This window comes from Hemitrygon akajei, chromosome 31 (genome assembly GCF_048418815.1).
Source record: "Hemitrygon akajei chromosome 31, sHemAka1.3, whole genome shotgun sequence".
In the NCBI taxonomy this organism is placed as follows: Eukaryota; Metazoa; Chordata; class Chondrichthyes; order Myliobatiformes; family Dasyatidae; genus Hemitrygon; species Hemitrygon akajei.
In genome coordinates this window covers 23,645,904-23,790,082 of record NC_133154.1, presented here as the reverse complement: position 1 = coordinate 23,790,082, position 144,179 = coordinate 23,645,904, and the positions used below count along the sequence as shown (strand labels likewise).

The window sequence follows — 144,179 nt, the reverse complement described above, 5'->3', positions numbered from 1 at the left end:
AAAGCATAAGAGAATCTGCAGTTGCTGGGAATGCAAAGTAACATCCGCAAAATGCTGGAAGAGCTCAGCGGGCCAGGCAGCATCTACGGAGAGGAATACGGAGAGACCCTTCATCAGGTGGGGGAAGAAACCGGAACAAGAAGGTGTGGGGGGGGGGGGGGGGAGGTGGACCAGCTGGAAGGTGCTAGGTGAAGCCAGATGAGGGGGAAGGTGGGTGGGTGGGGGAGGGGGAATGAAGTGTGAGGCTGAAGAAGGAATCTGGCCTACTAACCTATATGTCTTTGGAATGTGGGAAGTCACAGGGAGAATACACAAACCTTTTACTGACAGTAGTGGGAATTGAAACCATGTTGCTACCCTAACCACCACCCTCCCAAACCAGGATATATCCCACCTGGGCTTCACTGCAGTTACCCTAATTGTTCACATCATCCTTTCCCACCACCTCTGACCTCACCAGGACCAGAAGCTTAAGTGGCAAGGAGCTGGTCAGGAGAACACTAGTACAGGCTGACCCTCCACGACCCACATCCCCGGGCGACAACCGATAGCCACCAGCATCACCGCGGCAACTGAGAAGGCAGAATCGACCTTCCATCTCCCCCCTTGCCATTTCTCTTCCTTTTGCGAGCAGCCACAATGACACACTGCTTGCATTAAAGTTATTAGCATTTATCAAAATGTGTCTGCCAGGCAATTCCTCTCCACCAATGAGAGAGGAGAGGGATAGATCATATTTGTCATTATGTCATTGCGATAAATGACTCGATAACGCTCTGCCGTTCGATTTATGCTGCACAGATGCCAAGTGAAAATGCACAGGGATGCCGTGCACAGTTTGGCTGAAGGGACTATTCCTTCCACCTGAGGTCCCGGCACCCTTCCCAAGGCTCACTGCAGCACTCCGAACCCTAAGATTGGTAAACAGGTTTGTTCTTGTCACATGTACCAGGGGAGGGTGAAAAACTAGGCTTTACATGCCATCTACACCCTTTGGCCACTTTATTAGGTGCACCTGTACCCCCTCCTCGTTCATGTAAATATCTAATCAGCCAATCACGTGACAGCGACTCAGCGCATAAAGGCAAGCAGATGCGGTCAAGAGGTCAATTGTCATTCAGAACAAATATCGGAATGGGGAAGAAATGTGATCTAAGATGCTTTGACTGTGGAGTGATTGTCGGTGCCAGATGGGGTGGTCTGAGTATCTCAGAAACTGCTGATCTCCTGGGATTTTCACACGCAACAGTCTTTGGAGTTTGCAGAGGATGGTGCAAGAAAAAAACAGGGAGAAAAAACATCCAGTGAGTGCCAGTTCTGCAGGCACAAAAAGCCTTGTTAATGAGAGAGGTCAGAGGAGAACGGCCAGACTGGTTGAAGCTGACAGGAAGGCGACAGTAACTCAAATAACCACACGTTACAACAGTGGTGTGGAGAAGAGCGTCTCTGAATTCACAACACATCAAACCTGAAGTGGCTGGGCTACAACAGCAGAAGACCATGAACATACGTCAAGTGGCCACTTTATTAGGTACAGGAGGTACCTACCTAATAAAGTGGCCACTGAGTGTATAAGATCGTTACATGACAGCAGCACCATTGAGGTAGTACAAGAGAATAAAAAGAGAAAAGCAGAACGCAGAATAAAGTGTTACAGTTACAGAGAAAGTGCAGTGCAGGCAGGCAATAAGGTTCAAGGGCCATAACAAGGTGGATTGAGATGTCTAGAAGCTACCTTATTCTACCAGGGAACCATTCAATAGTCTCAGTGGGTTTTTGTACGTTCTGCCCAGTGGCAGAGGGAGGATTAGAGAATGTCTGGGGTGGATTGGGCCTTTGATTGTGCTGTCTGCTTTTACTGAGGCAGTAAGGAGTATAGTCCGAGTCTGTGAAGGGGAAACACGAGGAAATCTGCAGATGCTGGAAATTCAAACGACAACACACGCAAAATGCTGGTGGAACACAGCAGGCCAGGCAGCATCTATAGGGAGAAGCGCTGTCGACGTTTCGGGCCAAGACCCTTCGTCAGGACCGAAACGTCGACTGCGCTTCTCCCTATAGATGCTGCCTGGCCTGCTGTGCTCCACCAGCATTTTGCGTGTGTTGTTGTTCTGTGAAGGGGAGGCTGGTTTCAGCGATATGCTGGGCTTGGTTCACAATTCTGTGAAGCTTCTTGTGGTCTCAGATAGAGCAGTTGCCATACCAAACTGGGGAGTAACCGGAGAGAGCCCAGTCTGAGGTGACCTGTCCCAAGTTACTCCTCATCCCCCCCCTCCCTCACTGATATGAATGGAGGAATAACATTGTACTGGAGTCACCAAGATAATAGTGGTGAAAGCCCATTCTGTTTCTACCATCAGCAGTTTCTTCAGACATTTGAGGATCAGCCTCGTTGCACTGAGTTCAAAATGGACCAGGTTTCCAGTCATGTAACCTGGTCTCCTTTCATTCAAACCCAACAAATCATGTCTTCCTAATTTAAAAAAAAACAAGAGATTCTACAGATGCTGGAAATCCAGAACAGCACACACAAAATGCTGGAGGAACTCAGTAGGTCAGAATGCATCTAAGGAGAGGAACAAACAGTCGACGTTTTGGGCCAAGACTTTCATCAGAACTGTGTATGTTCCTTGTCTTCCTAATAGTGTCATAGTCATAGTAAATTGCCCACTAAACCCACATGTTAACTTTTTCTCATAAAGCAGTAACCCACCACCCCACCACCGCCAGATTGCAGCGGTACGGTGCAAAACATTAAAAAAACCATAAATTGCAATAAAAATATATACAGGCAGTCCCCGAGTTACAAACGTCCAACTTACGAACAACTCATACTTACGAACGGCGGGAGGAGAACGCTATCCGCCATTTTAAGTCAGATCACGATGCCGTCCACCATTTTAAGTCATTGCCGTTAATACTGTGTTGAGTGTGTAACTTTGTATTTGGCTTAAATATTTCTTAGCAAGATTCACCCCGTCCCAGTCAGCACCGCCCCCACTTGTCCCATTTAACCTGTCTCAGTGCGGGTGGACTTTAGGACCTGGGGGAGCAGAGGACCCGCCACCCACGGCTGCTGCTGAATCCGCAGTGTTTCTGTTCCATTGACGGAAAATAATCGCGATTGAAGTTAAAGTGGAAACAATAAAGCGATCAGAAAGAGGTGAAACGCCATCAATCACTGGAAAAGCGTTAGGCTACAGTCGGTCAACAATCGCAACAATTTTAAAGGATACAGGTAAAGGATAAAGTGAGAATAATAGAGCATGTGAAAGGCCCTGCCTGATGAAAGCTACAATTATTACTAAGCAATGCAGTGGTTTTATTATTGAAATACATACGTTTCTTAAGTGTTTTATATGCATAGAAAGGTAAAATATATACTATATACTAAGACAAACATTTGACTAACTGACGCTAAATAATACCAGATGTACCCGTTCCGACTGACGTACAAATCCGACTTAAAGACAGACTCAGGAATGGAACTCGTTTGTAACCCGGGGACCGCCTGTATGTATCAAATATATAAGTAAGGTAAAAAGAGAGCAAAAATAGTGAGGTAGTATTCTTGAGTTCATTGACCATTCAGAAATCTGATGGTAGACTAGAAGAAAATGTTGAGGGTGGGTCATCAGACCTGCACCTCCTCAGTTCCTGGGTGGTGACAATCCCTAATGATGGGTGCCACTTCCTTGAAGAAAAAAAGAGTCTCGGCTCGAAAAGCCGACTGTAACTTTTTCCATAGCTGCTGCCTGGCCTGCTGAGTTCCTCCAGCATTTTGTGTGTGCTTCTTGAAGTCAAGTCAAGTCAACTTTTATTGTCATTTCGACCATAACTGCTGGTACAGTACACAGTAAAAATGAGACAACGTTTTTCAGGACCATGGTGTTACATACACAGTACAAAAAACTAGACTGAACTACGTAATTAAAAAAAACAGAGAAAGCTACACTAGACTACAGACAAAGTGAACTGCAAAAAGTGCACAAAAACAGTGCAGGCATTACAATAAATCATAAACAGGACAGTAGGGCAAGGTGTCAGTCCAGGCTCTGGGTATTGAGGAGTCTGATAGTTTGGGGGAAGAAACTGTTACATAGTCTGGTCGTAAGAGCCTGAATGCTTCGGAGCCTTTTCCCAGATGGCAGGAGGGAGAAGAAATTGTATGAGGGGTGCGAGGGGTCCTTCATAATGCTGTTTGCTTTGCGGATGCAGCGTGTAGTCTAAATGTCCGTGATGGCGGGAAGAGAGACCCCGATGATCTTCTCAGCTGACCTCACTATCCGCTGCAGGGTCTTGCGATCCGAGATGGTGCAATTTCCAAACCAGGCAGTGATGCAGCGCTCAGGATACTCTCAATACAACCCTTGTAGAATGTGATGAGGATGGGGGGTGGGAGATGGACTTTCCTCAGCCTTCGCAAAAAGTAGAGATGCTGCTGGACTTTCTTTGCTGTGGAGCTGGTGTTGAGGGACCAGGTGAGATTCTCCGTCAGGTGAACACCAAGAAATTTGGTGCTCTTTACGCCTCACCTTTTGAGGGTGTCTTCAATGGTGAGGAGACTAGTGCCCATGATAGGGTTGGCAGAGTTTACAACTCTCTGCAGCTCTTTCCCAATTCTGTGTATGGGCCTCTCCATACCAGACAGTGATGCAACTGATCAGAACGCTCTCCACTGTAAAATCTGTCGAGACTTGCTAAAGTCTTTGGTGACATGCCAAATCTCCTGTCTGTAAAAGGTTTGTACATTCTCCCTGTGACCGTGTAGGTTTCCTCAAATATTCCAAACACGTACAGGTTAGTAGGCTGGATTCTTTCTTCTTCAGGCCTTCACCTCTTCCACTTGTCCCCTCCCAGCTTCACACTTCATTCCCCCTCCCCCACTCACCCCAGCTTCACACTTCATTCCCCCTCCCCTTCCCCCTCATCTGGCTTCACCTATCACCTTCCAGCTGGTACACCTCCCCCTCTCCCCACTTTTGGCCCACTATGTTGTGCCAGCCTTTTAAACTACTCCAAGATCAATCTAATGCTTCCCTCCCACATAGTCCTCCATCTTTCTATCGTCCATGTGCCTCTTTAGGAGTTTAGTAAATGTCCCTTATGTATCTGCCTCTACCACCACCCTTGACAGGGCACTCTAAGCTTCCACTCTCTGTGTACAAAACCTACCTCCGACATCTCCCCTGTACATTCCTCCAATCATTTAAAATTATGCCCCCTTGTGTTAGCCATTTCCACCCTGGAGAAAAAGTGTTGACTGAGACTCTTAACATCTAGTACACCTTTATCAAGCCACCTCACATCCTTCTTCATTCCAAAAAGAGAAGCCATAGCTTGCTTAAACTTCTCATATAGGACATGCTCTCTAATCCAGGCAGCATCCTGTCTAAAGTCTCCACATCCTTCCTGCAATGAGGTGACCAGAACGGAAGACAATATTCCAAGTGTGGTCCAACCAGAAATTTATAGAGCTTGTTGGATCCTGATGTTTTTTGTGATCCAAAAGCTCTTTGGAAGTCAAGAGTGAGGCTTAAAACTTGCTTGCGATCGTGTTATATTAATTGTTGCAAGAGGAAAGAAGAGGAAGGAAGGGGAGGCATGGCAAGAAAGAACAGGGGAAAGAAAAGCTAGTGTGGTCTTCTCACCCCAGACTAGAGATGACAGAAATTCCATTGCTCACAATTAACCAATAAAATAGTCAGGTTTGAGTAATATGTCACTTGCCATTGAAGCCACAAGGTTTCCAGAAAAATTATAACTACTGGAAAACACACTGAAAAGTTACATGCAATACTGTGTAAAAGTCCTGGGCACATATATATAGCTAGAGTGCCTAAGACTTTTGCAAAGTACTGTAGATGGCATGCAAAACACAGCTTTTTGCTGTACCTCGGTGTAGGTGACAATAGTAGAGCGATTAACCTTTTCTCAGTGACGTTTTCGGCTCTTTTCTGGATGTAGGCATTGCTGACACAGCCTGGCTTCCTACAGTGAAGTTGTGCTGATTGGTCACCTCCCTCAATGGCTGCGGTGGGTTTCAGAGTCTGCAGTCAGGAATCACGAGTAGGTCAGATAGGGTGGAAGGGAACCGAGTGCAAGCATACCCCGACAGGTGAGAGTGTTTCGCCGCAAAGTAGAAGGTTTTAGAAGAAGAGGCACCAGAGATCCTGCACCTGCTAATAATCCAGAGCAGCACACACAAAATGCTGGAACTCAGCAGATCAGGCAGCATCTGTGAAAGGAAATAAACAGCTGATATTTCGGGCTGAGATCCTACGTCAGGAGTCCTGATGGCTAATTCCCATGATGGAGCTGACCGAGTCTATAATGCCCTGCATGGTGGCTACTGTTCAATATTTCTACCTTGGGAGAACAATTCTGACTATCTATCCTATCTGGACCTCTCAAAACTTTCTCTCACCCTTCACCCTCTGACACTCTAGACTAGGTTGATCTTGACAAATATTCTCCCCTAAACAACATCCTTGTAACAGATTATTGGCTGTTTGTGAGATCATGCTGTGAAAATAACAATTGGCCCAATTTCATAAATAACAATTCATTACTTTTGATAAAGACATTTATGAGAGATTATAAATGCGATATTAATTTGTACTGCGATGAGAAAACATTTCTCCCATTTCCATGGTGGTGTGGAGCCCAGTGCTGCCATCTGGTGTCAAGATCCTCTCTGCATCTTGCAGTTTATTTCTCTAAAATGTTCAAACTTCAGAGTAAATTAATTATGAAAGTATATATATATGTTACCATATACTACCCTGAGATTCATTTTCTTGCAGGCATTCACAGTAGCACCAATAAAGAAGTTTGCTTGTGGGCCCCCAAATCCTAAGAACTTTCTATAGGGGCACAATTGAGAGCATCCTGAATGGCTGTATCACTGCCTGGTACGGGAACTGTACTTCCCTCAATCGCAGGACTCTGCAGAGAGTGGTGCGGACAGCCCAGTGTATCTATAGATATGAACTTCCCCCTATTCAGGAAATTTACAAAGACAGGTGTGTAAAAAGGGCCCGAAGGATCATTGGGATCCCGAGTCACCCCAACCACAAACCGTTCCAGCTGCTAAGATCCGGGAAATGGTACCGCAGCATAAAAGCCAGGACCAACAGGCTCTGGGGCAGCTTCTTCCACCAGGCCATCAGACTGATTAACTCATGCTAACACAACTGTATTTCTATGTTATATTTATTATAAATTACTATAAATTGCACAATGCACAATTAGACAGAGATGTAACGTAAAGATTTTGACTCCTCATGTCTATGAAGGATGTGAGTAATGAAGTCAGTTCAAGTACAATAGAATCAATGAAAAGCAACATGAAGACTGACAAACAACCGATGTGCGAGTACTAAAGGAAATAAAGAAAGAATACCTAGATCACGAGTTGTGGAGTTCTTGGAAGTGAGTCTATAGGCTGGGTTCAATAATTAGCTCAGTGTTGAGGTGAGTGAAGTTATCCATACTGGTTCAGAAGTTTGATGATTGCAGGGCAGTAACTGTTCCTGAACCCGGTGGTGTGGGGGACCTAAGGCTCCTGCATCTCCTTCCCAATGGCAGCAGTGAGAAGAGATGGGCTGGATGATGGGATTCCTTGATAACGGATACTGCTTTCTTGTAGATCTGGTCAGTGGTGGGGGGGGGGGGGGGCCTTGTCCGTGATCAACTGTAATTGACCATTGCTATTATGTCCCATGTAGCAAGAAAGAGTGAAATAATTCATTCGGATGCTATCCAGACAAATCATTCCACTCTAGGGGTGATACAGCAAGGAAAGGGGTGGATGTAACGGACAGCTGAAAACAAACCCCGGTGAGCATGGGAACTTGCGTGCCAGGAACCTTAAAGAGGCACAGAGAAAGGGCCTGGTTAGGAGCATGGGGAGACACACCTCAGCAATTTTACACAGAAGTGGGTGTGGGAGCAGGACTCCCCGGTGTTCAAACAGATGGTGGGACCCTTCTGAACCAGTTGTCAAACTATTGGGATTTCCAAGCAATGTCAGAGTTCAACTATTTCATAAAACTTGCAATTATGAGTGATTTGGCATGACATCTAAACCCTTGATAAACTTCCATAGATGTGTGGTGGAGAGTATATTTTCCGACTACATCACAGTCTGGTATAGAAACACCAATGCCTTTGAACAGAAAATCTTACTAGCGTAATGGATATGACCCATTTAATCATGGGAAAAGCCCTCCCCACCATTGAACACATCTACACAAAGTATTGTCATTGGAAAGCAGTATTCACCATCAGATCCAGGCCATGCTCTCTTCTCACTGCTGCCATCAGGAAGGAGGTACAGGAGCCTCAGGACTCACACCATCAGGTTCAGGTACAGTTACTACCCCTCAACCATCAGGCTCTTGAACCAAAGGGGATAACTTCATTCAACTTTAGTCACTGAACTGTTCCCACAACCAATTGTCTCACTTTCAGGGACTCACTCTCATGTTCTCGGTATTTGTTGCCTATTTATTTATTATTATTTCTTCTTTGTGTATTTGCACAGTTTACTGACGTTTGCTCACTGGTTGAACACCCAAGTTGGTGCGGTCTTTCATTGATTCTATTAATGTTATTATTTTATTATAGATTTACTGAGTATGCCCGCATGAAAATGAGTCTCCGGGCTGTATATGGTGACATGTGCTTTGATAATAAATTTCCTTTGAGTCTTAATTAATTTACTTTGAGCACATAAAACAGGACAGCCCATCTCGTCTGAGACTAATTACACTAAATCACCATCATTGAGCACATTTACAAGGAGCGCACATCCATCATCTTGGACCCTCACCAGCCATGCTCTCTTCTCGCTACCAGCATCGGGAAAGAGGTACAGGAGCCTTATGTCCTCCACCATCGGGTTCAGGGACAGCTATTACCCAACAACCGCAGGGCTCCTGAACCCGTATAGACAACATCACTCACCTCAGCACTGAACTGATCACGCAACACAAGGGATATAGATAGGATAGATTATCCATGCAAGCAGGCTTTTTCCACTGGTGTGGGACGAGGCTAGAACTAGGCTAAGGGTGAAAGGTGAAATATATAAGGAACTTCTTCACTCAGGCGGTAGAGAGAATGTGGAAGGAGCTGCCAGCGAATGTGGTGGATACAGCTTTGATTTCAGCAGTTAATAGAAATTTGGATAAGTACATGGATGGGAGGTGTATGGTCCAAGTATGGATCAACGGCTCGAGGCAGAATAACAGTTCTGCATGGACCTTAAGTGCCTGTTTCTGTGCTGTAATGTTCTATGACTCTAAGTAGTGTTACGAACCCCATAACTGGGTCACTTACCAGCAAAGATAGAGAGGTCCGTTGAAGTCTGATGATACTATTTTTAACAGTATTTATTAGTAAAAACACACAAAAATAATATCAATGCAAATATACAGATAATATACGTCGTCAATACTAAATCTAAAAGTGCGGGTATAATAATAATCAATAAGAAATAAGCTCTATCGTTGTCAAGGGGATAATGTATTGTCCAATGGAAATATAAAAGTCACTCAGTTCATGCAGGCTGCAGCCTTTGGGGACCGCTGGGTTTGCAATGGTTGGAGAGAGAGAGAGTTTTGGGAGAAAAACTTGCCAGCTTTCCTTTTATGATTTCGATCCATCGGGAGTCCCGTTGGTGTGGCCGTTCACTCGTGGCCTCTCCTTTAGCTAAAGCCTTTCTTCCGTGGTGAGCCCGCCAATCCCAGGCAAGGGAAAGACGCACACGAGCCCCCCACCGGCTGTCGCTATTAAACGCTGTCACGGGATTTCTAGCGTTTCTCCTGGTGCGTCTAAAGGGGTTGTTCCCCAGACCCTCTTTTATCCTTACTCACGGGGTCTCAGATGTCAATCAGGTTGGGATGATGCAATCCCTCAACCAGCCCACTCTGGTCGTCCCCTGAGGGGCTTCAATGAATAGTACAGTACTCAATACACAATTCCGTCTCCAAGAGACAATGGCCGTTATCAGTGGTTTTGTTTCCGCTGAGGCCAGGACACATTCCAAACCTTGTGGATTCTGCGTGTCTCTCTCTCACTTCCTGGGTCCCAGACCCGAATTAATAGTGATCTTGCGATTCTCAAAAAGGAGGGGGGAGACTTTGTACCCTTCGGCCCCTCAGAGTTGTGGCACATTTGTAACAGTAGGTTTAAGAGATTATTACACAGAGCATTACCTATGTCTAATGGGGGGGAAGAATCTAATGCCGCAGTCCTTCCTCACAGAACCTCTGCAGTGACTGTGTCATTTACCTTGCACGCCTGCACCCCAGACTGGAACATTTGGTCGCGATCAGTCCCTTGCCCTAGAAGATAAAACAAAGTATGTCCTCCATAGAGCTGATGACCCTCCTGGGCAAGGGCTGGTGTTTGTCCCAAGGAGCACAGTCCTGTGATAAAGATTGAAGATGAAAGAGATAAGCTTTATTTGTACTTCGAACATCACAACATACAGTGAATTGCCTCATTTGTATCAATGACCAGGACAGTCCAAGGATGTGCTGGGGGCAGCCCACAAGTATCGCCATACTTCTGATCCCAACATACGGTGACATATATGTACTTCGATAATAAATTTAGTTTGAATTTTGAACTTTGCCAACAACTTACTAACTGATTATATCATTATAGAGCATGCCATTACTTTTGGTTACGATATTTATTTATGTCAATATTACATGAATTTTTCATTCCAATTACTTTATCAGAAGTAAGTTTGAGAGGTTATTACACAGAGTCCTGCCCTGGTCTGGTGGTGGGAAGAATCTATTATTAAAGTCTGCAGATGCTGGAAATCCAAAGCAACACACACAAAATGCTGGAGGAACTCAATGGGTCAGGCCGCATCTATGGAAATGAAGAAACAGTCGACGTTTTGGTCCTAGACCCTTTGTCAGGACTGAGAAGGAAGGGGGAAGATGCCAGAATAAAAAGGTGGGGGAGATGGGGAAGGAGAATTATCTAGAAGGTGATGGTACTGTGAAACTATTGTTGTAGATTTAGTAAACTTATATATCTTTGGTACGTGGGAGAAAATAGGGGCACCCGGAGCAAACACATGGGGTCTGGAGGAGAATGTTCAAACTCCATATGGACAGTGGTGGCAATTGAGTCCCAACTGGTAATCGCTTGTGTTAGAACAGTATTTCACCAGCACTGGTTTACTGTACCACTCACAACTGTTCTGATATGCAAATGTTCTGGAGCCTCAACGAAGGCTATTGTATTCCCTCCACCCTTTCCAGGAAATTGATACAGTCTCGTAGGTAGCAAAAGAAAAACTGAATGCAGAATATAGATTGCAGCTAGAGAGAGAGAGAGATGAGCTTTATTTGTTACGTGTACATCGAAATATACAGTGAAGTGTGCCATTAGCGTCACCGAGCAACGGACTCCGAGGATGTGCTGGGGGCAGCCCGCAAGTGTCACCAAGCTTCTGTCACCAACATCGCGTGCCTACAACTCGCTAACCTGTACGTCTTTGGAATGCGGGAGGAAACCGGAGCAGCAGGGGGAAGCCACAACATCATGGGGAGAACATGCAGACAGGGGCGGGAACTGAACCCGATCGCTGGCGCAGTACAGCGTTATGCTAACCACTTCACTACTGCGCCTCCCACAATTGTTCCCATAGGCCACAGTTCGCGAACCACTGCATCCCTTCTACCCTTTCCTGGAAACACACAATAGAAATTGATAAACATAAAGCCATGAGCCTACAAGACCATTAGACACAGGAGAGAATTAGGCCATTCAGCCCTTTGAGTCTACTCCATCATTCCATCATGGCTGATTTATTATCCCTCTCAACTCCATTTTCCTGCCTTGTCCCTGTAACCTTTAACACTCTTACTAATCAAGAACCTATCAACCTCCGCTTTTTTTAATATATATATATATATATATATACACACAAACGTGTATATACACACAAACACAATGACTTGGCTTCCACAGCCATCTGGGGCAATGAATTCCACAGATTCACCACCCTCTGGCTGAAGAAATTCCTCCTCATCTCTGTTCTAAAGGGACAACCTTCTATTCTGAGGCTGTGCCCTTTGGTTCTAGACTTCTCCATGATAGGCTTCAATGAGATTCCCCCTTCATTCTTCTAAACCCTAGTGAGTACAGGCCCGGGGCCATCAACTGCTCCTCATACATTAACCGTTTCATTTCCAGGATCGTTCTCGTGAACCTGGTCTGAACCTTCTTCCATTCCAGCCTATTTTTAGATATGGAGCCCAAAGCTGCTCTCAATACACCAAGTCGGGTCTGACTAGGGCCTTATCAAACCCCAGCAGTATGGTTTCATCCGCAGCACCTTATGGGCAGTTGCAATTTGACTGAGACCTGGGCTGCGCATGAAAGGAATGAAAAGGGTCAGCCCTTCTCACCAACAGCAAAGCAAAATTTTGCTTCCCACTGAAAGCTCATGAGAGAAATCTTTTCTGTCGTATGGCCTTGACAGTCTGCTCAGGAAACTGTCCAACAAAATGCACAGGGCTTCAAGCAAGAGCAGATCATTACTGACTGGCTTCTGATCGACAATGCCCAACCATACAACCATCAGGCTCCTGAACTGACGTGGATAGCTTGACACACCTCAACACTGAACTGACACCACAACCTACAGACTCAATTTCAAGGATTCTATAACTCACAAACTCAGTGTTATTTATTTACTTTTTACTATTTCCATGATTTGCCTTCTTTTGCACATTGGTTTGTCAGTCTTTGTTATTTATAAATATTGATTTTTCAGTTTCCAATTTAAGATTTATTTATTGTCGTGGCTATCCCTCGAGGCCGAGGATGATGGTCTTCGTTCCGTTGATCTATCACAGAGCGAAGACGCCTGTGCATGTATTTGTTTAACGTGTACTTGATGTTGCACTCCAAGAAGCACACGATACTTCACAAATCAACCAACTGATTCCAATGGCATGGAAACCACGACGATTGGAGCCGATGGGTTTGTTGCAGCCTTCATCCGCCTTCACAGCCGTTGAGTTCGAAGTAACTTCGTTGTTCTTTGTCAGGGACCTCACCCTCGACCTTACCTTCATAGGTGACCCTACTAGGGGCATAGCTCCAGACGGCATCGCTCTCAGGATCTCAGGACTACACAAGCTTCTCCACCACGACAAGGTGACAATCCATGGAGAAGATTTATTTAACACACCCACGGATGTGTCGGTGTTTCCCGCAACTGTCGCCACGCATTCTGGCACCAACAAAGCGTGCCCACACAAAATGTTCAACGCAGTAACAACAACACAATGCCAGTAAAACAAACCATTTTCCTACCCTCCCAGCCCCTCACACACAGGCCGCCAATCGCAAGACAGGCCACCTCCAGGTCTCCAATCTTTGGCACCAGGATCTCAAACTCACAGAGACTGGGCCTCCAATCTCCACATTTTTCCTGGTGTTTTCACTAAAGTTTGTCAGGAACTATTTCAATGTCTTTATTTTCCTGCAAGTGTCCACAAGAAAATGAATCTCAAGGTAATATATGGTGACACATACACTCAGTGGCCACTTTATTAGATTGACCTGCTCCTTAAAGCAAATATCGCATCAGCCAACAATGTGATGACAACTCAATGTATTAGACTCTACGACAATAAGACATAGGAGCAGAATTAAGCCATTTGGTCCATTGAGTCAGTTCTGCTATTCAATCATGGCTAATCCATTTCTCCCCCTCCTCAACCCCACTCCCCGGCCTTCTTCCCATAACCCTTGATGCCATGGCCAATCAAGAACCTATCAATCTCTGCCTTAAATACACCCAACGACCTGGCCTCCACAGCTGCCTGTGGTAACAAATTCCACAAATTCACCACCATCTGGCTAAAGAAATTACTCCGCGTCTCTGTTTTAAATGGACGCCCCACTATCCAGAGGCGGTGCCCTCTTGTCCTAGACTCCCCCACAATGAGAAACATCCTTTTCCCATCTAAGCATGCAGACATGGTCAAGAGGCTCAGTTCTTGTTCAGATTAAACATCAGAATGGAGAACAGTATGATCTAAGTAACTTTGTTCATAGAATGATTGTTGGTGCCAGATGGGGTGGTTTGAGTATCTCAGAAACTTCTGATCTCCTGGGATTTTCACGCACAACAGTCTCTCGAGTTTACAGAGAATGGTGTGAAAAACAAAAAGAAACATCCAGTGAGCATCAGTTCTGCTAACGAAAGTGTTCAGATAAGAGTGACCAAACTAGTTCAAGCTGATACAGAGGCAACGCCTGGTGGCCCTGGTGTGGATGCTACATAGTCTCCTCCTTGATGGAAGTGGGACAAAAATCTGAATCTGAAGCAGAAATGTGTGGCCATGCTTTTACTATGACCCTCTGGAAACCCTACAGTCAGTTCAAACTGATCTCAGAGCCTTAGAGGAATGAGATAGATCCGTCGGTTGAGTGGTATTTCAACAACAACCTTGCACTCAGCGTCAGTAAGGAACTGACTGCAGACTTCAAGAAGGGGAAGTCAGGCAATACACACCAGTCCTCATTGAGGGGTCAGCAGTGGAAAGGGTGAGCAACTTCAAGTTCCTGGTGTCAACACCTCAGTTGACATCCTGGGCCAAGCGTAGTGATTCAATCACAAAGAATGCACAAGATCAATAAAGGCTACAACGGGTTGTGGACTCAGCTAGTTCCATCATGAGCACTAGCCTTCCCTCCAAGGTTCTCTCCAAACGCAGTGCCTCAGAAAGCATCATTAATTACTAAGGACTCTCACCATCAGGACATGCCCTCTTCCATCAGGGAGGAGGTACAGGAGCCTGAAGACACACACTCGACATTTTAGGAGCAGCTTCTTCCCCTCCACTATCAGATTCCTGAATGGTCCATGAACCCTCCAACGCTACCTCACTAACAGGAGAAAATCTGCAGATGTTGAAAATCTGAGCAATGCACACAAAATGCCGGAGGAACTCAGCAGGGCAGGCAGTAGCTCTGGAAAAAAGTACAGTTGAAGTTGTGGGCCAAAACCCTTCGGCAGGTTTCGGTCCAAAACGTTGACTGCACACTTTTCCCTAAATGCTGCCTGGCTTGCTGAGTTCCTCCAGCGTTTTGTGTGTGTTGCTAACACTACCTCACTATTTTCTTTTAGATTTTTAACAATATTTCATATTTCAGCTTAGAGCAATTTTTAAATATATTTCACTGTACTGCTGCTGCAAAACAACAAATTTTATTTGTCAGTGATAATAAACCTGACTCTCTGATCTCCGACATATAAATAGTGGGTCAGAGCAGAGGGGCTGATTATCACGTACAGGAAGAATTTGACCTGCAGGGCAGTGACTTCTCTTATCTCTACGTCTTTTATGGTGGATTTCAGCCAAACACTTCATACTTTTGTTGGATGGGGAGGGGGGGAATAAGACACCCAGATGGTTCCTCGGAAGTCAAGAAGGAGGCTCAATCCTGAAAGTTCCACCTGTGTTATTGGATGTTCATCATCATGCAGGTCAGATTGCATGCGCCATGGTAGCGTAACAGTTAGCACCTTGCTATTACCACTCAGATGTTCCGGAGTTCAGAGTTCAATTCCAGCGCTGTCCGAGACAAGTTTGTGCGTTCTCCCCGTGAACTGCGTGGGTTTCCTCCGGGTGCTCCAGTTTCGTCCCACAGTCCAACAATGTAGGCTAACTGGTCATTGCAAGTTGTCCTTTGTTAAGTAGGTGGGTTGCTGGGCAGTGTGGCTCATTGGGCCAGGAGAGCCTGTTCCTCACTGAATTTCAGAATAAGAATAAATTAAAAAAAATACGGAGCAAAATTAATAAAGAGAAACGAAAGGAACAAAGAACTAAAGACTAGACACCTCATGGTCACTCTTTGTACAGCAAGCATACTCCGAAAAGAATAGTCTGTGAGACAACAAGGACAGTCTTGATTTACACAGCCATGATATCTCAGACTCACTGACAAAGACACCACAGAAGTAACCGATAATTGAAAATCTGAACATTTACAGGCAAACTGGTGATTATGTAACATATAAGCGAGCTTAGGAAAACTTTTTATTCTTAAATGAAAGAAAAATAAAGGGCTATGTTGGAGGGAAGGTTGAGAATAATCTTGGAGTAGGTTGCAGTTGTTATAGGAGCACACTGAAGAATGTCCTGACCAGCTGTATTGCCATCTGGTAGACGAATCACGAGGCATCCAATGGCAAGACCCTACAAAGGATTATGAGGACTGATGAGAGGATCATCAGTCTCTTCCCCCCTTCAGAGATATTTATTAGAATCACGGTGTATGCAAGGCCCTTACTATAGTCAATGATCCCTCTCATCCATCTCACAATCTCTTTTGACCCCTATCATCAGGCAGAAGGTATCATAGCATTAGGACAAGGACTGTTAGGATAGGTAACGGCTTCTTCCCCCAGGCCGTGAGACTACTGAACTCCCTGTTGCCACCAGGTCTCACCACATATGAAGTGCCAGTAGCGTTATTGTTCTGGCCACTAAAGGTGCAGTTCATTTTGTTTGAATATCACTTCCTGTATGCAAGGCTCTTTTTATGTTAATTTCCTGCAGAGCTTAATTTGGATTCAACTTGAAGCTCACTGCAGAACGACATCCATCTACATTTGCTCTTTATTGTCCTTTGGAACCGCAAAATCTGTGTATCTTAAGTTTTATTAATGTCGGCAAACGTTTAGTAGATATATTTTGAAGGAAGTACGTTTATTGTTTATCATTATTGAAATATCATTGCACCATGAGTTTACTCTTGTTTACTTGGCAAAGGTATGGAGTGTGTTACCTTGGTGAATACCATTGTGAGAGTAATCAGCGGTATTAATATATTCAGGTGTGCGATGATTCTGTATTGAATTTAATAAGCATTTTACATAATTTTCTGAGTTTTGCAAGTAAGATTTAATTAAGAGTTCCATCTCGGGTGATTTTTGAGAAGGTGTTTAACTCACTGCATAGCTTTGTACATACGCACTGCGAGGGCAATAGAATGAAAAGATCACTTGTTTTCAAGCACAACTTGAAATGCAAGTGGAGAAAGATCGCAAAAACATGAAGAAACCTTGTATAGACATGGAGAAAGCACGTGTAGACATAGACTTGGACAAAGTGTATGTAAACATTGAAAAACACGTATAGGCATGGATAAAACATATGTAGAACCACATTAAGTACACTCAAGGAAGAGCGTGAAGCTGAAGTTAGTTCAGCAGAGGCAAAGCTGTATGAATCAGCACCTGACCTAGACAGTGATGAGTCTGTAACCAGAATCAGTCGTGCTTTGCCATCACAACAGCTAATGCAGCCTGCTAAAGAACATGTCCAAATGAAGACAGTGCTCCAGCTCTACGAGGAGAAGCTGTCCACACCACACAGCCAACTTGCCTTTCACATAGTCCAGGCATTGACAGTCAAGGTCTACAGCAGCAAAGATATGCAACACCCCCTTCTGTCGTTTCATCACAGGAAAGACTTCAGTCAATATTGCCAATCCCATCCGAACAAACATGATCAGACTGAACTTCCGTTCATCCCAGGACACACATTTGGCAAACTAGTCTCCACAGTTCTCTCATTCAGGAGCTGCAGGTGCATTAGATTTGGTTTGGTATCTGGTTCATCGAGACCTAGTCACAGCCAGACTAAAAGTGTTTGACAGCCAGTCTGCCGGTTATCTGTTCTGAAAGTCAAGCTTTCGCATTACCGTGGTGTGAATGAGCTTCAAACCTAATGAAGAGATGGACCTTCTCTGTAAGCGGCTTGATGCGGTGTCACTGCAACATGCAAGAAGGATTAAGGCAGTTCAGATTAATAACTCAGCTAAGTGTTTACAAATGTTGTGGCAAAGGCTGGACAAATGCTATGGCTCTCCAGGGGAATGAATCTCTCTTCTGTAGATCTGATGATTTTCCAAAGCTCTCACATAAACAATCTTGGAAGCTGCTGGACCTTGCAGATCTCTTGTCAGAACTGCAAACCACAAAAACCAAGGATTCCCTACTAGGACTGAGTCACTTGGATGCAATCCCTATCGGGGAGAAACTAACAAACAATATGCAAGTACAGTGGATAACGGACAGATCCAGGAATAAAACGAAGTATCATTTCCCCATCTGCCATTTTCATTCTTTGTGGAATTCAATTGGATCCACGCAGAAATGCAAAATGATCCTAGTTTTATGCTCACAACTTCCAGCAACACCTCATTCCAAGAAATGTCTCTAACAAACGCATGGAAAACCAAAACCCCTGTCACGATCAACGAAATTGAAGTAGAAAGCTCTGTCACGAACGCTGATAGACAATGCCCTGTCCATCAGAAACCTCACCCCTTAAGGAAATGCAGAAATTTCAGAGAAAAGATGCTCATAGATTGGAAACAATTTCTAAAAGAGCACTCAATATGTTTCAAATGCTGTGCTTCAACAGCACGCTGAGCAGAAGACCCTAAAGCTATCAGGTACTGCAACAGTGACCAGCATTTATCAGCAATTTCATTCAGGGCTGGCACCTTGGGCTGTTACTGATCCCGGCACACCCACAACAGAGCACAGCTGAGCATGCATCAGATGTAGCTACTTTCTCATGCACAGAGGTATACAGGAAAGAATTCCAAGGCAAATCCAGCTCTAAAATAGACCGAGCCAACACCTATCCAAAAGTCTGCTGCAGATCCTCATGTGCTTCAGAAATGAATTGAATTAAATTGACTTTATTACTTCCATCCTTGGATGAAGATGATGACTTGGATAGGTTAGGTGAGTGGGCAAATTCATGGCAGATGCAATTTAATGTGGATAAATAGATAAATGTGAGGTTATCCACTTTGGTTGCAAGAACAGGGAAACAGATTATTATCTGAAAGGTGGCCGATTAGGAAAAGGGGAGATGCAACTAGACCTGGGTGTCATTGTACACCGGTCATTGAAGATGGGCATGCAGGTACAGCAGGCGGTAAAAAAGGCAAATGGTATGTTGGCATTCATAGCAAAAGGATTTGAGTACAGGAACAGGGAGGTTCTACTGCAGTTGTACAAGGCCTTGGTGAGACCGCACCTAGAGTATTGTGTGCAGTTTTGGTCCCCTAATCTGAGGAAAGACATTCTTGCCATAGAGGGAGTACAGAGAAGGTTCACCAGATTGATTCCTGGGATGGCAGGACTTTCATATGAAGAAAGACTGGATCGACTAGGCTTATACTCACTGGAATTTCGAAGATTGAGGGGGGATCTTATTGAAACGTATAAAATTCTAAAGGGATTGGACAGGCTAGATGCAGGAAAATTGTTTCCGATGTTGGGAAAGTTCAGAACGAGGGGTCACAGTTTAAGGATAAAGAGGAAGCCTTTTAGGACTGAGATGAGGAAAAACTTCTTCACACAGAGAGTGGTGAATCTGTGGAATTCTCTGCCACAGGAAACAGTTGAGGCCAGTTCATTGGCTATATTTAAGAGGAAGTTAGATATGGCCCTTGTGGCTAAAGGGATCGGGGGTATTAAGAGAAAGCAGGTACAGGGTTCTGAGTTGGATGATCAGCCATGATCATACTGAATGGTGGTTCAGGCTTGAAGGGCCGAATGGCCTACTCCTGCACCTATTTTCTATGTTTCTATGTTTCCATCCTTCCCATACATGAGGAGTAAAAATCTTTATGTTACGTCTCCATCTAAATGTGCAATATGCAATTTAGAATAGATAGTATGTACAACAGAACTGTCAATATAACATAGAAATACAGTTGTGTCAGCATGAATTAATCAGTCTGGTGACCTGGTGGAAGAAGCTGTCCTGGAGCCTTTTGGTCCTGGTTTTTATGCTGCGGTACCATTTCCTGGAGGGTAGCAGCTGGAACAGTTTGTGGTTGGGTGACTCGGGTCTCCAATGATCCCTCGGGCCCTTTTCACACACCCGTCTTTGTAAATGTCCTGAATAGTGGGAAGTTCACATCCACAGATGCGCTGGGCTGTTGGCAACACTCTCTGCAGAGTCCTGCGACTGAAGTACAGACCGAGGGAAATGAGTCAGCCAAAATGATGTAAGGCATCAAGCAAATATTCCATAGCTTTCTAGGTGAGAGAAGACCAGCAATATCACCTCGAAATCTTGTGGTTTTGCGACCACCAACTAGCCAACGAGATTCTGGAGTAGTGCATGAGAGTGCATGCATTTGGGTACTGTCCCTCTCCAGCTGTGCCAATCTGTGGCCTTAAGAATACAGAGAAGGTATTCGGGACTGAAGCACGGAGGTCCAGTCCATAGGTAAACCTTTTTTAAATCATTTTCTGGTGCAGAAGAAGCAGCTAGCATGCTAAAAGCAGCTGAATTGTAGGTCGAATCTAAAGTGGTGATGAATCAGCATATAAGAGGGAGACTGAAAATCAGAATCAGGTTTAATGCCACTAGTAAATGTCGTGAAATTTGTTAACTTAGCAGCAGCAGTACAATGCAATACACGATAATATAGAAAAAAGTAAATCAATTTCAGTAAGTATATATGTATATTAAGTAGTTAAATTAAAAATAGTGCAAGAACGGAAATAATAAAAGTGAAGTAGTATTCATGGGTCCAATGTCTGGTTAGAATTGGATGGCAGAGGGGAAGAAGCTGTTTCTGAATCTCTGAATGTGTGCCTTCAGGCTTCTGTACCACCTGCCCGAAGAGGGTATGTCCTCAGTAATGGAGGTCCTTAATAATGGACCTTATAACCATATAACAATTACAGCTTGGAAACAGGCCATCTTGGCCCTTCTAGTCTGTGCCGAACGCTTACTCTCATCTAGTCCCACTGACCCACACTCAGCCCATAACCCTCCATAATATCCAAGGACCTTCTTTCTGGTCCTTGAAGGCGCCTTGGATATTATGGAGATATGGAGATGACTAATTTTACAACTTTCTGTAGCTTCTTTCAATCCTGTGCATTACCCCCCCCAACCCCATTTTCCAGACAGCGATGCAGCCTGTCAGAATGCTCTCCACAGAACATCTTTAGAAGTTTTCGAGTGTTTTAGGTGACAAGCCAAATCTCCTCAAACTCCTAATGAAATACAGCTGCTGTCTTGCTTTCTTTATAGTTGCATCAGTATGTTGGGACCAGGTTAGATCCTTAGAGATCTTGACACCCAAGAACTTGACATTGCTCACTCTCTCCACTTCTGATTGCTCTAATGAAGACTGGTTCATGTTTCCTTGTCCTACCCTTTCTGAAGTCCACAATCATCTCTTTGATCTTACTGATGTTGAGTGCAAGGTCGTTGCTGTGACACCACTTAACTAACTGATATATCTCACTCCTGTACATTCACTCATCTCCATCTAAGATTCTGCCAACAATGGTTGTATCAAAAGCAAATTTATAGCCTAGCCATACATTCATGATTATAGAGAGTAGAACAGTGGGCTAAGCACACATCCCTGAAGTGCACATGTTGATCATCAGCGAGGAGGAGATATTACTACCAATCCGCATAGATTGTGGTCTTCCAGTTAGGAAGCTGAGGATCCAATTGCTGAGGGAGGTACAGAGGTCCAGGTTCCGTAGCTTATCAATCAGGACTGCAGGAATGATGGTGTTAAACGCTGAGGTATAATCAATAAACAGCTTTGTGACATAGGTATTTGTATTGTCGAGGTGATCTGAGGCAATATGAAAAGCCATTGAGATTGTGTCTGCCATTGACTTACTATGGAAATAGGCAAATTGCAGTGGGTCCAGGTTCTTGCTGAGGCAGGAGTTGTTGCTGGCCATGACCAACTTCTCAAAGCATTTGATCACTGCAAATGTGAGTGCTACTGGATGATAAGGCAGCTCACACTACTCTTCTTGGGCACTGGTATAGTGGATGGGAATTCCAGCCTTTGGAGAGGTTGAAAATCTGGCTGAGTGGTACCACAACAATGACCTCTCACTCAATGTCAGCAAGACAAAGGAGCTGATTATTGGCTTCAAGAGGAGGAAATCAGAGGTCCATGAGTCAGTCCTCATTGGGGGATCAGAGGTGGAGAGGGTCAGCAGCTTTGAATTCCTCGGTGTTCTCATTTCAGAGGATCTGTCTGGTGCCCAGCACCAAAGTGCAATTACAAAGAAAGCATGGCAGTGCCTCTACTTGCTTAAAAGTTTGCAAACACTTCAAACTTTGACAAACTTCTATAGCTGTGTGGTGGAGAGTTGTGTCACAGCCTGGTATGTCCTTGAGTGGGAAATCCTACAAAAAGCGGTGGATACGGCCCAATCCATCATGGGTAAAGCCCTCCCACCATAGAGCAGGAAAGCTGCATCCATCAACAAGGACACCCACCACTCAGACCATGCTTTCTTCTCGTGACTGCCATCAGGAAGAAGGTACAGGAGCCTTGGGACCCACACCACCAAGTTCAGGAACTCAAGCATCAGGCCCTTGAACGAGAGAAGATAATTTTATTTAACTTCATTCGCCCCATCACTGAATGGGAACATTCATATAACAGAGTGGGAACCAATGTTGGCTGGCCATATTTTAGATTTGGATTTGCCTTGGAACCCTTTCCCATATACCTCTGTAGAAATGGATCTGATGGATACTCAACAGGCCCCCCGCTGTGGGTGTGCTGGAACCAGTGGTAGACTGGTTATAACTCTATCACAGTGTTATACTGTTCACTTTTTAACTTGTGTTGTAAATGCACCTCATTATTTGATCCTTATTTGTGGTAATATTACTTTATGTCTTGTTTATGTGTGTGCGCGCGTGAGAAGTATTTGTACTGTGTTGTGCATCGTGGTCTGCAGGAACGTTGCTTTGCTTGAAGGTACATGTGTTCAGTTCTTATCCTTCTTATCTATCACCCCTACTGGGGCAACATCAGCTTACCAGGGTCCTCTGTCCTGGGCCAGTAGAAGGTTGATCGGCCCTATGGCTTTCACTTTCACCACACGGCTTCATACTTCTTCTACGAAATGATCCTTCCTCTCCCAGGGATGAGGTCTTTGGAGCTTCTACTGGCATTTCTGTAGCTCTGGGTTTTTATTGGATGGGGTTGCTAGCCCCATGCCCAAACCTCCTCCCTTCACAGCCAGGCTTGGGACCGTCCATGGCGGAGTTGCCTGCACAGTTGAATGAGAATAAACTTAAACTTGAAAGGTCGGCACAATACCATGGGCCATAGGGCCTGTAGTGTGCTGTACTGTTCTTTGGCCTATATGCAGAAAAGTTAACAACTTAGCCCCTAATGCAACTCTTGTTTCAGTGGCAACCATACAGGAGCAATACAATCCTGTGCAGTACTGGGCAGAAAATTTGATTTCAGCTCCTACATTTGGACAACATAACCAGAGGCAAAGGAATTTTCTTTTTTCTGTACATTGAGCCTCTGCCACAGCTCCTGTCTGTGCACAGTACACACCAAACATGAAAGTAAAGGCCTCATTCCCAGCTGATCAACCTCATCGTGGCCCTTACCCTTCGGCCGTGTACCTGGGCAGCACAGTAGCGGAGCGGTAAGCGCAACGCTTTACAGCACCAGTCCGTTAGGAGGTTGAATATTCCCCCTGTGGGCTTCCTCATGCATTCCAAAAGATGTACAGGTTACGGATAGTAAGCTGTGGGCATGCACATTGGTTGTATGTCAGTCTTTGTGTGTGGTTTTTCACTGATTCTACTGTATTTCTTTGTTCTGCTGTGAAAGCCTGCAAGAAAATGAATCTCATATGGTGACATATACATACTTTGATACAAATTTCCTTTGAACTTTGCTATGTTGGTGTTGGAAGCATGGCATCACTTCCAACTGCCTCTAGCACACCTGCAGACTGTTGGTCATTGATGCAAAGTAATGCACTTTACTGTATATTTCAATATTTCGATGTACATGGGACAAATAAAGCTAATCTTTCATCTTTAAACTACCAGCTTCTCCAGTGAAATGGGGGGATGGGTATCAACTGCTGGAATTACACCCTGCTTCAGTGAACAAACAATTAATTTCTCCTAAAATGTTGGCCGTTTCTTCTCCTGATGAAGAGAAAACAGGCATCAGTTCTTACATGGCTGGCTGCATCACTGCTTGACTTGTCAATCCCAAGCATCTCGTCTCAAACTCCAGTAATTGCTAGTAAATTATCTGACTCTTTTCACTATTTTCAAAACAATGGGAGTAACAGTTATTTGCAAATCTGCCTTCTGGGTGAAATCTCTCAACAACACGGATCTGGCAGGCAATTTGTTCCCTTTGCTTTTTGCTTTGCAGGGAGAAAAAAAAAGAACATTTCAACATTCAGACTTGTCAGATCTTCTACAGGGAACCTCATGCATGAGATCACAAACTCCCCCCTTGTGATTCTAACCTGCCACTATATAAAGTGAACCAATAGCCTCATTATCCGCTCATTTTAACAGCCCGCGTACTCCTTGATCTGTAAAAATTTCGAGAGTAGAACACTACAGCACAGACAGGCCAGTGACCCACAATACTCTGCCAAGCTTCCAGTCTACTCAAAATTCAATCTAACCCTGAAGATGAGAAAATCTGCAGACACTGGAAATCTGAAGCAACATACACAAAATGCTGGAAGAACTCAGCAGGCCAGGCAGTGTCTATGGAAAAGAGTAAGTAGTCAATGTTTTGACTGTTTCATCAGGACGAGGACCCTTCCCTCTTACAAAGCCCTCCACTTTTCTATCACCTAAGTGCCTGTCTAAGAGTCTCTTAAATGCCTCTCTAAGAGCCTCTATCACCAGAATCCGAATCAGGTTTAAGTTAAATAGTGCAAGACGAGAAAAAAATAATGCAGTGAGATAGTATCCATGGGTTCAATGTCCATTCAAAAATCAGATGGCAGAGTGGAAGAAGCTGTTCCTGAATTGTTGAGTGTGTGCCTTCAGGCTCCTGTACCTCCTCCCTGACGGTAGCAATGAGAAGAGGGCATGTCCTGGGTGATGGGGGTTTTTAATGACAGATGATGCCTTTTGATCACGCCTGGATGCTGAGGCTGGCCAAGTTTACAACTTTCTACAGCTTTTTCCAATCTTATGCAGTGGCTTCTCCATACCAGAGGGTGATACAGCCAGTCAGAATGCTCTCCACAGTACATCTGGAGAAATTTGCGAGCGCCTTTGGTGACATACCAAACCTCCGAAATAATAACACTTGGGAATTTAAAGTTGCTAAGCCTCTCCATCTCTGATCCCCTGTTGAGGACTGGCTCAAGGACTTCTGGCTTCCTTCTCGTGAAGTCAATAATCAGTTCCTTGGTCTTGCTGGCATCACTGTAAGTAAGAGGTTGTTGTTCTGGCACCACTTAGTCAGATTTTCAATATGCTGATTTATCACCTCTTTAATTCAGCCTACGACTGTGAGGTCATCAGCAAATTTGAATATGGCATTGGAGTTGTGCTTAGCCACAAATTCATAAATGTAAAGCAGGTGGAGCAGGGGACTAAGCACACAGCCTTATGGTGCACCTATGCAGATGGAGGTCGTAGAGAAGAAGCTGTTGCCAATCTGAACTGACTGTTGTCTGCAAATGCAAGGATCCAATTGCGCAGAGGTATTGAGGCCAAGGGCTTGGAGCGTATTGATCAGTTTTGAGTGGAAAATGACATTAAATGCCGAGCTGTAGTCGATAAAGAACATCCTGATGAATGCATCTTTGCTGTCCAGATGGTGCAGGGTTGAGTGAAGAGCAGTTGCTGTGGACCTGTCGCTCCAGTAGGCAAGCTGGAGTGGATCTAAATCACTTCTCAAGGAGGCGTTGATATGTTTCATCACCAACTTCTCAGGATGCTTCATCACTGTGGCTGTACGTGCTACTGGGCAGGTCACCGTGCTCTTCACCACATGTTCATGGACTGTTAAGAGATCTGATGGCAGAGGGGAAGAGGCTGCTTCTAATATGTTGAGTGTGTGACTTCAGACTCCTGTATCTCCTCCTTGATGGTAGCAATGAGAAGAGGGCACGTTCTGAGCGATGAGGGTCTTTAATGAAGGATGCCGACTTTTTTTTTGAGGGAGGCTAGTGTCCACGATGGAGTTGGCTGAGCTTACAACCCTCTGCCACCTCTTTCCATTCTGTAATGTTGGCACCTCCACACCAGACAGTCAGGTAACCTGTCTGAATGCTCTCCATGGTATATTAATTTATTTATTGAGATACAGAGCAGAATAGGCCCTTCCAGCCACACTGTCCAACAATCCCCCCAATTTGATCTGAGCCTAATCACGGGACAATTTACAACAACCAATTAACCTACCAACCATAATGTCTTTTGTCTTTGACTGTGGGAGGAAACCAGAACAGCTGAAGAAATCCACATGATCACGGTAGAATTGTCATGCTCCTTACAGGCAGTGGTGGGTTGTCTGTACCGTAAAGCACTGTGATAACCACTAAGCTACCGTGTCGCCCATTTGTAAATATTTGGTAAAGGAGATTTAATAGAGTAAGTATTAAATATTCAGAAGAATGGGCAGCATCTGTGAAGATAGAAAAATGGTGTTGACGATATAGGTTAAAAATTGGCATCGAAACCAGCCAGTTATCACTGCAAATTAAAACACATTTGATTTCTTTTCCTACCGCCACTGAAAGATCATCATTATGCAACACTGATCCTGTTTCTCTCTCCACATAGACAATGAAGAACTATCAGTACTGTCCGGCTCTATTCCAATTTCTCCAGCTCTCCACGCAATTCAGATTCAGATTTATGTTCAGAAATGTGTCCTTAGCATCAGCAACCTAAGCTGGAGGCAGCCCGCCGGGTGTTGCCACACATTCCATTGTCAACATAACATGCCCATAATGTTTAGCAGAACACACGAGGAATGGCAGCAATAGAACAGGACAAGACAGAACAAGAAACAAAATGACCACAGCTAAGCAAGCCCCTTTCTTCTTGCCCATCCCACACACAGACAGTCCTCCAACCCCCGACAAAGCCTCTGGGCCTCAGGCCTCCCGCCTCCAGCAGACTCAAAGACAACAATTTCCTGTTGGACTCTCAGACTCGTAGACCCGGGGCTTCGACTTCCAATCGACCTTCCGACTCTGACCTTCAGTGTCGATCCCAGGAGTAGTTGATAATGGCGTCCCAAACTTCAGACCTCGGACTGTGGACTCACTAGCTTACCAACCCAGTGGGGCCCTCGTGTCTCCTAATGCTCGCATGGTCATTTGATTCAAGTTGACATCCTGATGTCAATGGATATTCTTCACCACACATCCACATTGCTGATCTTTGAATGCAGAGTGAAGGCCTATACTCGAAACTGACCTCTAACTCCTCTACATCCCTGTCCCTAAACCACAATTTGACCTCTAGCTGTTCCCACATACCTGTCTCCAAACTCTACCCTGACACCTAACTCCCCTCACTGTCCTCAAAACCATCCCTACAATCTTAAGAAGCCACACGGTCTATCCACATCCTCATTGGAGGCCGCATCTCGGCGACACCTTGACCTAAGGACGGTTAGAATCTCTCGACCCAGAATCCATTTCCATGCTGTGGTACCCTACACCTCTACCTTGCTGAGATGAGAACTACATACAGGCTAGACAGGGCTAAGATGGCAAATTGAGGTAGTATTTAGCTAACACTTGGATAGGAACATGGAGGGTCATAGCTTAGAAGGATCTTGGTTGAATGCAGGAAATTCAGACTACGGTAGTTGGGTCGGTGCCAAGGTTGGATGAACACATTGGAAAGAAGGAATCACCATCAGAATCAGAAGAAAACAGAGACACAACAGAACGCAGATGCTGGAATCTGGAGCATCAAACAATCCGGAGGAACTCAGAGGGCTTAGGAGTATCTGTGATCACTCCTAGAAGTTTATGCTCATACCTCTAGCACTGGATGTAATCCTTGAACCAACACACAAGATGCCAGGCGGCATTGATGGAGTGAGATGGACAGTCAACATTTTGGTTCGAAACCATATCCCTAGGTGAGATGCATCCAACTGTGAGTCCACATGACATGATTCAACCCAAAATGTCAGCGTTCATTCCCCTCCACAGATGCTGCAAAAACTACTGAGGTCCTCCAGCATCTTATGTCTTACTTCCAGATTCCAATACATGTATTATGCCTGGAAAAAACACAAACACAAATAAATCTGACTAAAACTGACAGGTAGAGAGGGTCACAAAGAGAGCTTTGGTACATCGGCCTTCATAAATCAGAGTACTGAGTACAGAAGTTGGGATGTCAAAGTTGTGTAAGACATTGGTGAGGCCAAATTTGGAATATTGTGTGCCTACCTGCAGGAAAAATAGCAATAAGATTGAAAGAGTACAGAGGACATTTACAATGATGTTGCTGTGACTTGACAGGCAGTCCATCGAAGAGAGGGAAAACTCTGATTTCAAACTTCCGCTGGCTTGCGGCCATACTTACTCATGGGAAAGGCTTCGGGAGTAAACCCTGAGGACAAATCCGGAGCTGGAGTTCCTAAGGCAGTCCGACGTTGCCTTCAACCTCGTTCTGACAGCTGCTGTGACGACACTGGTGCCAAGCTGTATCGGCCTTTGCCCTACCTTGGACAACATTGGTGTCGTGGAGAGGGGAGACTTGCAGCATGGGCAACTGCCGGTCTTCCATACAACCTTGCCCAGGCCTGCGCCCTGGAGAGGACACTCCAGTACTTTCCAGGCGCAGATCCATGGTCTTGCGAGACTGAAGGATGCCACCGGGGGAATGAGTGGAGATTTGATAGAGGTATAGATAGGTAAATGCAAAACAGGTTTTCTTCCCACTGAGCAACACAAAGTGCTGGAGGAACTCAGCAGGCCAGGCAACATCTATGGATATGGACAAACAGTCAAAGTTTTGGGCCGAGACCTTTTTTTTTAAAAAAAAGAGGTTCAACAAGACTGGAACTAGTGGTTATAGGTTAAGGATGAAATGTTAAATAATTACGGGGGATCTTCCACAGAGGGTGATGCAGGTGTGAAAGGAACTGCCAGCCGAAGTGGTGGGTCATGGTTTCAATGGAAACATTTCTAAGGGTATGGAAGGCTATAGTCCAGGTGTGGGTCGATAGAACCAAGCAGAAGAAAGCCTGAGATGGAATAGAAGGGCTAAAGGGGTACAAGTCCTCTATGACTAAAATAATGTACAAAGTTCACTGATAGCAACTGAGCAAGTAGTGAGGGTGGTGAAGAAGGCTTTTGGCATGCTGGCCTTCATCAGTCAGGGCATCGATTTGGGACATTACGGTATAGTTTATAATCCATTAATAAGCACACACTGAGAAAACTACGTACAGAAATCCATATGCCCTTGACTCTCATCATTCGCCATTTCACAATTTCTACAATGGCTAAAGGACATCACATAGCGACCGCGATATTTGATTGGTTGAGCTAAGGCGGGAAGACTGACGACATGACAGACGATAGGTACAAACAACAACCAATCAAAAATGTTGACGTCAAGACATCGAAGCTACCATTGGTTGATTTGAAACTGGTCGATCTCTGATTGGCTCTAGCCGCCGTCCATCAAAAGGGGGCAGCGTTGGCCGCCATTTTGTGGCGAGATTCGGAGAGGGAGTTTAGGAGGCAAGAGATCTGAACGCGAGAAATCGTGGACGGCAGGTGAGGCCTATCGTGAAGAGATGTACGGCTCCGGGAGTGGTGGTAGCCCGCAGCACACCGGTGGGAGGGAAGAGCAGCGACCTGGTCCCGTTGTAATCCAAGCGGAGGAGCGTGGGCCCAGCGTTGCTGCTTGAGGCCTATTTACGCCCCCGTGTTCACCACTCCTCTTCTCCTTACACCCCGGTATACCCATTTGTTTCCCACCTTTATACCCCCAGCCCTTCCCTCTCTCCTTGCGCCCGCTTGTAGTCTTTTCCTTCCCCCTTGTAGTCCTCCCTCCTGGCCCTCCCCTCCCCCCACGTGCTCCCTCTTGGCCCTCCCCGCCCCCCTTGACCCTCTTTCTCCCCCCCCCCCCCCCGGTGCCCCTTTTTGGCCCTCAGCTTCCCCCCTCCATGCTCCTCTTTTATTCCTGTTAAATGCCCGGCTTGTTTCCCCTTCCCCCTTCCCCCTGTTATCCTGCTGCCATCATCTTTGCTTTGCACAGTCTTCCCCCTGTGTTGCACCCACATTTATTATGCTGCCTCTATCTAAGTTGCAACTTTCCTCGGGGCCTGTGTACACAACATAGTAATATAACTCGCACACAAAACATAAATTTATATTACCACAGATATTTAGCTATACTGTGCATTTACGATGCAAGTTTAAAAAGTAAACTCTCATACATGATGAAATTTGGAATGGCGGCAGGGAGTTCAGTATTGTGAAAGAAGCTGTTTCCTATCCTCATTGAAAGGTGTTTTTCAGGTTTTGAGGTACAGTATATGTTTAACATTTTGGTATGGATCTTGTCCTCTGCACTAGTTAGTCACTCTCCTAAATATAATGTCTGCTTTCTCTCATAATTCTCAATTGTTCTCCTTTATTATGTTGAACTATGACAGGATTCTCATCGCTCATGATTTCAATATTCATATTAATGACCTCTCAAATGCTCACTCTGCCAGATGTATTCCGGAGCCTAGATCTTACCCAACATGTCACTGAGCCCACCCCATTGATTTGGAAATGCACTTAGTAATGACAAAGGGTTAAATATTATTAATGCTTCTCTCTGATACCACTGTGTCTGGTTGTTTCTGTGTAATTTTTTATGCTCGCATGTCTGGAATCAAGATCATGAAAGAAATTATAGCTAAAAAAATGTTCCTGATGCTGCAACTCCACTTAAGTTCTCTGAGCAGGCTAGTTTATCTGACCCCTGTGACACTAAACTGCTCAGTAAATTGAAATGATTGATCCTTCCAACAATAACTTGACAAATATAATAAACACGGTGGCCCCATTTAAGGTTAAAAAGAAATCACATTTGTGATATCAGAATGTTCACAAGATCACAAGACAAAGGAGCAGAAGTAGGCCATTCGGCCCATCGCGTCTGCTCTGCTACTCCCACCATGAGCTAAACTATGAACTTATCATTCAGAGTAGCTGAGTGAAAATGGAGGAAAACTGGACTAGAATATGTAATTGTAATCAACAAAATTACTTCCATTAGGGAGAATATAGATTGGTAACTTCTATAAAAAGAGGGTAACCATGTCAAAATTTATAAGTATTTTCAGTTCAGAACTGCATAAGATTATAACAAAGAGTAAATAGTTTACTTGCTGTCTCAACTCTGCCCCAACTGCACCTTTTAAGGATTCTTAATAATGTTTTCAATTCTTTTAAGAAAATTATTAGCACATCCCCTTTTCCCAGATACCTTCAAAGCAGCAGCTGTCAAACTGCTACTTAAAAAGTCAAGCCTCGATAATGAGGTACTACCTAACTACAGGGCTATATCTAAACTTTCCTTCATAGGTAAGATATTTGAAAAAGTCATTTTCAACTAATTTGACAACTTTCTGAATGGGAACTATATTCTAGAAAAGTTTCAGGCAAGTTTTAGAACAAGCCACAGCATGGAGGTGGCCCTTACCAAAACTGTCAGCAACCTTGGACTCAGCACCAATGCCAGCATTCTAAATTCTAATTCTTAAATCTGAGTACTTCCTTCAACACAATTGACCACAGCATTCTCCTAGATTGCCTTGGGAACTGGGTTGTCTTAGAAACCAATTTTCTAAGAGGTATGATGTACCTTTTGGTGGTGTTCAGGAAAGATGTCTTGGCCCTACTCTTCTCTGTAGAAACGCTCCCTTTAGGAGACATCATTAGAAAGTTTCAACTTGATTTCCCCTGTATGCTGATGAAACACAATTGTATGTCTTGGTTGAATCTGATCATAACGCCCTGACTTTTGGAATGGCTAGAATAAATGGATGAGCAACAATTTCCTAAAACTATATGAAGATAAAACTGGTCCCAAGGTCAAAAAGAGATAAACTTGGGAGCTTTGCTCCCCTTGTAAAATCAGAAGTAACAAGCCTGGGTGTGTCCTTGAATCAGATTTGAATTTTAAATCCCACATAAAGTGACTAGAGCAGCATTTCTACACTTGAGAAATATTGTAAAGCTACGTTTATTTCTGTCATGTAATCATGCTGAAAAACTTATTCAGGCCTTAGTATCTCGAATAGACTTAGATTACTCCAATGCACTTCTGACTGGCCTTACAAAACAATCTATTGACAGACATCCAACTCATTCAGAACTCTGCTGCTAGACTTTTAACCAAAACCAGGATGAGGGAAATATCACTCCATACTAGCTACCTGGCTAATTGGCTTCCTGTACCTTTTAGAATTGATTATAAAGTTCTCTTGCTTAGTTCTAATGCTCTTAATGGTCTGGGACTGGAGTGAGTATAACCCAATTGTTTTTTTTAATCCTGCTCCAGCTCTCCGGTCTTCTTCCATCTGCCTCTTAAATGTAAACAATCTCCCTCTAAAGATAATCAGGTTTTTTGAACTACACTGCTAAACAGGAATATTTATAAGTATAAGGGATACAGACTCAGTGGACACTTTCAAACAGCAGTTCAAATCCCACCTATTTTTGCTTTTATCTAGCATCTTTTTGTTTTATTATTTTCATGATTATTTTTAAATTTTCTTGTTTGTACTTTTATTCAATTTTTATTCACTTTGAAGTACATCTGTGTGAAAAGTGCTCTAATTATCCAAACAGTTGTCCTAATGCTACAGTACCTCTGGCCTGATGGTAAGGGATTCAGAGAGATCAGATGGGAGGGTGCCTTGACTATGTTAAGGGCCCTGCATATTCAGTGCTGATAAATTTTGTGGATATGAAGAAGAGAATGATTCTTTGAACAGTCCTCACAATTTACATTTAATTTGTTTTTTGTGAATGCTGCATATGGGGCCTATACACCTATAGGTGACAATAAACTCAACTTGTCTTGGCTTCATTCAATTTCCAAAAGTATTTTAATCTCTTCTGAATGTGATCAGCAACTGATCTTGACACACTCTAATTAAAGAATTCCTAAGGTTGACTGAGTTTTGGATGAAGTTTCTTTTATACTGTTCAGAATATATGTCTAGTTTGCTTTAATATCCTCAAGTCATGCCAGGAGTTGGTCTATTGAACATTTGCTAACATCAACCTTTTACCCTTCATTTGTTAAGTTGGGACATCAACATGCTATTCCAGTGCTGGATATAATTACATCATCTCTAGTCTGATATCCTCTTGCAAACAGTAAAACATTCTTTACTTGCGAGTTAATTTTTAGTGATTTATGTAGAACATCACTGAGCATTTTCTGAACATCAGCACTTTTCAGTTGTCTCATTTACAAACATGAAATCACTAGTTTTCTAAGACGATGACTTCCCATGCTTCCACTTTATATTTTATCTGCCACATCACTGCACATTGACTTGACCTTTGTATATTGCTCGAAGCCTTTCTGCATCTCCACTGCTGCCCGCTTTTGTGTTAACCAGCAAATTTGGTTTTGTCGCATTTGATCTTTTCATCCGAGTTATGCACGCACAAAATGCTGGAGGAACACACAGATCAGGCAGCATCTATGGAGTGGAATAAAGAGTGTAGGTTTCAAGCCAAGACCCTTCACTAAGACTGGAATGGAAGGGGTGAGGAACCCAGCAGAATCTTTACTGCCACAATGAAGCCACTCTCAGGTTGGAGCTGGGTAGCCTTCAACCTGATAGCATGAACATCAGTTTTTTTCACTTGCTGTAGTTTCTCTTCTTCCCCCACCACCCTTTCCATTCCCTATTCTGGCTCTCCCCATTTCCTTCTCGCCTGTCTCTGGTGCCTCTTCTTTTGTTTTCTCCCATGGTGCACTCTTCTCTCCCATCAGTTTCCTCCTTCACTCCTGTACCTCCTCTTGGGCTAGAGAGCACAGCCTCAGACTAGAGGGATGTCCATTTATAACAGATGAGGAGGTGTGGTGAGTCTAGAATTCATAGCCACAGAAGGCTGTGGAGGCCAAGTCATTGGGTATATTTCAAGCGGAGGTTGATAGGTTCTTGATTAATCAGGGTGTCAAGGTTATGGGGACAAGGCAGGAGAATGGGGTTGTGAGGGATAATAAATTAGCCTTGATGGAATGGCAGAGCAGACTTGATGGACTGAATGGTCTAATTTTGCTGCTATATTCTTAAGGTCTTACACCTATCTCCTCCCATCTTCTTACATCATTCCTGTTCTCAACTGCCTACTTTCCCCCCAATTAGTTTCACCCATCACCTGCCTGGTTGTACTCCTCCCCCCTCCCCTACCTTCTTATTCTGGTTTCTTCCCCATTCCTTCCCAGTCTTGATGAAGAGTCTCTGCCTCAACATTGATTCTTTATTCTTCTCCATGGGCACAGCCTGACCTGCTAAGTTCCTCCGGAACTTTGTTGCTGTGGATTTCCGGCATCCACAGACTTTCTTGTGTATATAATGGTGCACAGCTGGATTTCACTGACACATTCTTGCAGCATCTCACAAGCATCTGTTTCCAAACACAAACCTGATTTTTTTCCGGAGACACGAAACTGTGGATGCTGGAATCTGGAGCACCTCCCCTGCCTGGCACCAGGCACTATCTGCCCGTCATCTAGCCCACCGATTGCCTCAGAATCCATTCTCATCACTTTTCTTTGTGCTAACCGTTTCATTATCATTTCATTATGATGTAGCATAAAGACTCAAAGCTTCAACAGCTTCTTCACTCCATGATGCTGCATGACCCACTGAGTTTCCTCAGTACATTGTTGCTCTTTTCTGTGCTTTGTTCTTTTTAGTTCTCAAGACTCAACATTGTTTAACATAATTTCCAGTACACAAATGTACAGGAGAATGAAAAGATTGTTGCTTTATATCTGATGCAGCATAATTAATAAGTCAATGAACACAATAATTTAAAAAAGCATGATAAATATAAATACCTAAAATAGCTTATAAGAAGTGTCTCAGCCTGCAAGTTCAACTGTATGCACTTTTCCTGACTGGCTAAGTTCCTTTAGTGTTTTGTGTGTGTGTGTGTATATATATACATCTACAGCTCATTACAGGCCCTTCGGCCCACAATGTTGCGCTGCCCATGTAACCTACTCCAGAAATTGCCTAGAATTATCCTACTGCATAGCCCTCTATTTTTCTAAGCTTCACGTACTTTCACGTCTCTTAAAAGACTCTTGTATCTGCCTCCACCACCGTCGCCAGTAATGCATTCCACACATCCACCACTCTCTGGAAAAACTTATTACTAACATCTCCCTTGTACCTTACTTCCAAGCACCTTAAAACTATGCCCCCTCGTGTTAGCTATTTCAGCCTAGGGAAAAAGCCTCTGGCTAACCACACGATCAATGCCTCTCATCATCTTATACAAATGTGTAATTGATTTATAGATTAATTGTATGTTCATAAAGTGACACCAGGCATAGGAGTGTCTACATAATGTGACTGACAGGAAATTATAAAGTAGTGGTGGGGGGCTGTTGACTAGCCTTGCTGCTTGGGGAAAGTAACTTTCTGAGTGGTTGTTCAGGCATGGATGTTACATAACCTCCTTTCTGATGAAAGTGGAACAAACAGTCCATGAGCAGGGTAGGTGGGATCCTTCACAATGTTACTGGCACCTTTCTGCATATGTGCCCTTGGTGGGTAGGCTGGCATGGGTGATACATTGGGCAGTTTTGGCCACCTGTTGGAGAGCCTTCCTATTCACTGCAGTGCAGCATGTTAGGATGCTCTGTACTGTTCATTTGTAGAATGACATGAGTATAGATGCGCTGCATAATCCAGCTCTTTTTAGCCTTCTCAGAAAGTAGAGACTTTGGTGAGCTTTCCTGATTGTGCAGAATGTGTTCTAGGATAATGAGAAGTTGTTTGAGATGTGTACTCCCAGGAATTTGAAACTGCTTACTGTTGATGTAAAAAGGGATGTAAGTGGTGCGAGTTTTTCTGAAGTTTCTTCTTTGCCTTGTTGAAATTGAGGAAAAGATTACTTGCCTGGCACCATGTTTCAAGCTCTTCCCACCTCTAACAATCCATGCTAATATATCACCCAATCTTCCGCAAAGGTTGTTTAACAATGTTTTGAATGATACCTTATCAAAAACTTTCCAGAAGTCCAAATATACCAACTAATTTGCATTTGTTGATTATGAGAGTGATACAAAAAAGCAGAAGAACAACTCAACAAGCTTGTGAAGGGCAATTTCACTTTGATCAATCTATATTGACATTGATCAATCCTAATAATTATTTTTTTAACTTTTCCAGAATGGTAGATTCTGGTGTTTTCCCTATTAATGTCGTTTAGTAATCCGGTTTTCTCCTCCTTCATTTCAATGTTGGAGTTATTTTGATTACAGCATTCATCCAGAATCCATGGATTTATGCCCATTACTCACCATTTTCAAAACCGTAGGATATAGGACTATAGGATTAACTATCGTTTGATCCAATTAATTACAGCGCTAATTTTTGAGTTTCTTGTTTAGTCTATTCCTGTACTATCTTTCTGTGTTGTGCACGTCGACACTAGTTAAAAATAATTTCACTTCCTTATTCCTCAGTGTAATTTATCCTGTCTCTAATGTGAACTAATTGATCATTTTTTGTTTCTGTGGGAGTTATTAGCCTTTCTTTGATTTTTTTTTCCACCAATAGCTCTCATTCTACATTATTTTTCCTTAAAAGTACCTTGGTCTTTCTTTCACGAATTCTGATTTTCCCCCTTCATATCCCCAGGCTATTGTTTCTTTTTGGCCATAGGTCTATTTCCTTGAAATATTACTACCTCCTGGTAGCCATGGCTGCGCTTCTCTTGCAGTTGAGTTTGATTTGCCTAAAGGATTATATTGTTTGTAAACAGATATGTTTACTTAGATGTTAGCTACACTGTCAAATCTCTTAATGTAGTTTTCCAGTGTGCCATGGGCAGCAGCTCCTTGTACTTTTGTTCGTTCCCATGCTCGCTCTTTTCTTTTTTTATTATTTATTATGTGAAGGTGTGTTTTATTATAGTATCATGCTTGTATTCTGTTTTCTCACACAGCTGACTGTATAAATAGTAAATTCAACCTTGATCATCTGCACAGACCATCTCTTCTGGAAGACATTACACATGGCAATCAAAAACAATAAGACATAGGCAAATTAGCCCACTTGACCTATTGATTCTGCCCCGTCATTCCATCCTGGCTGATTTATTATCCCCCTCAGCACCATTTCCTGCCTTCTCCCTGTAACCTTTGATGCCTTTACTAATCAACAACCTATATGTCTCTTTAAGTATACCCAATAACTTTGTCTCCATACCTGTGGCATCAAATTCCACAGATTCTTCACCCCTTGGCTAAAGAAATTCCTCTTTTACTAAAGAATGTGTCTCTATTCTGATGCCTAGACACCCCAAGAAGGGAAACATCTGCATGTCCACTCTATCTAGGTGTTTAAATATTTGATAGGTTACATTTAGATCACCCCTCATTGTGCTAAGTTCTAGGGAATACAGGTCCAGAACTATCAAATGCTTGTCATACTGTCATTCTCGTGAACCTCATCTGGACCCTCTCCAATGTCAGTGCATCTTTTCTTAGAGGCCCAAAACTGTTCATAATACTCACAACTGTGTCCACATCAGTAATGTGTAGAGATAGCAATTGGCAGTTGAAGCAACAGAACAGCTTGCATTCATTTAGCACCTTGGATGCATTAGTATGCTCTGAAGTGCTTTGCAGAAGATATTGTTCCAAATTTGACAGTGACCCTTAGAGGTGTCGAGAGAAATGACATTTTGATAGAAATGACTTGTAGAAGGGAGAAGGGTATACTGGTAATTTACTTTAGAAGCTAGGCCAAGGGAATTGGGAGAAGGAATTGAAGGACAAAAGTTTTTGTAGGAATAGGTGGGCTCCATGTGGAAGGATGCCTCCCCCCCCCCCCACATGGCTGAGTTTAAATCTTGAGATGTTACTGAATCAGAAACTAGCTTATGCAAGCAAGCTGATGGGTAAACAGGAATTGGGATGTAGGGAAAATAGAAACATAGAAAATAGGTGCAGGAGTAGGCCATTCGGCCCTTTGAGCCTGCACCACCATTCAGTATGATCATGGCTGATCATCCAACTCAAAACCCTGTACCTGCTTTCTCTCCATACCCCCGATCCCTTTAGCCACAAGGGCCATATCTAACTTCCTCTTAAATATAGTCAATGAACTGGCCTCAACTGTTTCCTGTGGTAGAGAATTCCACATATTCACCGCTCTCTGTGTGACAAGTTTTTCCTCATCTCAGTCCTAAATGGTTTCCCCTTTATCCTTAAACTGTGACCCCTTGTTCTGGACTTCCCCAACATCGGAAACAATCTTCCTGCATCTAGCCTGTCCAATCACTTTAGAATTTTATACGTTTCAATAAGATTCCCCCTTAATCTTCTAAATTCCAGTGAGTATAAGCCTAGTCAATCCATTCTTTCTTCATATGAAAGTCCTGCCATCCCAGGAATCAATCTGGTGAACCTTCTTTGTACTCCCTCTATGGCAAGAATGTCTTTCCTCAGATTAGGGGACCAAAACTGCACACAATATTCTAGGTGCGGTCTCACCAAGGTCTTGTACAACTGTAGTAGAACCTCCCTACTCCTGTACTCAAATCCTTTTGCTATGAATGCCAAAGTTAGTATTAGTGTAATTTTTAAAGTGGATGCTAGTTGTGCAGTTTAATTTGAGGAGCAACTTACCCATTTTACATAAATTACTTTATCTATGTGTCAGGTTTGCACTAACTTTGCTACCATATGAGTCAATTATAATGACACTGCTTAGAACATAGTAACCTCACTGTGTTTCAGGTGATTCAGTTAGTGATTGTGTTCCATAACCTAATTTTGAAGCACACTACACATTCTGAGTGGGGGCTGCAAGTTTTCAGCTGTAGTGATTTAAAATATAAAATATATTTTACTGTCTTGTATAAATGGAAAAGAAGTAGTAACACTGTTGTACATCTCCAAAAGCTGTGGAGACATTACTGAGATGTTAAAAAGTGTACTATTAATTTTAAGTCTTATGAGCAATTGTTTCCTGGAAACGTGTATGGAGAGGAATAAACTGTTAATGTTTCAGGCCAAGGACTTTCACCAGGACCTGGTGAAGGATCTCGGTCCAAAACATCAGTTTATTCCTCTCCATAGATTCTGCCTGACCCAAGTTCCTCCTGTATTTTTTTTGTGATGCCATGGATTTCCAGAGTATCTTGTGCTTATAATAGCTCCTGGGATTGTTTTCAATTTGGTATTCAGAAATCAAAACTTTTTAATAAGCTTAAAAAAGAATCAGAATCAGGCTTATTATTACTGACGTGAAATTTGTTTTGTGGTAACAGTACAGTGCAATATGTGAGATATTATAAGTTACAATAAAAAAATTAAGTGTGGTGTGAAAAGAGCAAATAGTGAAGTAGTGATAGAGTGGAAGAAGCTTTTCCAAAAAATTGAGTGTGAGCCTTCAGGCTCTTGCTGGTAGCAATATGAAGAGGGCATGTCCTGGGTGGTGGGGGACCTTAATGATAGATCTGACTTCTTCAGGCATCACATTTTGAACAGGATCTTGATGAGATTTTAGTTTGACAGTGAATCGTAATTGGTTACAGTTCATAAGTAAATATGAAAGTAGGGATGGCGTCAGAGATTGGATTTAAGGTGGGTGGAATTTTCTTTAGACCTATTTACACTTGGAAGTTTGTGACCTGTAGCCACTGGGTTTGCATAAAATCTGTTGGTAAGAAGCTGGTGAAAGAAATGCTGAAGGCAGAATACAGCTGTCTGATAACTGCGTTAAGTGCTGACACTGCTTAATATCGAGACAGATTGTGTGGGAAAAGTCTCAGCTCTAAACATTTACCCACATTTTTTTCATCAAAGGCTTTATAATTGCATGTTACTGTTTGATTTTTTTTTAAAAGTGTTAATAAGGTAGGCGTTAATTAGTTTGGATTCAGAAGGTGTTCTCATGTTGTCTGACTTGAAAGAATTACTCACTCCCTGTTATCTCAGCCACAATGCATGACGTTTTGACAACTTCTATTTCAGACTATTACTGTGATGATAAGCATTTCATTAAAATTGAATTGCTGTTGGATATGTAGGAATAAAGATTAACCAGTAGGTTAGATAGTATTCTGCTTTGTCAAATCTGTGTTGAAAGCAATGCTGTAGATGTCAGAATACCAAAAACCATGTCAATCCTGTCAGGGTTTCCTGGGATTCTTGACACATTCCTGAATGTTACAGTGGCATTAAACAAATGGAAATTAGCGTTAACTATCTGTAGTCGTGGAAAACACCAAACTGAACCTTACTAACACACACAATGCTGGAAGAACTTAGCAGGCCAGGCATCATCTGTGGAAAGGGATAAAGAGTCAACATTTCAGCCGAGGGCTTACATCGGGACTAGAAAGGAAGGGCATAGAAGCCAGAATAAGAAGATGAAGCATTTTGAGTGTGTTACTCTGGATTTCTAGCATCTGAATAATCTCGTGTTTAAACTTAGCCTTATTCTTTGCATGAAGTATTTCTCTTAACTTCTTCACGTGAGAGAATTAAATTTGAGGATTTCTCTATGCACAGGAGTATTGGCAGAATAATTTTTTTTACTGTGATTCACTTTTGTTAACATAAAGATGCAATCAGAAAGACAAATGGTGTACTACTTCTATATGAAATAATACCTATTGAACTGCAAGTTTATGTAAGATTCACTTTATAGTTCATCTGAAGTTGATTTGCAGCGGATGTTTTTAAAAATCAGTAGGAAATTTGAATCCAACCTAAAATGTGACGAAGTACATGTTTGAATTTTATTATTTTTAATAACAAAGATAAAATACTAGGCTGCATATATCATTAAGGACCTTCACCACCAAGGGCATGCCCTTGTTTTATAACTACCATCAGAGAGGAGGTACGGAAGTCTGAAGGTACATACTCAACATTTTGGGGACAGCTTCTTCCCCTCTGACATCAGATTTCTGAACGTACAATGAACCCTTGGACACCACCTCACTAATTTTGATCTTTTTGTACTTTTGTAATTTATAGTATGTTTAATGTATTGCACTGCACTGCAGCAAAACAAATTTCATGACACGTCAACGATAAAAACCCTGATACTGAGCAGATTAGTGCTTAAATTTCTTTTTTTTTTATATTAGTGAACCCCCCCCCCCCCACCCCAAACCCTGGTTTGTTTGGATACTCTGTAATTTGCTACACATCTGCATATGACTGAAGAAGTTATATTTATGAATCTTAATTAAAGGGTTAGTAAAGAAATAAAAAAAAGGGCCCATCATAATTAAACAGTCAAATGTGAGCAAGTTGGAGCTCAACTCTTCCAAAAGGCATATTCACCAATCTTCAGATTCGCTCCATCAAATCACGGTCCCCACCAGGTCAAATCCTGCAGCGATCCTTCTCTCTTCATCTTCTGCCGAACAAAGGGCCCCGGACCCACAAAAACCTGCTGCTCAGTGGGACAGCTCACATTCCAAAGCACCCGTTATCTCTAACCATAACCTAGACACTGCTTCTACGTTAGCAGTGAAACGTTTCCCAAGGTGTGATACTAGCATAATTAAAATCGCTTCTGAACATTGTGGTGTTAATGATGTGCTTCTTAATGTTGGATTTGTGTTCTTGTTTTAAAAAGAATTCAGCTGAACGATGATGCGCCGTGATTCCTGCCCGCTTGACTGCAAGGTATATGTGGGTGATCTGGGAACCAATGGGAACAAGACCGAGTTGGAGCGCTCATTCAGCTACTATGGACCCCTGAGGAACGTCTGGGTTGCAAGGAATCCTCCTGGCTTTGCATTTATAGAGTTTGAGGATCCTCGTGATGCAGCAGATGCTGTGCGAGAATTGGATGGCAGGTATGGAATTGGTAATGAGCTCAACAGTTTAAACGTAACATTCTCCTTGATCTGCTCCTTTATCCTACACAAGGTGAAACAAACAAAATACCATCAATGTAGATCGCAAGGGGAGCATAAAATCACTTTTGTAGAAATACCATTTTCATAGGACTCATGGGTTACAGTTTCCAGTCGTTTGATTCCAAAGACCCGTATCTGCATTCATACTTTAAGTTAGATTAGCTTTATTTGTCATATGTACATTGAAGCATAAAGTGAAATGCATCAGTTTTGCATCAGCAACCAACACAGTCCAAAGGTGAACAGCCCACAGATGTTGCTGTGCTTCTGCCACCAATATAGCATGCCCACTATTCATTAATCCAAACCCATGTGGCTTTGGAATGTGGGAGGAAGCCTACACAATCACGGGAGGAGCATACAAACTTCTTACAGACTGCAACAGGAATTGAAGCCTGATCACTGTGTTAACCACTGTGCTGCCATGCCACATATCTGGAATACTGGCCACAGGTCTGTCTACCCTTCAAAGGACATAACTGTGATAGGATTGCTACAGTGGAGGGTCATCAGATTTAAAGCTAGCACTCATAGGTTTGTCACAGGAGTAAGGGATAAACTGACCTTCATGAGATAGAATGAAAATTTTTTTATTGCACTAGATAGACATTAGAGTTGGGATTTGGAGTTAATGGTTGTTAGCAGCATTCTGGTTAGATTGTCTACCTCAAGGGTGACATCAAAACACTCTTCGAGGTGTAAATAGGGGCCAGAGGTCATGGGCATACATTTCCAATTGCATTTAAAAAGTAAAGGCAATTTAGATCAATAACACTTCGTTACAAATTATTTTTGTTAAGCTTGGCAAGCTCTCAAACCATTGTAAAACAACTAATATAGATTTAATGATAGGAAAGTAATCAGGTATGTAACATTTTAAAATACCGAATTTTTAAAAGAAGTCTACCAAAAATAATAGAAAATTATTTTTGTAAATAGTAATAGTAAAGCAACCTTTTCATGCAGGAGATTGAGAGTACAGTCGGCCCTACTTATCCACGGGGGATTGGTTCTGGGACTCCCCTGCGGATACCAAAAAACGCAGATGCTCAAGTCCCTTATTTAGCTTGTCTCAGTGCAGTGGTCTTCAGGACCCGGCAGAGCTCGGGACCCGCCGCCCGCGGTGTTTCATTGACGGAAAACGATCACGAGTGAAAATAAAATGGAAATAATAAAGCAATCGGAAAGAGGTGAAATGCATCGGTCATTGGAAAAGCATTAGGCTACAGTTGGTCAACGATTGGAACAATTTTAAAGGATAAAGTGAGAATAATAGAGCATGTGAAGGCCCTGCCCCGATGAAAGCTACAGTTATTACTAAGCAACGCATTGGTTTAATTATTGAAATACTATGTTTCTTAAGTGTTTTATATGCATAGAAAGGCAAAATATATACTAAGACAAACGTTTGACTAACTGATGCTAAATAATACCAGGTGTACCTGTTCAGACTTAGAGAACTTTTTTTTTTATTCATAATCCGCAGTAACCCATGCACACCCTCCCATACTTTAAATGATCTCTAGATTATTTATAATACCTAATACAACGTAAATGCAATGTAAATAGTTCTACTGTTTTGTTTAGGGAATAATGACAAGAAAAAAAAGTCTGTACATGCTCAAACAACAAGTGCTGGAGAGAGAACTTCGGACTTTTCCCAATCCACAGTTGGTTGAATCCACACATGCAGAATGCACGGATAAGGAGGGCTGACTGTATATGGGCAGAATGCAGGAAATTGAGACTAGTTGCTTGGACACTCATAGTCATCGAACACTACAGCACAGAAACAGGCCCTTTGGCCATGCCAGTTGTTATTCTGACTCATTCTATTGACCTGCACCTGGACCATAGCCCTCAATATCCCTCCCATCCATCCAAGCTTCTCTCTGCATGCTTGGTGCAGGGTCTTGTCTGAAATATTAACCATCCTTTTGCATCCATAGATGCTGCCTAACCTGAGTTCTTTCAGCAGTTTATTCTATTTCAGGTTCCACCCTCTGCAATCTTTTGTCTTCAGTGAACTTTTGGCTTGCTTGGCTAAGTACTGTTCAGTAAGTGGTGATTCTGTCTGTTGAGATGTCAGTGGTGAATTTTGGAAGTACTCTGACCTGATCATTTGGTGTATGCCATTGTCTTCTGTCACGCTGTGATTTGGTTCTTGAGAGACAAACATTTCAATATTATTTTGTCTTCAGAGATACCAACAGTTCATCTTTTATTGATTAATACAGAACCTTGTGTGGGGTTCGTGTCCGAGTGGAGTTGTCTTCCGGTGAAAGGAGGAAGCGTTATCGTGGTCCACCACCACCCTGGAACAGACGTCCCCGTTACGATGATTACCGCTATCGCAGCCCACCACGGCGACGTTACTCTAGGTGAGAGTGGATCCATTCATGGTAACATTGATTTTTTTTCACTCCCAACCTTGTGTGTGAAGCTAAAACAGGTACAGAGATGTGTTGGACCCCTATGTTTAGGGTCCATTATGTAGAAGGGTCAGCTTTGAAAAGGTAAAATATTTCCTAACCTAGTTCACTATTGTAATTCTGAAAAACCAAGCCTTGGAAATATTAAAATGTATATGTTTTGGTAATGCTGCCCTGAACTTCTACTGCTTTGTCATTTTATTGGCAGGTGAGTGCGGTCTGTCAGATCTTAAATTTCTTTCCATGTAGAAAGAGTAATGGAGACTTCAGTATAATCTTTGGAAATTTGAATATCTGAAGTTCACTTGACTCTTTAGAGATTTTATGTTTTATAAATATATGAATCCCTTTTTCTGTTACACATTAAAATCCCATAATCTTCAACATGGCTTTGATGTTAGCTGCTTCAGACTACCTATTGAACAGCTAATTTAATTCAATGTACAGTCATAATCACATAGCATAAATTTACAAATTGCCTCCAATATATTGTGAAGAAATAGATCAAACCTTGGATTTTCCTGAATTAAATTTGGATATCTAGATTAAATTCTAACTGTGAAACTCCTTTTGTTTTGGCAGAGAGGGGATTTTTATTATACCAGGCTCATTTACTGAACAAGCTCCCATAACTCTTTAAAACTTTAATTGGTCATCTCATCTTTTTGCTATCTCATAGAAATAGACATGGCTATATAGTAAGGAGTATTGGCAAAGTGCCATAAAGGACTACACGACAAGAAAGTATCCAAGGAGCACAGTAAATCATTTCTGCAGTCTTTCACAGCTTTGGGGAAGGGTTTCAGTATCGCACCATAATGTTTTATTAAGCATTGCAACAACATATAATTACTTGTGTTCTGTTTTCATTTAGTATAAATAGTGCTTCTGTGGTGCAGCCAATGTTAGAATCATAAATTACAGTTAGGCAGATGCTTAGTTACCATCAAGGCCTTAAGGAAGTTAACATAAGACATAGGAAAATTGGGCTATTTGTACCATCGAGTGTGCTCCACCATTCCATCATGTCGACCTCATTCTCCTGCCTTCTCCCTGTAATCTTTGAAGTCCTGCTTAATCAAGAAACTATCAGCCACCACTTTAAATGTACCTAATGACTTGGTCTGCACAGATATCTGTATCAAAGAATTTGAAAGATTCACCACCTTCTGGCTAAATAAGTTTTCTTCATCTCTGTTTTAAATGGATGCCCCTCAACTCTAAGGCTGTGCCCTCTGTTCTTAGACTCCCCCACGATAGGAAACTCATTGTCCACATCCATTACACCAGACCTTTCAATATTTGGTAGATTTCATGAGATTCCCCCCCCCCCCCCCCCCCCATTTTTTTAAGCTGCAGCAAGAATCAAACTCTCCTCATCTTAACCCCTTCATTCCTGGTTTCACTGTCGTCAACCTCCTCTGTCAGAACATCCTTTCTATCTTTGATTTCCCTTGTCAGCCATGGTTGTCTTATCCTCACTTTAGAATATTTCTTTAGGCTTTATCTTTCCTGTGCCTTCCAAATTTCCCTCAGAAACACCAGCTGTTGCTGTTTTGCCATCTTCTCTATTGTCCCCTTCCAATCAACTTTGGCCAGCTCCTCTGCCATGCCTCTGTAATTCCCTTTACTCCACTGTAATGATACATCTGATTTTAGCTTCTCTTTATCAAACTGCAAGGTGAATTGCATTACATATGAACACTGTCTCTTCAGGGTTCCTTTACCTTAAGCTCCCTAATCAAATCTAGGTCATTACATAACACCTAATCCAGAAATACTATTCTCCTAGTGAGCTCAACAACAAGCTCAACACCAACAAGTCTACAAATTCCTTCTCTTGGGTCCAGCACCGGCAGGATTTTCCCAATCTACCTGCATATTGAAACCCTACATGACTATCATAACCCTATTGTATGTATTTTCTGTCTCCTGTTGTAATTTGTAGCCCACATCCTGGCTACAGTTCTTGGTCTTTTTTACCCTTGCAGTTTCTTAACTCTACTTGTAAGGATTCTACACGTTCCGATCCCGTGTCACCTCTTTCTAAGTGCTTGATTTCATTTTTTTTAAACCCATAGAGCCACCCCTCTCCCTATCTGGCTGTCCTTTTGATACAACATGTACCCTTTGATGTTAAGCCCCCACCTTTGATCTTTACTCAGCCAAGACGTTCAGATAGCCACAACAACATAAATTCCAATCTCTAGCTGTGCTACAAGATCATCATCCTTATTCCGTGTACATGTATTCAGATATAACACCTTCAGTCATGTATTCATTACCGTTATTGATTTTGGCCCCCTGTTACATTCCAGCTCATCACAATGACTGCAGTTTTGCCCCATTATCTGCCTGTCTTTCTCAGTCTCACTACACACTGTCTACTTACACAGCATAGTAACTGTCCCATCCTCAGCCTTATTCTGATTCCCATGCCCCTGCCAATTTAGTGTAATCCCTCCCAAACAGCTCTAGCAAACTTGCCTGCAAGGCTCAGGTTCAGGTGTAATCCATCCTTTTTGTATAGGTCATTGGGTTCCGAAATCCTGAAACCTTCAGACACACATTCATCTGCCAAAACATCCTTTTACCCTCTATTGGCGCATGACACAGACATCAATCCAGAGAATACTATCTGCTTTTCAACCTTCCACCTCTATATTCTTTCTTCAGGACCTCTTCCCATTTCCTACCTATGTTGTTGGTATCAGTGTGTACCATGACTTCTGGCTGGTCACCCTCTCCCTTGACTCAATCAGAGACATCCCTGACCCTAACACCTGGGGGGGGGCAGCATACCCTCCGGGTATCTCTTCCACATCCACAAATCTGCTTTCTGCTCCCCCAATGATGGAATCCCCTGTCACTACCGCTCCTCCTCTTTCCCTCTTCCTTACCAAGTCACAGAGCCCGACTCAGTGCCAGAGACTTGGTCACTGTGACTTCCCCATGTGGGTCATTTACCCCCCAGACAGTGTCCAAGGCAGTATACTTATTATTAAGAGAAATGGCCATGGGTGTGCTCTGCACTGGCTGCCTAATTCTTTCTCTATCCTGGCAGTCAGGGTCCTGCCTCCTGCAGCTTAGGGTCACTACCTCCCTATGCTCCCATCTTTTACCTCATGCTCCCATATGAGCCAAAAATTATCAGGCTGCAGCTCCAGTTCCATAACATGGTCTCTAAGGAGCTGGAGGTCTCTGAAATTTCCCACATCTCATACAAAAACATAACCACTACCTCCAGATCGATTCTCAACACACCAGTTCTGTATTAACGGGAAAAAGCACTCATGAGAAATTTTGTTGCTTGGAACCATGGCCTTTGCTTCCCCAAACCTGTTCTCACCTAAGCTTGTTGTGCCAAAGCCAAGACCAGTCTTAACAGTGCCCCACTCACTCGATGGCTGCTCTGCTTACATTTCTTTTCCTTTTTTTGGCTCTGCTCTGATTGCGGCCAGCTGAAAAAAAGCCGAAAGTCACCCGAGCTCTATTTAAACCTTGTGCTACATCACCAGTAATTAACCTCTAGTGCAGATTGCTGCTTGCTGACAAAAATATTTTATCTAGAATTGTTTTATAACATTGTTTACCCAGCATTTACTCACGCCTCTGTCTCTAACACAATGATGCTATGCAAAGCGACCAATAAGCGCCTCCACTGCTAATCCAGAGCAAATGATTTAGTATACAGTGCGCTGTAATTGCTGGCTGTTAAGTGTTCTGTAGATTTCAGCCTGGCTTGTTCTGAGGTCAGAATCAGGTTTATTATCACTAACTTGTGTCGTGAAACTTGCTGTTTTCTGTCAGCAGTATAATGTTAAAATATAAAAAAACGATAAATTATAAACTAAATAGAGCCAAAGATAAAGAATAACAAAGTAGAGTTCATGGACTATTCAGTAATCGATGGTAGAGGGGAAGAAGGTGTTCCTAAATCATTGAGTGTGGGTCTTCAGATTCCTGTTCCGCTATTAAGATTAAAAAGAGAAGATAGCTCTCTGTTCTTGAAAGCTATTTAATGCACTTCATCTGGAGATGTGCGAATGATAAATAAGGGCAAGATCATATATGTCACATCGACAAACATTCAGTGATTTATGCTCACACGAGAGCATATTGCAAAACTAGGAAAGAAGACAACTATCAAAAGTTTTATTGATGTGAAGTTCTTTTTACTTGCACATCTATAATTAATGAAGAAGCGTAAGACTAGGTCGGAGGTTAAGTTCTCAAAAGCAAAATACTGCAGGTGCTGTAAATCAGAGAGATAAAATGGAACAAATGTAGAGTAGCATCTTTGGGGGGGGTGGGAGAGAAGGGGAGGGCATGTTGACATTTAATGTTGATAGCTTTTCATGCAAACCTGGGTCTGTAATGATTTTAAAAGTTAATTCTGTTTCCCTCGTTTTCACCCAGGTGTTGCTTGCCCTGCTTAGTATCTCCAGCATTTTATTTTATACTAAGATCCCGTCTTCATACGAATGGCACTGGCAAAGTAGAGAATGATGATTCCCACTTTCTGTGCTTGCACCTTCTGTTAAAGTGTGGCTTTCTATTCCTGCTTTATATATATATATATATATATATATATATATTCTGGGAGGGATGTGCTCTGATGCTAAAAGTAAGTCATTGACGTCCTCCAGGTTTCCCAAGGTGATGCTTTGCACATCCTCTTGCCTCTCATCTTTCTTTTCTATTTGAGGAAGAGGACAATTACCAACCCCTCATCCCCATTCTCCCCTAAAAACCTTCCTCAACTACAGTGTGCATACCTGACACCAAGGTCTTCCAGGACTTAACCCTTAATGTGAAGAATGTATTTCACATTCACTCTGCTCTGCTTTCTGGTTCCATAGGTGATCCTTTTGTAAATGACTGTGGCAAAAATAAGTAAGTAGCAGACATCAGATTGTTAGTGGAGAGCCATAACCTACTTTTTAACATTGTTTAAAAGAAAGAAGCTGTAATCATTCACCTGGTTCATTCCCTCTCAACTAGGACGAGTGAAGTAATGCTATTCAGACATTGTTTACTAGTTTTAACTTGAATTCACCATTTCCATCGTGTCGATGTTGAATGAAATTTATTGAAATCAAGCAGCTGCATATTGCACTATTATTAGGCTAACCATTAAAAATAACAATAGCTGGTGTTATATGTAATGATTGTTCTTGGAGTTCATAGAACACTTACAGCAAGGTACAGGCCCTTCAGCCCACACAATGTTTTGCTGACCTTATAATTTACTCATAAGATTAATCACTCTCTAAGAGCAATCAAATATTTACAATTAAAACATAGGCTACAACATTGCACAATGTGGAGTTTATTATATGTAGATCTTTAAGCTGAATTATTGTTTTTGTACGTGCTGACTGAAAGTTTATAAATTTCATAACAGCACAAAGTATGAATTTCTTTAATTGTGTACTCGTTAATGAATGGAATTTAAAAAATAATCTACAATTTGGAACAAACAGTTGGAAGTTTCATTATCTTTGCAATGTTAGGAGTTAAAAAACAACAATCCTAATGATTTTTCTTAGTTGTCACTCTTCTTGTTTAATGTTGACTGTACAGCAAAAAGTACAACAGTTACATCTAGCAATCCTATCAGAAAATGACACTAGCTAGTAATCGAGGGCATGAGCCCTGCTTTTAACTTACTCCATAAGATATAGGAGCAGAATTAGGCCAATTGGCCCATAGAGTCTGCTGTACCATTTCATCATGGCTGATTCAATTCTCCTTTCAGCCCCAATCTTCTAGCCTTCTCCCTGTGTCCCTTCATGCCCTAACCAATCAAGAATCCATCAACCTCTGCCTTAAAATATACATAAAGACTTGGCTTTCATAGCTGCCTGTGGCAACAAATTCCACATATTCACCACTCTCTGGCTAAAGAAATTTCTCCTCATCTGTTCATTCTGAGGCTCTCTCATCTGGTCTTAGACTCTCCCACCATAGGAAATATCTTCTCTACATCTACTCGGTCAAGGCCTTTCACTATCCAATGGTTTTCAATAAGGTCAACCCTCATTCTTCTGAAATCTAGTGAATACAGGGCCAGAGCCATCAAACACTCTTAGTCCTTACTTTGAAGTTGTTTGGGTCAGTTAGTGGGTTTTCTTTTGCCCCAGCTAAGGCTAGTTAAGACATTTCAGAGATCATTTCTGGATTAGTGCTGGATCAAGGCCATTTTTGATTGACTTACTATATTAAAAAAATCCAATATTTGCAGTCTGAGCTTATTTGCTCATTCCTGCTTGCCTTTTACGGTGGCAGTAAGCTGCGATTTTGAACCAAAATAGGTGTGGGTATACCCTAAATGCTGCTGGGTGGAGAGAGTTAGAGGATTTTGACCTAATAACTTGTAGCTATTGGAAAATAGAGGTTGCAATAGTTCAGCTTGTCACCGTGCTTGGGTTTGTGTCTATACCCAAAATACACAGCAATATGGCAATATTAGGATGTTAGCAATGTCATAACCTAAAAGTTTTACAGGGAAAAGTTTGATTATTTCAATTCAACACTGATATTATGACTGCTCAAACTTAAAAGTGATAATCAAAAGTTTTTTTTCTTTGTGTTCTGTATATTCAGTGTTGGATGATTTTTTAAATCTCGTACTGGTGTGTATTTCTATGTATTGAAAAATTAAGTTAAATGAAAATGCATCATCATTGGTTAGATAGTAACTGGTGTTTCTGTGCATTTTTTTTTCTTTTGATGAAATGTGCAGTTGAAACCCACGCACTCACCCCCTGCCCCCTTTCAGAGACCGTCCACTTCTCCGAGTCTACATTAGCCAATCAACTGGTTGTGTCTACATCAGGGGATCAGCACGTCCCAATCTAAACGAACGCCTCACACTTCAAATGTCCAGCATTCACGTGTGTCTGTGAGTGTGTGCAACCGAATGGCCAACCGCTGGACCGACAAGTTTGGGTCTTTTCCTGCGCACCCCAGCACGCTGTTTATAAACAACCATCCCTTCTCTACTGTTTCTGCCGGCAACCATAACGACCAAACAGCCAACGGGGGAAAAAAAATAACCATCTGAAATCCTCTCGATCCATCAGTGGGGTGTGGCTGTCCGCCAGCCTTTGCAAACCCAAGGCCTGCGTCGGCAGTAAACTGGTACCAACGCACTCTAAAAGTGGCTGCTTCGATTGGTCTCCGTGCCAATACACAGCAGATAAATTAATACCTATTTTTATTTAATTCTACACTTTACATCGTGCATGAATCCAGGTGCAGGCCCCTTTTTTTCCCTCCCCACCACCATCGTCACACGACACGCCCTGCAGATGGCTGTTGAGTTGCTATAATGTTGACTGTTCTAGTAAGTTTTATCTGCCTTTTACGTTTTAAATTGAGAATTCACTTTTGTGTTTCCCACTCTGCCTTCCCATCCCTTGTGGTTTTTCAGTCCCTTCCGATCCTGGCTCTTTAAAGTTTTCTATTGGACTGATAACCTGAAATTTCTGGAATGTGAAACAGTTGCTGCTATCCTGTTGAGTTAGTGTTAGACCTGTTGAATGATTTCTTAAGAAAAGCAAAATATTAAAAATTCACACAGTTCTTAAGCAGGTTGTGTACTTAAATTAATCCTGAATGCAGGTGGACTTTTGTAATTCCAGTTTAGTTTTCAAATTTTAACTATTTTTAAAGAATTCAGATAGCTTAATTCCAGCATAATGTGCAAGTTCCAAATCTAACACAAAGGCATAACTAGAGATTCACACTGTGGAGAAACTTAACCTGTCACCAGGGGCCTGTATTGGACAAGTTTATAATTATTACTGGATTATTTAGCTGGATCATGTGGACCATGTTAGTTTTCTTCCTGAAATTTTTCCTTTCCTCTCCTTTTGCTGAACTGGAGATCTTGTTGGTTAAGAGATGCTAGTGCCTTAAAAAGATAAGATTAGGAAAAAAAACCTGCTTTATTTGCCATGTTTTGCTGAACTGGAGATCTTGTTGGTTAAGAGATGCTAGTGCCTTAAAAAGATAAGATTAGGAAAAGAAACCTGCTTTATTTGCCACGTATACATTTTTACAAATTCATTGAAATACATTGTTGGTGTCAAATCAGTCAGTGAGGGTTGTGCTGGGCAGCCTGCAGGTGTCACCATGTTTCCACAGTCAACCTAGCATGCCCACAGCTTTCTAACCCTAGCCCATGTCTTTGGAATGTGGGAAGAAACCGAAATAGCTAAAAGAAACACACGCGATCACGGGGAGAATGTACACTCTGCACAGTGACGCAAATCGAACCCAGATCTTAGCTGGCGATGTAAAGCATTATGCTAACCGCTTTGCTCCCATGCCACTCGCGTGTGTAGTGTTCTAGTGTTGTAGCGAATATAGCTAGGCGAGAATTAGTTTAAACTCTGCTGGGAACCACCCCTCTCCGCAACACCCAATAGTGGCAAGGGATGATTGGAGTGGTATTTGAGCCTAAAGCAGATAGCAAAGTTGATTAGTCCTGACTTTGGTACAATGTTGGTAGATCAGGCGTGTGGAGGCAATTAGTCCCTTATCTAAGGAAAGGTTTTACTAGCATTCAAAGTAGAACAAAAGATATTCACCAGCTTAATTTCTAGAATTATCACACCTTTCTAAAAAGGAGTTGCATTTCATTCCCTATTTGAACAATGATTGACATTATTGAGGTCATAAGGGAGCATGGCAGGGGTACATTTTAGATATGGTAGTGTAGCGTTTGTGGGATGCTGTTACAGCTTGGTGCATCAGAGTTCAATCCTGGCATCCTCTGTAAGGAGTTCATTCGCACTTGCCGTGGAATCTCTGGGTTTCCTCCCATAGTCCAAAGACCTACCAGCTGGTAGGTTAATTAGTCATTGTAAATTGCCCCATGATTAGACTAGGGTTAAATCAGTGTGTTGCTGGTGGTGCTATTCTGTGCCTTAACGCTAAATAAATAAATATTTCCACTAGTGGCGAGCATCAGACAAGGGGGTCATGAATTCCAGAAGAGGGAACATGTTCGTGTGTAGTCTTAGTGAAAGCTACCACCTTTAGATGTATTTGGAGGCTGTTATGCTTGGATGCTGGTCACTAAATAGATCTGATCAGTACATAGTGGCTTCTTCTAAATGGATTTTTTTTTACTAATAAGGCATGTTGCTGTCTGATTGATCAGCACATTGTTTCACAATCCAGACATTGGAGGTTGCTTAAGAATCAGTCCTTCAGCTGGGAAGACAATGTCACCAAAATCAAGAACTTATTGGGCTGCTTTCAGGCCCACAGTACGTTTTAATTCAGATGAGTGATTTTTCTCAGAAGTATCTTTATATTTTGCCATGGTGAAGATTTCCAGAAATTGCTTATATGTTTGGATGTAATAGCGTCTCAAGGGTGACCCAACTGTCAGTAAAGGCCATTTGATATTGGTGTTGGAGGTGGTTGTTACCGGAAGGTGTCCTTGCTGCCATCCAGACAAGTTGAGTGTGCGTGTTACTTTCACTGCTTCCAGGTGCTTGTAGTCATGGTGAAAGCGACCTTGATTAGGGAATGGCCAGTTTACCATTGGATCTCCATACCTATTTGCTGGGGAGGGGGTAGTGGAAAGCTGCACCTTTTTAACAGGTCAGATTAATTACTTCACAAGCTAGATATGATTTCATAGGCTCATAATGGATTTCTCAAAATCAGGTTTATTATCACTGACAAATGTGAAAGTAGTTGTTTGTGGCAGCAGTACAGTGATAAATTTTAAAACTTACAATGAGAAATGCAAAAAGAGAGCAGAATAGTGAGGTAGTGTTCATGGACCATTCAGAACTCTGGCAGAGGGGATGAAGTTGTTTCTGAAACATTGAGTGTGTGTCTTCAGGCTCCTGTACCACCTCTGGTAGTAATGAGAAGATGGCATGGCTTGGGTGGTGAGGGTCCTTATTGATACATGCCAGCTCGAGGCACTACCTTTTGAAAATGTCCTCAATGGTTGATTTTTTTTTCCATGTAAATTCCCAGATGCATGATAAATTTGTTCTAAGTCAAAAATTGCAGTTCTTTCTTTGAAGCCCTATGGTGAAAGAGTAGACGGTGATAATTTATAATGGTTTGAGAGTAGAGCATGGAGAAAATACACATGGGAAATTTCATCTGCAGTTCGTAAGATTTAACTCCTCAAGATCATGATGTTTGCAACAGAATAAGATAATGGGCCTCTCGAATCTCGTCTCTCCTGTTCGATATCTTCATTTTATAGAGGGAAGGAGTTTACACAAAACTTCATTTTGTGCCCTTTAACTTTTACCTGTTCATTTTTCAGGATTTGATCATTGTCGGCAAGGCAGCATTTAGTCCCTAACTCTAGTTGTTCCTGAAGGTATTGGTGACCCAACCTTTGACCTGCTGTTGCCCTTCAGATGAAGGTATTCTCACTTCTATTGGATAGGAGATCAGAATTTAGACCAGTGAGGCAGAAATTAACACCCAGTCACTTCCACCTCAGGATGATGTCTGATTGGTGAAACTGCAGATGATGGTGGTATCTCCGTTGTCCCTTTTTTCCATGTTCCCCTTGGTGGTTGAGATTGATCTGGTCATTTGCTGTCGGAATAAGTTTGGTGAATAACTGAAAAGTGGTTGGTAGGCACTGTGGAGGGAATGGATTGGATGCTGGTCAAATAGTGGTTCTGAATGTTGTCAGGCTCCTCTCATCTGAGTAAATTCCATTGTAATTTGTGTAACATGCAGTACTGTGCAAATGTTTTAACATATAGATTGCAAGAAAAAGTTTGTGAGCCCTTTGCAACTAACTGGTTTTCTGCTTTAATTACTCATAAAATGTGGTCTGAACTTCATCTAAGTCACAATAATACACACAATCTGCCTAAGCTAATAATACACAAACAATTGTACTTTTCATGTCTTTATTGAACATGTTGTTTAATCATTCACAGACCAGGCTGGAAAAGTATGTGAACCCTTCTATTTAATAACTAGTAGAACCTCCTTTAGCAGCAGTAACCATCAAATGTTTCCTGTAGCTGTTGATAACTTGCACAACAGCGAGGAGGAATTTTAGACCATTCCTCCATACAAAACTTTCAGTTCATCAATATTTCTGGGATACCTTGTGTGAACAGCCCTCTTTAGAACATGCCACAGCATCTCAATTGGGTTAAAGTCTGGGCTCTGACTTGGCCATTCCAAAATGCAAATTTTCTTTTTTAACCATTCTGTTGTTGATTTATCCTTATGTTTTGGATCATTGTTTTGTTGCATCATCCAGCTTCTATTAAGATTCAGCTGTCGGACTGCTAACATTCTTCTGGAAAATGTCTTGATACAATTTTGAATTTATTGTTTCCTCAACAACTACAAGCTGCCCAGGCCCTGAGGCAGCAAAGCAGCCCCAAGCGATGATGCTCCTTCCACCATGCTTCACAGTTGGGATGAGGTTTTGGTGTTGGTGTGCAGTGCCCTTTTCCCTCCAAACATAGCAGTGCACATTTCTGCCAGAAAGTTTAACCTTTGTTTTATATGTCCACAGAACATTCAGGTGTTCTTTTGCAAACTTGAGAAGTGCAGCAATTTTATTTTCCTGTTTTGAAGAGCAGTCATTTACTCAGTAGTGTCCCTCCATGAACACAATTCCTGTTCAGTGTTTTCCTTATAGTGGACACATGAATAGACTTCAGTAAGTTCAAGAGATCTCTGCAGGTTTTTTGTTGTTACTCTTGGGTTCTTTTTCACCTCCTTCAGCTTTACACATTGTGCTCTTGGTGTGATCTTTGCAGGACGCCCACTCCTAGGGAGAGTAGCAACAGTACTGAATTTCCTCCCATTTGTGGACAATGTCTTTAACTGGAACAATGAATACTCAGATCTTTAGAAATAACTTTTGTAGCCCTTTCCAGCTTACATCTCTACAATTCTTTGAGGCATGGTGCACATAATTAGACTTTTCTTGAGAAGAGCAGGCTCGGTCAGCAACCTGACTTTTTTTTATAGGGCAGGGCATCTCTACAATCCACACCTCCAATCTCATCTCATTGACTCCAAATAGCTGTTGTTGAAGGCATTACCCTAGGATTGCGATTGTTTAAATGGTGCACTCAGTATTGATGAGAAGTAGTACAATTGTTCGTATATTATTAGTTTGGGCAGATTGTGTTTCTCTATTTTTGTGACTTAGATGAAGATCAGACCACATTTTATGAGTAATTAATGCAGAAAACCAGCTGATTGCAAAGGGTTCACATACTTGCAACTGTATATAGCTAGAATGCTTAAGACTTTGCGCAGTGCTGTAGTAATTTTGTGTATTGCACTGTACTGTTAGCACAAAAGAAAACAAATTTCATGACATATGTGAGTGATGATAAACCTGATTCTAATAAGGGTCTCTATTGTGGACTTGAGTGGGAAGGGGCCAGGGAGAAGGGGGATCATGCTTGGGAAAAGGGGATACATGAGGGGAGGGAGCAGGAAGCACCAGAGAGATTCTGTAATGAACAATAAACCAATTGTTTGGAATCAAATGGCCTTGTCTGGTGTCTCAGGGCTTGGTGGGTCTGCACCTGCTCTGCCCCCCCACCCCTGACACTCCCCTGTACCACCTGTCCAACATGCCTCTTGCCATTCTCAACATCCTTTGCTTCCGCCAAATTTACAAACTCACTGTCTGCTCCACATTGACAGTACAATGTTGTGCGAAAGTCCTGGACACTCTAGCTATGTATATGCACCAAACACAGTACTGTATGTAGTGTCATAAGGTAAAACAATTGCCTTGGTGTACTCGGCCCGACCTGTTACTGATAACTCCCAGATGCTGGGAGAGTCCAGTACCAGAGGGCATGGTTTGAGAATAAGGGGTAGGTCATTTAAGACAGAGTTAAGGAAAAACTTCTCCCAGAGAGTTGTGGGGGTCTGGAATGCACTGCCTCGGAAGGTAGTGGAGGCCAGTTCTCTGGATGCTTTCAAGAAGGAGCTAGATAGGTATCTTATGGATAGGGGAATCAAGGGATATGGGGACAAGGCAGGAACCGGGTATTGATAGTAATTGATCAGCCATGATCTCAAAATGGTGGTGCAGGCTCGAAGGGCCGAATGGTCTACTTCTGCACCTATTGTCTATTGTTTAGTTGAGTTTCTGGTCAGAGGTGATTCCCGAAGGTTTGGTGATTTGGTAAGTCAGTGATAGACTTACCGAGCAGTCTCGAGGAAGGGTTATTAGACTGTCAGTATTGATGGTGGTGCCATAGATATCACTTTGGTAGTTCAATGTTTGCAAAGAGGTGCTGTGATTAAAGATCTGTTACATAGCTCAGTTGTCAGTTAGCATTTTCCTCATTTGCCCTGCAACTCGAAGTAAAGTACTCTTTTCCACAGGTGATTCGAGGGAGATGAAGGGGGAGAGATTCAATAATTGATGTAATAATTGGTATTGGAACTCTGTGCCACCCTTGCAGTTACAGAGAGTGTGGACTTCAGAAGTAAGTTCAGGATTAACACAACTTAAAATGATTTATTAGCTCCCCTCAGGTGGTTACTGCCTCTTCAAGGTCCGATTGACTACACTGCACTCTGGTCTTTGCTATTGCAGATAGAGGAAGGCAGTCAGGATTCGTATTCCTCTAAGAAATTAAAGAATGCAATTGAAATTTTGCTAGATGGTGATGGTGCTCTTTTCTGGAGTAAATTTTGATTAAGTTTTTAAGATTTTAAGATGGTAATCTCACCATTATTACTGGGTTTACCAGATGGTTATGGGCAAAGCTGAAATGCTGCAAATCTTTATCGTGGGGGAACATTTCCTACCTCATTTTAAAAGGGGTTTACCTACCCGTGTATTTTGTGCATTGGGGTAGCATCTTCATTATTTCTGAAAGTTGCCAGATTCTGTGCATTTGTTCACAGACTAATTCAGAAAGTGCACTAGCATCATTTAGTGAAAATAAAAGGTTGCTGTGTAGTTGTGGTTTGCATTAAAATGGCTTGAGATTTTCATTTTTATGGTGTCTTCCCCTCTCACATTTGATAAGATCCCTGTAGTGGAGTTTGTAATGCCTGAGTACAGTTGGCTCACATGATCTTTGCTCCTGTTTCACTTGGTTCACCACAGGTCTCGGTCCAGGGAGAATAGGCGTCGTGAGCGTTCTATTTCAAGGGAAAGGCGTGAACCATCAAGATCTTTCTCCAGGTCACACAGGTTGGTAGTCATTAAAGATCCTTCAGCCCATCTACTTCTACTGTACTGATTCTGCCTAGTCCAATTGATCTGCATCTGGACCATATCCCTCCCCTCCATGTACTTATCCAAACTTCTCTTAAATATTGTAATCAAACCTGAATCCAGCACTTCTGCTAACAACTCATTCCACACACTCAGAGGCGTTCAAAGAAGTTCCTGCTTGCTTACTCTTTAAATATTTCATCTTTCACCCTTAACTTATGACTTCTAGTTCTATTCTCACCTAACTTCAGTGGAAAAAGCACATATATATTTACTGTCTACATCCCTCATAATTTTTGTAAATCTGAATTAAATTTCCCTTCATTCTTCTGTACTCCAGAGAATAAAGTCGTAAACTGTTCAACCTTTCCCTATAACTCAGTCCTCAAGTCCCAGCAATGTCCTTGTAAATTTTCTCTGTATTCTTTAAATCTTAGTGTTGAATTTCTTGATGGAATTTTCTTCTACATGCGTTCTGTTGCTGTATTGAGATTGTAAGAATCTTTTAAATTAGATTCTTGCAATGTGCTAGATTTATTAAATCTGTCAGGGGCAGCATGGTAGCATAGTGATTAGTGTAACCCTTTACAGTGCCAATTTTAAGATTGGGGTTCAATTCCCACAGCTGTCTGTAAGGAATTTGTATGTCCTCCTTGTGACTGGCTTTCCTCCCACTTTCCAAACACAAAGGATTAGTAAGTAATGGCAGGCTATTTTTGCACTGGAAGCATGGTGACACTTGTGTTGGTCTTTGATGTAAACAATGAATTTCTCTGTATTTTTCTATATGATAGAAAAGCTCATCTCTGACAAAATGTTGAGTAGAAGAATTTGTCAATGAGGTAGCTATAGAATATGTTGTTAAAAAGAAAATGCAGGCTGATGCAGTCCCTTGCCATGTATCTGATCATAAGCAAAATTTGTTAAATTACATGAAGTGATCAGACAACAGAGCACTAAACAACAAGGGAGTTTTGTTTGGGGAAGAATATTACTACTGTTTTCGAACCGGTGGCAGTCTGGAATTGTCCCTGACCATTGATTTGATAATTACTGAGCAATTTGCTACTGATACGTGGTAAACAGCATGCAGGGGGACTGTCACCACAAGCAGATAAATGCATGCCATTGAGAAAATTGTGACATGTGTGTAATTAAAAACAATTGATGAATGGTGGGGAGGACAGAGAAAATTAAGAGTTTAGTTCTAGTGCACAGCATGATGATTATAATATTCCTTTTGCAAAGAGAAGCAGTTTACACCAGCTTGTCCCAGTTGTTGATGATAATTTGGGAATCTTCCAAGTCCTCAGTGAATGTAGCAATAGGTGGTGGGGTGGGGTTACCAACCTTCATTTTGTGAATTGGTTTGATAATTTAGTCATTAGGTTTTAAGACTTTGATTTCTGCAGCAGTGTAGGTGAGAACCTCAAAAGATTTCTTTGGCGACTGTCTTCCTTGGCATTTCTATTTATGGTCATGTAGCCTGCAACATAAATGGCATAAACACAGATATTTTTCCCCTTCACCTTCCCTCTTCTGTTTGCTCTCTGGCTTGCCTCTTATCTCTTCCCCTCATCTGCCTATCACCTCTCCTGGTGCTTCTCCTTCCCTTTCTTCCACGGTGCACTCTTCCTTCAGATTCCTCCGACTTTTTCCAGATCACCTTCTAGTTTCTCACTTCATCCCTCCCTCTCTCTTCCACCCTCCCCTCCCCTGTGAAGTTTGTTACACTTAGGGTTCATTAGTCTTCCAAGGACAGAAGTTTCTTAAAGGGCTGAAAATTTTCTTAAGCTATTTTCCCACGTCTTCCTTTTCATGTCATACTGTTTATTTATATGTTTATGTAGTCTTTATGTATAGTTTTTCATAAATTCTATTGCATTTTTTAATTTTCCTATGAAAACCTCAAATTACAAGAAAATGAATCTATGGTGAGATAAACAACTTCAATAATAAACAATTTGACTTTGACTTTATTTTCCTTCCCTGCAGTCGTTCCCGATCTGTTGAGAGGAAGTAAAATCTCTGGTGGAGATGGCCTCTTCACCACCCTGACCCCTGGGAGATGAAGAACATCTACAACGCTCCTTTGATTCTACATCTGGTGACGATTTAAAAGCAGCAGGGTGGGATTGGGAGAAGAGGCTCTTCGTTCTTTTATTCTGGTTTGAAGGATGAGCTTTAACCAGCTCACTAATTTTTTTTGGAACTTTTTTTAAAAACAAAAAAAAACTTTTGTCATGCAAAATATATAAAATTTCATACTAATTATCAAAGAAGGGGGTCAGACCAATATTAGAGCAGTAACAAAACTTCTATTTCTTGTCAATCACGTGTAATTTTTTTTGCTTTCATTACCCAAGGAGGTCAACCATTATTCATTAAATCCCTTTAAGTGATTTTTTTTTAAGTTTGTCTTGCAATGAAAAGTTACTGTGTGTGAAAAAGGGCTGTTTTCACCAAGATGTGCGTACTGTTAATAAACTGTACCCCACAGTGTGAGGTGAGCAGGAATGGGATAGTTTGGAGGAGAAGAATAATGGAGTCTGCTTATGTCAGGGTGGTCATTGTATTGAACTGCGTGGATAAGAAGGTTGTTTGTAGCAGTGAGTCAGATCTGGTTTTGGGGAAGAGACCATCTTGTAAACAATGGTTTAAGCAGCTCTAGTGACAGTGGCCTTAACTCACTGATGTACTGCTAGTCGATTTTGATTAACAGGCCCATGGCTGAAACGTGATGGGGACCATCTATTGTTTCTTTAATGTTAAGGTGCCCAGACTGTGTTGGTAAATGTATTCATCCCTGTAACAGAGGAACCCTGTAAATGCTGCTGATTCAAAATTAGATGAAACATCATATTGTAACAAAGTGTATTACAATAAATGACCCAGAGTGTGGGGGGCTTGTCCACTTGGCTGGCACCCAATGGCCCAGGGGTGGGAGCTAACAGCCAACGGCTGGGAGTGAGAGCTTGTCCACCTAGCTGGGACCCAATGGCCTGGGGGGGGTGGGGTGCAGGGGCAGGTGCTTGTGCTTATCTACCTGGCTGACAGCCAACAGAAATTTACTTCAGCTTTTCTTTATTTTGAGCGATTCATTCACCTTTGCAGCAAAACATTCCTATGAAATATGACATGATTTAGGGTGTGGAATAGATTGTATGCTGTGCACCTCTGTCTTGAAGCTTTTTTTTCTTGTGTAAAAAGCATTGATTGTGCACGATTCCCCGCTTTAGTTGTTGCTGATAACTCTTATGGTGGTGTGTACCTTGTGTTGTTGACATAAGTGATGACCCATAGAGGTTTACCCCAAAGGGCTGGCAACATCTGCATCTCTGACCTTGTCACTTTGTGAAGAAGTTCTTCACTTTGGGTATTGCCACCAGTTAAGTCCATTTTGTCTTCAAGGAAGTGTTCACTGTTGCATTTTTTTTTGAAGGCACTTGTACATTGCTCTTGCAAAGCATCCGATCATTGTTCAACTGCTCCTGACTCAGGCCAGGTGTACCTTGCCCTGTACAGTTGAATTTGATTTCAGTCATCTTTGTTTGTAGTGACTATTCAGTTGCAAGCAATCAGTCTACATTTGAACTCCTGCTTGCTGTATGTTTTCAGTCTAATTGGTAATATCTTTATGCTTGTTTGGGATTCGATGCTTGCAAGGGAAGACCTCCGGTGCAAAAAATCATAATCCATAGTGCACAATTACATTTATTAACTAAATAAATGCGATCATGCACCATTGGATATGATTTTTAAATAAATATGGGAGATTTGGTGTTTCAATAAGGTTAGTGTTACATTATTTCCTCAGGACATCTAAACCTATTCTCCATTGGTAATGGTGAGAAACATTCTTGCTAATATAATGTTCTCAGTGACAGCGCCCCCACAAATTATTGTTGCTGTCTGGCAAAGAGATTTAGGTATAATGGGACATCACCTTGTTAACTAGCATCTCTGATGTTCTTGGGTTAATATTCAAAAATGCTGAGTGAAGTGATTTGTCAAGGTGTCTGATGTGAAATAAAAGTGGTGTGGAAGTCACAATCTTGTTACTGTAGCTAATGTGCTAGTTAGTTCTATTGCCTGGGGCTGATGGGTCTAATTACCAGCTAATTCTCCAGATGAATGAGAATTCCATTGATTTTCCCCTTTGGTCCAGCAGATGGTCTGTCTCATGTGGGAATACTGGAGCTACATCTGTCAAAGTAATAAAATGGCAAGATTTTTCTCCCTACTTGTTAGTCCAAATAAATGTCAGTTCTTTCATGGGATATATTTCTGTTGGAGTTACTTGAGGAATGGCAGCTACACTTGTATCCGAGGCTTAATCCCGAAACTTTGCTGACGTTGCAAGGTCACAATCAATCTACTATTCCTAAGTAACCTAACTCCAGCCAATAAGAATTTAAGAATAGCAGCAAGTATTAATAAAAGTTGTTGGCTTCACAGTGATGGTGACTGGTCACTGCTACTGACCAGGCTCAAGACTAGAGAATTCTATCTTTGCTGATACAGGGACTAATAACTCTTATTGGCTTTGCTAATATTACCGAACAGAGACGGCTAGAAATCCACCTTGATCCTTTGGAGATTGTTATTGAGCATTCAGAACCAGCTGTACCTGCTGTTCTGTTGTTTAATTTGGATTTCCAGTGCCACATTTTGCCGATTTAGTCATGAGATCTGCAGCCTATTCTAAAGGTTCTCTCACACACTGTGAAATGCTTACATCCCTGTGTAGTTTGCTTCACAAGAGCTACCAAAGGCCATTCTGTAGCTCCAAAGACACTGCTGTGCAATGGTTTAATATGTTCATGTAGACAGGATTTTGATAATGGAGTTTAAAAAGGATTGTTTACTTTTGTGATTTCTTGGTGGGAAAATGGCATTTCTACAGCACTGTTGAGTTTGTCACTACAGTGGAGCAGATTTGGTTCAAAAACGATTAAATGGGAAGGAATTCTGTTTGCAAGTCTTGTGCCACTTGTTTGCAGGCTTACTTATCTAAGTACTTTTACAAAGAGCAGTGCTTGTCATGCTGTTTATTGTTGCAAAATATGTTATGTTGCAAATTCCCAGTTAAGGACTTTGAACTGTTTAATGTATTTCAGACCTGTAACCTACACCTTTAACCTTGTTCTGAGAAGTTTTGAGTATATCCAGGTGAATGTTTGCAAATCTTTTACTGTTGGACCAGTTGTTCAGTTAATCTGAATCTCTTCATTAAGTTACTGCATTCTAAAGCTCCTGCAATGTTAATGACCCCTCATGTGTGACATTAGTGCTAAGAAAATGATTTCTGATTGTCTAACTGAGAATATGGCGTGGCATCCACAGCCAAACCCTTTTGAAGTCACTGTGGACAGCTGCAGTCACACTGTCAGGAAATGACTTTTTTAAGAAAAGACTTGATACTAGCTGGATTGATGTCTTGATTGTACTTTCTTTTGTTCTGTGTTTTTTGTCAGATTTCAATATAAAAGTTATTACAATCACATTTGTCTGTAATGGCATTGTTCTTTAAGGGCCAGTTACGCTTAACATTTTCATTCCAATGTCAGACATCCCACCTCTCCTGGAAGTTCCGGGAATCTCCTACGTATTAATAGCGGCTCCCTGACGCCCGCAAATTATATACAATATCGTGGAAATCAATATTTTGAGAGTGAGAGAGAGACAGAGAGAGCAAGCGAGTGAGAGAGAATGTTGTGCTGCCCAATCAAGAGATCCCAGGTTTGATCATCTGGAGTTGGACATTAAAGAGCAGAGAAACAAGCCCTTTAGACCAACTAGTTCATATTGTCCACGACCCATATGGCAGGGGTTCCCAACTTATTTTATGCCATGGTGCCTTAAGATTAACCATGGGTCCATGGACCCCAGGTTGGGAACCACTGCTCTATAGCTTTCCTATCTAAGAGTCTCTTGCCTCAACCACTTACTCTGGCTGCTCGCTCCATAAACAGGCCACCCACAGATCTTTTTGATATATCTTTCCTCCCCCCTTAATGCCATTAGTAGCTAGCATAATGCTATTATAGCAACATAGTTTGAATGTTGTCCCCATGACGACATGAGCTCCGGATAGCTGCCAGATTCCAGAGTCATCAGGGTTAGTGAATTGTGGGCATGCAGTGTTATCAGGCAGCCCAGTACAACCCCTGCTGATTTGATCTGACACAAATGACACGTTTCACTGTTTTGGTGAGCTTCCGACAAATAAAGGTAATCTTTCGTTCCTAATTTGCATTCCCTTTGGAAAAAAGTGTGCATTCACCCTGTCTGTGTCCATCGTGATTTTATAGGGTGGGTTCAATTTTAAAAAGTTAGGGTACTTTTACCTCAAGAACAGTAGCGGTAACATGCTGTGGGGGAAAAGAATGAGAGATGGTGATCAATGGTTCCATTTAATATCAGTGAAAATACAGTATACAACCTGGAACTCGTACTCTTCGCAGACATCCACGAAACAGAAGAAAATAAAACCCACAGAATGAATGACAGAAAAAAAACGTTAGAACCCCCCCTCGAGCAGCAGCAAAGCATTAACTCTTCCCCCACCACCTGTTCCAGCAGAAATCATCAGCTGCCCCCCCCCCCAACCACCATTCAAGAATAGCAAAGCCCGCAAAGAGACCATGATCTAGAGTCCATAAAAAGCCACTGTTCATCTTAACAGTTTGAGATGCCTCAGGCTCCCTCACGCTAACGACGGAGAGTTATAATTTCAGCCACAGCACGAGGGAGACCCAACAGCTCACTGTTTTTGATGTTGTAGTCTGCAGTGTCGCTTATTTCAACAGCAGTGTACACTGTTGTCTCAATGGCTTCATGTAGATGATCCTGGCTAAGATGGTGTTGAACAGAATGTGGTGATCATGGTGGGTGGGCAGTGAGAGATGAGAGGCAGCTGTAGTGGCTGATGAACACTGGTGAGATCTGTACTGATGTGAAATGGTTAGATGAATCAATAAATGATCTCAATGAAAGCCTGTGTGGTACTGCAGCACACTGACAGAAGATCTGGATTATTTCCTTATGTTCTGGAACAGGGCTTTAACCGAATCTTGATTTGAGAAGAGGTTTGTAAATGATAAGACTTGCTGCATACCTGTCCTGCAGACATGGCAAAAAACATCCCATCTTCCAACAAATGTTAGAAAATTAATGTAGAATTCTTCTGGGACGGTCTCAGGATGGTTCGGAAGTGGCTATAGTTTCAGTTCTCTAAAGTTCAAAGTAAATTTAGCAAAGAACGTATATGTCACCAGATACTATACCGAGATTCATTTTCTTGCAGGCATTCACAATAAACAAAGAAATACAATAGAATTAATGACAAGCTACACACAAAGACTAACGAGCAATCCATGTGCAAAAGATGACACTGCAAATACAAAAATAATAAATAAATACTGAGAACATGAGTTGTGGAGTCTTTAAAGTGACGTGATGGGTGTTACTGGTGAATGCTAGGTGTTCATTTCTAAGTTCCTGATAATCAGGAGATAATGAAGCTGTGCAATTTCTTTTTATCTCTGGATGGGTGGAATCTGAACAAATAGCCCCAGCAATTCCCACTGGCATAGCAACTGAGCGTGAACACATTTGTTCTTTTGTTGTTGCTGCAGTACAAAGTGTTTGCAGTGCATTTTATCAACAATTAAGGGTCAGATTTATTTATCGCGTGTACATGGAAACAGTAGAAATGTGTCATTTGTGTTAAAGAGTGCCTCGGTAGTGTAGCTGTTAGCATAACGATATCCTCCCTCAGTTCAAAGTTCAATTCAGTATCCTCTAAGAAAGTTTGTGTATTCTTCCCATGAGTGTGTGGCTTTCCTTCAAGTGCTCCAGTTTTCTCCCATGTTCTAAAGACATTTCAGTTAGTAGGTTAATTGGTAATTATAAATTGCCCAGTGATTAGGCTAGTGTTAAATTGGTGGGTTGCTGAGTGATGTATCTCTAAATAAATACATTTTTTTTAAAAAATACACAACCTGGGGTAGTCTGCAAGTGTCCCCACGCATTCCAGCACCAACCAATGAATACTTAAAGCCATGAAGAACCTTGTCAGACCACTTCCTCCTTTTGACAGCGATAGGCATCAACAAGAAGATCTCAAATGACAGAAAATCTGCAGGTGCTGGAAATCCAAAGCAACACACAGAAAATGCTGGAGGATCTCAGCAGGCCGGTCATCTGCTATGGAAAAAAATGTAAACAGTCAATGTTTCAGGCTGAGACCATTTGGAGGATCTCCTTATTTAATAAATGGCCATCCACAGTACAGTGCTGTGGTGGTTAGCATTACATTTGGCAGCACCAGCAGAGCAGCAATAGCTGGAATTTCTGCTAAAAATGAGGGAACTGCAAGACGGATATATTCCAAATAAATTTTCAAAGGGAAGGACACTATCGTGGCTGACAAGTGAAGTCAGGATTAGGAAGCTTTTAAAAACTTGCAGAAGGATAATAAGAAGGTCATTAGGAAAGAAAAGATGAATTATGAGAGGAGGCTGGTGACTAATATCAAAGAAGATACTAAAAACTATTAAGGGTAAAAGAGAGTTGAGGGTAGATAAAGGACCAATACAAAATGACGCTGGAAATTTTGTAATGAGAGATGCAGAGGAACAGAATGTGTATTTTGCATCAGTCTTCACAGTGGAAGACGTCTGCAGTATACCGGACAATCAAGAGTGTCAGGAAAGTGAAGTTTGTGCAGTGAAAATTACGATTGCGAAGGTGCCCAGGAAGCTTAATGGTCTGCGGGTGGATAAATCTGGACCTGATGGAATGCACCTTTGGGTCCTGAAGGAAGTAGCTGGGGAGATTGCAGAGGCATTAACGATGATCTTTCAAGAATCAATAGATTCTGCCATTGTACCAGATGACTGGAAAATTGTAAATGTTACTCCACTATATAAGGGTGGGAGGCAGCAGAAAGGAAACTATAGATCAGTGGTTGGGAAGTTGTTGGGATCGATTTAGGGATGAGATGATGGAGTACCTAGAGACACATGATAAGATAGGCCAAAGCCAGCATGGTTTCCTGAAAGGAAAATCCTGCCTGACAAACCTACTAAAGTTCTTTGAGGAAATTACAAGCAGGGTAGACAAAGGAGATGCAGTAGATGTGGTGTACTTGGATTTTCAGAAGGCCTTTGACAAGGTGCTGTATGTGAGGGTGCTTAGCAAGATAAGAGCCCATGGAATTACAGGAAAGTTACTAGCATAGGTGGAGCATTGAATGATCAGTAGAAAACAGAGTGGGAATAAAGGGATCCTATTCTGGCTGGCTGCTGGTTACCAGTGGAGTTCCACAGGGGTTGGTGTTGGGACCACTGCTTTTTACGATCTATGTCAATGATTTAGACTGCGGTATTAATGGATTTATGGCTAAATTTGCCAATGATACAAAGATGGGTGGAGGAGCAGGTAGTGTTGAGGAAACAGAGAGCCTGCAGGGGAATGGTCAACGAAGTGGCAAATGAAATACAATGTTGGAAAGTGTATGGTCATGCATTTTGGCAGAAGAAATAAACTGACTGTTATTTAGATAGGGAGAGAATTCAAAATGCAGAAATGCGAAGGGACTTGGGAGTCCTTGTACAAGATATCCTGAAGATTAACCTCCAGGTTGAGTTGGTTGTGAAGAAGGTAAATGCACTGTTGGCATTCATTTCTAGAGGTATAGAATATAAGCGCAGGGGTGTGATGTTGAAGCTCAAAAGGCACTTGTGAGACCACACTTGGAGTATTGTGTGCAGTTTTGAGTTCCTTATTTTAGAAAGAATATACTGACATTGGAGAGGGTTCAGAGAGGATTCACAAGAATGATTCCAGGAATGAAAGGGTTACTATATGAGGAATGTCTGGCAGCTCTTGGGCTGTATTCCTTGTGAGTTCAGGAGAATGAGGGGGGATCTCATAGAAACATTCTGAATGTTAAAAGGCCTGAACAGATTAGATATGGCAAAGTTATTTCCCATGGTAGGGGATTCTAGGACAAGAGGGCACAATTTCAGGATTGAAGGATGTCCTTTTAGAACAGATATGGAGAAATTACTTCAGTCAGAGGGTGGTACATCTGGAATTTGTTGCCATGAGCAGCTGTGGAGGCCAAGTCATTGGGTGTATTTAAGGCAGAGATAGACAGGTGTTTGATTAGCCAGGGCATCAAAGGGCTAAGGCAGGGGAGTGGGGATGGAAGAATTGGATCAGCCCATGATTGAATGGCAGAGCAGACTCAATGGGCCAAATGGCCTACTTCTGCGCCTATATCTTATGGTCTTAAGATCAGGGTTCAGTTCACATTCCTGTCTAAGGAGTTTGTGTGTTTTTCCTCCCACATTCCAAAGACATACAGCTTAGGGTTAGTAAACTGTACGCATGTTCTGCTGGTGCCAGAAACGCGACGATACTTGCATTAGTGTGTTGGCCATTGACACATGATACATTTCACTGAATGTTTTGATGTGCACATAAAGCCAATCTTTTTCATCTTTCCAAACAAAAACAATCTAATTACTTGTGTATAACCGAGCAAGGATCTATTCATTCTTCACAGTTCTAGTCACATGTAAATGTGCAGACACTGGATAAAAGAATATACTTTGCCTACATTTTCTGAAGACCTTTCACACAAACACGGAAATGAGAGGTAGAACATCTGGACCCCGTAACCTGCCCAAATTCAATATGATTATGGATGATCCTCAGCAGTCCTCAACTCCTTTTGTGTCAGATCTGCACAGTGCTCTATCACACAGCCTTTCAAAAATGTGTTTACCTTCACTTTAAATATACTCATGACATAGCCTTAATCATAATAGATTCTGGAAATGCAGAGCATCGCACAAAATGCTGGAGGAACTCGGCAGATAAGGCAGCATCTATGGAGCGATATAAACAGTCCATGTTTTGGGCCAAGACACTTCATCAAGACTAGAAAGAAAGGGGACAGGTGGTGGTGGAGAGAGGGAGGAGTACGCTAGCAAGTGACAGGTGAACACAAAGTACACTGCAGATGCTGTGGTCAAATCACGTACAAACAAGCCGGAGGAACTCAGCAGGTCGGGCAGCATCTGTTGACTGCTCATTTCAACGGATGCTGCCCGACCTGCTGAGTTCATCCAGCTTGTTTGTACGAATTGATAGGTGAAACCAGGTGAGGGTGAAAGTGGGTGGGTGGGGTAGAGAGGGTGTTAGGTAGAAGAAGTAATGGTTTGAAGGAGGAATCTTAAAAAGAGAGGACAATGGACTATGGGAGAAAGAGGAGGAGGGGAACCAAAGGGATGTGATAGGTGAAGAGAGAAAGGGGAAGCCAGAATGGGAAATGGAAAGGGGGGGGGGGTGGTGGGAGCAGATTGGAAGAAGTCTTAAGTTTGAGAAACCCTAATGCCATCAGGTTGGAGGCTACCCAGACAGAATGAGGTGTCCCCTCCAGAAATGCTTCACTTCTCCCACCTTCTTACTCTGGCTTCTGCCCCCTACCCTGACGAAGGGTCTTGGACTGAAATGTCAACTCGTTATACCTCTCAGTAGATGCTGCTGGACCTTCCGAGTTCCTCCAACACTTCGAGTATGTTGCTCTGTATTTCCAGCATCTTGTTTAAAATTCTCCACCCCACTCTGTCTGTTTTGAAGTTGACCCAGCGAAGCCTGACAACATCTCACCTCCGATCAAGGCCTGCTTCAGAAATCAATGCTGAGTCACTTCACATGATAAAGCGAGTCGGCAGTGAAGCACGACCATTGGCCTACTGAATCGGTGTAAGAGTAGGCAATTGCATGAGCGTTCAAAGAGTCAGCCATCTCTATTGTTATGTGAAATGTTTTGAAATTGCAAAACTGGCAGCTCAAGCAGCCAGAATTATTTGTAACTTACTTCCTTGCTGTGCACAGCCGATTAAATCAATCCTTGGGAAGAAATAACAGTGAGATCGGAAAAAATATTTGAAACTTTAATCTAAAGTCTTCAACAAAATGGTCTCAAATCAGGAAGTGAAATCACAAAGCAACATGATCACAAGAGAGAGAAATAACTTTGGGCGAGCAGATGTAGTGGAAGTCAATGAAGAAACACTCATTGTGGTCAACTGAAAGACGAGGGTATCCACAGAACGGGTAAACATGGACCTCAGGTCAAGAAGGAAACATGGGTAGTCAAATTTGTCTTTTTCAATACCAAAAATAAATTAGATGTAAGCATTTTATTAGGTATGTTTAAACACCCCTTTTCTGTGTATGCTTCCTTGTTTTCTATCATTAAACACATCCTTCATCAAACTGATTTTCCAGCATGTTCCTGATCAATTAATTCATATCTTTCTCCTCATCTCCTTTGATCTTTACTTGCTTTGTTTTGTCCTTCTGCTGCGACCTCTTCTTCTTTTCCTCCATCTCTCTCTGTTTCTTTTCCTCCCTCGCTCGCTGTTTCTTCTCCTCCTCCTCCCTCTGCTTAGCCTCCTTTGCTCTCTGCCTCTCTTCCTTTGCCCGCTGCTTCTCTTCCCTTGCCTGCTGCTTGCTCCCCTTATCCGTGTCCCCTTTGTCCTCCCTCCCTTTCTTTTTATCCTTTCCTTGTTGCCTCTTCTCCTCTTTCTCCTTCAGCTGTTGCTTTCTTTCCATTTGTTTTTCCATTTTCTCCTTCTTATCTTTATCCCTCTGTTTCATCTCTTTGTCTTTTGATTTCTCCTTCTGTCTGCCCTTGTCTTTGTCTGACTTCTTCCTGTCATCTTTCTCCTCACTCTCCTCCCCCTCCATCTTTTGTCCCTCCTCATAGTCTTCAGCTGGAGTTGTCACTGGCCCCGGCCCCTGGTCTTCCTCTGGAGATTTCTCTTTGGAGCCCTTGTCTTTCTTGAAGAAGTTGAAACCTTTTGGCCCTGCCAAGAAAAGCAAAGGGATTACACCACAGTCGTTTCAGCTTACCGTTTGGCTTCAGTTAGCCAGAGCCAAAGAGAGGAGCACTTTCAGATTGAAAAGTGAAGATTGTTTAGTTAATTAATTGACAGCAGACAACTAAAAGATGTTAGGGTCAACAGAGCGGCCATTGTGGGAATGGTGCCGTGGTAGAGCGGGGGAGCTGTGTCTCTGTCGAGCAGAGGCAACAGCTAAGGTGAAATACTGGTTAGTACTTTTTTATTCTTATTGCACAGTGAAGCAGTGGGAATGCCCGTCAAGGCAGTGGAGTGCTCCTTTTGCAGGATGTGGGAAGTCAAACAGACCTCCACTGTCCCTGGTGACAACACCTGCAAGAAGTGCATCCAGTTGTAGCTCCTTACAGACCGTGGTAGGGAACTGGAGGTGGATCATTCGAGAGACTGAGGGGTTGATAGAGAAGAGTTCAAGGGAGCGGGAAAGGAAATGGGGAGTCAGTGTGGAGTAGCCCCGTGGGCATTCCCCTCAAATAGCAGGCATACCGTTGGGAGGAGCGGGGTGGGGGAAATGACCCCGCCAGGGAAAGCTGCAAGGACCACATCTCGGGCACTGAGTCTGCTTCTGTGGCTCAGAGGGGAAGAGGACTGCGGCGGTGAGACGGAATTCAGTAGTTAGAGGAGCAAACAGAAGATTCTGTGGATATAGTAGAGACACTCAGATAATATATTACCTCCCAGATTCCAGGGTCAGGGACCTCTTGGATTGGGCCCACAGCATTCTGGGGGGTGGGGGAAGGTGAGCAGCCAGAAGTCATGATTCATAGTGGTACCAAACCAGGCAGAAAGCTGAAAAGCAGGACCCCAAGGGTGGTAATCTCGCCTGTGCCTCATGCCAGTAAGGGTAAGAATATGATAATTTGGCAGCAATTGAGGAAAAGGTGCAGTGGGCAGGGTTTCAGATTTCTGGATCATTGGGATCTCTTCTGAGGATCTGTCCAAAAGGGACAGGTTACACTCAAACTCAAAAAGGACCTTTGGCTTGTTAGAACTGTTAGGGGAGGGCTTAAATGAGATAGGGAGGGGAATGGGAACTGGAGTGATAGGCCAGAGGTTGGGGCAGTGAGTAAAGTGAGAGACGGAGAAACAATAAGAAATTGGTAGGGCACAAACTCAGTCAGTTGTACGGGTTGAAACGTGTTTAATGCAAGTAGTATTATGGAGCGTGGTTCAGTGGGGTTCAGTAGCAATCAGTTCTGGGACCCCATTCTTCATGATCATTACAAATGACTTGGATGAGGAAGTGGAAGAGTGGGTTTGCAGATGATACGAAGGTCGGTGGTGTTGTGGAGAGAGTAGAGGGTTGTCGAGGGTTATTGGTAGGGTGCTGATGGAGTCCAATCCAGAAAGGTGTTAAGTTGTACACTTTGGAAGTTCAAATTAATGGCAGGATTCCTATCAGTGTGGGGGAAACAGGAAGATCTGGGGGTGCAAGTCCATAGATCCTCAAGGCTACCACACATGTTGTTAGGGTGGTTAAGAAGATGTATGTTGGACTTCCTCAATTGGGGAATCGAGTTAATGGGGTGCGAGTTAATATTGTTTCTCTATAAAACTTTGGTTAGACCACACACTTGGAATATTGTGTTCTGATCTGGCCACCTCACGTGGAAGCTTCAGAGAGGGTGCTGAGGAGATTTATCAACACGCCGCCCGGATTTGAGCGTATGCCTTATGAGGATCGGTTGAGCAAGCAGGGGCTTATCTCTTTGGCCCAAAGGAAGATGGGAGGCATAGACAGAGTGGGCAGCCCGCGCCTCTTTCTCAGGGCGGAAACGGCTAATAGCAAAGGATATGCTTTTAGGTTAAATAGAGAAAAGTATAAAGGAAATGTCTGAGTTAAGTTTTTTTTTTAAAAACAGAGTGGTGGATGAATGGAATGCATTGCTGGGGATGGTGATTGAGGCTGATACAACAGAGACATTTAAGAGGTTCTCAGATAGGCACATGGATGAAAGGTAAATTGAGTTAAGTTATGGGCTGTGTGGAAGGGAAGGACTAGATTGAGCGAAAAGTAGGTTTAGGTAGATCAGCACAAAATTGTGGGCCAAAGGTCCTGTGCTGTGCTGTAGTGTTCTACGTTTTGCGTTTGGAGTCCTTATAGATATGGCACAAAGTAGTTGGTTTTCTCAACAAGGTAGGAACGAGCTAAACTGGTTTGAAGCTTAGCTTCAAGGAGACTTGGTCCACAGCCTGAGATCAAAGTGCATTTTAGATGTCTGGAAGGGAAAGCCTCATCTTGAGAGCGGATGTAGAGGAGTCGGAGAAATTGGAACATGGGAATGGCAGCTTTACAGGATAGGGTGGGAAGAGGCGTAGCCTACTTAGTAAAGGGAGTCAGTGAGTTTGTGGTAACTATTAGTCGATGGTTTATATCCTGAGATGGCGACAGCAAGATTTTGAAAAGTAGATAGATAGAGGTATGCATGATTGAGTGGACAGCCCAAAGACTAAATTAGCCCAAAAATGGCTAATACAAGAGGCAGAATTTTAAAGTGATTATATGAATGTATGGGGGGGGGGGGGGGGAGAGATTTCAGTGGTAAGTTTTTTTTAAAATATGAAGAATAGTGGGTGTGTGGAATGCACCATCAAGGGTGGTGGTAGAGGCAAATACTTTAGAAGCATTTAGGAGACTCTTAGGTAGGCACATGGATGATAGAAAAATGGGGGCTATGTAAATAGAGTCATCCTAGAGGTCAAATGGTCAGCACAACATCATGAACTGTGCTGTAATGTTCTATGTTGTATGTTCTAGAAGGAAGAGAAGTATCAGGAATGTTCCACGCGAGAGCAGGGTGAAACAGGGAAAACGGATACATTTCAGATTGTTTTCCCATTGAACGGTAGAATATGTCCGAGGGCCAAATGGCCTCTGCCTGTTCCTACAGAATGATCATCATAACTTCTAAAGGGGGAAGGCGTGCAGCCAGAGGTCATGGTAAATACTGGACTGTAAGTGTTATATTCGAATGCACGCAGCATAAGAAATAAAATGGACAATTTTGAAATTCAGCTAAAGATTGGCAAGTATGACGTTGTGGCCATCTCTGAAACTTGGCTAAAGAATGGCTGTCGTTAAGAAACGAACGTCCAAGGATATACGGGGTATTGGAAAGATAGGTTAGCAGGCAGAGGGAGTGGTGTGGCCCTGTATGGAAGAAATAATATTAAATCATTAGAAAGGGATGACATAGGATCAGAAGGTGTAGTCTCTATGGGTTGAGTTAAGAAATGGCAGGGGTAAAAAGACCCCAAAGGCTAGTTGTATGCAGGCCTCCAAACAGCAGCTGGGATGTGGATTACAAATTACAGCAGGAGATAGAGAAGGCATATCAGAAATCTCCATGATAATCATTGGAGATTTTAACATGAAAGTGGATTGGGGAAAACTAGGCCAGTACTGATCCTAACGAGAGAGAATTTGTAGATGTCTAAAGGATTGCTTTTAGAACAGCTTGTTGTTGAGCCCACTAGGGGATCGGCTGTGTTGGATTGGGTATTGTGCAATGATCCAGAGGTGATAAGAGAGCTTAAGGTTAAGGAACCCTTAGGGAACAGTGATCACAATATGATCAAGTTCACTTTGAAGTTTGAGGAGAAACTAAATTCCAATGTGTCGGTATTTCAGTGGAATAAAGGAAATTACAATGGCATGAGAGGGGAACCGGCCAAAGTTGAATGGAAAGGGGCACTAGAAAGAAGGATAGCAGAGCAGCAATAGCTAGACTTTCTGCGAGAAATGAAGGAAGTGCAAGAAAGATATATTGGTGCAGGGGGCAGAGTTTCAGATTTCTGGATCATTGGGATCTCTCCTGGGGAAGGTATGACCTGTACAAAAAGAACAGGTTAAACGTGAGCCTGAGGGGGACCAATACCCTTGTGGGCAGGTTTACTAGAGCAGTTCAGGAAGGTTTAAACTAATTTGTCAGGTGGATGGGAACGGGAGTGATATGGCTAAGGATGGGGCAGTTGGTAAACACTTAGATGCAGTGTGTACAGAGATCGTGAGGAAGGACAAGCAAATGATAGGGTAAAATTGCTGTCAGTGAGATAAGTTGAACTGTAACATGGGGGCAAAATCAAAAAGGGTGATGAATACAGGACTGAAGTGTTACATTGGAATACATGCAGTATATGGAATAAGGTAGATGATCTTGTAGCTCAATTAGAGATTTGCAGATACGACGCTGTGGGCATCAATGAGTCGTGGCTGAAAGAAGAACATAATTGGGAGCTTAACACCCAAGGATACACATTGTATCAAAGGAACAGGCAGGTGGGGTACCTCTATTGGCAAAAAATTAAATCAAATCCTTAGAAAGAGGTGACTGACGTAGGATCAGAAGATGCAGAATCCTTCTGGGTAGAGTTAAGAAACTGCAAGGATAAAACGACCTTGATGGGAATTTTATACAGTCCTCCAAGGTAGTAGCCAGGATGTTGGCTACAAATTACAATGGGAGATAGAAAAGGCACGTCAAAAGGGCAATGTTACGATTGTAATATGGTGGTAGATCGGGAAAATCAGGTTGGTGCTGGATCCCAAGAGAGAGAATGCTCATGAGATGGCTTTTTGGGAGTTGCTTGTGGTTGAGCCCACTAGGGGAAAGGCACTTCTGGATTAGATGTTGTACAATGAACCAAATTTGATTAGGGAGCTTAGGGTAAAGGAACCCTAAGGAGACAGTGATCATAACGTGATAGAATTCATCCTGCAGTTTGAGACAGGAGATGATAAAGTCAAATATGTCAGTACTACAGTGAAGTGAAGTAAAGGGAATTACAAAGGCACGAGAAAGGAGCTGGCCAAAGTCAAAGGAAGGAGACACCATCAGGGAAGATGGCTGAACAGCAATAGATGGAGTTTTGGGGGCAATTCTGAAGGTGCAGGAAAGATGCATCCCAAAGGTGAACAAGTATTCTAAAGGGAGGCTCAGGCAACTGTGGCTGACAAGTGATGTGAAAGACAACATACAAGCAAAAGAGAGGGCATACTATATAGCAATAATCAGTGGGCAGTTAGAGGAGCTGTGAAGTTTTAAAAACCAACGGCAACCAAAGAGCCATAAAGAGAGAAAAGATTAAATATGAAGGGAAGCCAGCTGATAATATACAAGAGGACACAGAAGTTTTTATTCAAATATCTGCATAAAGAGTAAAGGAAAGGCAAGAGTGGACACTGGACCACTGGAAAATGACGCTGGAGATGTAGTAATGGGGACGAAGAAATGGTGCACAAATTTACTAAGTATTTTGAAACAGTCTTCACTGTGGAAGGCACTAGCAGCACACCAGAAATGCGAAGAGTGTCACAGGACGGATGTGAGTGTATCTAAGGAGATAACGCTTGGGAAGCTGAAACCCGTGAAGGTAGAAAAGCCACCTGGACCAGATGGACTAACCCAGGGTTCTGAAAGAGGTGGCTGGAGAGGTTGTCGAGGCATTAGTAATGAGTTTTCAAGAATCACTAAATTCTGAAATGGTTCTGGAGGACTGGAAAATCGCAGACATCACTCGTCTCTTTAAGGAGGGGCAGAGCGAAGTTATGATGGCACTAAACGGTGACTCCTTTGCTTGCATATTCAGACACAGCTCTATTTCTATCTTTAATATCTCTTTTTTTTTCCTTTTCAAGGTTCTTTGGAAGACCCTGACCTGGAGTTACACTCTGAATCTTGTGGGGGATGGAACCCACTCTCAGGGCCTTATGACCAGCCGCTTTTTGATATTCCGAGGACGGGGCCTGGAAGACGAGCGTGCCTTCAGGGTGCCGGATTTTCGTGGCTCTGGAGACGGGCTGATTCAAGGCCGGTACCCCTGACATCATGGGAGAACATGGAACATCGGCAGCAGCGAGTTAGCTGCCGCAGGCCGTGTCCAGAGACCTGTGTCTTCCTGGGGCCAAATCTCCGGGCACGGAGCTCGGAAAAAGCGATGCAACAGACTTTTAACCTAATAAATCAGTGACTTGTTTGTTTCGTCTCCCCTCTCACTGTGAAACAGGGACACCTCTTTTTCCTTTATTAGGGAGAGAGAGCGCCCGTGGTATGTCAAATTACCGGGTGAACGAGTAGTCTTTGGGGTTCTGTAAGTCTGTCTCTTTATTAATGCTTTGCTGCGCGCTCCCGTGCTCGGCTGAGGGTGCAGTTGCTTTTTTTTTGCTGGTGGGGAGGGTGCGCTCTTGTCTTGCTGCTGTTTGTGCCTGGTAGGGAGAGTTGGTGGAGGGGCTTTTGGGCTCTAACTGTCATTCATTCTTTGGGGCACTCCTCTGTTTTCGTGGATGTTTGCAAAGAAAAGGAATTTCAGGATGTATATTGTGTACATTTCTCTGACATTAAATGTACCGATTGACCTACTGAAAAAGCGAGGGAGACAGAAGAAAGCAAACTATAGGGCAGTTAGCCTGACTTCCATGGTTGGGAAGATGTTGGAGTCCATTATTAAGAATGAGGTTTCAGGGTACCTGGAGTCACGACAAAAATCATCGTTTCCTTGAGGCCAAAGTCAGCATGGTTTCCTTAAGGGGAAATCTTTTTGGAATTACTTGAGGAAATAACAAGCACGATAGACAAAGGAGAGCCAGTGGATGTTGTTTACTTGGATTTTCAGAAGGCCTTTGACAATGTTCTGCACATGAGGCTGCATAACAAGAGCTCAAGGTATTACGGGAAAGATACTAACATGGATAGAAGACTGGAGGCTAAGAGTGGCTGCCTTTTCTATTGTATGCCAATGATTTGGATGACGGAATTGATGGCCTTGTGGCCAAGTTTGCGGATGATAGAAAGATAGGTGGAGGGGCAAATAATGTTGAGGAAGTAGGGAGTCTACAGAAGGACTCAGACAGATTAGGAGAATGAGCAAAGAAGTGGCAGATGGAATACAGTGTAGGGAGGTGTATGCACTTTGGTAGAAGGAATAAAGGCAAAGACTATTTTCTAAGTGGGGAGAAAATTAAAAATCATAGGTGCAAAGGGGCTTAGGAGTGCTTGTGTGGGATTCCCTGAAGGTTAATCTGCAGGAAGTCAAATGCAATGTCAGCATTCATTTCGAGAGGATTAGAATTTAGAAGTAAGGAAGTAATTCTGAGGTTTTTTAAGGCACTGGTCAGGCTGCAGTTGGAATACTGAGAGCAGGTTTTGGCCTCTTATCCGAGAACAGATGTGCTGGCACTGGAGAGGTTCCAGAGGAGGGTCACAAGAACGATTTCAGGAATTGAAAGGGTTAACGTACAAGGAGTGTTTAAGTGGTTCTGGGCCTGTCCGTGCTGGAGTTTAGAAGAATGAGTGGGGGAGGAATCTCATTGAAGTCTAAAAAAAGTTTGGAAGGTCTGGGTGGAGTGGATGTGGAGAGGCTGCTTTGTATAGTGAGTGAGTCGAGGATGAGAGGGTCTCAGGCTAGAGGGACGTCCATTAAGAACAGAGATGAGGAGAGATTTCTTTAGCCAGAGAATAGTGAATCTGTGGAATTGATTGCTATGGTTGGCTGTGGAGGTCAAATCATTGAGTATATTTAAAGTGGAGGTTGATAAGTTCTTCATTAGTCAGGGAGTCAAAGGCTACAGGGAGGCTGAGAGGGATACTAAATCAGTCATGATGGAATTGCAGAGCAGTCTTGATGGGCTGAATGGCCTACTATTCCCATGTCTTATGGATATGTTGACTGGTTTGAAATCTATTCGCTGGATGCGGGCAAAGGGACCATCCATAAGCAAATTTTCCTTCAGCAGTATTTCAAACCTCTCCAGCGACAGGGTGGAAGAACCACATTGTTACGATTAAACTCCTACTGTTGATGCATCGCAGATGCTTGGTTCCATGCCCGTTAACAATGCAAGGAAACAGGGCAAGTGAAGGGTGACGTGAGCATCTGTTTGGGCCCGAGTTCTCTCAAGTGCCACAAAGTGCTGGAATTATTCAATGGGTTGGCAGCACCTATGGAGAAGGAGAGTGGTTTGTACTTTCATGTAGATGTCCTTCTACCTCTAACACGGGCATAAAACAGGTTTAAGATTCAGGGGAAGGAGAGAAAAGAGAAATAGTGGCTAAGACTAGCTGGAAATGGGATGGGTGTCTAGATGTTTACACTAAACCCTCTGGTGGGCAACAATGTCAAACCATCATGGTCAACTCTGATATACCTATTAACCTCCCAGACTCTCCCCTCCCCTTAAGTCATTCTTACTTTACCCAAACAGCTCGATCTCCGTGCCAAACAAACATCATACCTTGGGTCTTCTTCTTTTTCTCAGGCCTGTTGGATAAAGTACGATGGCGGTTAGTGGAAAATCGCATTGAGACAATGGGGCACATGCAGTGGTCACACTGTAACCACTGGGAACAAGGCTAAGGTTCAAAGTAAAATTTATTATTAGTGTACGTACACGTCACCACGTACTACTCCAATATTATTGCTGCGGGCATACTCAGCAAATCTATAGAATAGTAACTGTAAACAGGATCAATGAATGGGCAAGAGCATAGGAGACACCAAACTGTGCAAATACAAATACAAATAAATAGCGATAAACAACGAGAACATGAAATTACAAGAGTCCTTAAAGTGAGATCATTGGTTGTGAGAGTAGATGAATGTAGTTATCTTCTTTTGCTCAGGAGCCTGATATTTGAGGGGTAGTGACTGCTCTTGAACCTGGTGGCGTGAATCCTCTTGTACCTTCTACCTGAAGGCAGCAGCGAGCGGTGCAGGCTCGAAGGGCCGAATGGTCTACTTCTGCACCTATTGTCTATTGTCTAAAAGAGCATGGTCTGGGGGGTGCTGAGGACCCTTGCTGATGGATGCTGCTTTCCTACGTCAGCACGTCATGTAGATGTAAAGTAGGGAGAGCTGGAGACAATTTCAAAGTTCAAAGTAAATTATCAAAGCACACATATGTGTGGCGGGGTGGAGATACATCTCTCTCAAAGGAGGTGTAAGGCACTCCTTCCCTCCCCTAGCTTTCAGGTCACCCTTGGGCAAGGTGTAGCACCTGCTTAGCCCCACAATTAGGGTCACGTGAAGCCGTGGGAGCAGGTGGTGGACGGTCGTATGAGCAGCTGGTGCACATCAAAAGTCCTGGTTAAGCGACCACTGACGCCAGGAGGACAATCTCTGAAGAGCATTGATAATGGCCAGGGTCACCCGTCACCCATCTTCCTCCCAGAGGAAGGCAACGGGGCCAAGCCACTTCTGTTGACAAATCTGCCAGGAACAATCATGGTGATGGAAAGACAATGATCGCCTATGTCATATGATATGGCACATAATGATGATGACATGTATGTCTTTTGCACATTGGTCATCATATACCATACAACCCTGAGATTCATGTTCTTGCGGGCATTCATAGTAGAACAAAAAAAAACAATAGAGTCAATGAAAAACTACACACAAGGACTGACAACCAACGTGCAAAAGACAAACTGTGCAAATTATAATAAGAAGAATATAAAATGATACCAAAGAAATCACTTGTAAAGCCTTGAAGCTGAGTCCATAGGGATCAGATGAGAGTTGAGATGATTACACGATCGATCTGCTGAATACTAGAGGATTCCAATGGCCCACAAGGAAATTTTGCAGCTTTTTTCACCCTGGGGAAACTCTTCCAAGAGCTTCCTGACTGGAGCCAACCCTTCTATCACCACCCACTTCCCTACGCCCTCAACTCTAATCCATTGAGACTTCATTAGGTTCCTCCTGTACCCACTTTATTAGAACCTCCTCCACCCAATAAAGTGACCACTGAGTGTATGTTTATGGTCTTCTGCTGCTGTGGCCCATCCACTTCAAGATTCAGAGATGCTTTTCTGCACACCACTGTTGTAACACATGGCTATTTGAGTTATTGTTGTCTTCCTGTTAGCTTGAACCAGTCTGGCCATTCTCCTCTGATCCCTCTCATTTGCAAGGCTTTTATGCCCCACAGGACTGCCACTCACTGGAGCATTAGTTGTCAATTCTAGAGCAGGGGTTCCTAACTTTTTTTTATGCTACGGACCAATACCATTAACCGAGAGGTCTGTGGACCCCAGGTTGGGAACCCCTGCACTGGAGCTGTGTACTTTTGTGCGTGAAAATCCCAGGGATTCAGCACTTTCTGCTTTATTCCAACCATCAACAATCATTCCAAGGTCAAAGTCACGTAGGGATCATATTTCTTCCTCATTCTGACATTTGGACTGAACGACTGAACCTCTTGACCATGTCTGCATGCTGTTGAGCATTGAGTTGCTGCCACATGATTGGCTGATTAGATTAGCAGGAGGTGTACAGGTTCACCTAATAAAGTGCTCACTGAGAATGTGTTTCTCACCCTTTCTCCAACTGTCCTCTATTACTCTCTGCATTTTTGCAGTTCTCCACAACCCTTCCCTGCACATGAATTCCTCTTCAATTTCCCTGCTGCTTCTTTTGGGGATTCTCCTTGTGGAGTTGCCTCTGGCCAGTGGCTCTCTCACGGACTCCAGTCCTGCCTCAGCACCCCGACCCCATACAACATCAGCACTGCTCCCACAACCCTAACCCATGCAAATCCTGTCACCGTCCACAGCCTCGCTCCCTTCCACCCTCCTCTGCCTTTTCAAATGGAACGGTTTACCATTAATAAGAAAAAACATCCTGTGGAGTTTTGAATTAAAAACTCAGCAGATCAAGCACCGTCTGTGGAGGAAGAAACTGAGGTAGTATTTCATCTACCTGAAATGTTAACTCAGTTTTTTCTCTCTTGTATGCCTCATGAGGTTAGGTTGAGCGAGTGAGGGCTTTTCTCTTTGAAGTGAAGGAGGCTTTAATAGTGGACAGAGACTCTTTCCCAGAGCAGTAAATGGCTGATACCATATAATAATTAAAGCACAGAAATGCCATCTTGGCCCTTCTAGTCCGTGCCGAATGCTTACTCTCACCTAGTCCCACCGACTTGCACTCAGCCCATAACCCTCCATTCCTTTCCTGTCCATATACCTATCCAATTTTACTTTACATGACAAAATCGAACCTACCTCTACCACTTCTACTGGAAGCTCGTTCCACACAGCTACCACTCTCTGAGTAAAGAAATTCCCCCTTGTGTTACCCCTAAACTTTTGCCCCTTAACTCTCAACTCGTGTCCACTTGTTTGAATCTCCCCTACTCTCAATGGAAAAAGCCTATCCACATCAACTCTATCTATCCCCTTCATAATTTTAAATACCTCTATCAAGTCCCCCCTCAAACTTCTACGCTCCAAAGAATAAAGACCTAACTTGTTCAACCTTTCTCTGTAACTTAGGTGCTGAAACCCAGGTAACATGCTAGTAAATCTCCTCTGTATTCTCTCTATTTTGTTGACATCTTTCCTATAATTCAGTGACCAGAACTGTACACAATACTCCAAATTCGGCCTCACCAATGCCTTGTACAATTTTAACATCACATCCCAACTCCTATACTCAATGCTCTGATTTATACAGGCCAGCATACCAAAAGCTTTCTTCACCACCCTATCCACATGAGATTCCACCTTCAGGGAACTATGCACCATTATTTCGGAGTATTAATACTTAAAATTCCTTTTAAGGTGAATGGAGGACAGTTCAGGGGGATGTCAAAATAGTTGTTTTTTTTCTTACACACACAGAATGGTAGGTGCAGGGGTAGTGGTAAAGGCAGATCCAATTGGGATTCTTAAGAGACTCTTAGACAGGTACAGTACATGGATGCAAGAACAATAGAGAGGAATGGGCCAGACAAGAGAGACAAATTAGATTAATGGTGGAACAGGTCAACAGAACATTATGGGCCAAAGGACCTGTACTATATTAAAAAAACTGCATTTGCATAGAACCTTTTAGAATCACTGAAGTACTTTTGCAATGCTGTATTGTAGGAAAAAGATCATCAATTTGTACGCAGTCAGGTCCATATATACAGCAACATTGGCCAGTGATTTGATTTTACCAATATTAGTTCAATATTAACTATCCTGAAGGTTATCTGAACAACTCTTAAGATGGGCAGGGTGGAAACAAGTCCTTCAGCTCATCGAGTTGATACTGACCAGTTACAACAATCCTACGCTAATCCCATTTCTGCCGGGCAACGTGGCCATGCTACGTTGGCGAAGCTTGGCCCCCAGCTCATCTTAACGCAAAGGGCACATTTCACTGTACGTTTCCATGTATTAATCCGAGTTTGAATCACAAAATGTCCGACCACTGTTTGGGGTGTGGGAGGAAACTGGAGCACCCAGGGGGAAACCCACGCGGTCGCAGGGTGAACGTGCAAACCCCACACAGACAGCGCTGGACGTCGGAATTGATCCGGGAGCTCGGAAGCAGCGACTTACTCACTGCGCCGCTGTGGTGTGGTGTGGGGTGGGGGGGGGGGGTGCGGCTTATCCGCCAGTCGGAAGCCGCTTTCCTGATCAGTTAGTTTAAAAACTGCAGGCGCCCTTCCCATTGTTGGCTTGTGCGCCAAGGCACCGGGTGTCCAGTTTCAAACACCCCGGGGATAAAGAGTAACACACGTGTGACAGGTTCACGCTCTCTTTCCTTTTTGTTCTCAGGGCATGCCTCGCAGAACCATCAGGAAGGTATGCTCCGCATGCACTTTTAACTAAGCGTTTGTTGAATATTTAGTTACCATATTTAGAACTGAATACTTAGTTCTGTAGTTTGTGTAACTTGGGGGTTGGTCAATTGTTTTTTAACTATTTTTAATTAAATGATTAATATGCTTATCTGTAGTCAGTAATGCTGGTGGAACGCAGCAGGCCAGGCAGCATCTATAAGGAGAAGTCCTGACGAAGGGTCTCGGCCCGAAACGTCGACAGTGCTTCTCCCTATAGATGCTGCCTGGCCTGCTGCGTTCCACCAGCATTTTGTGTGTGTTGCTTGAATTTCCAGCATCTGCAGATTTCCTCGTGTTTACCAATCCCGTGAACCTGCTTCCACGTTACAGCCACCAAATTTGGTTTGGCTGGGGTTAGTGGAGACCTTAGCTGCAGAGACAGAGACTGTAGCCCTGGTCCATTCGATTGAATAACACTTCCCTCTGAGAGAGGAGATGGGATCTTGTTTCGATTCCACATCTACACCTTCTCTCCCTCCGTACCACAGTGATGTTGGACTTTCTCTTGAGTAAGAGCCCAACTCCAGCCATCATGATCTATTGCTGACACCCATTTACACACACACACACACACACACACACACACACACACACACACACACACACACACACACACACACACACACACACACACACACACACACACACACACACACACACACACACACACACACACACACAAACCTACGGCACCCACAAGGGGGATACCCACGGTTTGACGGGAGGCCAGGGCTCCTGCTCCTGGCTGAAGTCCGGAAAGTTCTCGGCCTCCCCCATATTCTCTCCCGCTTTGCCCGAGTCGCTCTTCCGGCTCCTGCTCCGCGTCCTTGTGCTGCAGTCTTCGGGCTCCTCGCTCTTCCTGCTGCTGGCGCGATTGGCCTCGTAGTACTCCCGCATGGCCTGGCGCAAGGGGGCGGGGTGGGGAAAGAGGGGGATCATTAGTTCAACATTACCGAGGGGTAGGAGCAGGGGTTAAGGCTGGTCGCCCCATTATAGGAAGGGTGCGGGTGCTTTGGAGACGGTACTGAAGAATCCCATCGGAATGCAGCCCTCACTGGAGGGGCCACTTCTGATTGACCCATCAAGAAGACCACATGCAAACTAAGACAAGACCACCAGGAGCAGATAATATTCCCTTAAAATGCTACAACTCGGCATCCTACCCCACAAATCCACAGCATCGTTGTCCACGTTCATGGGCAGAGTAAGGGGCAAGTATGTAGATAATGGTAAGACCTTCAGGTGCACTGAGGTACAGAGGGATCTTGATGCCCAAGTCCATAGCTCCCCTGTAAGTAGCTATAATTGAGAACAGAGATAAAGGTGGTGTTTGCATGCTTGCCTTTAATGATCAAAGCACTGAGTACAAGAATAAAGATGTCAAGTTGCATCTGTTAGATCACAGTTATTACCTTCTGCTGTTCTGGTTGTCCCATGACAAGAATAATATGGGGGCTTTGGAGAGGGTGCAGGGGATCATCTCCAGAGTTCCTTTGGGGCAGAATCTCGTGGAGTTCAGGAAAATGAGGGGAAATCTCATTTGAACCACCAAATATTGAAAGGCTCAGATATAGTGGATGGGAAGAGGGTATTTCCAATAGAGGTAGAGTTGAGGAACAAAGAGCACCGCCTTAGAATACAAGGGCATCCTTTTAGAACAGAGATGAGGAGGAACTTCTGAGAGGGTGGTGAACCTGTAGAATTCTTTGCCGCATGAAACCAAGTCAAGGCAGAGGCTGAAAGATTCTTTACTGGTAAGGGGCTCGAGCGCTACTTGGATTAGAGAGCATGTCTTAAAGTGTGAACAAACCAGGGCAAAAGAGGACAAGAGGTGACTTGATAGAGGTGTACATGATGATTGGAGGCATCGATCGATTGGATAGCTTGAGACTTTTCCCCTCAGGGCGAAATTGGATAATACAGGGGGAATGTAATTTTAAAAGAAGATCGGAGGAAAGTTTAGGAAGCTTGTCGGAGGTTTTTTTTTAAAATGCTGGGTGTGTGGAATGTGCTGCAAAGGATGGTTGTAGAGACAGATACCTGAGGGAGATTTAAGAGACTCTTAGATAGGCAAATAGATGAAAGAAAAATGGAGGGGTATGAGGGAGGGAAGGATTAAAAGTCAGCACATCATTGTGGGCTGAATGGCCTGTACTGTAGTACTCCATGCTGTATGTTAAAACAGTGAGAAGGCGGGGAAATAGGATAGACATAGTCAGCCAGGGTGCTCAGACTCGATGGGCCAAATGGCATTAATTCTGCTCCTATATTTTACTGTCTAAAGGTCTGACCTTAAAGAGTGATGCCGCCACCCCACCGTCACCCTTTGAAAGAGAGACTGAACCTACCGGTGACATGGCAGGTTCTTCCAGCTGCCAGTCAGAGAGCTCGGTGGCCAAGGTCTCAACGCTCGTCTGCTCCAGAATACACTCGATCTCAGGAGTGACGGCTTCGTAACCGTACACGTTCTCCGGACTGTTGTGGAGGAGGGCCACAAGTTTCATCCAGCGCTCGAAAACCACATTCTCGCACTCCGGGTGAACGTACAGCTGAAGGTAAAAGGCACGGCCGTTGGCGAGTTTCAGCCGTAGCTGCCGGTTGTAGACGTCGTGGATCGAAATGTTCACGAAGCAGAGGGGGAAAAGCCTGTCAGAGAAATGGAGAGTGAACCAACAGTCCATGTGGAAAGGAGAGCAGACATCGACTGTCACCGAGTAAACAATGGCACAGATACAGCACAGTGACAAGTGTCCTGCCTCAACGACTACCGTCCCGTTGATCTCACATCTATCACCATGACACACACAAAATGCTGGTGGAACACAGCAGGCCAGGCAGCATCTATAAGGAGAAGCACTGTCGACGTTTCGGGCCGAGACCCTTCATCAGGACTTCTCCTTATAGATGCTGCCTGGCCTGCTGTGTTCCACCAGCATTTTGTGTGCGTTGTTTGAATTTCCAGCATCTGCAGATTTCCTCGTGTTTGCTCTATCACCATGAAGTGTTTCAAGAGGCTCGTCATGAGGCAATCAAGACCCTGCTGCCCCCCTCACTGGACCCCCTGCAGTTTGTGTACCGTCCTAACCGCTCAACAGACGACGCCATTGCCACCACTCTCCACCAGGCCCAAACCCACCGGGACGAAAAAGACACATACGTTCGAATGCTGTTCATAGATTTCAGTTCAGCATTCAACACAACCATCCCTCAGAAACTGACTGGAAAGCTGAGCCTACTGGGCCTGAACACCTCCCTCTGCAACTGGATCCTAGACTTCCTGACTGGGAGACCTCAGTCAGTCCGGATCGGGAGCAGCATCTCCAACACCATCACACTGAGCTCGGGGTCCCCCAGGGCTGTGTGCTCAGTCCACTGTTGTTCACTCTGCTGACCCACAACTGTGCTGCAACACACAGCTCGAACCATATCATCAAGTTCGCCGATGACATGACGGTGGTGGGTCCCATCAGCAAGAACGAAGAGTCAGCTTACAGAGAGGAGGTGCAGCGGCTAACGGACTGGTACAGAGCCAACAAAACAAAAGAGATGGTTGTTGACTTCAGGAGGGCACGGAGCAACCACTCCCCGCTGAACATCGACGGCTCCTTGGTAGAGATCGTTAAGAACACCAAATTTCTTGGTGTTCACCTGGTGGAGAATCTCACCTGGTCCCTCAACACCAGCTCCATAGCAAAGAAAGCCCAGCAGCGTCTCTACTTTCTGCGAAGGCTGAGGAAAGTCCAGCTCCCACCCCCCATCCTCATCACATTCTACAGGGGTTGTATTGAGAGCATCCTGAGCAGCTGCATCACTGCCTGGTTCGGAAATTGCACCGTCTCGGATCGCAAGACCCTGCAGCGGATAGTGAGGTCAGCTGAGAAGATCATCGGGGTCTCTCTTCCCACCATTACGGACATTTACACTACACGCTGCATCCGCAAAGCAAACAGCATTATGAAGGACCCCACGCACCCCTCATACAAACTCTTCTCCCTCCTGCTGTCTAGGAAAAGGCTCCGAAGCATTCGGGCTCTCACAACCAGACTATGTAACAATTTCTTCTCCCAAGCCATCAGACTCCTCAATACCCGAAGCCTGGACTGACACCTATTGTGCCTATTGTCTTGTTTATTATTTATTATAATGCCTGCACTGTTCTGTGTACTTTATGCAGTCCTGGGTAGGTCTGTAGTCTAGTGTAGGTTTTTTGTGTTGTTTTATGTAGTTCAGTCTAGTTTTTGTACTGTGTCATGTAACACCATGGTCCTGAAAAACATTGTCTCATTTTTACTGTGTACTGTACCAGCAGTTATGGTCGAAATGACAATAAAAAGTGACTTGACTTGACTTGAGCAGAATACAGATAGGGAGAGGAAAAGAGGGAGGAGCCAAAAGAAAACAGGTGGGGTGGGAAATGGGGGGGGGGGGGGAGAGGGAGGAATTGGGGATAGGAAGGGGGTGAAAAGAAGGGGTGAGCGGTGAGGGGGGTGTAGAGGCATTGTGAAGTTCCGACTAAAGAAACCTCGACCTGAGCGAATGCTGTGTATATGTTGTTCCTACAAAATTGTCGGTCGGTAAGAAATAACTTTCTCCTGATCCCACCATCCCGAACGGCTGACACAACATTCCCAGGTTAAACAACATGGCATCTTATCTCAAGCCAAAACCAAAACATTCTACCAGCAGGACGCGCTGCTTTGCAGACCACCTGCTGAAATTAAATACCTACAGCGGAGCGGGATAAATCTTAACCAGGGCGTTATACTTGTATCGTGCTTACTCTCTGAAGAAGTTCAACACCGTATACGGGTGTTCTAGATGTGGGATGTATAACGTGGCCCGCAATTTGGTGCAGAACGAGTCGAGCTAAAGAAATTGCAGAGTTGTGGATTCAGCTCAGCATGCCTCGAGAAAGCAGAGTCTGTCTATGTCTCGTTGCCTCGGTAAAGGCAGTCAGCGTAATCGAACACCCTGCCCGCCCCCAATCCGGGAGGAAATACAAACGTTTGAAAGCATGAACCACCAAGCTTAAGGAGAGCTGCTATCCCACTGTTACCAGACTCTTGGACGACAAGATGGACTCCTGACCTCATAATGTACCCCATATCATCTCACACTTTATTGTTTACCCGCACTGGACTTAATCCTGCACTGTTACGTAGAACAATACAGCACAGTACAGGCCCTTCGGCCCACAATGTTGTGCTGACCCTCAAACCCTGCCTCCCATATAACCCTCCACCTTAAACTCCTCCATATACCTGTCTAGTAGTCTCTTAAACTTCACTAGTGTATCTACCTCCACCACTGACTCAGGCAGTGCATTCCACGCACCAACCACTCTCTGAGTGAAAAACCTTCCTCTAATATCCCCCTTGAACTTCCCTCCCCTTACATTAAAGCCACGTCCTCTTGTATTGAGCAGTGGTGCCCTGGGGAAGAGGCGCTGGCTGTCCACTCTATCTATTCCTCTTAATATCTTGTATACCTCTATCATGTCTCCTCTCATCCTCCTCTCCAGAGAGTAAAACCCTCGCTCCCTTAATCTCTGATCATATTGCATACTCTCTAAACCAGGCAGCATCCTGGTAAATCTCCTCTGTACCCTTTCCAATGCTTCCACATCCTTCCTATAGTGAGGCGACTAGAACTGGACACAGTACTCCAGGTGTGGCCTAACTAGAGTTTTATAGAGCTGCATCATTACCCCGTGACTCTTAAACTCTATCCCTCGACTTATGAAAGCTAACACTCCATTAGCTTTCTTAACTACCCTATCTACCTGTGAGGCAACTTTCAGGGATCTGTGGACATGTACCCCCAGATCCTTCTGCTCCTCCACACTGCCAAGAATCCTGCCATTTACTTTGTACTCTGCCTTGGAGTTTGTCCTTCCAAAGTGTACCACCTCACACTTCTGCAGGTTGAACTCCATCTGCCACTTGTTACCTTGTTCTACCTCAATGCACTATGTAATAACTTGATCTGTATGAACAGAATGCAAACAAAAAAATCACTGCATCTCAGTCGATGATAAACCAGCATCAACACCTAATTCCTGCTGTCTGCACATGGTCAATATCCCTCTGTACTCTGCACGTGCCTATCTCCAAGAGCATTTTAATTGTCTCTGTAATATCTGCCTCCACTACAACCCCGGCAGTATATTCCAGCCACCCACCACTCCCTGTGTCTTGCCCCACACATCTCCTTTGAGGTCCTCCTTTGGTTGCCGTTGACCGTGGATATTGCCTCTGAGCTTATCCCTGTTACTTTCGAACTTATAGTCTTTTAACATCTTTGGACCATTTTTACTGTGCCCATGGTCTGTTTTTTTTTATCAATTATGGTATTGTCTGCACTGTTGTAACTATATGTTAACTATAACTATATGTAACTATGTGGTTTTGTGTAGGTCTTGTAGCTTTAGTTTTTGGTTTGTTGGGTGGTAGAGTTGGTCTCCTGACTTGGTGTATCTGGGTAGTCTTGTTTTGTCTGGTGGATTTGGAGCTCCTTTCCGGGGAACGCGCTAAGACGGTAGCGCGATATTAATACGCAGCAGCCTCTCCGGACTCTGGATTTGGGGATTATCAAACGTTATGTTGGTTTTCTGGTGTGGTCTGTTTTGTCGTGTTTTTGTGATATCATTCTGGGGGAACATTGTCTCATTTTTTAACTGCATTACATTTGTGGTTTCTAAATGACAATAAACTGAACCGAACTGAAGGAAGCCACATCCACCCCCTCACCTTAAATCGATGCACTCTAGAATTAGACATTTCAACCCTGGGGAAACCTCAGGAAAAGGGAAATAAATCCTCACTTGCCAATTACACAGATCATAAGAAAATATTAAAAGAATTGAGTCTTAAAGTTGGGCTAAAATGCTGCAACATATCTGTGAAATATCAATGGGAACAGACACCAAATAATTGATAGGTCACATGTCCTTGCCTTTGATGGAACAACAACAACCTCTTTTTACATAGCACCTGGAGAAAATCCTTCCACAGGATTATGGACTAGAGGGAACAGCCTCAGAATAGAAGAATTTCCCATTAGGACAAGCGATGAGGAGGAATTTCTTCAGCCAGAGGGTGGTGAATCTGTGGAATTCTTTGCCATAGACAAGTCATTGGGTATATTGAAAGCAGAGGTCAATAGGTTCTTGATTGGTAAGGGTTAAGCAGAGAAAGCAGGAGAATGGGGGGTTGGGGGGGATAATAAGTCAGCCATAATTGAATGGCGGAGCAGACTCAATGGGCCGAATGGCCCAATTCTGCTCCCATGTCTTATGGTCTTATAAAACGTTGGAGGAACTCAGCAGATCAGGCAGAACCTGGGAAGGGAAATGAACTTCCCAGGAATTAGGTATTGATTATAGTTTATCAAAACCAGGGAAGGCTGCGACCCTTCATCAAGACTTGGAGATGCTTCCTTCCACAGAGGCAGGCAGACTGCAAGGTACTTTCCACACTAAGTGTTATTACAACAGCAGGTGGATTGGTTAGTCACGTGCAGACAAATACATATTGATGTAATTGTCATCATTATTAACAGACAGTGTCAAGATGCAACTATTTTATTTAATTTTATTGAGAATCAGTGCAGAATAATCATGCAGCAACCCCCAATTTAATCCCAGCCTAATCTAATTTAACCTACCAACCAACCGATATGTCTTTGGACTGTGGGAGGAAACTGGAGCACCCAGAGGAAACCCACGTGGTCACAAGAGTGTACAAACTCCTTATCGATAGTGGTGGGAATTGAACCAGGGTTGCTAACCACTACGCTACTGTACCAATGGCTTTGGGTCAGGAACGGTGGGGCGACAGAAGAGAAGGATATATAAGAGGGATGAGCGGTGAGAAGTCTTCGGAGACTCGTTGGAGGCCGCAGAGAATTGGACAGGGAAGGAGGAGGGGAGATGAAACACAACGGCACGAACTGAGAGGTCAGTAAATTGGAGCCACAGGAAGCAGAGAGTAAGAGGGCCTGGAATAAGCAGGGTATAGGAGGGACGCGAGCTCTTATTTTATTAAACTCTTCATTCTGAATTGGCAAGTATGACGATCCTGAAGGCTAATCACCTTCCTTGTTTGACGTTTGAGGCTTCACGTTTTGTCACAGTTCATTGCTGCCACCATGTGGTTGATTTGCACAGTGCGGCCAGGATAGGATTAACACCTGTGAGTCCAGCCTAACATTGTGGGCCAAAGGGCCTGTCCTATTCTGTACTGTTTTATCTTCCAAGTGTTGATGTATTTGCCTTGACCACATTCTCTGACAGCTATACAGACCACCCACTGTGTAAAAAAAAATTGCCTCTCAAATCCCCTCTCACCTTAAACCCATCTCCTCTAGTTTTTGATTCTCCCTTGTTGGGAAACACACTGGGTGCATTCACCCTGTCCAGGCCCCTCACATCTCTGTAGGATCACCCTTCAGTTTCCTAGCCTGTCCAACCTCTCTCTATAACCCATGCCCTTGAGTCCTAGCAATGTCCTTGTAAATCTTTTCTGCACCCTTCCTACAGCAGGCTGACTCCAAGTCGGGCCACTCCACCTCCCCTAGACAGCAGCTGGTGATTCTGTAGGATTCATTGGCTTCGATGGCTGTGGAGGCCAAATCATTCAAAGGAGGTTGATGGGTTTCTGGTTAGTTCTCTCAGTTAGGCACAAGGATAATAGAAAACTGGAAGGGCATGTTGAAGGATATTAGAGTAGGTTAAAAGGTCAGCACAACATTATGCCCCCTGCCCGCATGAATGAAGTCACCAGAGGGAAGTACAGGTAGATATGAGGCAGGCTCTTTATTTGTCAAAGTATCACAAATGAACTGACAACCTTTGGAGTCACAAGAGAGAGATAGAGAGAAAGACAGAGCCCCTTTCGGAGCAAGAGGTCTGCCCAGCCCAACTTTACATGATATTTTATATGCTAAAGATCAGAGGATTCAGGCTAAAGTTCAAAGGACAATTCCATATCTACAATGCTTCCTTTGAATTACATGTAACAGTTTCAAATGCCTGGATCTTACCACCATCACTCCTCCCTGTTCGCACCTGTATTACAGACATCCAAGTACATACAAGTAATGAACTTAAGTCAGCATTGTCTGTTCTTCCAATTAACCTGCTACACCGTTCTTAGGGGGCCCATTGTTCAGAGCTGCATGTCAGATTTCATCCACAATTCCTGTTTGAATCTGACGGCTGGTGGCTGATATCAGTTAAACATATTTGCTACATGTGCTAGCCCCAAACATCGCTCTAGTGGGGCCTGTACTTTGCTGTAATGTTCTGTGTTTTACCTAGTCCAAACGGTTAGTTGCTGGTCAGTGAGACCCAACAGGCTTAAGGCCCTGTTTCCCTGCAGTGTGGCTCTTTGATTACCATGGTGACTACAGGATTAGCTCAGAGGCTGGGTATCCAGGACTGGCAGTTCACCAGCCACTCAACACCATCTGGGTAAAGGCAATGTGATTGATTGGCACCCAGCCACCAGCCTAATCCCTCACTACCGCCTTCCCCCACCATTGGCTAGCCACACAGCGGACCACGTACAAAGTCCCTCGAAGTTATTCGCTCAGGCTACCTTGACAACAGCTTGCAAACCCACCAAGGCCAAGGACAGTGGAACACAGGGGGATAATGTTACGACGTGCACCCTACCGTGCCATTTTCTGAGGCTCTAATATGGATATGGATAGCTGTCACGACTCTTAAGCATTCAGGACCATCCTGCTAATTAGCAGTCATGGTTTGGGCACCAAGAATTGAGTATTTAAAGAGCCCCTGAACCGAGGTTTGGTGGTTTAGTGCTCTAACAAGAGATATCATCTAGCATTGTGTTTCTTTTTTTTTCCAATCTTTTTATTAATATCAACATGATAAGATTAGTACATAGATAATGGGATTACAAACTTACAAAATTAAAATGAACATAAAAGGATACACAAGCAATAAGTACAATATAGTTAAGTCTTCCCAAATCATGAATGATACAAATATCATATAAACGAAACAAAAAAAAACCTAGGTATATCATGTTGGGAAAAAAAACAGAAAAGAGAAAAATAAAATAAAATATTATTACCCTAAGAAAAACTAATCTAATAAACTAACCACTAACTAATAAAGTATATAAAAAAAGGAAAACACAAAATACTGGCAGAACTCAGCAGGCCAGCCAGCATCTACGGGAGGAGGTAATAATGACGTTTCGGGCCGAAACCCTTCATCAGGAGTGGAGTAACATGGGATGGTCGAGGGGGGAATAAGATGTGGGGGGAGGGATAAAGTAGAGAGCTGGGAAGCGATAGGCTGGAGGGAAATGGGCTAGGGGGAAGGTGGAGAATTATGGGAAATAAAAGAGAAAGAAAGGTAGGGCTGGGGGGAGAGATTATAGTGAGGGGGGAAAGAGAGAGAAAGAGAACCAGACTAAAATAATAGATAGGGATGGGGGTAAGGGTGGGGGGCAGGGGTATCAACGGAGGTCTGTGAGTTGAATGTTCATGCCGGCAGGTAGGAGGCTACCTAGGTGGGAGATAAGGTATTGCTCCATCGACCTGCGTGTGGCCTCATCTTGACGGTAGAGGAGGCCATGGACAGACATGTCGGAGTGGGAGTGGTCTGTGGAATTGAAGTGTGTGGCCACAGGGAGATCCCGCCACTGCTGGAGGACCGAGCGCCGGTGTTCGGCGAAACGGTCTCCCAGTCTGCGGCGGGTCTCCCCAATGTATAAATGGCCACATCGGGAGCACCGGATACAGTATATCACCCCAGTTAACTCGCTGGTGAAGCGGTGCCTCACCTGAAAGGACTGTCTGGGGCCTGGGATGGTGGTGAGGGAAGAAGTGTGGGGGCAGGTATAGCACTTCTTCTGTTTGCAGGGATGAGTGCCCAGAGGGAGGTTGGTGGGGAGGGATGGGGGGGGATGAATGGACAAGGGAGTCGCGTATGGAGCGATCCCTGCGGAAAGCCGAGAGTGGGGGGGGAGGGTAAGATGTGGTTGGTGGTGGAATCACGTAGGAGGTGGCAGAAGTTACGGAGGATTATACGTTGGATCTGTAGGCTGGTAGGGTGATAGGTGAGGATCAGGGGGACTATATCCCTGGTGGGCTGGCAGGGGGATGGGGTGAGGGCAGAGGTGCGTGAAATACGGGAGACGCGTTGGAGGGCAGAGTTGATAGTGGACGAAGGGAAGTCCCTTTCTTTAAAAAAGGAAGACATCTCCTTTGTCCTAGAATGAAAGGCTTCATCCTGAGAGCAGATGCGGCGGAGGCGGAGGAATTGAGAGAAAGGGATAGCATTTTTGCAGGAGACAGGGTGGGAGGAGGAATAGTCTAGGTAGCTGTGGGAGTTAGTAGGTTTGTAGTAGTCGGTGGATAGACTAAAAAAAATGGGCTGTTTATAGTATCTATAAAAAAATACAAAATCATCAGTGTCCCCAACTCCGATCCTCTCAACATATATATAATCAAAACCGGAAAAACAAATAGGATTGGAACATGGTCAAATTACATCATGTGAAAATATTGAATAAATGGCCTCCAAATCTTTTCAAATTTAATAGAAGGGTCATATACGACACTTCTAATTTTCTCCAAATTTAGACATAACATAGTTTGAGAAAACCAATGAAATACGGTAGGGGGATTAATTTCTTTCCAATTCTACAAAATAGATCTTCTAGCCATTAATGTAAGAAATGCAATCATCCGACAAGCAGAAGAAGATAAATGGATTGACTCCATCATTGGTAAACCAAAGATTGCAGTAATAGGATGAGGTTGTATATCAATGTTCAATACCGTGGAAATAATACAGAAAATGTCTTTCCAGTATTTATTCAAAAGCGGACATGACCAAAACATACAAGTTAAAGAAGCTATCTCAGAATGACATCTGTCACATATAGGATTTATATGGGAATAAAAACTAGCCAATTTGTCCTTGGACATATGAGCCCTGTGCACTACTTTAAACTGTATCAATGAATGTTTAGCACATATAGAGGATAAATTAACTAATTGAAGAATTTTATCCCAATTCTCAATAGGGATAGTAAAGTTCTCTTTCCCAATCATTTTTAATCTTATAAAAGGCCTCTGAACGTATTTTCATAATTATATTGTAAACATTTGATATTACACCTTTCTGAAAAGGATTTAGTTCTAACAATTTCTCCAAAATACCCGAAGAATCAAGATTTGGAAAGGTAGGAAGTACAGTGTTTAAGAAATTCCTAATCTGTAAATATCTAAAAAGATATGTAAAAAATATCTTTAAAAAATGTAAAAAGATATTTACAGAAGGCAAGGAAGGAAGGTGGATTGGCATTGCCTAATTTTAGATTTTATTATTGGGCAATTAATATTCGATATTTGAAATGTTGGTTAAGGGATTGGGATTTATCTCCTAGCCCTCACTGGGTAAATCTGGAAACTAAATCTGTACAAGGATTTTCACTGGGTTCTATTTTAGGGACTTCTCTTCCCTTTGCTCTTTCTAAATTGCATAAATGAATTGACAATCTGATAGTCAAACACACTTTACGTATATGGTTTCAATTTCAGAATTTTTTTGGGGTTGAATCAATTTGTTTTAACTATTCCTATTGTATCCAATTCCTTTTTTCATCCTTCTATTATGGATCAAGCTTATTCAGCTTGGAAGACTAAAGGAATACTACGATTTTCTGATTTATTTTTGGATAATTGTTTTATGTCTTTTGAACAATTATCTAATAAGTATAATTTGCCTAGCATTGTGTTTCTGTTCAGTTCTCGTTACAGCTTAATACTCCGTCTCGATTCCAGCCTTGGATACTCCAGCACTTGGGTCCAAACCATTCGCGTCATGGTCCCTCGTCATGAATAAAGCCACAGCCTGCAGGTTGTCCTCAGATTCGCACACCACCCTGACTGGATATACTAGACAGATCTTTCGTCATTGTACCAGAGATTCTGCCAATGATGGAAATCCAGAATAACACACACGCACACACACATAGAAACCCTACAGCACCGTACAGGCCCTTCGGCCCACAATGCTGTGCCAAACATATACTTACTTCAGAAATCACCTAGGGTTACCCACAGTCTTCTATTTTTCTGAGCTCTATGTACCTATCCAGGAAACTCTTAAAAGACCCCATCATACTCGCCTCCACCACCGTTGCCAGCAGCCCATTCCACGCATCCACCGCTCTCTGCATAAAAATCTTAACCCTGACATCTCCCCGTACCTACTTCCAAGCACCTTAAAACTGTGCCCTCTCGTGCTAGCCATTTCAGCCCTGGGAAAAAGCCTCTGACTATCCACACGATCAATGCCTCACATCTACCAGGTCACCTCTCACCCTCTGACACTCCAAGGAGAAAAGGCTGAGTTCACTCAACCTATTCTCATAAGGCATGCTCCCAAACCCAGGCAACATCCTCGTAAATCTCCTCTGCACCCTTTCTATGGTTTCCACATCCTTCCTGTAGTGAGGCGACCAGAACTGAGCACAGTACTCCAAGTGGTGAAAGGTCAGCAGGTTAGGCTGCATCTACGGAGGGAAATAAGTGGTTAATATTTCGGGCTGAGAACAGTGACCACTTATTTCTCTGATAAGTTCCTCCTGCATTTTGCCAGCGTGTCAGACTTTTGTCATTAATGGGTCCAATTCCTACGATTCTCTCTCCAACAGCACCTTCACCAGAAGAACTGCAAAGGTTCGAGAAGGCAGCTCACTGCTAGGCCCCCCAGGGTCAGTTAGGAACGGGCCTTATTCACGTCTATATCCCCCACACACACGCAAAAAAAAAAAAAGAAATTGAAAGCAACCCACTTAGTGTGTACCTCTGTCTTGGTCTCCTAATGGATCTGATTCTAACTTGACCGCTCCTAGAAGTCTGGAACTGTGTCAATGAGATGTTGAGAGGTGAACAACGGGGTGGAGGCAGTGCCATGGTTAGCATACCACTATGACAGAGGAGAGGGTGACACCCTGGCACAGTGGTGCCAAGGTAACAACCTCTCCCTCAATGTTCAAAAGACCAAAAGGCTGATGGTGGATTACAGGAGGAACGGAGACAGGCTCGTCCCGATCGACATCGATGGGACTGCAGTTGAGAGGGTGATCATTTTCAGGTTCCTCGGTATACACATCACTGAAGATCTCAGCTGGACTGTACACACCGGCTTTGTGGCAAGATAAAAGCACAACAGCCTCTCTTCCACCTCAGGCACCTGAAGAAGTTTGGCATGAGCCCCAAATCCTCAAGACCTTTTACAGGGGCACCACTGAGAGCATCCTGACTGGCCGTATCACTGCCTGGTACGGGAACTACACCAGCCTCGATCACTGAGCGCTGCAGAGGGTGATACGGACAGCCCAGCACGTCTCTGGATGTGGACTTCCCTCCACTGAGGACAATTACAACAGCAGCTGCGTAAAAGGAGTCAGGAAGAACATCGGGGACACCAGTCACCCCAACTATACACGGTTTCAGCTGTTTCCGTCTGACAAATGGTGCCCCATCATTAAAGTCAGGACCGACTGGCTTCTTTCTACAAGCCATTAGACCTTTAAATTCACATGCCTGTACATCGCAATGGAGCCATAACGCAAAGAGTTGTACTCCCTCACGTTGTGGGATGGGGGATGTGAGATTTAAATAAATTCAAACTCAGATCAATTCAAGTTACTGCACCAGCAACTCCGGTTCAATTCCTGCAGCTGCCGGTGCTGTGTTGGTTTCGGCCTGGTGCAACGGTTTCCTCTCACATCCCAAAGGCACCTGGGCTGGTAGGTTAATTGGTCACATGGGTGTAATTAAGTGGCCTAGGCTTGTCAGGCTGGAAAGCACAGTTAAAATGAAAAGATTTAGCGTCCAACTATTCCCATTCTCCACTGACATTATCAACTTCACGTACACTAGTTTACCTCACCTTTCACCCCAACCTGTGGCAGTCTGGCTACTGAGTGCTTCTGTGCCTCCTCAAGTAGGGTTCCCTTGTGCCCCCCCACTCCCTTACCTGGTGAGCTCCATGGGGCATTTATCGGTTGAGATTCGGCAGTTGCACACCATCTCCCTCAGGCTGTCGACGGGTCGGGCAAGTAGCATGACATTCGGAAGGAAGAAGCTCGGGCTTGTGGATGTCACTCCCACGGTCACCACGGTGATGTCTTTATGTATGCTCAAGACCTCCCCCCTCTTCGTCACCTGTGCGAGACAGAGATCGGTGAATCCTGGTGCTCCACACTTCCATCCATGCAGCTCACAGGCTGGGGCTGGGACTCCGCAGCCACACACACACACACACACAGAATGCCGGAGGAACTCGGCAGGTCGGGCAGCAGCTATGGAGCTATAGCTGGAGCACGCAATCAGGGGCCACGCAAGTCGAGCTACAACGTTCAAAGTGAACTTATCAAAATAAACTTATCGGTATGCCAAGGACGCAGGCTGGGAGATTAGTACACCGTCAGGGTGTGGGATTTCCGTGGCTCTAGGGGCGGGCTGATTCAAGGCTGGTGCCACCGCCTGATGTGTTGTGGGAGTACGCGGAAGCTCGAAAGCAGCGCGCAGGCTCTGTGCCCAGAGACCCGCGTTCTCTGGGCGCAGAGCTCGGAAGAAGCGACGCAACGGACTTTTAACACCATAAATCGGCGAGTTGTTTTGTTATGTCTCCCCGTCTCACTGTGAAACGGGGACCCCTCTTTTTCCCTTATTAGGGAGAGAGAGAGAGCCTGTGGTATGTCGAATACCGGGTGAACGAGTAGCCTTTGGGGTAACTGCAAGTCTGTGTCTTTGCTGATGCTTTGCTGCCCGCTTAACTGCCCATTGGGGGGGGGGGCGCTGATGGTTTTTGCTGGTGGGCGAAGGGGGGGGTTGTTGCTTTGCTGCTGTTTGTGGATGGGAGGGGGAGTTTGGGATTCCAACATTTAACTCTCATTCATTCTTTGGGGAACTCCTCTGTTTTCGTGGGTGTTTGCGAAGAAGAAAAAGAATTTCAGGATGTACATTGTATACATTTCTCCGACATTAAATGTACCTGTTGAAACATATATGCCACCATATACAACCCTGAGATTCGTTTCCTTATGGGCATTCACAGTAAATCCTACAAACATGATCGAACCAATGTTCAAAAGACAACAAACCGCAAACACAAAAGAGGAAAAAAAGAAATACCAATAGAGAGATTAATAAGTCATAAATATCGAGAACATGAGACGAAGAGTCCTCATAATTGAGTCCACAGATTGTGGAAGCAGTTGATTAATTAACTAATTTAGCGATGCAGCACAGAGTCATGTTGCCCCCGACAACCAGATTAACCCTAACCTAATCACAGGACCATTTACAATGCCCAGTGAAGCGACCCAGTATATCTTTGGACTGTAGGAGGAAACTGGAGGACCAGGAGAAATCCCACGCATTCCACGGGGGTGGGGGTGGGGGGACTTACAGAGACTCCTTACGGAACGGCGCTGGAATTGAGCTCCTAGCTCTGGGACGCCCCGAGCTGTAATAGTGTCCCTACCATGGTATCCAGTTCAGTGGTGGGGCAAGTGAAGCTACCCCCACTGGTTCAAGAGGCTGACGGTTGATGGGCAATAACTATTCCTGACTCTAGTGGTGTGGGTCCCGAGGCTCCTGTACCTCCTCCCTGATGACCTTAGGTGGCTGAGCAGGTTAACGAAAATCAGCAATAACTTGATTGTTTCAAACACTAAGCACATATATGAGAAAGGAGTTGATTTCACAAAGAAGAGTGTAAAAAGGTGCCTTTTTGACATCAATAACGCTGGAAGACCACGAGTCTACAGCACAACAACAGGCCATTCGGCCCACAATGTTGTGCTGAACCAGCTGAAAAGCAAATCAAAAACACCCAAACACTAATGTCTCGTATCCACACAATGCCCATATCCCTCCATCTTGCTTATATTCATCTGCCTATCTAATGCATTTGCCTCTACCACCATTCCAGATATCCACCACTCTGAGTAAAAAACCTACCCCTTACATTCCCTTTGACCCGATCCCCTCTCACCTTCAATGTATTAGACATTTCAACCCTGCAAAACAGAGGCTCTCTGTCCACTCTATCTATGCCTCTCATAATCTTGAAAACCCCCATCAGATCTTCCCTCAGCCTCCGTCGCTCCAGAGAAAGCAACCCAAGTTTATCCAGCCTCTCGCGACAGCACATTCTGGTATCCTGGTAAACGTCTTCGGCACCCTCTCCAAAGTCTCAACATCCTTCCTATAGCGGGGTGACCAGAACGTTACTCAATACTCCAGATGTAGGGCCTAACCAGACTTTTATAAAAGTTGCAACATCACCTCCTGACTTTTGACCTCCGTGAAAGCAAGCATTCCAAAAGCCTTCTTAACCACCCTATCGACCTGCGTTGCCACTTTCAAGGAGCTATGAACTTGCACCCCAAGATCCCTCTGCTCAGCAACACTGCTAAGAGTCTTGCCCTGAACAGTGTACCGTCTCCTTGCATTTGCCCACCAAAGGTGCAACACCTCACAGTCATCTGGGTTAAACTCCATCTGCCATCTCTCTGCCCATATCCACAACTGATCCATATCGCACTGTATTCTTTGCCAGTCTTCTACACTATCCACAACACTGCTAATCTTGGTATCACCTATAAACTTACGAACCCAGAGACTCACAGCTGGAAGGCAGCACCCCTTATCAATGACTTGCTGCTGTGATGTGCCCCAACAGAATACAATCTATTGCGTAGCGACTAAGAACTGGTAAGGCTCAAAAGAGACATGCTGAGTTTCTTTAGCAATTAAGCCAAAGTAAATGCAGAACCAGACTACAACTTGGCCCATTGACTGTATCTCTTCATTGACGGCCATTAGTTCAATCAACTTAAAGTTCACTAACTCTTCGCTTCCATATAGACAACTTTCTTTCAGCAGTTTCACAGCCTTCAAAACTCACTATTACTTGCTCGAGATGAACCTGGCTGGGGTTCAATGTGGTGATTTCCCCTCCGTGTTGGGAACTCCAAAGTAAATTTATTATCAAGGTACATATATGTCATATGTTGTCATATACATGGTGACATATATGTACTTCATTAACCAATTTACTACTTTTACAGTAGACAGGAAGAAACACAAAAGGATCAATGAAAAAACCACACACAACAAGATGGCCATAAAATCTCCATGGTAACGTAGTAGTTGGCCACAACGCTTTGCAGTACAGGCAATCTGGATTCAATTCCCGCCGCTACCTGTAAGGAGTTTGTTCTTTCTCCCTGTGACCGCGTGTTTTCTCCAGGTTGCTCCCGTTTCCTCCCACAGTCCAAAGACGGACGTACCGGTTGGACGGTTAATTGGTCGTTGTGAATTGTCCCGTGATCGGGCCAGGATTGGGGGATTGCCGCGCGGTGTAGCTCGAAGGGCCGGTAGGGCCTTTTCCGCACGGTATCTCCGTAAACAAATACACAAATAATCAGTGTTGCAAAAGGCAACAAAATATCCAAATATAACAAAAAAAATCAATGCAATAATAATAAATATGCAAGCAATAAATATTGAGAATTGTGAAAAGTCTTGAAGGAGGGTCCACAGGTAGTGGGAACAGTTCTCATCAAAGCCCGGTATGCCAACTGCTCTGTGCATGATCGCACGAAAGTGAAGAGCTTTGGACACAGCTTAGAACACCACAAGAAACCAGCTACCCCTCTATGGAATCTGTCAATGATTCCTGCTGCCTCAGAAGAGCAGCCAGTGTAATCAAAGACACCACCCACCCCAGAGATTCTCTCTTCACTCCTCTCCCAATGGGCAGAAGAAAATGAAGCCTGAAAGCCTGTTCCACCAGGCCGAAGGACAACTTCTACACCACTATTACCAGAATGGATCTCTTGTACTCTTGGCTCCACAATCTGCCTCACTCTGAACTCGCACTTCACCATTAACATGCCCTGCACATTCTTGGAAGCCGTTACACTTTATTCTGCATTGTTATGGTTTGACCTTATTCTAGCTCAATGCACTGTGTGATCTGTACGAACAGTATGCAAGTCAGCTTTTCATTGTGTCCTGATAAAAGGATAGAAGGAGCAGGTTCGGGTAAGGCTGGTCTTTTTGGACTGTGCAGGAATGGAAAGTGTCAGTGTCACCTCAGCTGCAAATAAAAAGAGTGTAGGCTCAGGTGGAGCGGCCATTGTGGGAATGTGCCGGTGATAGAGTGTGAAGGCTTCGGCTCAACAGGCTTCGGCGTGAACAGGCCGAGGCGCAGTTAAGGAGGGGCAAGCCTTTTTCTTTACTGGGACAGGGCAGCCAGGATGGAATGCTCCTCCTGTTAGATGGGGGAATTCAGGATACCCGATGACTAAATCTGTGGGAAGTGCACCCAACTTCAGCTCCTGGTTGACCGGGCCAAGGAGTTGGAGCTGGAGTCGGACGTACTCAGGATCACTCGGGAGAACGGAGACGTCATAGCTGAGACTCGTGAAGAGCTGCTCGCACCCAGCGGGCAGGCTTTGGACAGTAGATGGGGGACCACCAGGTAATGGAATGGGAATAGGAAGTCAGTGCAGGGTTCCCCCTGTAGCCACTCCCCTCAGGTGGGAATGGCCTATCAGATCACAGCAACCACTGCCAGACTGGGGCTGGCTTTGAACCTCGGCAGGGAAAGGTAAGGTCAGGCCGTGTGGTAGTTATACAGGACTCGATAGTTAGAGGGGCAGAATGGAAATATTGTGGAGGCAAAAGAGACTCCAGGATGATGCATTGTCTCCTGGGTGCTGGAATCCATGATGTATTGGAGCGGCTGTAGGATATTCTCAAGGGAGAAGGAAACAACCAGAAGTCGTTGGCACCAAAGACATAGGCAGAAAAGGGGAAGAGATCCAGTGCAGTGAGTATGGAAAGTTATGATAAAGGCTGAAGAGAAGGACCAACAGGGTTGTAATCTCTGGATTACTCCCGGTATCACGGGCTAGTGCAGGTAGGAATGGGGTGATAGCCCAGATGAATGCAGAGATGATGCAGGGGACAGAATTTCAAGTTCTTGGATCTGGGGAATGGGTGACCTGTATTAAAGGGATGGGTTGCACTTGAACTGGTGGGGGAAACAATATCCTGGCCGGGAGTTTTGCTGATACTACTTGGAAGAGTCTGAATTAGTCTTGCAAGGGGTTGGGAACTGGAGCCCCTGGTCAGCAAGGTAAGGATTGGACCAGCAGGAAAAGAATTGAAGGCAAAATTGATATAACAGGTATGATAGGTCAGAGGGTTTGAAGTGTGTATATTTTAATGCTTGGAGATTATGGGTACAGGTGATGATCTTAACCAAGGAATCATTCACCGGCAGGAATGGGTGAATGGGTGTACCAGGTTTTCAAGGTTTTAGAAGGAGGTTTTTGAAGGTAGAGGAGAAGGTAAATGAGGGGGCAGAGTTGCACTACTAATCAGGGACGGTATTCACTCAGGGAACATACAATGGAGGGGTCAGACACCGAGTCCATTTGGGTGGAACTCAGGAATAGGAAGGGTGCAGTGCTGGGATTGTATTACAGACCCCCCCACCCCCCCCCCACCCCCAGTAGCCACCAGGACACTGAGGAACAGATACGCAATCAGATTAAGGGAAAATGCAAAAAAAAGGGGGGGTTGTAATGGGGGATTTCAACTGGGACCTTCTTAGTTTAGATGGAGCAGAACTTGTTAAGTGTATCCAGGACGATTTCTTAAATCAATATGTGGATGGTCCAAAGAGAGGAGGGGCTGTACTGGACCTGGAGTTGGATAATGAGCCTGGCCAGGAGACTGATCTTTCAGTGGGTGAGCGGTTAGGGGACAGTGACCACAACTCCTCCTCCTTCAGGATAGCTATAACACAAGGATAGGTAAGGTCCTTGTGGGAGAGTTTTAAATTGGAATAGGGCAAGTTATGAGATCATTAGGTAGGAACTAAGAAGCGTTAATTGTTTTTCTGGTAAGTCAACATCAGACATGTGTAGGGCGTTTAAAGATCAATCAAACAGATTGTTCCTGGTATGTTCCTGTTAGAAGGAAGGATGAGGATCGAAAGACAAGAGAACCTTGGATGTCCGGAGAGGTGATGAACTTAGTCAAGAAGATAAAGGAAAAGTATGTAAAGCTTTGGAACAGAGTACGAGGAGAATATGGAAATCAGAAAAGGACTAAAGAAGGGAAATAGGAAAGCCAGGACGGGCCATGAGAAGTCCTTGGCACGTAGAATTAAGGTGAATCCCAAGGCATTCTATACATACATCAAGAACAAAAGAATAACTAGGGAGTGGGTGGGACCACTCAAGGATTAAGAGAGGAACATTTGCTTGGATGCAGAGAATGTAAATAAGGTACTTAATGAGTACTTTGCTTTGGTATTTACCAAGGAAAAGGACATGGAGGACCAGGAGATCAGTGCTGAGTGTATAAATACATTAGGGCATTTAGATGTCATGGAGGAGGAAGTGCTGGGCCTCCCAGTGAACATTAAGCTGGACCTGATGGGATTTTCCTCAGGTTATTGAAGGAGGCAAGAGGCAAAAATCGCTGGGCCCTTGACCAATATCTTCATGTGCTCTCTATCCACAGGAGGAATGGCGAGTGACTAATGTTGTACCTCTGTTTAAGAAGGGAACAAGAGTAAATCCTGGGAACTATAGACCAGTGAGTCTCATGTCAGTTGTAGAGAAATTGCTGAGGAAAATTCTTAGGGCTAGGATATATGAGCATCTGGAAACCCATGGGCTAATTAGGGAGAACCAGCATGGCTTTGCGCGTGGCAAGCAGTGCCTTACCAACTTGATTTGAGTTTTATGACAGGGCGATGACAGAGATTGATGAGAATTGGGGAGTGGATGTTGTCTACATGGACAAGGCGTTGAGTTCAAAAGTCAGGAGGTTATGTTGCAACTTTATAAAACTCTGGTTGGGCCCCATCTGGAGTATTGAGTAACGTTCTGGTCACCCCACTATAGGAAGGATGTTGAGGCTTTGGAGAGGGTGCAGAAGACGTTTACCAAGATGCTGCCTGGTTTAGCAGGCATGTACTATCAAGAGAGACAGGATAAACTTGGGTAGTTTTCTTTGGAGTGCCAGAGGCTGAGAGGAGACCTGATAGCAGTATACAAGATTATGGGCGACATGGAGAAGTCAGGTTGTATCTGTTTCCCAGGTTGGAAATGTCTAATACCAGAGGGCATGTGTTGAAAGTGCGGGGTGGTAGGCTTAAAGAGGCTGTGAGGGGAAAGTTTTTCACTCAAAGAGTGGTGGATGCCTGGAATGCGCTGCCTGGTATGGTGGTAGAGGCAAATACATTACAGACGTTTGGACACGTATGAGGATAGAAGGGCATGGACATGGTAGGTAGGAGGGATTAGTGTTTGGGTGTTATTGATTTGCCTTTTAGCTAGTACAGCACAACACTGTGGGCTGAATGGCCTGACCCTGTGCTGTACTCTTCCAGGTTCTATGTTCTAAATGTGACAATAATAAAGCAATAGGTAACAACGGAATGGGTCAGGCCCCAAGCAGAAACGTGCGTAAAGGGAAGCCTGCTGATTCTGAGGCTAATGTGTGTGTGTGTTTGGGCTGAAAAGCCTATTTCCGTCTAGCTTCCATGTGCCGGTTTCATGGGGGAGAGGAAATGAAAGATGCCACAGCGGATGCTAAATAATTTCTTGTCACCTGTATGAAATCGCTCTCGAAGATGGGGGCGTACTTGAAAGGGCTGTACTCTCCATAGAAGAGGTGCTGCTGGAGGGCCCCAGGAACTGGAGTTTTGGAGCAGATCTTCTTCTTGGCAAGAGGGCTGCACAGCTTTGTCGCTCCTGTGTCCGGGAGGACCATTCTGAAATCTGGCCCAACAGAGACACGAAAATGAGAAAGGCTGGAAAGTGACCCCTTCCAAAGGTCAACATGACATAAAAAGATAACCTAAAATGCAGGAAATACTCGGCAGCTCGGGGAGTATCTGTGGAGTTAGGAACAGAGTTACTGTCTCAGGTCTCGAGCCTTAGATCAAGAACCAAAACATTAGCACTGTCTTGCTCTCTCTCGCGTTATGATCTTGCACATATTGTTTATCTGTACTGCACTTTCTCCCTAGTTTTTACACTCTATTATAATAGACAGTAGGTGCAGGAGTAGGCCATTCGGCCCTTTGAGCCAGCACCGCCATTCAATGTGATCATGGCTGATCATCCACAATCAGTACCCCGTTCCTGCCTTCTCCCCATATCCCTTGACTCCGCTATCTTTAAGAGCTCTATCTAACTCTTTCTTGAAAGCATCTGGAGAATTGGCCTCCACTGCCTTCTGAGGCAGAGCATTCCACAGATCCACAACTCTCTGGGAGAAAAAGTTTTTCCTCAACTCTGTTCTAAATGGCCTATTCTGATCTGTATGAACAGTGTGCAAGACATCCTTCACACTGTATATTGGACTGTTTCCTTGTTATGTGCTAAGTCCCAAGACATAGGAAATTATGATCTTTTCATGACCATGCTTGCTCCTGGAAAATTTTTCTACCAAAGTGGTTTGCCATTGCCTTCTTCTGGGCAGTGCCTTTAGAAGACAGGTGGCCCCAGCAATTATCAATACTCTTCAGAGACTGCCCAACTGCGTCAATGGTCACATAACTAGGACGTGTATTCACCAGCTGCTCATATGGCCGTCCGCCACCTATTCCCATGGTTTCACGTGACCCTGATCGGGGGGCTAAACAGATGCTACACCTTGCCCGAGGGTGACCAGCAGGCTAGCAGAGGGAAGGAGCACCTTAGACTATATTTGGCTTATCTCCACCCTGCCACCTTATTGGTTTATTACTGTTACATGTCTCAGTGCACATGACAATAATAAACCTATTGCAATTCTAATTCCAATACGGAACCAGCCGTTTTAGTCCAGTCAGGTGAAATAACATTTAAAAGACATTTGGAATAAGTATGTGGAGAGGGAAGGGTTGGAAGGATGTGTGTCAAATATGGGCAATTAGTTCTAGATGGGTATAGATCTGGTCTGGACTAGATCAAGGACTAGATCAAAGAGACCAAGGAGATGGTGGTGGACTTTAGGAGACCTAGGACTCACATGGAGCCAGTGATCATTAATGGAGAGTGTGTGGAGCAGGTTAAGACCTACAAGTATCTGGGAGTACAGTTGGACGAGAAGCTAGACTGGACTGCCAACACAGATGCCTTGTGCAGGAAGGCACAGAGTCGACTGTACTTCCTTAGAAGGTTGGCGTCATTCAATGTCTGCAGTGAGATGCTGAAGATGTTCTATAGGTCAGTTGTTGAGAGCGCCCTCTTCTTTGTGGTGGCGTGTTGGGGAGGAAGCATTAAGAAGAAGGACGCCTCACGTCTTAATAAGCTGATAAGGAAGGCGGGCTCTGTCGTGGGCAAAGTACTGGAGAGTTTAACATCGGTAGCTGAGCGAAGGGCGCTGAGTAGGCTACGGTCAATTATGGAAAACCCTGAACATCCTCTACATAGCACCATCCAGAGACAGAGAAGCAGTTTCAGCGACAGGTTACTGTCGATGCAATGCTCCTCAGACAGGATGAAGAGGTCAATACTCCCCAATGCCATTAGGCTTTACAATTCAACTGCCAGGACTTAAGAACTTTTTAAAGCTATTATTAATGCTTTTTGAGCTAGTGATTTAGATGCATATCATATTATTACTGAGTTAAGTATTGTATTGTATGTAATGAGTTTTTGCTACAACAAGTGTACGGGACATTGGAAAAAATGCTGAATTTCCCCATGGGGATGAATAAAGTATCTATCTATCTATCTATCTATCTATCAGTAAGATGTTAGAGTCCATCGTTAAGGATGAGGTTTTAGGAGTACTTGGTAAAATAGATCAAAGTCAGCATGATTTCCTTAAGGGGGAATCTTGCCTGAAAAATCTGCTGGATTTCTTTGAGGAACTAAAAAGCAGGACAGACGAAGGAGAATCAGTGGGTGTTGCTTATTTGGATTTCCAGAAGGCCTTTGACAAGGTGCCGTTAAACAAGAGCCCTTGTATTACAGGAAAGATACCGGCATGGATAGGAGGCTGGCTGACTTGCAGGAGGCAAAGTGTGGGAATAAAGGGTGTCTACTGATTGGCTGCCGGTGAGTTGTGGTGTTCTGCAGGGGTCGGTACTGGGACCGTTTCTTATTATGTTATATCTCAGTGATCGGGCTGATAGAATTGATGGCTTCATGGCCAAGTTTGCAGACGATATGAAGATACGCAGGGGGATAGGTAGGATTGAGGAAGCAGTGAGTCTGAAGGAGGACTGAAACAGATTAGAACGGGCACAGAAGTGCCAGATGGAATACAGCGCAGGGCAGGGAATGAATATGTCATTTCACAGAAGGAGTAAAGGCACAGGCTCTTTTCTGAATGGGGAGTAAATTCAAAACTCAGAGGTGCAAAGAGGCCTGGGAGTCTTTGTAAAGAATTCCCTAAAGGTTGACTTGTAGGGTGAATTGGCGGTAAGGAAGGAAGGCAAATACGACGTTAGCATTCATTTCGAGAGGATTGGAATGTGAAAGTGAAGGGTATCATGCTGAGGCTTTTCAAGGCATTTGCCAGAATGGAGAACTTCGAGCAATTTTGGGCCTTTTATCCAGAAAGGATGCGCTGGTATGGGAGAGGGTCCAGAGAAGGTTCACAAATATAATCCCAGAAAATGAAAGGGTTGACGGATGAGGAATGTTTAATGGCTCTGGGCCTGTACTCGGAGTTTAGAAGATTGAGGGGAGGATCTCAATGAAACCTATCGAATGTTGTAAGTCCTGGATAGAGTAGATACGGAGAGAGTGTTTCCTATAGTGGGGGGAGTCCAGGAGCAGAGAGCACGGTCTCAGAATAGAAGGTCCCTCTAGAACAGAGATGAGGAGGAATTTCTTCAGCCAGAGGGTGGTAAATCCATGGAATTCATTGCCCCAGATGATTGTGGAGCCAAGTCATTGGGTATGTTTAAAGCAGAAGCTGATAGGGCCTTGATTAGTCAGGGCATCAAAGATTATGGGGAAAACTGAGGAGAATGGGATTGAGATGGATAATAAATCAGCTATCATGGAATGGCGGAGCAGACTCGATGGGCTGAATGGCCTAATGATGCCCCTATGACATGATCTTGTGGCGTCTTGGTTGGCATGAACTAGATGGGCTGCAAGGCCTGTTTCTATTTACCAAAGCTGCCTGGTCTGAATCACTGGCCTTGGTGACTAGTGTGACTTTCTGACAGTTTCCAGCCAGCCACATCTGTTCCTGTGGGGTTTAACTCACAAGCGGCATTCTTCCCTCAATTACACTCGTTGGCTTCCTCAGTCTTGGTGGCAACTTCCCCTGGGTATGGAATGAAATGCGGGCAAGGAAGACCCCCCCCCCAACCTTATATACATTTAAAATTGGTGGGTCACCTTAGCCAAATTATATAAAACATGCAAGTAGACCTTTCGGCCCAACACTCCTCTGCCTACCAAGATGTTTACCTGACCTATTTATCTCCATTTGGCCCATATACCTCCAAACCTTTTCTATCCATATACCTACCCAATTATCTTTTTAAGTGTTGTAATTGTAACTACCTCACCCCTTTCCTCCATCAGCTCGTTCCATATACGTGCCACTTTCTGTGTGAAAAAGTTCACCTTTATGTTTTTTTGAATTCCACCCCCCCCCCGACCCCCAATCTTAACTCTGTGCCCTCTAGTTTCTGAGTTCCCTATCTTGGGATATAAAGGACCTTATCTAAGCTCCTCATGACTTTTTACATGCCTGTAGTGTCACCCCTCAACCTCGTAGGCGCCAGGTAAAACAGTCCCCGCCCTCCAGTCCTGATAGCACCCTTGTGAAGCGTTTCTGCGCCCTTTCCAACCTAACGGCATCCTGACTACAGCTGGGCGGCCAGATCTGCGCACGTTACTCCAGGTGTGGTTGTAATCCCAGCCAGCGCCACCAGGGGCACTAGCCTCCCCAGCATCGAGGGCACCTCAAGAAGATGGAATTCATCATGAAGGACCCTCACCATCCAGGTCATGCTTCTCGTTACTACCTTTAGGGAGGAAGCACAGGAGCCTGAAGACTCACACTCAGCACTTTAGCAATGGCTTCTTTCCCACTGTCATCAGACTTCTGAATGGACAATGAACCCATAAACACTACCTTACTATTTTTGTTTCTTTTCGCACTACTTTTTTTCCACGTGTGTGTGTGTGTGTGGTGGAGATACTTCTCTACCACAGGAGATGCGAGGTGCTCCTTCCCTCTGCTGGCCTGCAGTCACCCTTGGGCAAGGTGTAGCACCTGCTTAGGCCCCACTCAAGGTCATGTGAAGCCATGGGAACAGGTGTAGGATGGTTGTCTAATCCTGGTGATGTGACCACTGACGTCAGGCAGACGGTCTCTGAAGAGTATTGATACTGGCTGGGGGGAGGGGGGGGTCACCCGTCTTGTAAAGACACTGCCTAGAAGGTGGCAATGGCAAACCACTTCCGTAGAAAACACAAAGTACTCTGCAGATGCTGTGGTCCAATCAATACGTACAAGCAAGCTGGATGAACTCAGCAGGTCGGGCAGCGTCCGTGGAAACGAGCAGTCAACGTTTCCGGCCGAGACCCTTCATCAGGACTGAAGAAGGAGGGGGCAGGGGCTCTATAAAGAAGGTGGGGGGAGGGGGGAAGGTGCCAGGTGAAAAACCAATCAGAGGAAAGATCAAGGGGTGGGGGAGGGGAAGCAGGGAGGGGATAGGCCGGAGAAGTGAAGGAGGAATGTAAGGGGAAAGCACTATGGGTAGTAGAAGGCGGCAGAGTCATGAGAGAGGTGATAGGCAGCTGGAAGAGGAGGCAGAGTGAAAGTGTGATAGGGAAAGGGAGAGGGAGAGAATTACCGGAAGTTGGAGAATTCGATGTTCCTATCAAGGGGCTGGAGACTACCCAGACAGTCTATGAGGTGTTGCTCCTCCAACCTGAGTTTGGCCTCATTATGGCAGTAGAGGAGGCCATGTATGGACATATCTAGATGGGAATGAGAGGCAGAGTTGAAATGGGTGGCAACCGGGAGGTCCTGTCTGTTGTGATGGACGGAGTGGAGGTGCTCGACGAAGCGGTCCCCCAATCTGCGTCGTGTCTCGCCGATGTAGAGGAGGCTGCACCGGGAGCACCGGATGCAATAGATTACCCCAACAGACTCACAAGTGAAGTGTTGCCTCACCTGGAAGGACTGTTTGGGGCCCTGAATGGTGGTAAGAGAGGAGGTGTAGGGACACTTCTGTAGAAACATTTCTCTGGAACAATCATGGTCATGATCACCTACGCCACACGACACGGCAGATAATGACGATGATTTTGATGATGTACGTACATCTTATTGTCTAGCATATTTTACGTATTGAACTGTGCTCCAGCTGCAAAACAACTAATTTAATGACATATCTCAATGATAACAAACCTGATTCTGATTCAGCGAGTGTGGGAGAGGGGCTGGTTGAGAAAGGCTACCGTGAGTAGATGGGAGTGCGGACGAGCCTACAGTTTCATCGGTAGTTTACACCAACTGCCCCACTATCCAAGGAAAGCACTAACAGAGAAATTTCTGAACTCAAGAGAATCTGCAGATGCTGGAAATCCAGCGCAACACAAAACGCCAGAGGAACTCAGCTGGTCAGGCAGCATCTATGGAAATGAATAAACAGTCGACGTTTCGGGCTGAAACCCTTCTTGAGGACTGGAAAGGAAGGGGGAAGAAGCCAGAATAAGGTGGGGGTGGGAGGCGAAGGAGGACAGCTGGCAGGTGATACAGCCCCCCATACCTTTTCCATCCATGTACCTACACAAATTTTTCTTAAGTGGTTAAATCGACCCCGCATCCACCACTTGTGATCCACACTCTCACAACTCTGAGTGAAGTTGTCCCCCTCTTGTTCCCCTTTAACATTTCATTTTTCACCCTTAACCCATTACCTCTAGTTGTAGTGTCACACAAATTAAAACCTATCTATACCCATAATTTTCCATACCTCTATCAAATCTCCCCTCATTCTTCTACATTTTAGGGAATAAAGTCCTAACCTATTCAACCTTTCACTATAACTCAGGTCCTCAAATCCCAGCAACATCTTTGTAAATTTCCTCTGCACTCTTTCAATCTTATTGACATCTTTCCTGTAGGTAGGCGACACAATACTCGAAATTAGGCCTCAAGACGTCTTATGTAATTTCAACATAACATCCCAACTCCTGTACTCTGCACATTCACTTATGTAGAGCAACGTGCCAGGAGTTCTCTTTTCACCTCCATCTACCTGTGATGCTACTTTCAAGGGATTATGGACCTATACTTCCAGATCGCTCTGTTCCGTGGCACTCCTCAGTGCCCTATGGTCACTGTGTAAGCCCTACCCTGGTTGGTCTTCCCAAAGTGCAACACATCACACTTGGCTTCATTAAATTCCATCTCCCATTTTTCCAGCTGGTCCAGATACTGCTGCAAGCTTTAACAACCTTCTGTTGTCCACTACACTCCCTTTCTTGGTGTCATCTGCAGATCAAGTCCACCAAATGATCATCCAGATCACTGATATAGATGACAAACAGCAAAGGACCCAGCACCGATCCCTGCGGCACATCATTACTCGCAGACCCCCAGTCAGAGATTCGACTATCGATTACCACTCTCTGATTTCTCCCACGAAGCCAATGTCTAATCCAATTTATAATCTCATCCTGAATGCCAAGCAACTGAACCTGCTAGACCAGCCTCCCATGTGGGACCTTGTTAACCACCTTACTAAAGACCATGTCGAGAACATCCACTGCCTTGCCTTCATAAACTTTCTCGGTAACTTCCTGGAAAACTTCTATAAGGTTGGTTAGACACAACCTACCACACAAAGAGCCATGCAACTATCCCTAATTAGTCCCTATTTATCCAAATAATTATATATCCAGTCCCTTAGAATACCTTCCAATAACTTTCCCACTACTGATGTCAGGTTCACCAGCCTTTAATTTCCTGGTTTATTCTTAGAGCTTTTCTTAAACAGCGGAACATTAGCTATCTTCCAATCCTCTGACACCTCACTCGTGGCTGAGGATGTGGAGAACAAGAAGGGGGAATTGATATTGGGTACAAATAAGGAAATGGTCGAGGCTTTGAATGACTATTTTGAGTTGGTCTTCATGGTGGAGGACACATCTAACATGCCAAAGAGAGATGCTACAGTAGGTGAGGACCTCGATATAATAGCTATCACTAAAGAAATATTGCTGAGCACACTCGTGGACCTAAAGGTAGACAAGCCCCCTGGTCCTGACGGAATACATCCCAGGGTACGGAAAGAAACGGCAGCAGTTATAGTTGAGGCTTTGGTGATTATTTACCAAAGTTGTCTGGACTCTGGGCAGGTCACGACAGATTGGAAGAAGATAAATATCTTGCCACTGTTCAAAAAAAAGGCAGGTAACTATAGGCCAGGTAGTTTAACATCTGTTGTTGGGACACTGCTTGAAGCTATCATTAAAGAAGAAATAGTGAGGCATCTGGAAAGAAATGGATCCATCAGGCAGACACAGCATGGATTCAGCAAAAGCAGGTCCTGTTTGACAAACTTACTGGAGTTCTTTGATGATATAACAAGCGCAGTGGATAGAGGGGAACAGATGGATGTTACTGGAGTTCCAGAAGGCGTTCGATAAGGTGCCACATAAGAGACTTATCCATAAGATAAGGACGCATAGAGTTGGGGGTGATGCATTAGCATGGATAGAGAATTGGTTAACTAATGGAAAGCAGAGAGTTGGGATACATGGGTGTTACTCTGGTTGGCAATCAGTGGTGAGCGGTGTGCCACAGGGGTTGGCGCTGGGTCTGCAACTGTTCACAATATACATTAACGATCTAAGGAGAGGACCGAGCATAGTGTATCTAAATTTGCTGATGATACTAAACTGAATGGAGAAGCAAATAGTGCAGAAGAGACGGGAGAGTCTGCGGAGAGATATAGATAGGTTAAGTGAGTGGGCAAGGGTCTGGCAGATGGAGTACAATGTTGGTAAATGTGAGGTGTTGGAAGGAAAAAATGGAAGGTCAGGTTATTATTTAAATGGTAAACCATTGCAGCATGTTGCTGTGCAGAGGGACTTGGGAGTGCCTGTGCGTGAATCACAAAAGGTCAGTTTGCAGGCGCGGCAGGCTATCAAGAAGGCAAATGGAATGTCGGTCTTCATCGCTGGAGGGATCGAATTTAAGAGCAAGGAAATTATGCTGCAACTGTACAGGGTACTGGTGAGGCCACACCTGGAGCATGCAGTTCTGGTCTCCTTACTTGAGGAATGGTATACTGGCTTTGGAGGCAGTGCAGAGGAGGTTCACCAAGTTGATTCCAGAGATGAGGGGGTTAGACTCTGGGGAGAGATTGAGTTGCCTGGGACAGCACTCGCTGGAATTCAGAAGGATGAGAGGAGATCTTATAGAAATATATAAAATTATGAAAGCGCTAGATAAGATAGAGGCAGAAAAACTGTTTCCACTGGTAGGTGAGACTAGAACTAGGGGATATAGACTCAAGAATCAGGGGAGTAAATTTAGGATGGAGATGAGGAGGAACTGCTTTTCCCCGAGAGTGGTGAATCTGTGGGATTCTCTGCCCAATGAAACGGTGGAGGTTACCTCAGTGAATATATTAAGACGAGGTTGGATAGATTTTTGCATAGGAGGGGAATTAAGGTTTATGGGGAAAAGGCAGGTAGGTGGAGCTGAGTCCGTGGTCAGATCAGCATTGGTAAAGCAGGCTCGACTGGCCAAATGGCCGACTCCTGCTCCTATTTCTTATGTTCTCATGTAAATATATCTGCTAGGGGCCTCGGCAATTTCTGAACTAGCCTCCAACAGGGTGCGAGGGAACTCCTTGTCAGGCTCCGGGGATTTATCCACCCTGAATTGCCTTAAGGCAGCAAGCACCTCCTCCTCTGTAATCTGTACAGGGTCCGTGACCTCACTGCTGCCTTGCCTCACATCTGCAGGCTGTATCTGTCTCCCGGCTAAACGCCAAAAATTAACCCCCCTCTCCCACCTCTTTCAGCTCCACGCGTAGATTACCACCCTGACCTTTCAGAGGGCTAATTTTGTCCCTTTTGCTCTCTCTTTGATTTTATATATCTGTAGAAGCCCTTGAGATTCTCCTTCACCTTTATCTGCTAGAGCAAGGTCATGCCTTCTTTTAGCCCTCCTGATTTCCTTGCTCACATTTCCCATACTCCTCGAGCATCTGTGGACCAGTTAGTGGAGAAGTTGTGGAGACAGGACGTTCTTTGGACCCCAGACTAAGTCAGGAAACAAAAGGTTGAGCACAGTGCGACTGATGTTCTGAGCTGCAAGAAGTGTCGTAGGAAAGGCAGATGAGCTCGGGACATGGAATAATGCTTGGAATTATGATATTGTAGTCATTGGTGAGGCTTGTTTGCAGGAAGGGCAGACTGATAGCTCAATATCCTGGAGTTCTGCTGTTTTAAATGTGACAGAGCGTGAGGGTTTAAAAGAGAGGTGGCATTATCACTCAGAGAAAATGTCAGGGCAGTACTTAGTCAGGACAGACTGGAGATCCTGTCTAGGTGTTATGGGTGGAACTGAGTAATAAGAAAGGTATGACCATGGGCTAAATGACAGACCATCCGACAATCCAAAGGATTGAGAGGAACAAATTTGCAGAGATCTCATTGACTGCTGCAAGAAACCTGAAGTTTTTATAGTAGGCGATTTTAACTTTCCACATATTGACTGGGATTCCCATACTGTAAAATGACAAGATGGGATGCAATTTGTCAAATGTGTTCAGGAAAGTTTCCCTAATCAGTACATACAAGTCCAAATGAGAGAATGTGTGATTCTTGAAGGGAAATAGACAGGACAGGTGACGGAAGTTTGTATGGGGAACACTTCGCATCCGGTGATCACAAAGCCATTAGTTTCAAAGTAAATATGCAAAAAGATGGGTCTGGTCTGGTCTGCGGGTTGACATTCTAAATTGGAGAAAGGCCAAGTTTGATGGTATCGGAAGGGATCTTGCAAGTGTGGATTGGGACAGGCTGTTTTCTGGCAAAAGTGTTCTTGGTAAGTGGGAGGCCTTCAAAGGTGAAATTTTGAGAGTACAAAGCTCATATGTGGCTGTAATAATAAAAGGTAAAGATAAGTGGTGTAGAGAACCTTGGTTTTCACGAGATTTTGAAGGTCAAGAAAGAAAGAGGTGCACAGCAGGTATAGACAGGTAGAAACAAATGAGGTGCTTATGGTGTATAAGAAATGCAAGAGAATGCTTAAGGAAATCAGGAGGGCAGAAAGATGGCATGAGGTTGCCCTAGTAGACAAGGTGAAGGGGAATCCTATGGGATCTTGCAGTTATGTTAAGAGGAAAAGGATTGCAAGGGACAATAGACAATAGGTGCAGAAGTAGACCATTCGGCCCTTCGAGCCTGCACCGCCATTTTGAGATCATGGCTGATCAATTACTATCAGTACCCAGTTCCTGCCTTGTCCCCATATCCCTTGATTCCCCTATCCATAAGATAGCTATCTAGCTCCTTCTTGAAAGCATCCAGAGAATTGGCCTCCACTACCTTCCGAGGCAGTGCATTCCAGACCCCCACAACTCTCTGGGAGAAGAAGTTTTTCCTTAACTCTGTCCTAAATGACCTACCCCTTATTCTCAAACCATGCCCTCTCAACATTGGTCCTCTAGAAGATCAGAACAGTAATCCATGTGTGGAGCCAGAAGAGATGGGGGAGATCTTAACTGGATTTTGTGCATCCGTATTTACGCAGAGGATGAACACAGAGTTTACAGAAGTGAGGCAAAGTGTTATCAACGTCATGGATCCTGTAGTGATAACAGAGGAGGAGGTGTTTGCTGCCCTGAGGCAAATTAGGGTGGCTAAATCCCCAGGGCCTGACAAGGTTCCACTGAACCCTGTGGGAGGCAAGTGCAAAAGGTTGCTGGGGAACCTGCACAGATATTTAAATCTTTAACACCAGATGAGGTACCAGAGGATTGGAAGATAGCAAATGTTGTCCCACTGTTTAAGAATGGCTTTCAAAACAAACCAGGCAATTATAGGCCAGTGAGACTGACATCAGTAGTGAGAAAGTCATTGAAGGGTATTTGAAGGGACCTGATATACAAATACTCGAATAGACATAGTGATAATAATCCTGATTCTAACCTTCCGAAACCAGTTGGGTCCCACCATCCGCTACCCGTGCTGCCACACCCACCCGCTTCTCTCTCTAGGCCTTGCTGTCAAACCCTGCCAGTAAATCCCAAACCCAGCTGCTCACTCCACTGCTTGTTGCTTTGTGTGTGGAGGGAGGGAGGGAGGAAGGGAAGTTCAGTGGGTTCCACAGCAGAATAACCCACTGAGGTGACTGATGCCATGTTATTATAGGACGGGACCACCACACAGATCCAGAACCAGCCAACGTGGAGGCACGTACTTACCTAGGAGGCCACATCTGTTGATTCTACAAAGTTGCCACACAAGTTGATAGGGTGTCTAAGAAGGCCCATGGTGTGTTGACCTCCATTAGCTGGGGGTTGGGTTCAAGACCATGAGGTAATGTTAGAGTTTTCTAAAACCCTGGTTAGACCACACTTGGAGTATTGTGTTCAGCTCTGGTCATCTCATTATAGGAAGGATGTGGAAGCCTTAGAGAGGGTGCCGAGGAGATTTACCAGGATGCTGCCTGGATTAGAGAGGGTGCCGAGGAGATTTACCAGGATGCTGCCTGAATTAGAGAGGGTGCCGAGGAGATTTACCAGGATGCTGCCTGGATTAGAGAGGGTGCAGAGGAGATTTACCAGGATGCTGCCTGAATTAGAGAGGGTGCAGAGATTTACCAGGATGCTGCCTGAATTAGAGAGGGTGCCGAGGAGATTTACCAGGATGCTGCCTGGATTAGAGAGGGTGCAGAGGAGATTCACCAGGATGCTGCCTGGATTAGAGAGGGTGCAGAGGAGATTTACCAGGATGCTGCCTGAATTAGAGAGGGTGCCGAGGAGATTCACCAGGATGCTGCCTGAATTAGAGAGGGTGCAGAGGAGATTTACCAGGATGCTGCCTGGATTAGAGAGGGTGCAGAGGAGATTTACCAGGATGCTGCCTGGATTAGAGAGGGTGCCGAGGAGATTTACCAGGATGCTGCCTGAATTAGAGAGGGTGCAGAGGAGATTTACCAGGATGCTGCCTGAATTAGAGAGAATGGCTTATGAGGATAGGTTGAGCGAGCTGGGGCTTCCCTTTTTGGAGCAAAAGAGGGTTGACAGAAGTGTACAAGATGCATAGAGATGTTTCAGTAGAGTCATCACCACAGAAACAGGTCCTTCTGCCCATCTAGTTCATGCCCAACTGTTATTCTGCCTGATCCCGTGGACCTACACCTGGACCACAACCCTCACATCCATGTACTTATCTGAACTTTTCTTTAGTGTTGGAGTAATGACAGTTGAATGGCAGTAACTGTTTCGGGACGTGGTGGTGTGGGAGCAAGGCTGTAGCTCCTGGCCGATAGATAGTAGCGAGAAGAGAGCATGGCCTGGGTGATGTGGGTCTTTGATGATGGATGCCGCTTTCCTGTGGCAAGTTTGCTTAACAGTGGGGAGGGCTTTTCCCTCCATGGTCTGGGCTGTATCCACTGTTATGTAATTCATATTTCAGTAATATTTGAGTAACCTGGTGTATATATTTGTTGAATAGATATTCTTGTTCGTTTAAGTTATTAACTACGGGTTATAGTCAGAGTTCATTAAATACGTCCATCATCACGCCACCACGTGAACGTGCGCGCCTCGCTGAAAGAACGAACTCGTCCCGTATTCTCAGACTCGCGTGTATTTCTTAGAATTAATGTTTTGAAGTTACAAAACATTAAATTAATTCAAAGACAGACACGTGATGTTACAAGACATAACATCCACCACTAATCCCAATGACAAACTTGGTAATTACCACTCACAACCCGTCTACAAGAGGTTACCGCACACTTGGGGCAAGTACTTACGCCCTTAATGGAACCGCATATGCAGTGTCAGGGAGAGCCGGTAGCCGCCTTGCCCGTGCCTCTAACAGCTCCGTAGCGGACCATCAACAGCGGTACAGGGAAGGGGAAAAATCATCGATTATTATTAATCTCCGAAAAGTCCAAAGTTTGCCGGGAATCCCCAAAGCCTGCCGTCATCGGGTTGTGGACGTCACAGGGGCGCCCCTTCACTCTGTAACATTGATCCCGTTGAAGGTTAAGAACTTTATATCTCCTCCCGAAGGAGGCAACTCCCTTGCAAAGTTCTTCTCTCCGTGTCCCTCTCCTCAAAGCCGGAGCCCAACGCAGCCGTCTCCCATAATTTCAGCGCCTGTCTCCCTGTCATTATTATGTCATTGTACTAATCATTCACAAACGTCTGATATAGATCAACATTTTAACTTGCTCCCCCAAATCCCTTTCGCGCTCACCTGTTTCGTTAATTTGCCACGGGTCTACGTGTCTGCATGTGCGCTCCAGGAACAGTTATCTCTTAAAAAAGAAACAGTTTTTATATTTTCCGACATCTGGCACAGGATGGTTCAAGAAATCACTGTCGCAGAATTAATAACATGCAAATTAGAAAACGATGATGTCACCATGAACTGTCACAAAGTAATATCAGGGGCTTTGGCTAAACTTTCTCCCCCTGCAACGCCCACCTCCGCCATCTAGTGGTTGTTTAAGGCACCACACGCATTTTCACAATAAGGCAGAGATGTAACACTGAACCTGTACAGGGTATTGACTAGACTGCTCTTGGGTATTGACCCATTTTCGGTCGCATATCTGAGAAGGGATGTGCTGTCATTGGAGAGAGTGCAGAGGAGGTTCGTGAGGATGATTCTGAGACCGTGAGGAGTGTTTTAATGGCTCTGGGCCTGCACTTGCTGGAGTTTAGAAGAATGAAGAGGGACCTTATTGAAACCTATTGAATATTGAAAGACCGAGATTGGATGTGAAGCAGAAGTTTCCATTAATGGGTGAGTCTAGGAGCAGAAGGCACATCCTCAGAATAGAGAGACTCCCTTTAGGATAGAGATGAGGAATTTCTTTAGTCAAAGGATATTGATTCTGTGAAATTCATCACCAGATATGGTTGTGGAGGCCAAGAACTTGGGTATACCGGTGTGTGTCCCCCCCCCTTTACAAGGGTAGAGCGTTCCTATGAAACCTTTCTTAAGCCGAAAGAGTGTAAAGCGAAGAACCATTAATTTATATGGGAAAATTTTTCATAAAAGCGAAAATCCTCTTTGTAATGCGAAAACAGGTTACTAATGTAGGTATTTTGCAAAAGCGAAGTGGCGTAAAGCGGGGAACACCTGTATTTAAATTGCAGTTCATAGGTTCTTGATTAATAAGGTGTCAAAGGTTATGGGGAGAAGGTAGGAGAATGGAGTTGAGAGAGATAACAAATCAACCATGATGGAATGGTAGAGCAGAATCGATGGGCTGAATGGCCTAATTCTGCTTCCATGTTTTATGGTCTTAATTTAGTATTACAGATATAAAAGACCGCAGATGCTGGAATCTGGAGCAACGCACGATCTACTGGAGGAACTCGGGCTGAGCAGCATCTGTGGGGAGGGAGAGCAATCATTGAGGCTCCAGTTTGAACCCTGTGTCTGCATTTTCACCCTCTGTTTGAGTGTCTGTCAATCTATGGGTCTGCTGGAGGTGTGTGTGTGTGTGTGTGTGTGTGTGTGTGTGTGTGTGTGTGTGTGTGTGTGTGTGTGTGTGTGTGTGTGTGTGTGTGTGTGTGTGTGTGTGTGTGTGTGTGTGTGTGTGTGTGTGTGTGTGTGTGCGCACGCGCACAGGTTGTTTTGTTTTGTTGCTTGTTGTTCTGCCGAGCACGGTGGGCACGTTACAGTACATTGCTGCTGGAATGCGTGGCGTCGTTGGGTTCCGTTGCTTGTTAACACTCTTATCTTTCAATGGGCATGTGATGAATAAACGAATCTTGAGTCTGAAGTCTGTTCAAGGCAGGGCGACTTCGAAAAGGCTCATCTTCAATCCAGATGCAGGACTTCGACAATTCCCTTCCGACCCCTCCCAGGGATGCTGCTCGGCCTGCTGAGTGCCTTCACTGCAGGGGCAGAGAGAGTCGCTGAGCAAACTGTCCTAATCATCCGGCAGAATGCCTCATTGCCGGGCAAGCACCAAGACCTCACTTAGCTGGCAGTGAGAGAAGTCCCCACAGCCAGATCCTTCCCCTACAGGTGACACACCTTGTCCAAAGCACACCCGCTCGCAGGATGGCTGAGGTGCTGGCGTGTTCTCCTGCTGGTACTCGGTTTCATTATCTCTGGTAATTAGAGTGGTGCCACCACAAACTTTTTCACTTTTAGCTGATGGATCTCTGGAGAAAACAGGAGAGCAGAGAGAACAGTGCTGAGTGAACAGGGTGTGGAGATATTCTTGCTTCGTCTTACTTGCTGCCTCCTGCCAGAGAGCAAGTTTGTGATCCACCTGCAGATGCACCTTGGAAAGTTAAGCCAAGGATTACTCCTCACTAAATCAAGTCAAGCTGGGGTCAAATAATTAACACGAGAGTCCGCCGATGTCGCAAATCCAGAGTTAGACATACAAAATGCTGGAGGAACTCAACAGGTCGGGCAGCATCATTGGAGACGAATAAACAGTCAACGTTTCAGGCTGAGACCCTTCATGAGGACTGGAAAGGAAGGGGACAGAAGGCAGAATAAGAGGGACGGAGAGGAGGAGGGCTACAAGGTGGCAAGTGATAGGTGAGACCAAATGAGGGAGAACATTGGTGGGAAGGGGAGGTGGGGTTTGACGTGAGAGCTGGGACATTATTTGTGGAGGAGTTAAAGGGCTGAAGAAAAAGGAATCTAATAGGATTCCCCTCTGGATACAAATAATTTTATTACACTTTTTTGAATCAGAGACGGCTTTGACAATGTTGATAAAGTAGATTGTCTAGTTACTTGTCGCTTATACTCGTGGACGTTCTGTGAAAGCAAATCGGCCTCTGCACTTAGAGCATGCTGTGGGGGTGACCCACAGTACGCTGTCACCAGATACTGTTTCAGCATCTGCAGGTTTGCTGAGCAAGGCACTATATAAATGCAGAGTTTTCACTCCAGTCATTGAAGAGAATCAATGAAAATTACAATTGACAGGAGACCATTTGACCTGCTGTGTCCATGCTGGCCGCACATGGAATCACACTTCCCAACTGTTTTTAGCTCTGTAAGACACAGTTCTTCAAGCTATTCTCTGAAATTAGACTTCCACCACCATTTATTGAATGAAATATTATTTTCTTTTAACTTTTATTTTTTATTTCGAGCTACAGCACGGTAACGAGAGCCCCCAATGCCCGATTACACTCATATAACTAACCTACAAACTTGTACGTCTTCGGAATGTGACAGTAGCCGGAAGAAACTCATGTGGTCATGGGGAGAACGTACAAACGTCTTACCAACTACGGTGGGACTCGAACCTGGGTCGCCGGCGTTCTAATAGCATCACGCTAACCACTATTCTACTGAACTGCCCCAGTTTTATTTCAGCTATTCTGAAAGCTTTAGAGAGGGCGCAGAGGAGATTTGCCAGGATGTTGCCTGGATTACTGAGCTTGCCTTGCAAGGATAGGTTGAGTGAGTTGAGGCTTCTCCCTTTGGAGCAAAGTAGGCCGAGTGGTGATGATAGAGGTGTACATGATGATAAGATTAGATCGAGTTGACAGCCAGCGACTGTTTCCCAGAGTGGAAATAGCTAAAGCTAATGCGAGGGGACATAATTTTAAGGTGATTGGAGGAAAGTATGGAGAGGAGATGTCAGAGATAGGTTCTTTTTTACACAGAGAGTGGTGGGTGTGTGGAACACCCTGCCAGTGGTAGTGGTGAAGACAGATAAATTGGGACATTTACAAGACTGAGATAGGCACAAGGGTGAAATAATAATGCAGGACTGCGTAGGAGGGAAGAGTTAAGTTCAATTTAGAGTGGGTTAAAAAGTCAGAACAACATCGTGTGTAGAACGGCCTGTATTCAGCTGTGCTGTTCAATGGTCGAGACACCTTCTGCCAAGAAACTTGATTTTCTGCCCCAGCACCCTCACTCCAGTCTCTCCCCTCTCCCCCCAGCAGGAAGATGCAAAAACGTGAGCACACTCAAGGACAGCATCTCTCCTACCATTATCTCTCTCTCATATTGCTGAAGATGAACTCTTGATCGCCCAATCTGCCTCCTCGTGACCCCTGCTCTTCGTTTGTCGATCTGCTCCACACTTTATCTGTAGCTCGAGCACTACATTATGCTTTCTTTGTAATATCTCAGACTTGCATATGGAATGATCTGTCTGGCTAGTAAACAAAAGCTTGATAAATCAGTAAATTGTTTGATCTTTGTCAGATGTACTACGGTACATGTCTTAAATACTATTGATACGGATCTTTACACCTCTCACCTTAAACATATACCCTCTAGTTTTAAACTCTACTACTGTACTATCTTATTTACCCCGTTATATCTTATAATACTGAATAAAGTAAGCCTTCTCTCTAGCGAAAACTGTCTTATCTCAGCCTATACTTCTTGCTGCTTCAGTAAAGCAGCCAAAGACGTCATCCACCCCAGATGTTCTGCCTTCTGTCCTCTTCCATTGAATGGGAGATACAAAAGCCTGAAAGCATGAACCACCAAGGTCAAGGTCAGCTTCTACCCTGTTGTTAATAAGACTATTAAATTATCACAGAATGCCGGAGGAATTCAGAAGGTTAGGTGGCATCTATGGAGAGGAATAATTTCCTCCAGCATTTTCTGTGTGTTCCTCAAGATTTCCAGGATCTGCCAAACCGCTTGTGTTTATTAAATAGTCCCCTGGTACTGTAAGGCAGACTCTTGACCTTGTTATGATCTTGCACCTTGTTGTTTAGCTGCACTGAACATTCTCTGTAGCTGTTAATTTATTCTGCGTTCTGTTATTATCTTCCTCAATACACTGTGTATTGATTTGATCTGTATGAACAATACGTCAGGCAAGCTTTTCACTGTGTGTCAGTACATGTGACAATGGCAAACCAAATCCAGTACCAATTCGTAACTCAAGCAGCACCCTTCTGAATCTTTTCTGCACCATCTCCAGCTTGCCCCGCTATCCTGTACACAAGCGATTCTGCAGATGCTGGCAATCCAGAGTAGCACACGCAAATGCTGGAGGGGTTCACCAGGTCGGGCAGCATCTATGGAGAAGAATGAAGAACAGCGGGTTTCGGCCCAAAATGTCACTTCTTTATTCCTCTCTGTAGATGCCGCCTGATCAGCTGAGTTCCTGCAGCATTTTATGGGCATTACTCCAGCTTAACCTTATCTTTCCTGTAGTTTGCCAAGCAGAACTGCAAATAATCCTCCCGATGCAGTGGCACGACTGTCTGGAATGGTCGCAACGTGGCATTCTAAATCCTGTAATTAATGCCCTGACAGGATAGGGTATTGTCGCCGACCAGCTGGGCACTGGAAACACACTCGTTCCTCAACTGCAATTTATTTACCTGTGCACAAGGAGAAAAGCATGGCCCTTGTCAGCCACACTGTTCTGAAATCTGAGAAAGGAAGTGCCATTTTTATACAGGTAGTGTCTAGTGGATAACGATATCGGTCAATTGGTGAGCTGGTGTATGTTCAAATTCATTATTTTCACAATCAATCACCAATCGCACTATGATAATGCAGGTGTTAATAGCCAATAGAATCTCCATGTTAAATACCAATGATACTTAGTAAAGTGACTAACTAATAGTAAGAGTCAGCACAGAAATCTTCATTTTTCATCCTTACCTTGTCTCCGTAAGCCAAATGGCTCCAGTGCCCAGCTATTAAAAGGGAAGTCGTGCTCTTCAAAGACTTTTCTTGCCTGGGCTGTCTACACATTATCCATAGACGGCCCTTGCCAGGACATGACCTTAATCCGCGCCTTGTGACTTCCACAAAGTCCAGCGTGCCAAGTGCCACCTTCACCACCTGAGTCACCTCTTTCAGGAACTTGAACCCCTGGGAGAATATTATGGAGATACAAGATGGGGATTGGAGTTGTGGGACTGCTCTGTAGAGAGGTGCACAAAACCTTTTGGCTGAATGGACCTCTGAGTTAAATCACACACATTGGTTGGGCCATACTTCAGGTCCAGGCTAATGGCACGCATCCCAAACACCAAAACTACCAAGTGAACAAAAATTTAGAATTAAACTCTTAAATCATCACCCAGCTAATGATTCCTCTTCCCTTTCTCCCGTGGTCCACTCTCTTCTTCTATTAGATTCCTTATCCAGCTCTTTACCTCTTCTACCCATCACCTCCCAGCTTCTCATTTCATCCCCGCTCCTCCACACACCTGTTATGTATTCGATGTTTCAGTAATATTTGAGCAATATTGTAAATATATAGTTTTATTAAGCATTCTTGTTCATTTAAATAATTAATTGTGGGTTATATGTAAAACTATGTGAATGGCGTACGTCATCATGCCACCATGTCATATGTGTGTGCTTTGCTTAAAGTAAAGGCGAAACTAAGATATGTTTATCTCCCGGCTCCCTTGTTTTCCTTTCCATTTGTATTAATGACTTGGAGTTACAAAACACAATGATGACTACATAACCCGGTCTACCTTCTCCCTCACCTGGTCTCACCTGCCTGCTTACACTCCTACCGCACCCAACCCCACCTTCTTATTCTGACTTCCTTCCCTCTCCATTCCGGTGCTGATGAGGGGTATCAGCCCAAAACAGCGACAGCTTATTTTTCTCCATAAAAGCCGACTGACCAGATGAGCTCCACCCAGCATTTTCCATTTGTTCCTCTGGATTTCCGGCATCTGCAGAATCTCTGGTGTGCTGGAGAATCGGAGGGTTGTTCACTGTTTAAGAAAAACCTCTAAGGATAAACCAGGAAATTATAGGCTGGTGAGCCTGACATCTGCAGTGGGAAAATTACTGGAAGGTATTCTAAGGGACTGGATATATGAGTATCTGGATAGACATGTACTTATTAGGGATGTCAGCACTGTGTGGTAAGTCATGTCTAACCAATCTTATAGAGTCTTTTCAGGAAGTTACCAGGACAGTTGATAAAGGCAAGGCAATGGATGTTGTCTACATGGACTTTAGCAAGGCATTTAATGTTCAATGCTGATAAGTGTGAGGTGCTACATTTTGGTAGGAATAATCCAAATAGGACATACATGGTAAATGGTAGGGCATTGAAGAATGCAGTAGAACAGAGTGATCTAGGAATAATGGTGCATAGTTCCCTGAAGGTGGAATCTCATGTGGATAGGGTGGTGAAGAAAACTTTTGGTATGCTGGCCTTTATAAATCAGAGCATTCAGTATAGGAGTTGGGATGTAGTGTTAAAATTGTACAAGGCATTGGTAAGGACGAATGTGGAGTATTGTGTACAGTTCTGGTCACCGAATTATAGGAAAGATGTCAACAAAATAGCGAGAGTACAGAGGAGATTTACTAGAACGTTACCTGGGTTTCAGCACCTAAGTTACAGGAAAAGGTTGAACAAGTTAGGTCTTTATTCTTTGGAGCGTAGAAGGTTGAGGGGGGACTTGATAGAGGTATTTAAAATTACGAGGGGGATAGATAGAGTTGACGTGGATAGGCTTTTTCCATTGAGAGTAGGGGAGATTCAAACAAGAGGACATGAGTTGAGAGTTAGGGGGCAAAAGTTTAAGGGTAACAGGAGGGGGAATTTCTTTACTCAGAGAGCGGTAGCTGTGTGGAACGAGCTTCCAGTAGAAGTGGTAGAGGCAGGTTCGGTATTGTCATTTAAAGTAAAATTGGATAGGTATATGGATAGGAAAGGAATGGAGGGTTATGGGCTGAGTGCGGGTCAGTGGGACTAGGTGAGAGTAAGTGTTCAGCATGAACTAGAAGAGCCAAGATGGCCTGTTTCCGTGCTGTAATTGTTATATGGTTATTGACAAGGACCCGCATGGGAGGCTGGTTAAGAAAGTTCAGTTGCTTGGCATTCAAGATAAAGAATTTGGGTGAGAGTTTGGTTGTGTGGGAGAAGCCAAAGAGTGTAGATGGTTGTCTCTCTGACTGGAGAACTGTGACCAGTGGAGTTCTGCAGGGATCAGTGCTGAGTCCATTGATGTTCGTCATCTCTATCAACAATCTGGATGATAATATGGTGAAAGAAATGGCAGAAGTTATAGTAGAGGCTTTGGTGATAATTTACCAAAATTCTCTGGGCTCTGGGCAGGTCCCGGCTAATTGGAAGAAGGCTCATCTCACACCACTGTACAAAAAAAGAATGTCGGCAAAAGGCAGGTAACTATAGGCCTGTTAGTTCAACATCTGTAGTTGGGAATCTATCATTAAAGAAGAAATAGTGAGGCATCTGGAAAGAAATGGATCCATCAGGCAGATGCAGCATGGATTCAGCAAAAGCAGGTCCTGTTTGACAAACTTACTGGAGTTCCTTGAGGATATAACTGGTGCAGTGGATAGAGGGGAACAGATGGGCATTATTTACCCGGATATTCAGAAGGCGCTTGATAAGGTGCCACGTAAACGACTTAATCATAAGAGAAGATGCATAGGGTTGGAGGTGATGCAGTAACATGGATAGAGGATTAGTTAACAAATAGAAAGCAGAGAGTTAGGATTGACGGGTGTTTCTCTGGTTAGCAATCAGTAGTGAGTGGTACACTGCAGGGGTCAGTGTTGGGCCCACAACTGTTCATGATATACATCAACGAACAGGAAGAGGGGACCAAGTGTAGTGTATCTAAGTTTGCTGATGATATTAAATTGAGTGGAAAAGCAAATTGTGCAGAAGATACAGAGAGCCTGCAGAGAGATATAGATAGGTTAAGTGAGTGGGCAAGGGTCTGGCAGATGGAGTACAATGTTGGTAAATGCGAGGTCATCCACTTTGGAAGGAAAAATGGAAAAGCAGATTATTATTTAAATGGTAAAACATTGCGGCATGCTGTTGTGCAGAGGGACTTGGGAGTGTTTGTGCATGAATCACAAAAGATCGGTTTGCAGGTGCGGCAGGCGATCAAGAAGGCAAATGGAATGTTGGCCTTCATTGCTAGAGGGATTGGATTGAAGAGCAGGGAGGTTATGCTGCAACTGTGCAGGGTACTGGTGAGGCCGCACCTAGAGTACCACATCCGGTTCTGGTCTCCTTACTTGAGGAAGGATATACTGGCTTTGGAGGTGGTGCAGAGGAGGTTCACCAAGTTGATTCCAGAGATGAGGGGGTCAGACTCTGAGGAGAGATTGAGTCACCTGGGACTGTACTCACTGGCATTCAGAAGAATGAGAGGAGATCTTATGGAAGCATATAAAATTATGAAAGGGATAGATAAGATAGAGACAGGAAAGTTGTTCCACTGATAGGTGAGACAAGAACTAGGGGTATAGCCTCAAGATTCAGGGGAGTAGATTTAGAATGGCGATGAGGAGGAACTGCTTTTCCCAAAGTATGGTGAATCTGTGGAATTCTCTCCCCAATGAAGCAGTGGAGGCTACCTCAGTAAATCTATTTAAGACAAGGTGGGATAGATGTTTGCATAGTAGGGGAATTAAGGGTTCTGGGGAAAAGGCAGGTAGGTGGAGATGAGTCCATGGCCAGATCAGCCATGATCTTATTGAATGGCTGAGCAGGCTCGAAGGGCCATTTGGCCTAATCCTGCTCCTATTTCCAATGTGGTTAACTGGGTCAGCAGATTTGTGGATGCCTGCAAGATTGGGGGTGTAGTGGACAGGGGGGAAAACTATCAAAGATTGCAGAGGGATCTGAACCAGTTGGCAAAATGGGCTGAAAATGGCAGATGGAACTTAATGCAGACAAGTGTGAGGTTTTGCACTTCGGTAGGACCCACCGGTAGGGCACCGAGGAGTACGGTAGAGCAAAATGATCAAGGAATGCAGAACCATAATTCTTTGAAAGTGATGTCACAGGTAGATAGTGTCATAAAGAAAGCTTTTGCAACCTTGGCCTTCATAAATCAAAGTACTAAGCACAGGAGATGGGACGTTATGTTGAAGTTGTAGAAGACACTGGTGAGGTCTGGTTTGGAGTATAGTGTGCAGTTTTGGTCACCTCCCTACAGGAGATATGTACGTAAGGTTGAAAGAGTACAAATAAAATTTACAAAGATGTTGCCAGGACTGAAAGACCTGAGTTATAAGGAAAGAATGAAAAGGTTAGAACTTTATTATTTGAAATGTTGAAGATCGAGGGGGAATTTTGATGGAAGTATACACATTTATTAGGGGTATAGACAGGGAAAGGCAAGCAGGCTTTTTCCACTGAAGGTCATGGGTTAAGGGTGAAAGGTAAAGAGTTTAAGGAGAGCTTAAGACCATAAGATATAGGAACAAAATTAAGCCATTTGTCCCATCGAGTCTGCTCTGCCATTTCAGCATGGTGATCCATTTTCCCTCTCAATCCCAGTCTCCTGCCTTCTCCCTGTATCCCTTCACGCCCTGACTAATCAAGAATCTATCAACCTCTGCCTTAAATATACCCAATGACTTGGCCTCCTCAGCCACCTGTGGCAATGAATTCCACAGATTCACCACTCTCTGGCTAAAGAAATTCCAATTCTCCTTCGTTCTAAAAACACCCCTCTATTCTGAGTCTGTGTCTGCTGGTCTTAGACTCTCCCACCATAGGAAACATCCTCTCCACATCCACTCTATCTGTGTCCCCTGGTCCCAGACTCTCCCACCATAGGAAATATCCTCTCCACATCCACCCTGTCTGTGTCCTCTGGTCCCAGACTCTCCCACCATAGGAAATATCCTCTCCACATCCACTCTATCTGTGTCCTCTGGTCCCAGACTCTCCCACCATAGGAAATATCCTCTCCACATCCACTCTATCTGTGTCCTCTGGTCCCAGACTCTCCCACCATAGGAAATATCCTCTCCACATCCACTCTATCTGTGTCCTCTGGTCCCAGACTCTCCCACCATAGGAAATATCCTCTCCACATCCACTCTGTCTGTGTCCTCTGGTCCCAGACTCTCCCACCATAGGAAATATCCTCTCCACATCCACTCTATCTGTGTCCTCTGGTCCCAGACTCTCCCACCATAGGAAATATCCTCTCCACATCCACTCTATCTGTGTCCTCTGGTCCCAGACTCTCCCACCATAGGAAATATCCTCTCCACATCCACTCTGTCTGTGTCCTCTGGTCCTAGACTCTCCCACCATAGGAAATATCCTCTCCACATCCACCCTGTCTGTGTCCTCTGGTCCCAGACTCTCCCACCATAGGAAATATCCTCTCCACATCCACTCTGTCTGTGTCCTCTGGTCCCAGACTCTCCCACCATAGGAAATATCCTCTCCACATCCACTCTGTCAAGGCCATTCACAATTGATAGGTTTCAGAGGTCATCCCCTCATCTTCTGAATTCCAGTGAGTAGAGGCCCAGAGCCAACAAATGCTCCTCATATGTCAAGCCGTTCAATCTCAGAATCATTTTCCTGAACTTCCTTTGAATCTTCGCCAGTTTCAGCACATCCTTACTAAGATAAGGGGCCCAAAACTGCCCACAATACTCCAAGTGGGGCCTCATCAGTGCTTTATAAACTCTCAACATTTCATCCTTGCTTTTATATTCTAGTCCTCATGAAAAGAATGCTAACATTGCATTTTCCTTCCTCAGCACCAAATCAACCTGCAAATTAACCTTTGAGGAATCCTGCATGAGGACTCCCAAGTCCCTTTGCACCTCAGATTTTCAAGTTTTCTCTCCATTTAGAAAATAGTCTATGCTTTTATTTCTTATATCAAAGTGCATCTACCAAAACCATCAATTCCATCATCCAAATCATTGGCATGTGACATAAAAAGGAGCAGTCCCAACACAGACCCCTGTGGAACACCACCGGTCACCAGCAGCCAATCAAAAAATTGTTGGCTGTTACCTTCATATTCCATTTTTTTCTTCTTTATGAATTTTTTAATTGCCTTCTGTTGGTTTTTAAAAGTTTCACAATCTTCTAACTTCCCATAATTTTTTGCTGTATTATATGCTCCCTCTTTAGCTTTTATGTTGGCTTTGACTTCTCTTGTCATCCATGGTTGTGTCGTTGTGCCTTTCGAATACTTCTTCCTCCTTGGGATGTATATATCCCGTGTCTTCCAAACTGCTTACAGAATCCCAGCCATTGCTGCTCTGCTGTTATCCCTGCTGATGTCTCTGTTCAAACAATTTTGGCCAGCTCCTCTCTCAGGCCTCTGTAATCCCCTTTAGCTTCTCCTTCTCAAATTTCAGGGTGACTTCTATCATACTATGATCACGGGCTCCTGAGGGTTCCTTTACCTTAAGCTCTCTAATCAATTCCAGTTCATTGCACAACACTCAATCCAGAATAGCTGATCTAGTGGGCTCAACCACGAGCTGCTCTAAAAAGCCATCTCATAGGCATTCTATAAATCCCCCACTTGGGATCCAGCACTGACCTAATTTTCTGAATCTACCTGCATATTGAAATCCTCATGAGTATCATTACCCTTTTGACATGCATCTTCTATCTCCCGTTGTAATTCCTAGACTCTATCTTCACTACTGTTTGGGGGTCTGTATATAATTCTCATCAGGGTCTTTTTACCTTTGCAGTTCCTTAAGTCTACCCACAACCTTCCAGTCCTATGCCACCTCTTTCTAATGATTTCATTAAATTTTTTATCAATATGTAAATATTTATCAATATTTATCAATATTGGGGAAGCTTCTTCACTCAGAGGGTCATGAGAATGTGGAATGAACCAGTGCAAGTGGTGCGAATGAGCTTGATAGATAGATAGATAGATAGATAGATAGATAGATACTTTATTCATCCCCATGGGGAAATTCAACTTTTTTCCAATGTCCCATACACTTGTAGCAAAACTAATTACATACAATACTTAACTCAGTAAAAAAATATGATATGCATCTAAATCACTATCTCAAAAAGCATTAATAATAGCTTTTAAAAAGTTCTTAAGTCCTGGCGGTAGAATTGTAAAGCCTAATGGCATTGGGGAGTATTGACCTCTTCATCCTGTCTGAGGAGCATTGCATCGATAGTAACCTGTCGCTGAAACTGCTTCTCTGTCTCTGGATGGTGCTATGTAGAGGATGTTCAGAGTTATCCATAATTGACCGTAGCCTACTCAGCGCCCTTCGCTCAGCTACCGATGTTAAACTCTCCAGTACTTTGTCCACAAACATTTAAGAGAAGCTTGGATAGGTACAGGGATGGCAGGGTTATGTAGCCATGGTCCGGATGCCCGTCAACGGGATTAGGCAGTTTAAATGGTTCGGCACAGACTAAAACTGCCGAAGGGTCTGCTTCTGTGCTGTACTTTTCTATGACTCTATATAGAAATGCCCTTTTAATTTTTAAAAACTTTGTTATAAATTCTCAAGTTCCCTGCTGTTTTCTTGCCCCTCTCGCTGGTGGCTAACCCAGGCAGGTTGAAAACAAAAGACCATCTCAATAATTTCGCTGCAATCCTTCTCCAGCCTGGGGGTTGTGAGAGCCTCTCCCCGCCAGCAGGGGGCAGTGCTGACCAGCACATGGATTTAGGACTTTTGCCCTGTAGGATTACGCTGATCCTGCTCTCAGGCAGGGGTCTGAGCGAGAGCACTTAGTGTGCATGATAACATAACTGGAGTGAATTACAGGCTGGAATCTAACTGAGGGTGCCTGACTGTTTGTATAGTGTACACTCAGTGGCCATTTTAATAGGCACCTTCTGTACGTAGTGAAGTGTCCACTGAGTGCATTTTTGTGGTCTTCTGCTGCTGTAGCCCATCCACTTCAAGGTTCGGCGTGTTGTGCGATCAAAGATGCTCCTCTACACACTACCGTTATAATGTGTGCTTACTTGAGTTTCTGTCACCTTCCTGTCAGCTTGAACCAGCCTGGCCATTCTCCTCTGACCTCTCTCATTAACAAGGCGTTTTTGCCACTTACTGGATTTTTTTTGTTTTCGCACCATTCTCTGTGAACTCTCGAGACTGTTGAGCGTGAAAATCCCAGGGGATCAACAGTTTCTGAGATGCTCAACCCACCCCGTCCGGCACCGACAATCATTCCACGAAGGGGCCTGACGAAGGGTCTCGGCCCGAAACGTCGACAGTGCTTCTCCCTATAGATGCTGCCTGGCCTGCTGCGTTCCACCAGCATTTTGTGTGTGTTGTTGTTTGAATTTCCAGCATCTGCAGATTTCCTCGTGTTTGAATCATTCCACGGTCAAAGTCTCTTAAATTCTGATATTATGCCTGAAAAGCTACTGAACCTCTTGGCCACGTCTGCGTGCTTTTATGCACTGACACGCTGCCACACGATTGGCTGATTATATATTTGCAGTAATGAGCAGGTGAACAGGGGTAACTAATAAAGTGGTCACTGAGTATAAAATAAAGTTGCCCCCAAGGAACTGCATCTAGATCCTGATGTGACTTATATCTGGAGTTCAACAGAGCAGCTTTGGGGTCTTACATATGGAGTCATGGAGCCCAATCCTTTTTTATGCCATGGTCCCTACCATTAACCTGGGGAGGGGGTCCATGGACCCCAGGTTGGGAACCCTTGCTCTAGCCTGGGTTGTAACTGGACTTGCACTGAGGGGACTGGGTCTGTATAGTAAGTGACAGATCCCTGAAGTTTTACACTGGGAATATATCAGAGGGACTCGAGTGTTTTCTATACAGACTAATGAATGTCTTAGCACCAAGTCTCTTGCTGTTCACCTGGTGGAGAATCTCACCTGGTCCCTCAACACCAGCTCCACAGCAAAGAAAGCCCAGCAGCGTCTCTACTTTCCGCGAAGTCCATCTCCCACCCCCCATCCTCATCACATTCTACAGAGATTGTATTGAGAGCATCCTGAGCAGCTGCATCACTGCCTGGTTCGGAAATTGCACCATCTCGGATCGCAAGACCCTGCAGCGGATAGTGAGGTCAGCTGAGAAGATCATTGGGGTCTCTCTTCCTGCCATCATGGACATTTACACTACATGCTGCATCCGCAAAGCAAACAGCATTATGAAGGACCCCATGTACCCCTCATACAAACTCTTCTCCCTCCTGCCATCTGGGAAAAGGCTCTGAAGCATTCGGGCTCTCACGACCAGACTATGTAACAGTTTCTTCCCCCAAGCTATCAGACCCCTCAATACCCGAAGCCTGGACTGACACCTTGCCCTATTGTCCTGTTTATTATTTATTGTAATGCCTGCACTGTTTTTGTGCACTTTATGCAGTCCTGGGTAGGTCTGTAGTCTAGTCTAGTTTTCTCTGTGTTTTTTTTTATGTAGTTCAGTCTAGTTTTTGTACTGTGTCATGTAACACCATGGTCCTGAAGAAATGTTGTCTCATTTTTACTATGTACTTATGGTCGAAATGACAATAAAAGTGACTTGACTTGACTTGAAAAGGTGCGGGTTAAGGCGGAATTGTGAGACTCATCTTGCGTAAAGGTGAGTAGACAAGATGGAAAGTGATCACGAACGGTCGGCAGGCTTGGTAATTGGGAAATGGTTTATTATTGTCGTATGTACCAAGATACAGTGAAAGGCTTTTATCTGCATCCCCTCCAGACAGGTCATCCCATACATTGTGGTGGTACAAAGGAAAGCAATAACAGAATGCAGAATAGAGCCTTACAGTTACAGTGTAGGTAGACAATCAGGTACAAGGGCCAGGATGGGGTACATTGAGAGTTGAAGAGTTCAGCGAGCAACTGGGAGCATTTCTGCGGACAGAGAGATGCTCTGGAGACTTCTTATCCAGAGCTTTGGCATCAAGGGCAACTTATTCCCACTCTGGTTCTGTGGAACCCATCACCTTTGCCACTTGTGTTACCCTGAATCTTGGTTCAACCGATGAGATAAAATTGGAATAAAATCCAACTTTCACAATAAAATCAGTGATTCTGACTGCTACAAAACTACCAAGCGGTTGTTAAACTTTTGTCCTCTGTACCCTATCATCATCAGTATTATGTGCCATGGCGTATGATGTGGGCGAATATGGTCTATGACTATGATTGTTTTTGGCAATTTTTTTCCCAGAAGTGGTTTGCCATTGCCTTCTTCTGGGCAGTGTCTTTACAAGGCAGGAGACCCCAGCCATTATCAATACTCTCCAGAGATTGTCTGCATCAGTGATCACATAACCAGGACCGTGATATGCACCACCTGCTCATACGACCATCAACCTCCTGCTCCCATGGCTTCACGTGACCCTGATCATGGGACTAAGCAGGGGCTACACCTTGCCCAAGGGTGACCTGCAGGCGAGGGGAGGAAAAGTGTGTCTTACACCTCCTTTGGTAGAGACGTAGGACACGCCTCACCCAGCCAACACACTTTTTGTCCCTCTTCCCTCCGGGAGAAGGTTCGGGAGCTTGAAGATTCGTATGGCCAGATTTGGGAACAGCTTCTTTCCAACTGTGATAAGACTGCTGAACGGATCCTGACCCGGATCTGGGCCGTACCTTCCAGATACCCGGACCTGACTTGCACTACCTTACTTTCCCTTTTCTATTTTCTAATTATGATTTATAATTTAAAATTTTATTATATTTACTTTGATTTGTACTTCAGGGAGCGCGAAGCGCCGAATCAAATATCGCCGTGACGATTGCACGCTCTAGTATCAATTGTTTGGTGACAATAAAAGTAAAGTAAAGTGAAGTATCTCCACCCCACGACCCATTAGTACCCGATAGCGATATTAAATGGCTTCTGAAATGGGTGGACAGGACAGAGATGGGGCGAAGAGTCTGCGTTTCCTCAGTAGAGGTGCAACAACTTATGCTCACAGAAGATCTGTTGCCAATTAAACCTGGGCTTTCTTAGCATTTTTATGTTATATGTAAAAATAAACTTTAATCACGATGAATTATTTGCAAGAATAAACCTTGCAATACCTTTTCATTCTTACATTCATAGATAAAGCATAAATAGGGTTCTATGAAATTAAACCCAATTGACAATCATGTGTCCCTCTGGGGTGGCCCACAGGCGGTCCCCGGGTTACGAACAAGTTCCGTTCCTGAGTCCGTCTTTAAGTCAGATTTATACGTCAGTCGGACCAGATACATCCGGTATTATTTGGCGTCAGTTAGTCAAACGTTTGTCTTAGTATATGGTATATATTTTATCTTTCCAATAATTGAGGTGATTCCTTACCCACCCCAGCCCCTTCCTACAACACACACAAAATGCTGGTGGAACACAGCTGGCCGGGCAGCATCTATAATGAGAAGCACTGTCGACATTTCGGAAATGATGTTCATTTTGCATTTCCCCCTCCCCTCCCCACTACTTTCAAGTCTCTTACTATCTTTCCTTTCAGTTAGTCCTGACGAAGGGTCTCGGCCCGAAACGTCGACAGTGCTTCTCCTTATAGACGCTGCCTGGCCTGCTGTGTTCCACCAGCATTTTGTGTGTGTTGTTGTTTGAATTTCCAGCATCTGCAGATTTCCTCATGCCAGCCCCTTCCTGCCCAGTAGCGGAAGAGCCCTATACTGTCAATGTATTGTAGGCCTCCGTTAGTCTCGATAGACCATGGATTTGGAAAGTTTCCAGGGCGCAAGCCTGGGCAAGGTTTTTTTTATGGAAGACCGGCAGTTGCCCAAGCTGCAAGTCTCCTCTCCACACCACCGATGTTGTCCAGGGGAAGGGCACTAGAACCATACAGCTTGGCACCGGTGTTGTCGCAGAGCAATGTGTTGTTAAGTGCCTTGCTCAAGGACACACACGCAGCCTCAGCCAAGGCTCGAACTAGCGACCTTCAGATCAGTAGACCAGCGCCTTAACCACTTGGCCACGCGCCAACACTACCATCAATAGAGGCACTGCCAAATGGTAGGCATTAGACTGGCACTCCCCACGGAAGGACTGAGTTCCAGCTGTCGCTCTCCTCGATGCTGACGGAGGATGCTTAATGAAATTCCGAGATTTATGTAACTGTTGGTGTGGACTGTAGTTTACATGGTCTCATTCAGTTTCTGTGTTTTCTCCCTCGCTGCCACTTTCGGGTGGGTGATGTGTGAGGGAGGGGTTGGGGGTTTGGGATTTGACGTTCGAGCTGCCATTTTCTGACTGGGCGATGTGTGAGGGAGGGGTTGGGGGTTTTGGGGTTTGACGTTCGAGCTGCCATTTTCTGGCTGGGTGATGTGTGAGGGAGGGGTTGGGGGTTTGGGATTTGACGTTCGAGCTGCCATTTTCTGACTGGGCGATGTGTGAGGGAGGGGTTGGGGGTTTTGGGGTTTGACGTTCGAGCTGCCATTTTCTGGCTGGGTGATGTGTGAGGGAGGGGTTGGGGGTTTTGGGGTTTGACGTTCGAGCTGCCATTTTCGGGTGGGCGATGTGTGAGGGAGGGGTTGGGTGGTTTGGGGTTTGACGTTCGAGCTGCCATTTTCTGGCTGGGTGATGTGTGAGGGAGGGGTTGGGGGGTTTGGGGTTTGATGTTCAAGCTGCCATTTTCTGACTGGGCGATGAGTGAGGGAGGGGTTGGGGGTTTGGGATTTGACGTTCGAGCTGCCATTTTCTGGCTGGGTGATGTGTGAGGGAGGGGTTGGGGGGTTTTGGGTTTGACATTCGAGCTGCCATTTTCGGGTGGGCGATCTGTTAGTTTTTGTGCGAGGGAGGGGTTTTGGGGGCTTGGGGTTTGCGTGTTTTGATTCTTTTTCATGCAGGGGAGGGGGTGTTGATGCCTTTTCTTTCAACGACTTGAGTTGAGTTGAAATATCACAGCTGCTCTCAGTGTCTGGAGGGGTCATTTGGGTGGAGCTCAGGAGTCGGAAGGGTGCGATCACACTGACGAGATTGTGCTACAGACTCTCTGATAGCCACTGGGACATTGAAGAACAAACATGTGATCAGATTAAGGTAAAAATAATAGGGTTGTTGTCGTGGGGGATTTCAGCTTCCCTAAAATACACGGAGCCCTTCTTAGTGTAAGGGGGTTAGATGGAGCAAAATGTGTTAAGTGTATCCCAGTGGGTTTCTTACACCAAAATGAAAATGGTGCAATGACAGGACGTGCTGTACTGGGTAATGAGCCTGACCAGGGTAAAAAGTTAGGGATCAGTAATCTCAACACCTTAACTTTCAGAGTAACTATAGATAAGGGTAGGTATGGTGTTGGTGCATGGCCTAGTGGATAAGGCATCGGCCTAGTGATCTGAAGGTCACTGGTTCGAGCCTCAGCTGAGGCAGCGTGTTGTGTCCTTGAGCAAGGCACTTAACAACACATTGCTCTGCGACGTCACCGGTGCCAAGCTGCATGGGTCCTAGTGCCCTTCCCTTGGACAACATCGGTGGCGTGGAGAGGGGAGACTTGCAGCTTGGGCAACTGCCGGTCTCCCATACAACCCTGCCCAGGCCTGCGCCCCGGAAACCTTCCAAAGGCGCAAATCCATGGTCTCGTGAGACTAACAGATGCCTATTATTATTTGGTCATTATGTTAGAATTTTAAATTGGAGTAGGAATTAGGCAGGAACTAAACATAGTTAATTGGGAACACCTTTTTTTTTTCAGGCAAGTCCACATCAGATGTTTAAAGATCAATTGCACAGAGTACAAGAAAGATATGCTGCTGTTAAAAGGAAGGACGGGGATAACAAGATAAGAGAACATTGGATGTCTGGAGAAATAATGATTTTAGTCAGGAAGAAAAAGGAAAAGTATGTAAAGCTTCAGAAGTTAAGCTCAAACGGAGCACATGAGGAGTATGAAGAAATCAGAAAAGAACTAAAGAGGAGAATACCCACAAAATGTTGAAAGGGCTAGATAGGGTGGATGTGGAGAGGATGTTTCCTCTGGTGGGGGTACCCAGAACTAGAGGGCACAGCCTCAAAAGTGAGGGGGTGACCTTTTAGAACAGAGGTGAGGAGGACTTTTTTTTTAGCCAGAGAGTGGTGAATCTGTGGAATGCTCTGCCACAGACTGCGGTGGAGGCCAAGAAAGTGGGAATATCTAAGGCGGAAGCTGAAAGTTTCCTGATCGGTCAGGGCATTGAAGGATATGGCCAGAAGGCAGGTGTATGGGGTAGAGTGGGTCCGTGATCAGCCGTAATGGAATGGCGTAGCAGACTCGATGGGCTGAATGGCCTAATTCAGCTCCTATGCCTTACGGAAGCCAGGAGGGGCCATGAAAAGTCCTTGGCAAGTAGGGTTAAGGTGAATCCCAAGGCTTTCTATGTATACATCAAGAGCAAGAGGATCACTAGGAAGAGGGTGGGACCACTCAAGGATAAAGAGGGGAACATTTGCTTAGATATGGAGAATATGAATTCCTTGCTTCAATGCTTACCAAAGGAAGAGGATATGGAGGAAGAGGATATCAGTGCATTAATATGTTTAGAGGTCGAGGAGGAGGAAGTGTTGGCCTTCCTTGGGTGTGTTGAGGTGGGTATCCCCAGGACCTGATGAGATTTACCCCGGGTTATTGAGGGAGGCATGAGACAAGACAGACAGGGCCTCGACCAGTAACTTCATGTCCACTCTAGCACAAGTGAGGTCCTGGAGGATTGGCGAGTGGCTAATACCGTACTTGTATTTAAGAAGGGAATAAGGGAAAGTCCTGGGAACCGGTGAGTCTCAAGTCAGCTGTAGGGAAATTGCTGAAGAAAGTTCTTAAGGATAGGATATATGAGCATTTGGAAACCCATGGGCTAATTAGGGAGAACCAGCACGGGGCAAGTCGTGCCTTACAACTTTATTGAATTTTTTGACAACGTGAGAGAGATTGATGAAGGTAGAGCAGTGGATGTTGTCTACATGGATTTATTAAGGCATTTGATGAAGTTTCTCATGGGAGGCTAATCCAGAAGATTAGGATGCATGGGATCTGCAGTGAACTGGCTTTCCGATTATGTATTGAAGACAGAGGGTAGTGGTTGAAGGGACTTATTCAAGCTAAAAGTCTGTAATTGATGGAGTTCCACAGGGATCTGTGCTGGGACCTCTGCTGTTCGTGATGTATATAAATGACCTGGATGAAAGTGTGGATGGGTGTGCTAGTAAGTTTGTGGATGATACCAAGATTGGTGGAGTTGAGGGTACGTATGTAGAAGACTGGCAAAGAATACAGCACAATATAGATCAGTTGCAGAAGAGGGCAGAGAGATGGCAGATGGAGTTTAACCCAGATAAATATGAAGTGTTGCACCTTGGTAGAGCAAATGCAAAGTGTCAAGACCCTAAACAGTGTTGCTGAGCAGAGAGATCTTGGGGTCCAAGTTCATAGCTCCTTGAGAGTGGCAACGCAAGTTGTTTGGGTGGTTAAGAAGGCTTGCTTCTATTAGTTGAGGCACTGAGTTCAAAGGTCAAGAAGTAATGTTGCAACTTTATAAAACTCTGTTCAGGCCACATCTGGAGTATTGTGTACAGTTCTGGTCACCCCACTATAGGAAGGATGCTGAGGCTTTGGAGAGGGAGCAGAAGAGGTTCACCAAGATGCTGCCTGGTTTAGAGGGCACGTGCTATCACGAGGGGCTGGATAATCTTGGGTTGTTTTCTCTGGAGCGACGGAGGCTGAGGGGAGATCTGATAGAGGTTTGCAAGATCATGAGAGGCATAGATACAGGGAGCATCTTTTTCCAGGGTAAAAACGTCTAATACCCGAGGGCATGCATTGAAGGCGAGAGAGTGTGGGTTCAAGGGGGAAGAGAGGAGTAAGTTTTTACTCAGAGAGTGGTGGATGGCTGGAATATGCTACCTGGTATGATGGTCGAGGCAAATACAATAGAGTCGTTTAGATAGGCGCATGAACATGAGGAAGATGGAGGGATATGGACACATGTAGGTAGGAAGGGTTATGTTCTGGAGATCTCTTTGATTTACTTTTTGGCTGGTTTGTCACAACATTGTGGGCCGAAGGGCCCATTCCTATGCTGTACTGTTTTGTGTTCTATCAAATAAATAAGACTGAGAGAATGAGTTGTAGACGGCACTCTGACCGCGCCGGGGAACTGAAATTCACGCAATTAAATAGATGTGGAATTACAGAAGCAAGTCGTAATAAGGCAATCACAGAACTTACCTCACTGTGGGCAAAGACCATCTAGTTCTCTGAGGAAGGAAACCGGCCTCTCGCACGCGTGACCCCTGATCCGCCAACACCGTCCTGTCAGGTTCCGCTTTCAAATTCAGACTTAATGATTTCTCGCATGTAAATGGGAGCGCACAGTGAAATGTGCAACCGGCACTGTCTGAGGATGCGCTGGGGGTGGGAGGGGGGCATCTCGCAAGTGTCAACACCCGTCCGGCATCACTGTAGCACGGCCAGCACGCCAGAACGGCGCGGAACACAGCAAGCCACAAAACAGTGACAACAAAGCACCTTAACGAGGTTTAAAAACCACCTACTGTAGATAAGTCCATGGGTTCGAGATTTTAGAGGACTGTGGGCCAAAGCTGGGCCGACAGGATTAGCTCATTGGGCAACGCCGTTGGCAGGGCCTTTCCCTTCACAGTACAAGTCTACAGCTGTACGATGGTTGGCTTCTTTGCCCAGAGGCAAGCACCTTCCAGAAGCAAATAAATGAAATGTATAATTAGTGCAGAAATAGCTGTCTGACACAATTGCTCCTTGCCTGGATTTGCCCAGAAAAAAAGTGGCCCTTTCCATGTGCTTGACTCCCTCCAAATCCACCTCGGATTCTTGGAAGCACTTGTTTAAACAGGCTAGGGAATTCCCAGCACTGCATATAGCAGAGACTGAGGATTAAAACCTTTAAGAAGGGAATCCTGACTCACACTGTGACTCATTGCTCAATATTGCTTGGCTGAACTTTGGTGAGGGAAGGCGGGCTGGTGGATTATGGAGATGAGTGTGTGCGAGAGAGAGAGAGAGAGGGGGGGAAGCCTTGCCTTGGGATGAGTCATTTGCCGTATGCCTGGAGTTTTGTCAGAGCCAGCCACTCTGTCAGACATCAACACACAGCAACGGAGACTGGGATCACCCTGACGACACTGGCGGTAGGGTCGAGGGCCTGGGTCAACAACGAACTGGGAAATCTGATGTGGCCAATGCACTAGACTTCATTCCAACCAAGCGTCACACGTTCCACCTAATGACTTTGCCTCGACACTTTCTCTGTGTTCATTTCAGTAAGCTGTGACCTAGTCCATCGCCAGTTGTCTTCGAATGGTGGGGGGAAGGTGAGGAGACGATGGCTGGGTGTTTGCTGAGGGTACTTAGGGGATTCAGCTCTGCCTGACCTGCTGAGTTCATCCAGCACTGTGTGTGTGTGTTTGTGTGTGTTTGGTGGGTACCTGCATTTTAAGTCATCACACCAAAACTTTTATGACTTTCCAGCAAATGTAGAAGTCGGCCAGTCCGGATAGCGAGGGTGATATTCTCGAGTGACGACTGAGCCCGATGGGTTTTTACAACAATCTGGTAGCTTCATCATCACCAGTAGTGGGGCTGAATTTACTTGTATTCACTCAGCACGGAAGTAGGCCCTTCGGCCCACCCAGTCTATGCTGACCATCAAGCACCCGTTTTGCACTGCGCCTGCAATAATACAATGCTGGCAGGTCAGGAGAGCCAGCCCAGCCCTGATTGAGAGGTCGCTGGCGGGAGGGGCGAGCAGCCTCAGGTTCCTCGGTGTCAGCGTCTATCCCGGGCCCAACTCACCGATGGCATTATGGAGAGGGCTCCCTACTTCATTAGGAGCTTGAGGAGATTCGGTATGTCACCGAAGACTCTATCAAGCGTCTATAGATGTATAATGATTCTGAATGGTTGCCTCCCCACTTGAGGCGCCAATGTGCAGGATCGAAAGAGGCTGCAGAGAGCTGGAGGCTCAGCCAGCTCCACCATAGAGGAC

The 144,179-nt window shown here is 44.3% G+C and overlaps 2 protein-coding genes across 2 annotated transcripts; one reads left to right on the top strand and one right to left on the bottom strand.

Annotated features, from left to right (window-relative positions):
• The first annotated feature begins 29,536 nt into the window (after positions 1-29,536).
• LOC140719128 (serine/arginine-rich splicing factor 3-like) lies at positions 29,537-64,178 on the top strand. The gene is made up of 5 exons (XM_073033525.1): positions 29,537-29,638; positions 41,728-41,950; positions 44,251-44,394; positions 58,562-58,648; positions 60,668-64,178. The coding sequence occupies exons 2-5, from the start codon at positions 41,742-41,744 to the stop codon at positions 60,693-60,695; spliced, it is 468 nt and encodes a 155-aa protein (XP_072889626.1). The 5' UTR covers positions 29,537-29,638; positions 41,728-41,741; the 3' UTR covers positions 60,696-64,178.
• Positions 64,179-70,680: 6,502 nt separating this feature from the next.
• On the bottom strand, positions 70,681-120,334 carry LOC140719452 (uncharacterized). The gene is made up of 7 exons (XM_073034129.1): positions 120,302-120,334; positions 106,934-107,103; positions 99,261-99,448; positions 86,578-86,875; positions 84,942-85,129; positions 79,847-79,872; positions 70,681-71,565 (listed from the first exon to the last, which is right to left on the bottom strand). The coding sequence occupies exons 2-7, from the start codon at positions 107,093-107,095 to the stop codon at positions 71,000-71,002; spliced, it is 1,428 nt and encodes a 475-aa protein (XP_072890230.1). The 5' UTR covers positions 107,096-107,103; positions 120,302-120,334; the 3' UTR covers positions 70,681-70,999.
• Between the last annotated feature and the right edge of the window lie 23,845 nt (positions 120,335-144,179).

What these genes read in the sequence shown, in the direction of transcription:
- LOC140719128 (XM_073033525.1), top strand. Translation starts at nt 41,742, where the DNA reads ATGATGCGCCGTGATTCCTGCCCGCTTGACTGCAAGGTATATGTGGGT. An exon ending in GTGCGAGAATTGGATGGCAG is followed by an intron (nt 41,951 to 44,250) that starts GTATGGAATTGG and finishes TGATTAATACAG; the next exon opens with AACCTTGTGTGGGGTTCGTG. An exon ending in TCTTTCTCCAGGTCACACAG is followed by an intron (nt 58,649 to 60,667) that starts GTTGGTAGTCAT and finishes CCTTCCCTGCAG; the next exon opens with TCGTTCCCGATCTGTTGAGA.
- LOC140719452 (XM_073034129.1), bottom strand. Translation starts at nt 107,095, where the DNA reads ATGGTCCTCCCGGACACAGGAGCGACAAAGCTGTGCAGCCCTCTTGCC. An exon ending in CCCTGGCCTCCCGTCAAACC is followed by an intron (nt 79,873 to 84,941) that starts GTGGGTATCCCC and finishes TTTATCCAACAG; the next exon opens with GCCTGAGAAAAAGAAGAAGA. An exon ending in GAAAAAGAAGAAGACCCAAG is followed by an intron (nt 71,566 to 79,846) that starts GTATGATGTTTG and finishes TTTTCTTGGCAG; the next exon opens with GGCCAAAAGGTTTCAACTTC.